Source organism: Sparus aurata, chromosome 12 (assembly GCF_900880675.1).
Source record: "Sparus aurata chromosome 12, fSpaAur1.1, whole genome shotgun sequence".
Classification (NCBI taxonomy): domain Eukaryota; kingdom Metazoa; phylum Chordata; class Actinopteri; order Spariformes; family Sparidae; genus Sparus; species Sparus aurata.
The window spans coordinates 20,756,147-20,877,090 of record NC_044198.1 but is presented as its reverse complement, the minus strand read 5'-3'; the positions used below and the strand labels follow the sequence as shown (position 1 = coordinate 20,877,090).

The window sequence follows — 120,944 nt, the reverse complement described above, 5'->3', positions numbered from 1 at the left end:
TGGATTCTTTTCCAAGTAGCCCACCACCAAAAGTTATGCAGACACAGATTAAGTGTCAATCACATTTTAACAGGCAGTCTGTGTGTGTGTGTGTGTGTGTGTGTGTGTGTGGTGCTCAGATTGTCTGAAGCCTCCACAGGACAAGTTAACAGGGTAGTAACTAAAACGCTGGTTGACTGGAGTGGTCGGTCCTATAAAATATAAGGTCATTTATTAGTCATTATGCAACACAGGGTCATTACACTTTAATCTGGTTGGAGGCCGTATATAGTATAATAACCCAACAAGGCCAACCGCTAGAGAAGAAAAATAGATTATCGACTGAATGATCAGATTGAGTGTTTCTTTGATTTCTGCCATTACATTTAACTTCATAGGTGTGTAATCACGACCACTAGGGGCCTCTCAGTCAAACCAATGAAAGCAAAAGACAAAGGAACAGATTAAGGATTAAAGTTGAGTTTCATATCCAGGTCAGCACAGACGCCTTGTAACCGGACAAGTATGAATGTTTTAAAGGTGCATTGCGTAGTTTTGAGGATGATGTCATAATCAGAAGAGAAAGATCTTCATTGACAGATTTTTTTATTTTATTTTATGCCGAAACAAACTAAATCAACAAACTCTCTTCATTGTCATGGCTGAATAAAACAAACTGGCATATTGTTTTACTTGCTGTTTACTGTAACTATTTATATGTGGCGGACCCTGCCACCTTCCTAGCTTTAAACACTGTTCATGGGACCTTATTTTCCAGAGCTTTTCCTCCAGCTTGTTTACTCACTTATGGAAAATATAAATATCTCTGAGTTTGTATTATTACCTCCTTGATATTGTGAATATTCAAATTCTGAGTTTGTATTTCTTCACAGTGCTCCTTTAGGGCGTTTGTTTGTTTTAAAGGGATATTCCGGCGTAAATTTAATCCATGGTCTAACACACCGTGACACCGAGTAAGGCTTTTGTAGTTTTAGCAACCTCAGAAAAGACCGCACGATAACGATACACTGACTGCAGTCTATGCCTCCACCAAGAAACTGCCATCAAAAAGCCACTCATAGCCACAAATAATGCTCGGAACAGCACCAAACTTCAGCAACAGTACAAATAGGGTCCCAGCACATAGTTCGAGGCATCAAACATCTGCTAGCTTTGCAGATAACTTTACAAGTCAACACTCTCCTGCAGCAGCTTGCTCGGTTTGGGGAAGCCCTGACGAGTCGATTACCGAGTGCAGTTAGAAATTCTCAATTCCGTTCTTTTCCCTGTCAGCTCTTGATAATAACTGTTACAAACTGTTAGGCAAGACACATATGAACCCTTACTGCATTACCATGGAGTAATAATCATACATTTTCATCCTTGAGCTGCGGAACTCTACTGCACTCGGTAATCGACTCGTCAGGGCTTCCCCACAACGAGCAAGCTGCTGCAGGAGAGTGGTGAGTTGTGTCGTCTTTTCAATAGAAATCCGGCAAAACTAGCAGATGTTTGATGCCTGGAACTATGTGCTGGGACCCTATCTGTACTGTTGCTGAAGTTTGGTGCTGTTCTGAGCATCATTTGTGGCTATGAACGGCTTTTTGATGGCAGTTTCTTGGTGGAGGCATATACTGCAGTGTATTGTTATCATGCGGTCTTTTCTGAAGTTGCCGAAACTACATAAACTAGCGGTGTGTTAGACCATGGATTAAATTTATGCCGGAATAGCCCTTTAAGACAACAGATTCGTGGATTTTTGAAAACACTTAAAAAATGTATAATATGCATTTTTGTCACATTTTTGGAGATTTGATCCCTCGTTCTTAAAATATACCAAAAACGCCGAACACTTCCTTTAAGTCGTGTATATTCAGACAAGTAGGATCATGATGGCACGCAGGCATATTGTAAGACATACCACCTTTATTAAATGCACAGTATCACAAGGAACATTTCCATTAATTGTGGATAAGCTACTCACATGATGCACAAAGCATTGAATTGATTGATAGAACTGGCTGATTAGAGCAGGATTAAATCTGCCAGGAGAGCACACACACACACACACACACACACACACACACACGCTCTGAAACACACACGCACTCTTGCATACGGATGTCGGCCATCTCTGCGACATTAGGCACACACATACAAACACACACACACTCTCTCTCTCTCTCTCTTTGTATTCACACAGTAAGTAAAATTTTTGTTATCTGCACAGGAATGAAAATTGTAATCTTTTTTTCTTTTACCATATATTTACAAAAAAAGATCCTTAGCCCCCCTCCCCTCCCCTCGAGATAGATTACATTCAAAAAAGGACCCGACCCCTTCTAGATTACATTCAAAATAATATACTATTCATGATGCAAAGTCACAGTTATTCATCTGAAAGAGGATCAAAGTAGGCTACAGTCAGTCAGAGGTTGAGTGGTGGGGTTGTTTTTGGCCCGAGAGGCGACCTTTGGCCTCCTCGCCAATTGGGGGGGGATGGGGGGGTCACCTGTCAGCGAGGAGAGATCCTGATGGGTTTTTTTGTTGTTGTTGTTGTTTTTTTCTTGAAATCAAATCCAGAGTCTACGGTCCTCCTGCACAGAGACAGCATCTCAAACAGCCTCTGTTGTAAGCTCCCCATCACAGTGGAGAAGATAGAGGAGATCTTTTTTTCTTTTTCTTTTTTTTTTTGTCTTCAGAGAAAAAAAAACAAACAAAACAACATTGTTCAAATCAAGTCCTCTGTAGATCAAAAAAAGTTGCCCCAAAAAAAAAAAAAGAAAAGAAAAGAAAAGGATTGTATTCTCACTGGTATTATGAACGAGCACAAAGAAATTATACTATGTAGCACAAATAAAATCGTATTTACACTTAGTATGTATTGCCAGTGGCCCATAACACGTTGTCTTCAATAGATGTCACACCGTTTGGACATGATACCTGCTTTAAAACAGATTATACTATTAAACATAGCCTACTATTGATATAGACAAATATCAGAACTGTACAGAATGGACAGCGGGTTATGTACAGGCAGACTCGTGACTATCATACAGAACTGACAAACGCTGTAATAAAAACATAGAGGGACTTTTTTAAATTTCTTTTTTTTTTATCCAGGACAGTGTGTCAGAGTTTGCTCCATTCATGGCCGGCGTAGCACAGGCGATGTGTTTTTTTGTTTCGTTATCAAGTGCAGTTGAGGTTGAGGCAGAGAGTGCTGAGCCCAGCCGCTCAGGTTGTGCATTTAGGGGGGGGCGGGGTTAAGTTACGCTACAAAGTGCACTTAACTTATTGTCTCAGCAAAGAGGCGCACTGCTTTATGCCTCCATATGGAAATACATGACACTCTTTTTTTTTTTTTTTTTTATCTCAGGAAACAACACTATCGGGGATAATTTGGAGAATAAATTTCAAGGATGCATTAAAGGGATATTCCAGTCATTTTTTAAACCAAGGTTCTGTATTTACATGATTTTGTGTGTTAATGATTTATACTTACCAAAAGTTTTGGAGCCGGTCCGGCAGATTGGCTCAGCAGGCAGCTGCGACACGGCTGCAAACACCGCAATGTCGGCAACTGTGACTGTCAAAGTTGCTAACAGTGTTTTATGCTGCTGACAGGCTGAGGTTGTTATTCTAAGTGTCTGACAACGTGACAGAAACAGTTCCTACAGAATTAGACCTTTTGTCAAAGAGTAAGCGTGTGTTCGAAATCGCTTTTCATAGTAATGGTGATGTGAAATTGAGTATTTTTCAACTGCATAGTATGTGAATTCTGTGTATGAGAGACATTTCCGGATGTGTAAAACATTAGCTACATTTTGGGCGTATATCAGTTCTCCTCTCTTCTAAGGGCCACACTGGAGTTTAATTACAGTTTTGAATTATATTCCATCACCAACTTTATCTTTGAGAATATTTCACACGAGCAATGAACTGTGTAGATTTCAAATATGGGCAGTTTTACGAAAAGTGGAAAATACCCTCCAGCGTTTTTTGGAGTTAAGAAGTTCCACGAAGTGCCTGCGAGGGTAGCTAGCTAGCCAGCTGGCTAACCGCCTCGCTGGTCGCCTAACAAAGATCCTTTTTGTTAACCAGAAACACAGACTCGTTCAAGGAGAGGTCTGAAATCTTGCGAGGTGATTGTCAAAAAAAAATATTCAGAAATATCTCCAACTAGTCTCCTCTCTCCAACGCTGACTCCTGTTTCCACCATCGTCTTCCTGCAACAACTCACCTCTTGTGAGATTTCAGAGTGGGACTATTGTTTGTTGTTACAAAAGGACCTTAAAGAGGTCTAAATCTGTCGGAATCGTTTCTGTAATGTTGTCAGACACTCAGAACAACAACGCTTTTAGTTGATGTCACTTTGACAGTCGAGGGGATCACAGTGCAGCCGTTGGATCTGTGTTGTCAGCTGAGGTGAACTGCTGGAGCCATTCCGAAACCTTTGGTAGCATTTACACTCCAATACATTTAAATATAGGGCTAAGGTTTAAAAAATACCAGAATTCCCCTTAAAGGCCTTCAGCCTGTACAAATGTGCTTTAGCGATGCCCAAAGTGAGGAGCTGTGGGGCAGCTCAGAGGGTATGAAAGCACCCCGGGGACACTTAAAGGCCAATCAGACTCATAATCAACCCTTTTTATTGCCGTCTCTTAGCCTATTATGTTGCATTAAAGATCAGATCTTTAAAGTACGCTCTTGTAATGTCAGTAAATGACAAATAAACAAGTAGCAACTTCAATGCGTACAAAACCAAAGTGCTGAAAAGAAAGAAAATCCTCGAGGTATTCAACCTACATTAGTGCACAGTAAACTGCATCGAAATGAACCTCCAACCCCCAAGAGAGAAGAGAGAAGACCCCGAGGTTCATCTCCTCTCATCAAACCATAAACACAATCTCATCACGACATTTTGAAAAACCTGCTTCTGGAGATGCATACAAAACCACATCACTTACAGATATGGGCCACCGAACAACAACGATTTGCTAAATGGCATTGCTGGTGAATGAAAAAAAAAAAAAAAAAAAAAAAAAAACTGTGCTCACTTCTTTTTTTTTTTTTAAGGGGTGGGGGGGATAGGCACAGCTCAACACCGCCGAGTCCTCATTCTCTGTGCTTTAGATACATCAAATGAAAAAGGCTGTGAGATGAGGAGAGCACTCCAACGACGTTTAAAACACCACTCTGTTAATAAAAATGACCTTTTGTAACAGATATTTACATAAAAAAATGACAAATGATGACATTATTGAAAATAAAATAAAAAAACTCAACAAAAGCTGTTTGCCCTTGAGTTTGTACAACCTCAACATTGATTTTACATCGGGAAGTCCTTCAGTGGACTAGAGTAGGTTATATATGACAGACACAGGCATTAACAAGAATCTATCTGGGTTTCATACTGATTTTTTTTTTTTTTAAACATATGTGTATAATACTCCAATTCGAGTACAAACAACATGACTTTAGTCTCTCAAACAGCACCAAAGTCCAATTCAGTGTGCAGATGATACACCAATCACTTCAATTAATTTTTTGGGGGGAAAACAGACGCGTCCAAATTTCACGGATATAAAATGTTAAGCAAAAGTCCCCGACACGTCCTCATACCTAAACCACTGAATAGGTTGATTGTCAGCGTCTCCTAAAACAAAAAAACAACGCGACACTGCAGCGCAACAGCGGCACACGAGCTGCTGACGACCTCACCGCGCTTCTGCTTTCCAAAGAAGTTAACAGAGGAGAACGGTGTATCATCTGCAAAGAAATGTAACTTTGACGTATGCGCTGCACTTCGTCCGTAAGCGTTAAAGTCCTTTTTATCCATATGCAGATTGTCGAGACCAGATTGATGATATCATACATGTAGGTTTAAAGTTTTCTGTATAGACGACTCAAAAAAACAAAAACAAATCAGCTGCTTGGCATGAAAACAGAAACGAGATTTATAAACACAAATATTAACGTGTGACGTACAAAAGAAAAAAGCTTCGGGAGAGTGATTCAACTCCTCCTGCAAAACGTGTTGCTCTGTGTGACAAAGAAGACAAAGTTCTATCTACAAAGTTGTGTCCATACACTGTCCATTATGGAGAGACACGTTATTTTCCCTTTGTTCGTTCCCCAGCAGTGGGTGATTATTTAACTCGATGGCGACAAAAAAATCCCAGTAATCGTTTCTGATTATCCGGTTTTAATTTCTTTTTTTTTTTTCTTTTTTTTACGCCTTTAACATATAGGAGTGTCGATGGTTTGGTTAAAGTTACATAATACCTGGATGCATTTTGGTTTCCGTTTGTGAAACATGCCTCGGTTTAACGTCTGCGAAACGGATGAGAAACAAAACGAAGAAACAAAGAAACAAAAAAAAAGCAAAAAGGAAATCACTCAAAATTTTTAAGGCTTTTTCTCGATGCGATGAGGACGCGGACGATAGCATTTACAGTGACATTTACAGCCAGGTACTGTACACCGACGCAGGCGCTTACGCAGGCGCTCACGCAGGCGCTCACGCAGTCGCGCGGCCCTTCATTTTCCCCCTCCTCTTCCCCTCCGTCTCGCCATGTGCAGACAGACACGCACGCACACACACACACACATCCTCCACATACCCAGCTCACACGCACACATGCACGCCAAAGTACATACAAGAGGACCGGCCGCCTCAGCCCAGTATGTCCAGATACACGGGCGAGGCCTTGGCGAGGCTCTGGAGCATGCCGTGGATCTCCTTGATGTTCAGCCTCATGTAGGGCTCCCTCTGCCAGCAGCCCAGCATCAGGTCGTACACCTCTTTAGGACAGGTGCGGGGCCGCTGCAGCACGCGGCCCTGGGTGATGCACTCAATCACCTGCAGGAGGGTGACAAAGCAAAGTCGGCTGTTGGGCTAACGACGTGAATGCGATGGTGATTACGCTTTCTCATTTATGCAGAAGTAATTATAAGACTGTTGTTTTGATTCAGATGGTTGATTTTTTAAAATGAGTAACCGTGCGTATTTTTCTATTCCTTCATTTATTCTGTTTAAAAATAAAATTACGTTATCCTTTTAATCTCTTTCTGTCCAACGCGATTACTGCTGGCCTCCACTGGCTGTCTAGCAACACTAGCAGGCGCGCCCGAGAAAGCTTTCCCCTTTTTGCCACTTTGTACAGGGCATGAGTCCTTATCTTGAAAAGATATTTTCAAGGGCAAGCAGAAAGACTTTGTTCACTTCTGCGAACCGTCCATGGATTCTATGAAAGATGGAAATGTTTGCTTTACCTGGAAAGGAACTTGTAAACAATGCAGGGAAATATCTTGTTTTCTTTGTATCTTATCTGATGTCAGCGTGTGTGTGTCTGTGTAGCGTACTGTGTGTTGTTTCTGGTCTCAAACTGTTGTGTCGTTACTGTGTGTTTCTTTGTTTGAATGTCAAAATATAACAAATATATTGTGGGGGAAAAAGGCTGATATGGACACTTGAATATGAATATGGTATAATAATGTCTGTGCACGGTATTCTTATCCTCACACGACCGACTGGAAAGTTCCACCATGTTACTATAAATGTATATCATGGACTTAAGGAAGAGTATGTGTCGATGGCCGCGGTAAACTGCAGAGCTGGCGTGATTCTGACCTCGTTGTTGGAGAGCTGGTACCAGGGCTGCTTGCCGTACGTGAAGATCTCCCACAGCACCACGCCGAGGCTCCACACGTCACTCTCTGTGGTGAACCGCCGGTACATGATGCTCTCCGGGGGCATCCAGCGGATCGGCAGCATCGTGTGACCGCCCACCTGCAGATACGGAGTGAGAGAAAGAGTCTCCATCAGAGAAAACTGTGCTTTATCTCTTTAAAAACTAGATGGATGTATTGTCATGAAATCTGGTAAAGACATTCATGTCGCCCAGAGGATGAATTCTAATGACTGTGGTGATCATCCTCTGCCCCGCGATGCAGATGTCTGTGGTTTGTCTAATTGAATATCTTGACAACGATTTAATCGATTGCTGGGAAACTTGCTGCAAATATTCAGGGTCAGTAGATGATAAATCCCTATAAGTTTGGTTTTCCCTTGACTTCTTACCTAGAGCCATCATCACTGTCGAACAAACAGGCATACTGAATAAAATATCACCAATATTATGTGACCCAGTTGTTCTGGTACCTTTTTGTTTCCATTGTTTGTGTGTAGATTTAAACTTTTGTTGGTTGTTTTATGTACAAAATTATTTTAGTGATTGATACTGAGGAGTGAACTCAACTTTTTGTGGGTTTTGATGTTCAGCAAAGCGCCAAGAAGACTAACTAAGACTTTGTGGAAGCTAATGGGAGTCCAATGAAGAGAAAAGAAGAATCATCAGGTAAAAACTAACGTGGTTTATGACCAGTTTAAGAGCCTACCTGTGAAACTGATGACATTCCCATCCGCTTCAGCTTATACTTAATATTAAAGGGGCACTGTGTAGTTGTGGAGAAGACATTTTGCAATGACAATAAGGTAATAATACAAACTCAGAAATATTGATCTTTTCCATAAGTGAATAAACAAGCAAGAAAGGTGGCAGGGTCCGCCACATATAAAAAAAAAAAAGTAAAACAGTATGAAATCGTGTTGTCCTTTAATGGGTGTTTATCTAGTTTGTTAAGATATTTAAAAAGAAAAGTGTCTCTAATTAAAATGTCTTTCTCACTTTCTCAACTACACTTTGCACCTTTAAGCCAACGCTCGGTGATTTATATTGGGTGGGTAACGTGATAGGAACACCTGCTTGTGGCCTGTAGAACAACACATTCAAGTGGGATCGACAATGTAAAGAAATCTTAACATAATAACCTTCATAGTGGTTGGATCTACTGCAGCACTGCTGTATTAGACTGCATTATTTTTCGCCATGTGTACCTAATGAACTGTAAACAGAGTGGATGTGCAGTAGTAGCGGGAAATTACGTTCAGTCACTCCGGCATTCCTGTAACATACCCGCTGCTCCCTCATTACCTTCTATCAAATCAGTGTCTTTCTGAGTTCTTCCATCAGTTCCTTCCTTTCTACTAAACGCATTTCCCTCCCTTCCCTTTCGCCTCCTCTATCCAATCACCTCTTACTGTGCTTCCATCCCTTCACCACTTCACCTGCATTAGGTCATATTCAACACCAGTAGGTTATCAAATGAATGATATTTGAGCCGGTGTCAGGGGTTCGTATCAAATATGGTGTCCTAAGAGGGTCAAAAAACCATACATCATCCAGAATCTGCTTTTGAAAGAAGAATACCCAATTTTCAACCAATGAGATCAACCAGTGTCATTCTATATAATTCTGGTTTAAACTTAAACTAATTGTTAACTGCAGTTACATTAGTTTTCCTGGTTGATCTAATTTACCGCAGCAGCTCACAGCAGACGAGGCGGCCTCGCGTTGTCAGCTGTGTGCATGCTTTTGATTTCACTTTGATAAAAACGTCTGATATCGGGAGTTAGTGACAGCCGCTGTTTATGGTGATCTTATCTGGTGCGGCAAATGCATCACTGGTATGATGTTTTACGTGTGTGTATGTGTGTGTTTTTGGATTTCTGACTCTGCTACGGGCAGCAGAGGGCACTGTGGGATCTGAGACAGGCAAGAGAAGAATTCAATCTGCTCCTCAACGTGACAATTTCTTCTTCTATTTTTTTTTTTCATCCATCAAAGTGTGATATTTACATACAATATACTACAACTCCTCTATGGTTTAATATGATGCCGGTCATGCCGAGTGAAGGGAGGGTTTTAACTCATTGCCCCGGGGAGAAAGAGACATGGCTGATGCATTTTTTGCACTGTTGGCCTTTATTACCATCGAAACAGTAATTTTATGCAGATTATAGAATTTGCATTTAAATGGTATTAAAAATAGGTAAAATACCGCTGGTTGAAATTGTCATTTCTGCAGCTACACAGCTATTTCAGGCCAAAACTGGAATAAAAATTCTAATTACATATTTGAGTTGATGTGGCCACATTTCCATATTTCTGTGTGTATATCAGAGGGAATGTGTGTGTGCGTGTGTGTGTGTGTGTGTGTGTGTGTGTGTGAGGAAGATGAGGTGAGAATGGGGACAAAAATAAAAAAAAAATACTTTGGACTCACTCTGTAGTAGTCTGTGCTGTAAACGTCTCTTGACATGCCAAAGTCTCCTATCTTGACCAGCAGGTTTTCTCCTACCAGGCAGTTCCTGGTTGCCAGGTCTCTGTGGACGAAGTGCTGGGAGGCCAGGTAGACCATTCCAGCAGCAATCTGCTGGGCAATGTGCAGCATCTGGGACTGGGTGAGCTCCACCAGGATACTGTGTTGACCGTCTGCCATCAGCACTGCATCAGGACCGTGGGACCTGCACCCAGAAACAATTCATCAGAGCTTCAGTCGCTGGAGAAAATATGATATCATTGTAATGACCCCTCTCTCTAGAAATGGGCGATTTAAATATGACTTGTAACTATTATGTACTGAGATCGTACATTTAATGAAAATTTATAATTGTAGCTATTAGCTTCTTGGTATGATGAGAATTTGAATTATCTTTGGGTTTTGTATTGTTGGTCAATTGAAACTTTGTTTGAGCCCTGAGAGTAAGATTTAAAGATGCTGGTGATCCATTTTCAAGTTTTTGAAGATTGTTTTCTTCCATGAAATGAGGTGAAAAGGAATGTTTGGGCAGGTGGAAAAAAAATATTTTGTATATCACAGTATTGGCCATCCCTAATTTAGTTCACACTGGACGCTTCAAGGAATTTTTGGACAATTTGGACAATAGGCTTATTGGCTTTTTTGTTAGCTGAGAAGAATGAGAACACAGCCAGTTAGCTTAGTTTAGCACAAATACTAGGATAGTCTTAGCCTGGCTCTGTCCAACAGCACTAAAGTCTTCCGACCCACACCTCTGAAGCTAACAAGTCAAAGGGACAAAATGTGAGATGAGGCCAGCATTTTAGTATAAAACATAAAAAAGAAACTATCATCAACAGTATGTGAAGAAACAACATTACTGACCTTACATCGACATCTAAGTGTTGCATACACCTGTTAACTTAGCTAACTGAGCTAATTTGCTAACAGCAGCTGGTTGGTACAGCCAAAGAAAGCTACGGTGAAGAGTACAGTGAGCAGCAGGTAGTTTGGATCTGCCTTCGACAGGCGACGTTACAAATTACATCTTTAAACTCTCGTTTGGTTTAACTATGTTTGGAAAACCGATTTAAGGTGCTGGGCCTGTGGTTGGAAGTTGGAATTTCCCAGTTGGTATTCCGGACTTCCAATCTAACTGCATCCCAGTGCATCTGCTTGGAAAAACATGGATGCGTGATGCAAACAGGTGTTTGAATGGAAATTTGTTCACGATGTGTAGCCATACTGCTGTGATGTCAGCAAACTCGAGCTACGTGGATCTTGTTTTCGACTAATGACTTAGATGATCGTTCCAGTGCGCGTTACTGTGTCGGAGGTCTTTTCTTAGTTCAATGGAACGCACCATATTTTCTGGCCAAAAGCAAAACGTTTGATGAGTTTCAAAACCCATGCAGTCTCATGTGCACAAAAACATGAGCGCACAAAACAGAGATCGCAAGTCCAGATGGTAACCCCAGACCTCTGAAAGATCTTCTCAACCCGAAACATGATCTTTCCCAAACCCTAACAGGATCGGAACCAGTGCATTGTCTCATTATGAAACTGAAACCATATCCCTCTCCTCACTCTCACACAGCCTGTAGCGATGTTGCCGTGGTTCTTCCTCTCTCTGCAGATCTTCATCAGGACATTCCTTCAGCATTCGACCGGAACAGACACTCAGCATTTACAACAGCCTCTCTGAACACTCTGAACTTCACCGTTTTCATTGTGATGGCAAAAGGATTGTAATACTTCTTCCACCAAGGGTTAACGGACAAACATGTTTACAGAGATAGCTGAAAGTGCTGAGAGTTTGTTCCAGAGCGGAGCTGAAGGAATGTCCGGACGAGGATCTGCAGCTGCACAGCCGGAGAGATGATGACCTCGACAGGATGCCAAGTCACAGACCCGATCTCGCAAGGCCCAGAGCAGAAATGATTTTCCACTCGCATACTCTGCTCTGTGCGCTGGTATTGTATTGTATTATATTATGGTTTTTATGTGCGTGGGCTTTTGCCACTAATTAAACATCATATCCAGTGAAGTCACAGCTCCCAGCCAAGAAATGGGTTGGCAGACACCAATCCAAAGCGTCAGTTTATGACCACCTGGGAATAAGACTCAACAATCAACAATAAGAAAGTGAGTAAGTAGAATCCTGCATAGGTTACCTTCCAAAAAACAAGAGATTATTTAGAGGCGCTGGTAGTTTTCCCATCTAAGCAAGACTTATATATCCCGAAATGTTGAACTCTTCCTTTAGCTCATGCGTATATGAACCTACCTGAGGAACTTGTTCAGGTCACCGTGTTTCATGTACTCAAACACCATGATGAGGGGGTCGCTCTCCACACACACTCCGTAGAAGGTGACGATGTGCTCGTGCTGCAGGTTGGTGAGAAGCTCGGCCTCTCTGTAGAAGTCCGCCCGGCCGCTCTCGTTGGCCTCTTTCAGAGTCTGACGTAAAAGGCAGAGACACAATAGGGAGCGCTCTCTACATCAATGTACATCTAGTCAATGGAAATCACTAACTGATTGACAAGTGCATTGATTATCTGAGAGGACGGCTTCCTGATCTGTACCTTGACTGCCACGTGGAGCTTCTCCTGGTCGGGTGTCAGGTTGTAGCACTCAGCAAGAAACACCTTCCCGAAGGCTCCCTCTCCCAGCTCCCGCTTCAGGACGATGTTGTGTCTCTTGATGTGCTGGACGACTGAAACGCAGAAACAGACAGATTAAGCTCAAGGTCACAAGTGTCTTTTTTGGTATTTCGGTGTACGTAAAATGTCCGTCATCTTTACTGGAAGGAGTGTTATAGTCAGGAATATCTCCCTTTATGTCTACAGGTCAAATTGAATCAGGCTAAAAATTATATTTCGCTTATAAAATATTAGGAAACAGAAAAAAAAACCACAGTCGCTGTCTTCTATAGCACAAGTTTACGTCTTCAGATGGAATAATCTGTCTGATAAACAGTAAAAAAAACTAAAAGATATTCAATAAAAATGTTTACAAAACAACTTGACTCGACTACATGGCAATAATTCTTTTGGGATTGCTTTATTACAACTTTTGCACAAACGACTTCTGGGAAGTGGCAGTAAATGTTCGAGACTGTCGAAGAAATGACGCCAATCACTCTCAGATCTTCCGAGATTGCCAGATTATTGTGCCCTTGTGGCAGGAAAATCACAAAGATTTTAATAATATATTTGGAGTCAATCCTGTTCAGATGAGATACTGACACACAGGTGATGTCTCATTTGAAGGATGTCAGGGAGGAAAAAAAAGGTTAAAATTGGCCACCTGTTTGATTCCTACTTCCTACAAATAGGGGGGCAGCATAAAAACGGAGTGACAGCTGACTGTAGCTGCAGTTAGCTAGTTGTCTCATTTAGCAGTGCAGCTAGCAGTTTAGACTGGGAGCTCGGGCTAGCTGGATGGCATGCTAACTTCAGTGGATATCTCTGTACTACAATATGTAGAGACCTTAAAAAAAACTGTCAAAAACTGCTATTTATTCACTTTCTCATGGTATTGTAAGTGAATTTCTCACATATTCGCCCTTTGAGGTCAGACTTTAAGTGAGAATATAATGAAATATATAATTCTATGGCATCTACCAGCTCGGTCTTTATTCCCTTTTCTTTTTTTAATTCTTTTTTTTGCTTGTAGTGTCTCAGGAGATAGCTATCCGTGTTCTGTTGTTAATAATCGTCACCAGGGTTATAAAAGAAAACCTCTAGAAGAGTCAGGATGTAAAACGGACACTGAACACACTGCGATATTTTGTTTTAAGTCTACATGATGCTTTGTGGATTTATTTGCACTTATATTGATACCATGTCAAGTGACGAATGTGAAATGAACAAAATAAAGATATGTAAAAAAAAAAATCTACATATTTGAAAGGCTAAAACATTTTTAACATTTTATTATACTGACTTTAACCTTCTGTATACAAGCTTGTGTCTGCACATCTTTTCTAGGCTAAGTGTCCAGCTGCCCCCCCCCCCCCCCCCCCCCCAAGAGCAGGAGTCACTTTCGCAATACAGCCGGATGCTGACAATAAATATGGCGTCGGGCAGTGACCCCTGCATGGATTTATCAGAAAAGGTCCGGGTTACCGGCCGTTTGCCGAGCGAGGCAGTAACTCACACGTGTCAGCTTTCAGCATGCTGCTGGAGTTACGGAAGTACTGTGGGTTCTCAATGACAGGAATCTTTGTCATCCCAATGATCACTGCGTCTGGACCCATCTCCGAGGACGACGGGGTGTTGTTGCCATTGGAGACGTGATGAAGAGGGCTGGCAGAGTCATCGTCATTACTGATGACTGAGGAGGAGCCTGGGGAGCCACAGAGAAGGAGAGAGACGAAGCATTGTGGTCATACAGGACGAAGAGGAGGAGGCGGGGAAAAGAGAAAATACAAGTTGTTTACAATGACAATAATGTATCAGCAGATCACAGGCAGACTAAATCAACACGAGAACAAAGCAGGACTTATACATTCCTCTACAGTCATTGTGTCTCGGATTCAGTGGAAACTGCAATGAGCTTTGAGACAGAAACACTTGATTTTAACCTATTTTCCACTTAGAAGTATTATACAATCACTTCATTAATGGTTTAATGTAGTTGTAAGCAGGCATAAGGATATTTAAGTGTTGTAATCCATGTATTTATAACGAACTGATCCTGCATCAGTTATAGATGCAACATGAGAGGATTTCTTGACAAATGTGCAACAAAATAATGTTAAACCATTACACACACAAAATGATGGCTAGTGACGCTAATGTCACCTTCTAACTCTTGTCAAGAAATATAATAAGCGTATTTCCCAAAATGTCAAACTACTCCTTTATGAAAAAAAGTTCACCTTTAATACCAAATTTGGAGTTTCTTCCATATTTCAGGATGATGACCATCAGAACGCAGCCAGTCAGGGCAACTCCCGCGATTCCAACAACTACGTACACCTGAAAAGACGACAACAAAACGTCCTTTAGATCAGTGGTTCCTAATCTGGGTTTGGGGTCCCTGTAATATATAATATACGGAGGCATGAGTCAATTTTAAGCAAAACCAGGAATGTGATCTATCCGTGACGGCAGGATAATGAATAAACAATTTTTTAGGGGTCACAAGGAAAACAGTTTCTGTAAATGGTCAGGACTGATGAGGATCACTTACTGCGACGCTGTCATCCAAAGGAGGGGGCGGCGGGTCTGAAAAAGAAATCAAAAATGCTTGTCAGAATATTTAAAAACAATAATAATAAAAAGTTTTTGATGATGAGTGTCAATGTGACAGTATATATTGAGGGTGGGGGGGACTTTTTTCAGATTGAAAATGTTATCTTTTATTCGATAAATCAGATGTTGACAAAGTTTTTCAGCAGCGATCAGAGGAGACGACCTCAATCTATGGGGCGATTATGTTCTGTGATGTTGACTGCTGACTGGTGCCGGAGGGAGAATGTACTTTACAACATGAAGTAACGTTACGGAGAGCAGACGGGAGAAGATGAAGAAGAAGAGAGAGAACCGGAGCCTCTGGTGAGTGCTGAGTTCAGTCATTCACCTGAATCATTGGCGTTCATGGACGAGGTGGTGTTTTAGTTTTATACACGTATCATTCGCGGACTTCCTTCCTCAATCTATCCTGTAAGTTATCGCGACCTTGAGTAAACTTGGAATAATGTAGGTACATGACTTGGCAAATTATATAACAAAGTCCTTCGTACGTATTACATCTTTGGGAATTGCGATGATTTCTTATTTTGAGGCTTCTGGTGATTCCCATCCCGACAATATATAGTGTACATATAGTGTGAGCGCTCTACGAGTTCAAAAAAACCTACCTGTCGTGTCTGGGCAGAGGCGAGATGCAAGAATGACAACAAAAACAAGTAAGAATTCATTTTAAGTGCATTTAAAGTTATTATACAACAACCGAAAAGAAAAAAATGCTGCTTTTAAAAAAGCTGAATAATTACTTACAGTAGTAGAGGGGGTCATCTGTCAAAAATGGGAACAAATCTATATGTTAGCTGTTGAAATTAAAAACTAGCCTTGGAAAAATGATTTCTAACAGAGCGAACGACACCTGTATGGTCGTAAGGCGGGTCGATGAACTGGGCGTAGACCGTCTTCTCGTCGCGGCCGTACTCATTCTTCGCCACCAGCTTGTACATGCCGTTGTGGATGTGCGTGGGGTTGACCAGCTGCAGGCAGCCGTGGTACTCGCTCTCGGTGGACAGGTGGATCATGGTGCGGATGTAGTCCTGCTCTAGGAGAAGTTTGTTCTCGTGGTACCACTGTAGCCTGGGCTTGGGGTTCCCTGTCACGCTGAAGGGGATGCACCAGTGGTGGTCGCGCTCCGGCCCCAGCAGCTGCTGGATGGTGGGGGCAACTGACACGGAGGCAACAGTAGAGGAAGAGTAATAACGGGGTGATAGGAAAGTCAACACCAGGAGTAAAAGCCAGTAGGAAAAGCAACAGTTATGGACTTAGAGAGGAGGAGAGAGACTGATGGCACAACATCTGAACACTGACATCAGGAAAACGTGGATGAGGAAAATGAGGAGAAATGTGGCGGCGAAACAAGCAGAGGAGTGTGGTCGGGCATGAGGAGCTTCACAGGAGGAAGAGTTACGGAAAGGAAACATGGAGAGTCAATAAGATTTCCCAGGAGACAGTTATGATAACAAACTGAGGAGCCTTGTGCTTCCACTGGAAATAACAAAGTCCTTGAGGACAGCATTTAAAAGATCATGAGAGGAAATTAGACGCATGCTATAGCTGGTTAGCATTTTACAGTCGGCGCTAACAGAAAAGTCCTTACAGAGAATGTTGAGCTGAAGCGTGGCCTCCGTCTGACCGACCATGTTCTCAGCGCTGCATACGACCAGCCTGCCGTTATCATAAGGAGACAGGTCCGACAAGGTGAGGGTGCTCTTCATTTCTGAAGAATAAATCTGGAGACACAGCATCAATATTTACATTACACGTCCCATGTGTGTAAAATCAATGTGATGTAGATCTAAGAAAGTCACAAGTTCTTTTAACGACACAATTTTACACATTAAAGTGTGTTTATAGGTCTTGGGGAGTACAACTGCATATGTGAAAAAAAGCAGTATAAGGCCTGTTGTGGCTCCAGAGGTGCATGCTGCATGTTATCTAATAAATTGTCTCCAGCAATGTTACAAGTTGCATCGTGGGTAATGTAGGCACCAGGTTTTAAAAAGCAGTCCATCGATCATCACCATCACGGCCGGCTTAAAAGCAAATGATCGAAATTGATGCAACAGAACCAGAGATGTCAGCTTTTTTACTCCACACATTCTTCTGTCTTTTCAAAACCTGGCGCCTACATTACCCACAACCCACCACTGTCTTTAATGCATGAGTACAGTAGGCTACTATAACAGCTTTGACAGCCATGAACCTGAGACAGCTGTTACACACTTACATTTGCATTTACAACTCACCCATGAAAAGGCCAACAATAGCCACATTTCCATACAGTGTCAAGTGAATTTTAAGCACACCTTTGTTCGCAAAAATCCAAAAACTCAGAATGCGAATCTGGTGCATTTCCATAGACTGTTTTGAGCGAATGAACTAAGCTATGTAAAAACTTAATTTCGTAAGAGGATGACGCAGTGATGGCTACGTGGCTACGTGGAAATGACCCAGCCAGCACAAACAACTACTTTTTCAAGTTTATTATATAAATCTTTTTACTTGTAACTAGTTAAGCATGATTTATAGTTTAAGTACAAATTTGAGGTATCTGTATCTTACTAGAGTGATTTAATTTCCTGCAACTTTATGATTGAACTGTTGCACTTTTTTCATCTACCTTTAGTCACGAGTTACCAGGCGAGTAACAGAATACATGTAGCAGGATTTACGTTATTGATTGAAGATGCAAAAATGGTTACTGTAACCCAGTAAAGTTACAGAAAAAAAGATGTAATTAGATTACAGATACATTCACAGTGAATGGATTACAATTTAGGATAAAGAATGATACACTAGTATGTAACATGCATATGCTCACACATGACAACACATCGTAAGTCTCCCTCTACCTCGTAAGACACGCTCATTATTAAGATTATTTACATTCAAGCTAGTTATATTTCTATTTGCATATTGTTATGGACGTGAATCCAAAAGTAAAGGAAATTACTTTTAACTTGTCACACTTTGATTACTGACCACATTTTTAAAAAAAGTAATTATTAAATGTATCATAATAAGTTTTTTAAAGAAACCCTTCCAACCCTGAGAGATAATAATAATAATAAAATATTAATAACATAGACATTATGATGTACTGTCAAAGGTTAGGATGGGATAAACATTATTGATCTCCAGGGTGGACATTTACAAGGTACTCAGCTGTTAACATTAGCTCTACCTTTACCAGCAGCAACATTAAGTGATGGACATTAATATTTATAATCCAATCATTTAATAGGTAATATTCTATTCTAAAGAGGCCATTCTGCACAATGGGCACTTCTTGTAACTATATTGTGGTGTCAGTACTTTTGTACTTTTATTCAGGAGTGTTTTTACTGTTTTCTCTCAGGAAGAGGAATAAGCTACATACACCTTCTGGTAGGATCAAGTGTGTGTGTGTGTGTGTTGGGTCTTTTCACATGATTCGGTGGTAAAGTAGAATTAAAGAACATCACCAAACCACCATTTTAACACGAGACGTAGTCTACAAGTCTGCGTCTCCATCGTGACCTTCATCCTATTCTAGTTCGCAGCTCTGAAACTCGAGCTCCTCTCATAAGTAATATTTCCGACCGCAGGCATCAAATTTCCCTAGATGTCTTCCGCTTCCACTAAAGACCAAAAAAAACCAAACAGGAGCCTTAAGTGGTGGACCTGTAGCAAAGGTTTTAACGGGGAGGCTGCGTGGCGGTCCGGCTCACCTCGTTGTGGGTAGAGAGCATATCGAGGTTCCACAGGATCTCGGGAGGAGGGGAGCCCGAGGCGCTGCACTCAGCCTCCACACTACTCCCCTGCATCAGTGTCACAGTTCTTGGGGTGACCTCTACGTTGGGAACCACTGTGTGAAACGACATGAAATACCTTTACATCGATTTGTTTGGCAGATTCCTTTTCCGCCTTTGTTTCCGACCTCTCTTTTTCTGTCCCTCTAGAATGTTCGATATCTGCTTATTATAACATGGTTACACGTTACCGCAGTCGGGTGGAGTGAGTGTGGCGAAGGACCTCGGCTGTTCTCTGTCATCCAGGCATTTCAGGTCTGGACTGTCGGGGTCTTCTAGGAGCCTCAGCTTGATCCACAAGTTCTCACAAACACAATCCAGAGGATTTCCGGACAGAAGGAGCCTGGGAAAACACAAGCACATGAGCGGCACGTGAGAAACTCGCCGTCTTTGGGCTGTCACGACCGACAGTTTCGCGTACACCTACGGGAACGACGAGTTGAAGTTCTGAAATGTTCTCCATGACAGCGTCGACAGGTTGTTGTCTCTGAGATTTCTGGAATGAAAAAGCAAAATGATGTCAATCCAAGCAAGGCCAACACGCATGTGTACGTCAATGAAATAACCACAGAGGGTGTTTAAAATGTTCCCTTACACGTATTCAAGTCTCGTGTTGTTGTAAAATGCATCTGATGATATAGACGTCAATCTCGTTCTCGTCACTGTTCTGTTGGGAGTTAAAGTGTGGAGTTATCCGTTGGTGAAATACATTGTGACGCCATGACAGACACGGAAAAAACAAAGCTGAAGATACTTACAGGTTTCTGAGGTTTATGTAGTGCCTCAGACTGTTGTCATTGATGTCAAACAGTCTGTTTTGATTTGCAATGTATCTGTGGACAAAAATAGAAGAAGAACACGTTACGACACAGGTTCTCAGCAATATCGTGGGTTTATTTAAAGGGGCTCAAGGTAACAATCTTCATGTATTAATCACTTTTTTTTATTGGCCGAGCAGATTGTAACGTGACCTTCCTTCCCTGTCTCTCTCTCTGGTTTGCCTAAAAGAGGCTTTGGATGATTTGTTTAAGTTGTGTTTTGAAATGGGTTTGTCTGTCTCGGTGTCTCTCTCCGCTCCGCTAACAGAGAGCAGCAGCAGCTAACATAACAAACAGCTTCCGGCACAACACAGAAGTTTCACAGAGGCCCTTTAATGCAAAGCTTTTAGCTGAGATAATGTGGTGGTTAAACTTTTTTAAAATTTTGGTAATGACACATTTCACACAAATGCAAATTCATGTTGTGAAAAAACAGCAACGTTAGCATACAGTGACTTATGTGAACGTCACATCTGTAGGAATATCTGTGTGAGACATATGTGGACATGTTGTATGTAAAATCTGATTGTGAACCTGTGCAACAGCATATATTTACACAGTGAGTAAGAGTGACAGATGTGTTCTTTTGTACAGCTGCTGACATTGTTTATGTTAGTTGTATTTCTCACTATACATACAAAATAATGTAGGTTTTAGATAAAGATGAAATTGTGGCTGCTTTTTATTGCCTAACGATGCCACAACCGCCTCAAAAGGCAAATTATAAAATATCTTGGTCAATCTTTTACTTGCCCTCTGTGGGCATGGTAACGTATATGTTGCTTTAAAAATCACTTTAAATCTTTTTTTTTGTGGGGACCAATTCAACAACTTCACTGATATTTTTCCGGCCGTGATAATGTGAAGCAGAAATGTTTTATGAAATTAAAGGTATATAATTAAGGAGTTTGAGTAAGCATCCACTGGAGAACAGGGTGAGTTTTCTTAGGCATGCACAGTCCCATCATGAGAGGAGTTTACTAGAAGTTGACTGGAATTTGATCAAATCATTATAATCCCAACTCTTGCAATTGTTCCTCAGTTTTCCTGTAGAGACTTTTATGTTGTTGAGTAAAATGTGGAGGTCTGGCATATGTCTGACACAGATATCCCAGAGCTCTAACAGTAAGATTTAATGTGTTAAAACGTCATGTCCTTTTTCCTTTCCTCTGTGAATCCTTGTGGAACATGTGCTGCAAAATTGCAATCATGTTGCCTTCCTCGAAAAATGTGAAAATGAAGGTAAGTTGATGAAAGCATTTTGGTTTCATATTGCTGCTTAGAATTACACAGACACCAATAAAAAGATGATAATATACATTTCCCAGTATTGGGATTGGCTTATGTGTCAAGGGCATCACTTTGTGTCAAAAAGTGGTGGAGACAAAGAGATTCAATTATGTTTGTTAAAAATGTGATTTTAGTCAATGCCATTAGACACTTCCTAACAAGTAGGCTATAGTTGATCTAATTATGTTCTGTAAACGACTGCAAGCCCTCGGCTTTTCTAGCTAGCTTGCTATGCACCCATCCAGTATATGATACTGTGATTCTACAGTATACTAATCACACCTATAATCTAATAAACAAGAGCAGTTGTCCTTCATATGTTGTAGGCCATTGCTTAGGATAAGTTCTGAGTGTGCTGCATGTATATACTAGACTCTGGGTTCAAATCTTTAACATTGACATTTAACATCTTTTTCACAAACTGCGCTCTAAAAAGTGACAAAATCAACCATTTCTGCAGTATGCTGATCACACCTATTATCTAATGAACAAAAGCAGTTTTCCTGGACTTGCTGTAGGCTGTTGCTTGCTTTTTTGTTGTACAAATTAAGCTTTAAAAAGTGATGTGGCCATTCTCAGCCTTTTCAGATTGTGGTGGATGACCCCCCGCCTACATTGTATAGCCGCAAAATACACTAAAGACTTCCATCAAGACTGTTGGGCATCTCCACCAAGTATTTAAAAATCCCTCCCTACCATTTGTAATCCTTTGGAATAAAGACAAAACTCCTGGAGCAGCACTGACCCTGTAGATTGTAATAAAACAAAAGTGTCCTTGCCTTCCATCGCCCCCCACAAATTTGAACAAACTCCAAGTTAGCGCATTGTTTTGAGGGGGCAACATCTAATCTCTCCTGGTGCTGTGGAGGGTTTGTTTACTTCAGCAATGCAGTTGTACACTTGTGCGGGTTCCTGTGGCAGCCGACACAATCCTACACACACTGACGCAGATGAGGCTACATAACTATCGCCGGCTGTATACAACCCGATGGGATCTCATGTGTAATGTGGTCATTTGGAGACGCTGGCTCTGTTTCTCATCTCAGCGCTCCGCCACCGCCACTGCCACCACCACCACCCCGCCACCTCTGACAAAAAAAGCCGAATTAACACCTCGGAGGCTGCGCTGGGGCCTAACACACATTATTATATATTTATTTATTTATTTTACTCCATCAGTGGCTCTGGAGCTGTTTTGTAAAGGAAACACCGAGTATAGTCCAAAGAAGCCTGACGCGCACTCTCACCACCATTACGCACATGCACACACACACACCATCGTCGTTAGTCAGCCACACGCGCGCGCGCGCACACACACACAACCACAAGTGCGCGCACACACACTAGGCTGCATGATCTGACAAACCCATATGAGACTAAAAAAATCACACGTTTTTTCTGTTTGACATTAAGCTCAGAAGACAGATCTCTGTCGATCCACAAGGGCTGGGTATGAAATATGTGACAGCAGGCCTGCTGTTATTAATATTGCTCCTGATGTTATTATTATTAGTAGTATTATTTTTAATCCCAGCCCTTTGGGTATTGTTGCGACCTACACGATCGAAGGTAGTTCTTTACGCATTGCATCCTAATAAGTTCATACGCCGCCTGTCTGCACGATCGTTGTTTTTTCTTTTTTCTTTTTTTTTTTTTTCATACACTTACATCTCGGTGATGTTTTCCATGTCATCCAACGTGAGGTCAGGGAAATCCTCGATCCCCGGCACGGAATCAATACAAACAATCCTTGAGATGCTGCAAGAGCAGGATGCGGGGCAGGCATCGCTGAATCTCCACAGCCCCATCAAAACCAAAAACAATCCAAGACGAGCCATGCCATATTCCCCCGCGCTGGAGTCCATCGCAGGTCCAATGATATCTCCCCCCCCACCCCCCTACGAATCCCCCCCCCCCCTCAAAAAACAAGAATCTGCTCAAATTGAATTATTGTTAAGATTTCTTCCTCCCTCGCCGCCTTTATCTGGCCAAGTTAATCCTTTTTTTTTCGACTCCGCGGGAAAGGATGAAAAAAAAAGAAGATCAAAAAAAAAAAAAAAAAAAAGGAGAGAGACTACGCCGTCGGTGAGGAATGCGCAGAGCCCACGGTTTTAATATCAAGATGCCATGGACTGGCCTTCCTGTCTCCGCAGAGCTGGTATCACACTACTGCATATCGATGTCGTGAAGCAAGGTGTCAAGTGGTCCGTCCTGGTGCTGCTGCTGCTGCTGCCGCCGCCGCCACCGCCGCTGCTGCTGGTGCTGCTGCTGTCTCACTCCTCTATCTCGGGCACAGACTGTTCGCCTCTGCCTTGTAAAACAAATATGAGGTGTTCCAGATGTTTATAGATCAATAGGCAGGGCCCCCAACGAGCGATTTCTCATATGTGTGGTGGTGATGGTGGTGGTGGTGGGGCTGGGGGGGTGGGGGTGTGTGGGTGAGTGGGGGGGGGAGAGGGAGAAAATAGGGAGAGACTGCACAGTGGAGTAAGGATGCGTGGTGATGCTGCGTGTGTAGGGGAGGAAGGCTACCTGCATGCGTCTATCGATTATCACCCCCACCTCCCCCCAGCCATCAACCAGGACTGGGTTTACCGGGGGTGGGGGGGGGATGTCACGGTGGTATGATGATACCCCGGAGATCTCAAGTTGTATTTATAGGAATGTGTTTGAGGAGAAAAATATATATGTATTTTTAACATGCAACCAAAAAAAAAAACAAAAAAAAAAAACACAGCACCACACGCTGCAGTCTAATCAGGCTGCAGCTGTTGGGTCAGATTCCAGCTGTTTGTGGTGGGCAACAACAACAATATGGATGTAAACTCCTCTGTTGTAGTTACTCTGAAGCCATGCATTGGATGAAAGCAGCGCTTTTTTCCCCTCTCTCTCTCTCTCTCTCTCCACACCAACACTGTTGTACGGTTGGCCATTAGGCCTATAGTGTGACGTACGGTTGACGCACAAGACGGGGTGCATCTATGAAAAATAATTACCTATACTATGTCTGCAAGCTTCAAATGGGTCTCACTCCATCGCTGATCAGTGGACGATGGAGCAGGAATAAAAGGGGATCATTTATGATAAAGATATTCATCTGTTAATTTTGACACATCACATCAACACACAAATTACAACCGACGGTAACCATCTGTAAAGGTTGTAATTGTAGGAACAGACTATGGCATATTTTGGTCACGAATACACCAGTATACATATAAACAGTATACATAACACACACACACACACATACACACACATACACACACACACACACACACACACATTTATATATATATACATATATACATATATACAGACAGACACATATATAGGCTACATCATCAATAATTTAAACATTAATTGCAACTTACCTTTTCCTTAACAGTTTTATTGATAGTTTTTATGTCAGTAAAAGTTTTAGAAAATAAAGCATCTATAGAGCTTTTAGAAAGGTCCTTTAACAGTCATATTGATAACGTTATGTTACATTATGTAGGCAAATGATTACAAAAATTGTACATCTACAGAACTTTTAAAAAGGTGCGGAGTGAAAGAGTCACTTTTCCAAAAAAAGGAAAACAAATATGATAGTGGATTAATGTTCTAAACTAGGCAATTTAAATGTCATATAGATCCTTTATTTCTTCAGTCTTTTGAGAGTTAACATGCAGCGCTCAACATCTGGGTGGTAACATGCTTGAAAATAACCTACAAGTATTGCTCTGACGTTGGCGTCCACTCACTTATACACAGTAAACATTTGAATAATAGGCTACATCAATAATTTAGACATCAGTTGCGACTTACCATTTCTTCTAAAGTCTGACTGACAACATGTTTATGTAGGCAAATAAAGTTTAAAAAAAAAGTTAATCTATAGATGTTTTAGAAAGATGGATCAAAATAATAACATGCTTAAAAATTAGTAAAAATAGCTTAAAAATAAGTATTTCTCTGATGTTGGTGTCCACTCACCAATACACAGTATATATATATGAATTACATGCTACATCAATAATTTAGACATAATTGCAACTTACCCTTTCCCTTAAAGGTCTCTTGATATCATTTTTATGTAGGCATATAATTCGAAAAAGTAATTTGTACATATAGCTTTCAGAAAGGTCCATAATTAACTTTGCAATCTGAGTGAATTAGATACCATATAAATCTTGTATTCAGTCTTTTGAGAGTTACCGAGCAGAACTGAACATCAGGGTGGTAACATGCTTGAAAATGACCTGTAAGTATTTGCTCTGATGTTGGCACCCATTCACCAACACACAGTATAAATTGGAATAATAGGCTCCATCAATAATTTAAACACTAATAATACATTAATCATTTATACACTAATTGCAACTTAGCATTTTAACAGTATTATTAATAACGTTTGTACATGCCGAATAAGTATCTTGAGAGTTACCGTGCAGTGCAACATCAAGGTGGTGACATGCCTGAAAATAAACTGCAATTATTGCTTGGATGTTGGCGTTCACTCACCAATATAAACATTAATAATACATCAGTAATTTAAACATTAATTGCAACTTACCTTTACCATTAACGGTTTAATTGATAACATTTTATACATGCAATTAAAAAATATAGAGAGCTTTAAGAAGGGGCACAAGAAAAGTTTCACTCTCCATTTTTTTTTAAATGTTATGATTGTGAATAAACCCTTTATTTTTCAGTTTTTCGAGTGTTACTGTGCTGTGCTAAACATCAAGGTGGTAACATGCTTGTAAACATTATCAAATAAATCCTGTTTATCCCTAAATTTCACTCATAATGAGGAGGCATACTCAGCCAGGACACATGATCTATGACACAGCCTGGATGGTTAGTGTCTCTATGGTGACTTGCTTTTTACAAATAGCGCTGACAATGTCAAGTGTCGCTATGGTTGCAGATGAAAATATGTACGCAGGCTTATTTTTTATGAGAAACATCAAGAACTGAATTATATCTGTCTCCATGGTAACCTCAGAGTATAGGAGAGGGAAGAGAGCTCTTTATTTTGCAATAGATCCTTGCCTATATCTGAAGGAGCATGAAAACACTACAAGAAAAAAACAAAAAGGGAGGGGGGGGGGCGGTGATTAAGTGGATCAAGTGTGGACATAATTCAGAATCCTGATTTTGCAATAAGTGGGCGGTGAGGAGGTGAAGAGAGATTAATAAATCCGAACTTATGTCCTTTTCATTTTAGTGTGTTTGTGTTTATTTGGTTCATACACACACATTTGTGTGTGTTCTTACAGTACGGTCAACTTTAGGTTATCCAAGCCAAAGCTCTTGAAAATGTGCTTTATCTTTGCCAGATGACCAAATTACACTACAGATCACCACAAATCAGATTTTTATAGTTTGGCCTATCTTGAATGTTTTATTGCATGAAACCTCAATGATCCCTGTGCTGAACTGGACAGAGATCAGCTGTGGAGGATGTCAGACCAAGAGATCCTCCTTCTCTTGTATATCTAGTTTGGTGCCACTTCGGCATCATCCAAGTCTGCAACTCCCTCCATCTCCGCTCTTACCTCCTCCTGAACCAGCTGGTGGCAGACTTGTCTTGAACCTTGCATGCAGTGATGCAGCCGTGACTCAGCCTACTGATCTACATCCTGTACTATCCACTCTCAGTCTCTCAGTCTGAAGATTACCAACACTGTGAACACCTCAATGATCTGAGTTATCTGATACAACTCATTTGACTTATCTTAGACCAGTCATATAGGATTCATCAGTTATTTTTGTTTGGGAAATCAATATTTTTTTGGGTCAAATTAGACAAATCATTTAATCATATTAAAGTAATTTGCTAGTCGTTCATTATTGCTGTCCTAGAGATTCAAGTTCACGCATAACTGTTAAAAGGCTTTTATCATCCAGAGTTTCATGTTTAGTTACTGATAAGAAGGTTGTCTTGACTTGGAGGATCACTGTCTGCATAAGGACGATGAAAAAAAAGAGGTCGACAAATCTGACAACTTTTGTCCTCTGTGCATTCATACTTTGAAGCCAACTTTTGTAGTGGCTGTGTAATTACAACATTGGATACATACTTTTTAAGAGTCGCAACCCCTCCCAAATCATTCATTTGACTGTCATAATTTGAGCCATTTGTTCCAGTAACATTAGGGAAGTCTGGAAGAGTTGCAAGATTAAATAATTCTACTCTTTTCAAGTTAGCCAGAACTAAACCAGAAGTTAGCTGGCTTGGTCAGCAGGCCCCACGACAAGGCCCATCCAGGTTATTTTAAAGCTGGGAAGTCGAGCTTCTCTTGTTTAATGCGCCGCTGAGCAGCTTTCATAGGAATGACTGGGCTCCACCTGTGATGCTGTATGTGGGTTTTATTGCAGAAGCAAACTGCTAGCTCTCAGAACCTTCCTGAGCTAGCAGGACTACTTCTTCATGGAGTTCTCTGTCCTGATTGGATAAAGGAGGCAGGGATACCAGAAAAGAACAGAAGGACCATCATTCATTCCTATGAAAGCTGCTCAGCAGTGCATGAAGCCAAAATGGCTTGATAAAAAAATACCCAGATCTTCCTTTGTTTTGGGGCCCATAGAGTGTGGTTGGTCAGCAGAAGTCTGCTGACAGAACTGGCTAACTTGAATAAATTCAATAGTGCAGCACTTCTACATTTGCCACATTTTATTGGACCTATGGCTCAAATTATGCCAGTCAAACAAGTCATTTCATGGAGGTTGGGATGCTTCTTCCACAATGTTAGCGAAAGGGAAAAAGTCTTTTTGGCCCCTGTGCATCACATGATGATGTAATTACAGGGTTCGGCCACTACACAAACTGGCTTCGAAGCCTGGCGCTTGTCCTGTATACATAACACATATAGCCCCCCTGGGATATCCATGCAACAGAACACATAGACATCGTAACCTCCAAACTGTTTTTTCTTCGCAATCTGATGATCATTTTAGTTCCTTTCATGTAAAATCCTTACATATTGCACCTTTAATTTAATCACTTTTTATTTTATACTCTGGTTAAACTTGCAGTAATAAACCCCTGAACTGTGGGATTAAAAAAAAAACCTTGCACATATTTTAACAACTAACCTGACAGTCTGAATTCAGGACATTAAGCCCTCTCGTAAGAGTCAGACAGTGGTTGTTTATGGGAGCGTCTGCCTGAGGGGGGCGGGGCTGTAGGTAGCCTGAGTTGAAGCGCTGCCTGTGAGCCTCAACTCAGGACACAAACGCCCATACACATCAGTGAGAGTTTGATACATTGTCCTGCGTGGCCGTGCGATACACCCACACCCTCTCGGGTGAATTGAACGCGTCTTATCTCCGCCCGCCCGTGCCGACCTGACAAGCGTAAGTAACGACCCAACGGGTGAGCGTCAACGGGCTCGAGCTCATCCACGGTGTCTCCTCTCCATGCTGAAAACGTGCGAACGTTTCGGGGCGAGGAAACCGTGGACGACCGCAGTGAACGTGGTTTTGCTGCAGGTTTGTTTTTTTTCCCAACCGTTATATGTTGTTATTCCGGCACGCACCGTCGCCTCGTTTGACCCGTTGCGTTGTCTGCGATACGTATAATGAGATTCCACCGCTGACATTACAGTTTAACCGCCGCGCTCGTGCTATTTTCTCGCCTGTGAGTGTTGTACAGTCGCAACGTGTACAGTGAAGCTGCTGGACACGCCTCGCGGAAAAAAAAAGAAAAGAAAAACACACAACTGGCTAACGTTAGCTTAGCAGAGCCGTTAGCTGGTACACACGTCAACTCAGCCCACAGAAGCTAGCTAACTTCTGTTCGCAGGCACAGCCGGGATCAGGTGACAAAACACGTTGTCTTTTAATGTGTGGGGAATTGCGCAGTTTCCTTAATGTACAGTCGGCTGCTTTGGGTGTAATAAGTTACAGTACGTGACGAGCTGTCTTCACAAATGGCATATTTCTTAATGCATCCAAGAATATGTGTTTACTGGAGAGCTTTTCATCCAGGGGGGCATGAGCTATGTGTGTGTGTGTGTGTGTGTGTTTGTGCACGGTAGTTAAAATGGCTAATTCCTAAAACTATGTAGGCGTTGACTAGCATCTCCCCAAGGCTGGAGAAGTCCAACCTGTTTTTTTGTTTTTTTTTTTGTTTTTTTTTTACAGTGTTCACAAACAACAGTGGGCAGTGCGTGTAGGTGGCAGAGCTCATGCAGAGTAGTAATACGAAGGACACTTGTGGCTATATTTAAGGTGTTCAATCCTGGAGTCTGACTGAACTACACAGGCATCATTCATGCTGCTGCACACATGTTTTTTTTCCAAGAGTGATTTGTTTGGATTTGCCTGCATGAACCTCACTTGTCAGCTTTTACAATTAAATTCAAGTAGTCGATCAAAAGACTAGTAGAATAATCGAGTCAATTATTTTCAGTCATTCACACAGAAAAAATTCAAATATTCCCAGTTTCTCTTATTATTTAAGAATTTGCTAGTTTTCCTATTCATTTTAAATGATGGTAAACAGAGCAGAGGGTTGATGCCAATATCAACACTGGGGAGAACAAAAGCCCATACCGATATATCAGCCAACCATACTATTTAAAACAATCCCTCATTTGTTGTTATCAAACACTTGTATCAAAGATATATCCGGGAGGCAGATATTTTACAACTGAACAATAAACGTGGTCTGAAATGACATCATCGATTATTTGTTGCCGTCTTCTTTGTAATAAAAATTGTCGGCGAGTGATTAAATTGGATTTGCCTGAATTAATCTCACTTTTCGATTAATCGTTGCAAATAAATTGACATATTCTCTCTTTTCAACTCTTCATATCTAAGGATTTGCTGCTTTTCTTTCATTTTATGTGATGTAAACAGAGCTTGACTCAAATTTTGGGGTTGGGGCTGATATTGGGGTGAAAAATGATGATCCCTCAATTTTTGGTATCAAGCACTTGTGACAAAGATATGTAATGAAGATTTAACTGTTGAACAATAAAGTTGATGGTCTAAAATGACACAAATAATTAGTGGTCTATGTGCTTTTCTAAAAAAGAAAAAAAAAAGTCAAATATTCTGTGTACTTTCCCTCCATTTTCTGTGATAGTAAACAGGTTGATCAATACTCGAATTTTGGGGTTGATGCCTATATCAATATTGGAGTGAAAAAAATCCAGTATCGATATGTATTGACTAATTTAAACACATTTTTGCCATTGATACGGCTCTAACAGAGATATGTAACAGAAGTGGGAAACTCTGCAGTTGAACTTTATTGTTTAAAATGACATCAGTGCACAAGACCGCAAGGATCACTGAGAATTTAATAATAAATTATTCCAAGCATCTTTTTCTGCATTGTAATCTCAAAAGAAAAAAGTCCATTTTGGACTACATTTAAGCTGATGCCTCGACATTATTGAGTATCAACAAATCTCTTGTCATTTGACATCAGATTTCAATACCTAAGTATTGAGTATTGAGGTTGAGGCTTTGGGTTAGCAGCTTGGGTTGGATGCCAACTGAATGCGCCAATATTTGACAGCCTGGGGATGACAACAATTAACTGTCCTCTCCAGGAAGTTACATTTTGCTGCTTTAATCATTGCAGCCCCAGTTGTTAGATGTAGCCCATTTAAGAGTATTTGAAGAAAGGTGTTTTGCATATCTATATGTAGCCAGGCTGATTGTGTTATTGCCCCCAATCTTTTAGCAGATCCAGGGAGAGGAGCCTGTTTGCATTCCAGTGCAGGTGCTAGACAATGGAGGTGAAAATCAAAGAGCAGGACGAAGACAGCACATTCAGCAACACTGACACGAATGGTAAGATCATACATATCTTCAGTCCGCTCAAGGCAAAAGGATCCATTCATGACCTTAATGTAAACTGCATGAATCAACTCGAGCATGAAGTAGAAAATGAGCTGAGCCGGCTTGCAGTTATATCGGCTAATTAGTTCACTCAAGGGAGGAAAAAAGAAAAAAACTGAACATTTCTGGCTGGCACTTCGTAGCATGTGGTCATGTCAGATGGTTGAGGGGTTCTCCTGTCCAGGATACTGCTGTTCAGTGGGCCCTGAGCAGATCTTCCCGTGTTTTAATCCAGGAAGGGTACATGGTGGTGCTGGAGATAATCCAGGATACAGTTGGCTGCTGCATGAAACTCATGCATGGGGTGGAACGTACTGTAAGACCCAGCACTCGCCATTGATTTATATTTTTGACACTTCAATTAATCCTTTAGTGTGTTATGCGAATCCAGCAATATTTAATTTTTAGAAAAGTGAGATTGGTTGAAAGATGGAAAAATTTGAAGAGTCAAAGATTGCGTTTTTATGTCTCCACATCGGCAAAAGCTGTTACCAGAGGCATTATGTTCTCAGGTTTTTTCATGGGCCCATTGTTGTGAAGGCGATATTTCAGGAATGCCTTGAGGGAAATCCTTCAAACTTGGTATAAATGTCCACTTGGATTACAAAGCTATTACAAGGTTTAAGGTGATTTATAACATATAACACCAGGTTGCATAACAAAATGATACAAATGTGTAACTCATAGTTGCATAGAACATATATGCAGTGATTTTAGGCCATGAACATATCCATCAGCCACAACAGTAAAACCATGGACAGGGAAAGTATATAACATTAGCCATCAACAAGAGGGTGATGATAAAAAGGTCACTATCTTTACATTAAAAGTTCATCAGGTAAACACTGTCCGTCAGTTTAAGCACCAAGCATCAATCATGTAAACACAGAGTCCACCTCTCCTCATCCTGCACTGTCTGCTCAGAATGTGATCTTAAAGTCCGCCTGTCTTGGATTTGACCTGAATCGTCCTCCCTCTCAGGTAAACGCCCAGCAGAGGACATGGATGAGGAGCAGGCCTTCAAACGTTCTCGCAACGCAGACGAGATGGTGGAGCTGCGTGTGCTACTTCAGAGCAAAGTAAAGACCCATTCACACAGTGTTAGCTGTTAGGCCATGCTAATGATATTTTTTCTATTTATCAAAGATCTGAATTATTTCTCAAGAAAACCTGCTTTTTGTTCACAGAATGCCGGTGCTGTTATTGGAAAAGGAGGCAAGAACATAAAAGCCCTACGCACAGACGTGAGTAAACGGAAAAAATGCTGCTGACCTATCTGCAGCTGAGGAGAAGTGTTAGTCAAAGATCACTTGTCAATAATGATGAAACCAAGTTGGCTCATGTGGAGGAAGGCCCTTGTAGTCAGATCTTTTGGATTTGTTTCCAGTCTTCAGTTTCAACCTGATTCCAGTTCCCCCTCACAGTCTTGAAGCTATGTGTGACCCTGAAGAGACACCAGGTGCCTGAAAGCCTGAGTCCATCTTTTTTTTTTTCTCCAGGGACGTTAATCTGTAGTGCTCAAGACTGTTTTTTTTTATACTTATCTCTGTCCAGATCACACTTCCTGTTCTTCTTCACTCACCACAATTTTTCTCATATCACTTTTGGGTCAAAGTTTAGCGTGTATTCAATTAAAAATGTATTCCTTCTCCCCCTCTTCCCTTCTCCTTTACTTTTTTTGCTTTTATTTTTGGCCACCTTCCTCCGTTGCCCATGTACTGGATCGACATGCCCCTCCTGCGTTGCCCACCTTGACGTTGGCCCAACCTCCGCCCGCCCCTGAACGCCCGCCCGCCCACCTGACACTCCCGGTTGGCCCCTTCCATAAACCGTGCCCCTCCTTAAACGGGCGCCTAACTTGACATCTTGTGATTGAATGCCCCTGCCCAATGCCAACTTCCTCCACCACCACAACCACCACCACAACCACCACCACCACCACCTCGGCCCATGCAGTACAATGCCAGTGTATCAGTCCCAGACAGCAGTGGCCCAGAGCGGTATGTCCCAACAGTTATTGCCTCACTGCCTGATTAGAACAGTGAAACACATGTCTTTTGATAACCTGCCTTTTGTTTCATTTTAACATTTTTATATACATGACAGAATACTCCCACCCCTTCCCCCAAACACCCCTCCCCCTCCACTTGTAAGAGACGTGTTTTTGTTCCCTTTGATTTTTCTGTCCATTTGAAGCATCTCCATTGAGTTGGACTTTTTGTCATTAAAGTTTATTGTCCATGCAGAGAATCACTGACAGCCCACTACCGAGTAGTTGGTATTTGATGGTTAGCCCCACAGCTGTTGGATGTTGTTTTCCTTCGCTGTGATATTTAGTTTTTAACCATTAAACTTGTGGAAAGCAGACATCTTTTTCTCGCTCTGTCCTCTGTGGCCCACCTGGCTTCCTTACCTCCGGCCTCTCCTTTCCTCCACCCTCCCTCCCCCACTGTTGTCAGCATCACTGTCCATGATTTCTGAGCGAGCACTGGTTTTTGTCTGGAGGCTCCGTCCCTGTCACTCATTGATGTCGTCTGTTTATGGCCCCATTCAGACCTTGTATTAACGTCTGTCCTGAGTGATCTGATCACAAGTGAACAGCTGTAAGTACAGGTTTGAATGCCTCCCAAGACCCATTTGAGATCTGATCATTCGGACCACGTTTGGAGGTGGAAGTCCTCAGATTCTCTAATTTTGCAATTGCTTGAGCAAGGAGGAACCATCAAACACTGTTTATAACAAACTTAATTGTTTGCGCCGTCTTGTAAATTTGGCAACAGGGAACATGGTAACGTAATGAGGGAACTGAGAAGTTTGAGTTGGAGGAGGTGCAGTGTGTTGTCTGCAGGTCTTCATCTAGCAACACCTTCTCATTCCATTACTCCCTCAGATTGTATAAAACTATGCCTTGACAGATTTTAAACTGATCTGCCGTCAATAAATGCGTACATTACTGTTGTTTTGCTCTGATGACTGACTTTTGACAAACGATAGCCCAAAATGCTAAACTCACCAGACACATTGCTTTCGAGTGACTAGCCATATTCAAAAGACTGGTTAACTTGTGTTTCACCAGTCAAATGCTTTAATTTGAAGCTTCAGCTGTAGTAAGTATTGAGTTTTCATTAGTACTACATTAACACAGCGTTTGTGTGTACCGGGTATTACCAGTGTTGTCGCAAGCTTATTAGTCAGTGGGAACATTTTGTCACTGCGTCAACCCTAGTGGTCACTCGAGACGCATGTTAGTGGCAGGTGTGAACAGACAGAATAAGAGAGCTGTCCATTTGTAATTGGATCACCCAGGATGAATGTTAATACCAGGTCTGAGCCAGGGCCCATTTTATGTGCTTCATCTCTTCTTTTACATTTCTGCCAGGCCACATCCGATCACAACTGTCTGCCAAACCTTTCATTAACCCCCGCCCCTGAAACCCTCCACCTCCAGTAGTTGGTAGCCACTCACATATCCTTCCCCACCTCAATCCCTCTGCTTGTTTTCTACTGCCCACCTCGTCTCGTCACCTCAGCCCCAAGCCCTCCCCACCCCTCCCCTCTTCTCCCCCAACCCCTGGTCACAATGAGAAGGTGTGCTGGTGGCGCAATTGTCATGGCAAGCCATTGTTTCAGTTTTTTACGTTCCTTATCCCCAACTTGCTGGTGGTGGGATGGTAATAGAAGATCTCTCTCTTTCTCTCACACCCTTCTCCCCCCCAACTCTGTGTGGCCAGTCTCAAGTTAATTTTGAGCCGTTCTGAAGTTGCCCATCCTCCCAAGGCTTCTCTTACTTTGAAAATATTACAATGAGTGCATGTCAGCTGGTTATTTATTCTGTCTAGTTTAGCCTGGAATGTTTCGTGAGTTTGTCGGTAACTATTTGCTGGACTGCTTCTCATGTTTTTTTTGGTCAGGATTTGCTTTGTGTTCTACTTTTTGTCCCCCTTGTAACGCCTTCCTTTTGGCCAAAATGGTTCCTGACAGGATCCTGAGCGTGAACGCCAGCATCGACACGATTGGAGAGATTCTGCTGAAAATCATACCTACCCTAGAGGAGGTAAGCTACCAGGTTAATTACCTTATTATTAATGTGTACTTGAACAGGGGGGCAGCGCGGAATGATTGATGACATTGCATTTTATAATGTGTTGTCCTCTTATTAACAGTCGGTGTGTCAATAGACATAGCAATGTGCCAAACAAAGACAGTGAAGAAGAACACTAGCGCTTAAAGCTAGCACTTAAACATGGATGTTAATAAACAAGACCTGAAATGATATTCTTGGTCAGATCCTTTAAAACCAAGGATTCAAGCAGCGTGTATCAGGCAGAAGTGTGTTGCTAATCCTGAATAAAATATGGGTTATGATGAATCCCAATATTCTTATTAGGATGAAATGTGTAGATGGTGCAATGTATTTTAAACTTGTTTTCATTTTCCTTTACACACAGTAGGATGGCCATTTTCCCCCCCTCTATGGCTACATAGAGTATCTAGAGGCAGAGATGCTTTGTTGATCAACAATGGGAAGAGTTTCAGGCCCTACTGTCATCACTGATCTGGCTTTGTGTTTTTTGTAGTACCAGCATTACAGTGGGATTGATTTTGACAGTGAGCTTCGCCTGCTGATCCATCAGAGCTTGGCAGGGGGCATCATTGGGGTAAAAGGTGCCAAGATAAAGGAGCTGAGAGAGGTAGGACAGAGTTCAGATTTCGCAGGAGCTTCCCCATGGTGTCAATGATGCAGTACTTGTATGATGTTTGCCGATGTCATGTTCAAAATGTTAAAAAATGTAATGTTTTCATGCATTAGAATACCCAGACCACCATTAAGTTGTTCCAGGAGTGCTGTCCACACTCCACTGACAGAGTCGTCTTGGTGGGAGGAAAGCCAGAACGTGTCATTGAATGTATAAAAGTGATCCTGGAGCTGGTGTCAGAGGTAAGTTTACATCTTGTGAGATCTGAAAGTCTCAACATATTGTTTTACAGTCATGTGTTTGTTCTCCTGCAGATGTAAGAATAGTTATGAGACTGGAGGCTGAAGTCCATAATCATAATTCGGTTTTAAGATACCATCTTTAAATGTTCAGTAGTGTTATCAGTTGTGTGCTTTTACAGCAGTTATTCCAAACAGAGCAGAGCTTCAATTGTTTTGTTTCTTTTGCAGGCGCCAATCAAAGGTCGTGCCCAGCCTTATGACCCTAATTTCTACGATGAGACATACGACTACGGCGGTTTCACCATGTTATTCGAGGAAAGAGGCAGACGACCTATTGGTGGCTTCCCCATTCGTGTGCGTGGGGGCTTTGAGCGCATGCCCCCTGTTCGTGGCAACAGACCCATGCCTCCTTCCAGACGGGATTACGACGACATGAGCCCCCGACGGGGTCCCCCACCACCACTAGGCAGAGGTGGTCGAGGGGGCAGCCGAGCACGTAATTTGCCTCTTCCCCCACCACCGCCGCCAAGAGGAGGGTGAGGAGGAGCGCACTTACTGTGGGTGTTTTCACGCCTAACCTGTTTGGTTCATTTCAATGAACTGTGCTGTGCTTTTTTAATGTTTTCCTTGGTCCTGACCAAAATTAACCAAACTCCTGGAGTGAAAACACCCATAGATGCCCAATTGTTTAGTCGGACATTTCTGTTTTATTTTGCTAACACATGACTTGTCATTGTTTGTAGGGGAGACAGGTTCTCACACGGCAGCTATCATGGCAGCATGGATGACAGACCAAGGCGAGTATGGAATAGGATTGTCAGCATTTTAATTTCTCTCCCAAGCAGTGAAAGTAGCTCAGTGGTAGAATGTCAACCCACCAGCCCTGATTCAGAGTCTGGTCACAGGTCATCTGTTGAGTCTGCGTGTCTTTTCACACTCACAGCTTTTTAAATACCAATGTAACAGTGCTGACCTGCTTTATACTGTAGTATTAAGTGTGTTCTAGACTAGAGAAACTAGATTAATGAATACCTCTTTCTCTGTAGTGACAGAAGAGGACGAGGAGATCGTTATGACAGCATGGTGAGTGCCATCATGTTTAAATCTGCTGCTGTATGTTTGCAGCTGTCTGACTGTGCAGTCGCTGTTAGTGGATTATTTTTCAGATGAGGTGATTGGAATTCCTTTTTCTGAGTGTAGTACAAGCGCTGAGCAGAGGCACGGACACTGTGCTGCTTTTTCACTGTGTATGCACACTGATCTAGGCCTGTTGTTGCCTGGCAACAGTTGTCTCCTTGGTTACCACAGAGCAGCAGAGTACGTGGTCCAGAGATCGACCAGGCGAGCAGATGAAACCAACGCACCTCCTGAATAGGTTCCCTTCAGGTCTTAGCTGCAAGCAAATGCTTTTATTGTGAAGCATCATATAAAAAATAACAATACATGGTGTTAAAATAATTAAACAAATAATACATTGTAATTAAATAATGATTAAATAAGTGTAATAATAAAATAACAAATATGTATGAAGAAAGAATTAATAAAGACACTGAAAAATGAATATCTAACCCATAACGAGCGTCACACTCTGATATCTACTCCACCCTGTACTACAGTTAAAATCTGGCTCTCTTTGCGAAATGAGACTAAAGGCTGCCTAGTTTTCTTAATCTTTTAACTTGTTGTGAATGAAAGTCAGGATCTTTCAAAGTGAAATGTATCCATCAGTTCTGTGAGCCATAGTTTCTTTCTCTTTCCAAAATAAGAGGATATGTTTTAGTTTCTCTCCATCTCTATCATCTGGTGTAATGTATATGTCAATGGAAAAAGGTTGCAAAGTGATAACAAGCTCAAATAACAGAAATTTTTCTGTTTCTATTTATTTCAGGTTTGATATTGGTCTAATTAAGACTGCTCTATTAACTCTTTGAATAGTCACTGTCTTTACTGGGTCGAGGCAAATTATCACTTTGTTTTTAAATGTCCTAAATATGAGCAAGTAAAAAAGTAATGTCCTAGATTGTTCCTCAGTCCCTCTTCTTTAAAAGGGTCACGTACTAAATAAGTTTTGATATTTTGACTCAGTTTTAAGTTTCTTCCGAGTTGCCACCTGTGTCTTCTTTTAATGTAAAATAGTTCAGTGACATGTTTTCCTTTTCTAACATTCATCTTTGCCCTTTGAATTATTGTATGTTTCCTTTTATTGGCATCTGCTGCTTTATCTTGGAATAAAACAATCTCACATGAGGTACCAGACACATTTATACGTTTTATTTTACCGGCCCCTTTGTCCTTTAAACTTATCTTGATATTCTTTTCTTGAGGCTAATAGAAATACTGTAGTCTACAATTGATCCTAACCCCTCCCCATGGGTGCTGCCATTGTTGTGACGTCAGACAGCTGCTCCCTCTTGAAGTCAGGATTGATGAAAGTGTTCTGAGTAGTACTGCTCCATTGTACTTTTTCTAGTACGAGGTGGGAAATCTTCAAGTTCTGTTTTCGCTGTTGACACTTACATGTTTGTCTCTGTTAGAGTGAGGTTCTGTCAGCATGTTGGCTTTTAGATACTGAGAGGTCTAAAGGTGTTACATTGTTACATTATTGCGTATTTGTCATTGCTTTGGTCAGATGGTGGTTCAGATGAACAATTTCAGACTGCTATTGACAAAGCAGTCATCATCTGAGGATGATCCCAACGTTACTTAAGATTGTTTCAGTGTCTGTCAGACCATGTTTTGTTTATATAAAGTGGAATGGGTTATCTGAAGCATTAATGCTGCTGCTTAATGCTGTTGAATCAGCACAGACTCAGATCCTTGTGGAACTCTTCCAGCACTCTGCTGAATCTGTGCCACAGAAGATTCAGACTGTTCTGGTTACAAAAATGATGAGTTCTGGCCCAGGGTGTCGGTAATATAATGTAGAATGGTGACAGAGTGTGTGGTTTATTATTGTGCAGAAAATAATAAAATGTTCTGATAACAAAATATCATTTTTGGGTTATTAAAACAGTTTAATGTTTATTCTTTTGTTTTTTTCTCCAATCGATCCTGAACTGCAGAGTGGAGGCGGATATGGTGAGTGTTGATGAATACCCCACTCCTTTTACTGTAATGCTGCTTGAAACCTGTCTAGTTGCCTTATGACACATTAAATGCTATTTTTAAAAAAACTGTGGCGACAGGTTTCAACATGTCCACACACACCCTCGGTATCACGTCAATGAAATAACATTTCTGACATGTTTATAATATAACATAATTTTCCTCTTATCCTTTTAACAAACATATCAGTCTTGTGCCTTTGCTGCATTGTTTCTTTACTATCACACACTGTCTTGTCTCTGTCCCTATGGTGTGTTTTCATTTTTCACTTTCCTGTTTCCTTTCAAAGACAACAACTCTTCCTGGGAGCATTTTCAGTCTGGTGAGTGGAGACGGATCATTAACGTCCTAGTGTCTTGTTTCCTAACCTAAAGGGATTGTTTCTTCTTGTTGCATGCTTTAGTTGAAGACGAACCTCACCTTAAATGTTCTTTCTCACCTCCTCCTCTAGGTGGGAGAGGCTCATACAGTGACATTGGAGGCCCAGTCATAACAACACAGGTCACCATCCCTAAAGATGTGAGTAAGACATCTATTCACGCTCCAAAAACATGACTGTTGCAGTTAGGAATGACAGGGGCGACATTTGACTCCCGTGTGCTCGTGTTGCAGCTGGCTGGCTCCATCATCGGTAAGGGCGGCCAGAGGATCAAGCAGATCCGCCATGAGTCCGGGGCATCCATCAAGATTGATGAACCACTAGAGGGCTCTGAGGACCGCATCATCACCATCACAGGAACACAGGACCAGATCCAGAACGCTCAGTACCTGCTGCAGAACAGGCATGTGACCCTATGATTGCCCCCCAGAAACTCATCTCACAGTAGCAGTGTGGCCTCCTCTGATGGCCTGGGTGCTTATTCACTGCTGTTTTTGTTTTTGTTTTTTTTTCTGTTGCTGCATTAAATGATTAGCTTAAATTTCAAGTTTACACAAAGTGTAAATGTAAATTTGTCTTGCAGGCAGGCAAAACACTCAGTCTGATTAATAAAATACATAAAACATATACTACCTTATAATACGTTTGTTGACCATATTATTTTATCTTTATTGCACTTTACAACATGCACTCCATTTACTGTTACTACTGCTATTACTTCCTTAGTCGACAAGGAACCCAAACAATAAAAGCCAGCTGTCTATGTCGTATGACTTCAGATGGGGAAATACCTCTAGGAAATGAAAGAACACACTTTATAGAGTATTAACAACTAAATATTTTTCCCAAATGATTGCCAGGGCTAATAATATTGTGGCCCAACAGGGCTGGTCCGACCAAATATCTCTGATGAGACAGCAAATTACACTGCAAACAGGAAAACAAAATCGAGGGAAGAACGCGTCGATAAAGAAGTCAGTCGTTAAGCTACTCTCTGAAGTGTGTTCTTTTCATTTTCTGAAGCTTTAAATCGTCTCTGTGCGCAATGAAAATTGGATTTTGAGAGCAAGAAATTGTCTAGAAGCCAATCTGGGTCCAATATTCAGCATAAACAAGTGTGATGTGGAAATTTGAAGCCTTCAGCCCACATACACTGAGAATGCACTTTACAGTGAAGCAGGAGACATCTTGTGTCCAGCTCTTAAACTTGTGAAATTAAAAATATATGCTGAATAATATACTCTGGAATTTGAGACGGTGTAGAAACGGGCGACATTTTAAGAAGTTTAATGTGATAAGTTTACTTCTTTTTCCTGCTAAATCAAGGTCAGACAAATGTTATAATTTTTATATATATATATATATATATATATATATATATATATATATATATATATATATATATATATATATATATATATATATATATAACACGTGTTGAGGGGATCTTTTAATGCAAAAACAACAAGGTAACAAGGTACAAGGAACACATACAGTTATTTACAATATATAAATAAGCAGGTACACACAGGAAATAGTTTAAATATTTGATGGTTTCAAGTTCTCTAATGTGAGGATCTGTTGCTTTAGCCTCTTTTACTACTTTGTTTCACTGTTCCCCTTTGTGTCACATTTTAAAGACATCATTTGAGAAAGTAATTGGCAGATACATTGATAACGAAAATAATAGTTTGTTGTAGACTTAAATGCAATCAAATTCATGTTGAAACCTCATATTTTACTGAAAAAACCGTGGGAAAGAACTTGTAATACAAACTGTTGTACTGTCCCACAGGACGAGTGTTATCTCGGGACTTCCACAGAAGTCATGTGATAATATCAGATCCGTGCTAGTCGGCATGTCTGTAATTTGGGGTTGTGTTTCTCATAAACATCTGAAAAAATGTCTATATTGACTTTTAAAGCACAGTGGGCATGTAAAAGTAAGAAAGTACAGGCTCTGAAATATACTCTAAGTATACAAGTATCCCTCTGAAGGACATTTCTACTGGTCAGTTCTGTACAAATCTAACAGAACCTCATGTCATATTAATATAATTCAGACGGTTCAACTTAATGTTAGAATCAGTAGTATTTGTCCCAGCTGTTCGTAAATGCACCAGAGAGTCATTTTAGATTGGTGAAGTGTTCTGAGCACAGCAAAAAATTGATAAAATAAGAAAGTCCAGGCAGAGGGCTGCAGGCTCTCTGCAGAGATGAGACACTAACAAGCCTTTTCTCCCCATGCTAGTCCCCCTCTCCGAATGTTTCTGTCTTGTTCCGTCTTTTACATCGTTTCATCTTTCATCTGCTGTGAGTGATATGCACTGATAGGTTGAACCAGTGGCGGTTCTAGACCAGTTTTCATATGGGGGCCAGGTTGGGGCCGGCTTTTTTGTTAGGGGGCACATACAACCCGGAAAAAAGGATAAATCCCTCATTCAGACAAAGCAGTGTTTACAATTTCAACAATTTTTATTGGGTAGTAAACTGCTGAGACACTTTATTTCTGCCTTTCCCTTCAGAACTAAATCACTGCAAGAAATCTGTCATTGTATTATTGACGCAGACTCCCTGTTAGGGGGGCCACAGGGGTGTCCAGACTCAGAGTTACGGGGGGCACTGGCTCCTGTTGGCCCCCCCCTAGAACTGCCCCTGGGTTGAACTCACTCTTGGGATGTTGGAAAGGTGGTGTGCAATGATGCAAAAATAATAGTAATTAATAACTAAAGAAACTAACCTGTTTGGAAAATGTTAAGAGTAGAAAGTTAGGATATTTTTGTTTAAAATTTGGGGAGTAAAAGTAAGAAGTTGTCTGAAAAAGAAATACTCAAATGCAGTTACCTGAAAAATCTACTTTACTTACTAACTCTACAGTAACAAAGTATTTGTACATCACTTTTAAACAGAGGTGGAAAGTAACAATATGAGGTTGTCATATTTAAAGAAAGATTGGAAACCACTCAACTATATTGATAATGTGGCTGTTGAAGAACAGGCGTTGACGTTACTCTGGGCCTTGACATTCTACCCAGGAGATAATGTCAGTAAATACGAGTAAAATACTGATTTGGCTCGTCCATTGCAAACGCGCCACATGAAAAACAAACGTGTGGTGGCAATTTCTAAATTACATGAGGTCCCCTGGTAACACTAGTGCTGTGCAAACAGGGCTCAGGGCTGTAGATAAAGGTAATTTTGCACATTATGCCAGAACGTGAGGGTGTTGAGCCTTTTTTTTTCTTCCACCAGTATTTTGTCTTGAAGAGCTTTGGGTTCACAGACACACAGATCACTGAACGACTAAGCTGGTCCCAGCAGTCAAATTGCTTCTTGCAGACATGATTTATTTTCAGCCTTGACCTTGGCATATTTTTTATGACACACTGTTGAGCTCCACATAAAAACTCTCCAACAGTTTGCAGCATCTGGTCTTAAAAAGCCTGTGACCCATGTCATGGTCCTGCTCTGATGATTATTCCTCATGTTATCGTGAACTGTACTTACGGTTATCTGTCTTGTTTCAGTGTGAGGCAGTACTCTGGTCGATTCTTCTAGGAAGAAGGAAGTGAAGAAGATGATTGAAGCCATGCTGCCAAACTGTTTGCTCCTTCTATTCAGAGCCTACATTCCTCTGGTAGATGTGCCCCCCCTCCCCCCCACGATCGCACACTACACCATCGATCTATAAATGTTTATTTTGAGGAGATATCTGAAGCTGTCAAACGGCAAACAGGGAGTCGACAACATGTTTTCTGTGCTGGTGTTCATTATTTTTCGGGATATTCTTGTGCCGTCATTGGAGTAAACTCATCTGTGTGATAACTTTCGGTGTTGTGAGCCTCCCCCGGCCTTTATCTCCCTCATTTCAGTACAGCATGCAGAATGTAATCTTTTTGTAAGGAACATTACGTGATTTTTATTTCTTTTGCCTTTTGCCCCCTCAAATGTTTAAGCACACTCTTCAAATGAAGATGCATGCTCTTAAAGAACCAGTCAAAAAAACAAACAAAAAAAAAACTCTTAATTTTTACATCCAGCATCCTTTTCCACTGTCAAATAAAGTGCTTTTGTAAGATGGGCGTTAATGGAGTTGGTTGACATTTTGGGGAAATATGCTAATTTGTGTCTGGTGGAGAGCTGTAGCTCGATGAGAACATCTGTACCACTAATAAATCTTCTCTTGTAGCTCGCTTACTCTCTGCCAGAAACCGAATAGGTGTATTTTTCATGCTTAACAGTTGGGATAAACATGCCAGTGTGATATAGCAATGAGACAATTTTAAGATTTTTTTGTTTTTCATTGAAAGACAAGGAGCTGTATAAAGTTTTGTGTGTATATATTTACATAGAAACAGTAATTTCAAGAGTGGTTAAATTGGCCCAGGATACTTTCTACTTTCTTGAAAAGAAATGGTGCCATAAGAAAGGTTTGGTAATCTTTTTTTTTTTTTTTTTTTTTCTCTCTCTATCTTTATATGATTTGTTTTCTGCCACTCGCCGTGATGGACTCACTGTAAAACAACCTTAAAGGATAAGTTCACACAAAAATGGATATTCGGTGTTTATCTACGTTCCCGCTCGACCCTTAGACTTCACATTGTGATGATGTCATGGTTCTTCAGCTCAAGTAAAATTTTACAAACATAAAGCCTCCAGTTGTCAAAAATTCATGATCGAGCCATATCTTACATCCAAAGTGACCTGTCAACTGTTTTAGAGACGTGAAGAATAAAAGTTTAAAGGCGGCAGGGGAATTTTTGTATTGCAATACCGCAAGTGGCCATCGGGCAAAACTTTAAATGGCATCTTTTGAAATGATTTTAGGATCTCTAGGCTTCAACAGACTGATATTACTTTGGACAAGCTTTGTGGAGCCATCATATGTTCATGTTTTTTACGTTCTAAAACAAGTCCCCATCTACTTCAGTTGCTAAGGAGAAACGCGTCAAAACACAGTTTTGCTGCAAAGCTCCAGAAATGTTTTGTGGACTATGAAGCTTCACCGGACTTTCCATCGACGTGGAAAAAAATACCTTTATGAGATTATAACTTCAAAATTGTATTGTCATAAGAAGATATTTTGACCGTTATAAGGACAAACACACTTATTACATGATGACAAAGCCTTCTTGTTATAACAATGTAATATTTATATTCTAACATTTGTATCGTGACAACGTGATGGAGAGAATAACGTGAGAATATGTTGATTTAAGGGGAAAATACCTTGAAATAAGTGGAAATGTTTTCATATAACACAAAAATAGCCTGTTATATCATAAAAAGAGGAAAACTTGTTTAAACACAAACAATTTCAGGTGATATTGATCTGTTTTGCTTTCTCTGGTGTGGAAGCAGATGTAATGACTGAGCTTCCCTTTTTGGAGTGAACTTGTCCTTAAATTTCAAATCTGAAAGCAATTTTTTCTTTCTATTTTTCTTTTTCCTTTTGCCAGTTTCGAAGCATTTTTTTTCTAAAGATGCAGTTTTGACTTGAGGAGTCCACGAGTGGCGTGTTTGGTTCTGTCTGCTCATACCTGTTATCTCTCGTGTTTAAATATCTGTATTACCTGCAGGTGTTGAGTAAAATAAAGTCTGTGTCTCAGTTCACCACGGTGTCTTTCCTCTGTCCTTTTCAGCACACAGAAAGAAACGAGACAAATCTAACAGGCTCGTGTTTTGTTTGTTGTTTTTGTTGCCAGTAATCGTCTTCCAGTGGAGGCTGAAGATGTGTCAGCCTGTTGCTCTAAACTGTCACATGCATCCGTGGTTTACTATATAACACCGGAAATTAGTTCCCATAATGTAATAGTGAAAGCCCACACGGTTTCCCATCAGAGCTCAGCCCTCCGTCACATGCTCGCTGCCGCTCTCCACGCAGGATAGACAGACAGGAGGCAGCAGGACAAAACAAAACCCGGACACAGAGGGAGGATAACACCGAATTTCTCCTGCAGCCGAGACTACACAACGTAGCGGTTTCTTTTTCTTCTTGTTGCTCTGGAGAGGAAATGACTTCTGCCACTTTTTGTTATTTTGCGGCGCTTTTAAAGTGAAACTCCGCCATATTCAGCCCACCACGCCCGGAGCTGCAGCTAACAGCAGAGAGAGGAGGAGGAGGAGGTGGTGGAGGGGGGGAAAGCCTTTTAGCTGCTTCACTTAAAGTTGTTGCACAAACTTAATTTCCTCTTCACAAAGAGAGGAACAAGGTAAAACAAACCGCCTAGAGATTAACTTCCTTTACATTTACATTTTGTTTCCAGCTCAGGAGAAAGAAAGAGAGAGAAAGCCAGAGTGTTGTCGTGCGCAGAAGAGAGACTCAGGAGGGGTTAATGAAAATAAATTGACTTTAGGATACTCGGGGCTTTTTTTCCCTTCTCCTTCCTCTATAACCGACATTATGTATGTGTGTTTGCCCTGGAGGGGGACGTGTTATCCAGGAGGAATGACTCTGAGCTCTGTGGGGGCTTGCTGCCTCAGCCCGGAGGCCAAAGAGGCTCGCAGGATCAACGATGAGATTGAGAGGCAGCTCCGCCGGGACAAGAGGGACTCCCGGCGGGAGTACAAGCTCCTTCTGCTCGGTAAGACACGACACACACATACACACACACACACACACGCTGGTCTTTACTGGGAAAACTTGTCTTGTGGGAGAAAAAAGCATTCAGATGTTATATTTAAGTTTAAAACAAAATCATATTCTACCTTAGAAATATGTGGACTGGTCCTTTAATTGGCTTTAAAAGTACTGGTGAGTTTATGTGTAATTAAGAGTGGATTACTCAAGTAACTGATTACTGATACTCATAGTAAGTGTTGTAGAAAAAGGTACCCAAAAGTCATTCTTGAGTAAAAGTAAAAAAGATATTATATTATCGTTATATGACTTATACTAAAGTGAAAGTCACCCATACCAAGAGTACTTTTTAAAAAGTCTCAAAGGAGCAGTATGTAGAAATGTTAATCACAAAAAAGGATTTGTATAATGTGTGTTTGCTTTAATAAACTAAATAAACAAACTGGCTGTACAATCTGATCTTAAAGGACAACACAATTTCATACTGTTTTACATTGTTTACATGTGGTGGACCCTGCCACCCCCCCTCCACAGATTGATATCCATTCTGTATGGTAGGGATGTCATCTGTTGCCTTCACTAAATATTAACATCTCTCTCTCTCTCTCGCTCTCTCTCTCTCTCTCTCTCTCTCTCTCTCTCTCTCTATATATATATATATATATATATATATTGAATATATTGTCTCATATCACAAGTGGTATAACTTGTACAAGTGTATAAAAACCATAATCCTAGTAATTATTAATGTGTCCACACATATTAGTTACTTATTGGGCAAGTGTATTAGTTATTTATTAGTGTAATTAGTTGCCATAGCTGTAAAATGTATGTAGCACAATAGTAATAAGCACCATGTTTTCCTCCTTAAAGTGAAGGAGAGGAAGTGTTAAATAGCAGTGAGTTCCTGCCCTTATGTGCAGTACTTGAGTAAATGAGCATTCTTCCATTTGCTATAAATCACCTAAAGTAAACCCAAAAAATTTACTTAATCCTGAAAGCTAATTGGAAGATGCTTGGACTGCCGCAGTGTACATCCATTTTCAGAAGTGAAAGTATTCATAATGCATTAGAGCGGCCGCTGTCAGAGTCACATTACATTATAGTGTTAGGTTAATATTACTGAAGCATCAGCTTGTAAATAGTCTGACTCAGCGATGAAGACCGTTGTGCTCCTTATTCAGGCTACATTCTCCTCTTTTCTTCTTTCTGCTTTGATACTGTTTTTAACAACATTTACTTTATTTAATTAAGTTTTTAGTGTAATTGTATTTTGCAGCGATCCCTCATGTGGAATTCGAGGACATGTAATGGAGGCAGGATATTTTACAGCTTAATAATAAACGTTATGGTCTGAAATGACATCAGTGCAATGAAACAGTAAAACTTCACTGGGAATTGAATGATTTGAAATAACTCCGAGCATCTTTTTCTGCATTATCATATTAAAAAAACAACATATATGTCCATACTGATATATGGTCAATATCAGCCAATGATATTTGCCAAGCGATACATCAATCGAGCTCAAGTTAAGTTACTCATTTTCTGTACTTAAGGACAATTTTGAGGTACTTGTACTTAAATATTTCCATCCTATGCTACTCCACCTAATATCAGAGAGACGTATTGTCCTTTGTACTCAACTTCATTAATTTCACTTTTCAGATTGAGACTTTACCATTAAAATATCAGTGTCAGCTCAAACTACCCATGTAATCATGCAGTCGTAAAGAAAACTGTTCGTAAAAGTACTCCATTACTATTTACAGTCCTGCATTTAAACCCTACCTCGGATGTTTTGGCTGTCAGACAGTTAAAAATTGAAGCAATGGGAGAAGTTGAAGAGAGGAAATCACCTTTGGTGGAACTGAAAACAACAACATGACAACTGTAACAATGCATCACATGATATTGACAGATGATGTATTTTTTATTGGTCAAATCTTAATCCGTGAAATATTTTAGAAACTATCGCTGTCAGATTTATGTTATTGATTAACACATGTATCTCAGAATTGTACCACTTTCAGTATTTTTATTCTGTGGAATTGCAACTTTTTCTTAAGTAGGGATCTCAATACTTCAGAAATCTATTAAAAGTTCCTCACAGTGAATAAATATATAAATAAATAGACATACAAATCCTTGACTCAATTGGCCTTGAAAGTACTTGAGTGTGTAATGATGTGTTTGTGGCTAAATATGAACAGTTAATGTCTGCTGTAAAAGTGATGCAGCTGTGTCTGGTCACAGTACAGCGAACCACGGAGAACTCCAGAGCGATATCACAGTGGGTCGAAAACACATTTTAATTATTATAACCGGGAGTGGTAGAAGGACTCTGATCCTGTACTTTAATCTGCCACCACCATGTATAAATACTCCATCACACATAAAAGTAGTGCAGTCAAAATGCCCCAAAAGTATCGGACGTAAACTCTGATGCACTGATGTGTCAGTCTACTTTTTATGTTGCAGCTGGTTGAGAGGGCTCTAACTTTAAATACTTCATATAGGCCTAGTGTTGTAATGAAGTAATTATATATTTCATTTCTAAAATGTTAATATATAAAATAACTATACAGCTGTTTTTGTCCAATGTCGGACAAAGTAGCAAAGAATCAAACACTCAAGTAAACCATAAGCGCCTCAAGTACAGTAAATCTGCTTTCATCACTGATTATAACAGCCTATTGAGTAAACACACAATAATCTGAACTGTTGTCATCTTAGAAAGGCCACATTCTATTTGAATTACTGATCAGGGGATGCTTCAGCAATTTCTGTGAGTAAAATGTAAGGTGTAGCTGCTGACACCCTGGTTATACTGCTTTCAGAAATGATTGACTCATGCTGGCTGTGTAACCACCCTTCAAGGTTCAAAAGTCGAATGTGTAGCTTCAGCGCTGTGAAAACAATTACTGCATGTCTCAATCAGAATAATCATATGAAGTCTGAATCCTTAAATATATCAAACTGATGTTTAAAAGTTCTCAAAATTGCAGACCAATGAAACATACTTTGTTTTCAGTTCGCTCTGAATGTGGCTAACGAATGCTCTCATTTCCACTTCATCGGCCACAGGAGAGGAAATGCTGCAACTTCTAGTTCAGCTTTTTCAAAGATACATGGAGTCACTGGTGAGGCGACAAAACGCTGTTTGTAAAACTTGACTCAAAGAGTAAATACAAGACCCACAGGGCCCAAGCAGAAAATAAAAACCCAGACTACTGTAATAAAACCATTTCCAAGATTGCGTAAGAGTGCAGTGTGAACGTACTCAACACACAGTAAGACAAACACTTGTTGCTTTTGCTTCAGGTAATTTATACAGCAGCTTAAAGACACTTTTTGAATTGTCTTTTTCATGATGATATTTCAAAGTGTATACATCTAAGAAATCTAATATGCTTGTGTGATGCTATCATATCTTATTAATAACAACACTTTCACTAACAATAGTTTGGAGACCTAATTTACCTGATGGGCAACAGGCTAAATTACAGCTTGACCTTACCTCAAACTAACAGTTAGTGTGAGTTTGACGCTAGCAAAGCAACACAGTACATTAAATAAATACAACAGAAAGGTCCATACAGGTCAGACCATTGTGTTTCACTATACATCTTGATACGTTACAGTTACGGCTGAAAATGATAACAGAAATAAACAAGTTTGATGATTTCACACGTCCTCACAATCAGATCGACCGCCAGTTGTCTACCTGGAAGTGACTGCGATGGTGAAATAATATTTACTGTAGCCACCATCCTAGTTTAGCATATTAGCATGCTGACATTTGCTCATTTGCACTAAACACGAAGTACAGGTGTGGTTGATGGATTGCCAGTTTTTTTAGTTTTTAGTTTTTGCCTGAAACCAAAATAAACTTTTTACTAGACAATCGATGGTCTTGGATGAATAGTTAAGTGATGATCGAAGTTATAAAGACAGAAAACCACAAATATGAAAATCTCGGTGGCACATGAGGAGACGTCATGCTATGACCAGCATGTAGGATTCATCCTCTGGGCACCATGAAGATCTGTACAAAAGTCCATGGTTGTCTATCCAATAGTTGTCAAGATATTTCAGTCTGGACCAGAGTGGTGGACAGACAGTCTGACATCGCCATCCAAAGAGCTGTGTGCCGTTAGCCGCTAGCATGGCTAATAATAAAACTATTAAAATGCATCAATGAGCCGATCCTGCCATAAATACTGTTGCACCAAATCCAATGTGCTGAAAATAGTCCAGACAAATACAAAATCTACTTAAGTTTGAGGTGTTTGCTAAAACACCCTCTGCCAAACTGTTTTAAGAGGTTTTGTAGAGCACAGTGCCACAGACATGGAGGGGAAATCGTTTAGTATTGAAGGACAGACTGTTGCATTTCTTTGGTCTTTTAATGATATTTGTCAGCAATAAAAAAAAAGAATCTTTGTAATAATATCAGCCATATCCATTTAGTCAGTATGAGTCCGTACAATACTCTTCTGTTTGAAGCAACCCAGGAGGAATGTCTACCACAAGTATGTCAGAACTCATTTCTTTATGTTGCAACTTGACTTTTCTTTAGGTTCAGTTAGAATTTTATGTTTAAGCATAAAAAACTTTTAGATAAGTTTCAGAAAAGATAAAGTTTTGTCTTAAAATACCTGTTTTTGGTTTGGACATAAAGGGCTGGAGATTTTCTGAGGTCTTTAAAATATCCAGTGGTGTCACACTTCCAAACGCAGTCTTGAACTCTGGTCACTGGTTTGGCAGCCTTCTCACCTGTAACTCTACCACCCCCTCCTCCACCTCTAGAAATAAAAGTCAGGACATAAACATGCTAGCATGACACATTTTTATAGAGGTGTTGATATGGTCTGTATGACACCATCAAATTCTAGTGACTGTGCTGTCTAAATGCATCTGTGCTGTCTGTTTAGGAACTGGTGAAAGCGGGAAGAGCACTTTCATCAAGCAGATGAGGATCATCCACGGCCGTGGGTACTCTGAAGAGGACAAAAGAGGCTTCACCAGGCTGGTCTACCAGAACATCTTCACAGCCATGCAGGCCATGATCCAGGCCATGAACACATTACAGATCCCCTACAAGTATGAAAAGAACAAGGTAGACCAGACTGTTGTTTCCCTCTGTCCTTTCTTTACTGCTTCACACAGACAGCTTTAAGACAGAAGGTTTGCCACACTGTCTCTCAGAAGCACGCACAAGGTTTACATGTCTCCGACACTGACGGAGCCTGCAGTGTGTATTCAGGGTGAAGCACTTCTGGTAATTTGCAACGGTGTTTAGTTTTGCAATCCTGCTGCAGGAGAGTTTTGTCTATTTACGGAAAGTGCATATGATGTTACACTGCGGGCATGTGAAGACAGGTACTCCTGAGCCATACACAAGTAAGGGACAAAAGAGGAAGGGAGCCAGAGCATTCCCTATTAATCATACAGGAATCTGTCCCTTCCATACCAACAGTAGGAACTTATTAATCACACAGACAAACCCACGAGTTAAAGTACCAGGTACTTATGACACCCAAGCAGGAGTCCACATCCTGTGTTGTGTGACAGGGGCAAGAGGGGGACGTCATGTGGCTGTCATGGACCATTGGTGGTATTAACCAAGGCTGAGTCAGCATGTGGGTTACAGTTTTCTCTCTCTGAAGCTGGTGTTCTGTGGAAGCTCACGGGATGACTCAGTTTGTCAATGAGCACGCAGTTATTAGTGCTCAAGAGCAGAGTGCAGGGCAGAGAGGTCGAGAAGCTCTTCTCTAAACCCCTCCTCAAACACAAGTGTTGTCATGGCCCCGCGGTAAGAGAGACACTCACAGTTTGAAGGGTGGCATCTCCCTGATGTCGCCTTTCCAAAAAAAACAGAAGACACCGGCAAAAGTGTGAGAAATTAATTAAATTGTGTGTTTATCTGCTGTAAGACAGCCAAACCATGTTTGGCCTACAAGCTTGTTGTCTATAGTGAACATTACCAAAGGCATGTCTTGTCACTTCCTGTGCACTGCCTCTGTTTATTCTTTTTGCATGATATCCACTTGATGGCCATCGAGTAAATAAAGGATAAGTACCACTTACACAGAGTCAACTGTAAACAATACTCAAAATCTGACTTTTCAACGAGTTTCAATGTCAAATCTGCCAAAACTGGACAGGCTTAGCAAATGTCAGTAAATGTCAGACAAGGCTTAGTCAACAGTCACTTGGATGCATTGAGTATCACAGTTAGAGGTAAGAGTGAGTGAGCTCGTAGGAAACTGCTCTGAATGTCTTAATTGCTCTCAGAGAACACAAAGAAAAAACTTTCAAACGAAAAACAGACACTGGTACAGCAGTTTCTAAGAATTCCTTTAATTTATCCAAATGAGAAGGGTGTGAGCAGGAGCCGTTAAAATCTATTGTAAAAGATGCATGAAAAGGGACGGGCCTTTGAGGGTAAGGCTGTGACCCATAAATGTAACAAAAAGGTAATGAAACTTCTCAGGACGTTTGAACACACTGGCTTACAAGCTCTGGTAGCAATTTGAATCAGGCTAACAACGGAAAAACGGGAAAATTGCTTCCTACTACTTGTGTTCTGTTTGTATTAACTCAGGCCTTTGAGGGTGGCTTCCCCATAAACGTAAAAAGCAAAACTTACCAATCTTCTCAGGCTATTTTGAACACACAGGCTCACAAGCTCTGGCAGCAATCTGAATCAGCCAAAAAGGCAGAATAACAGGAAAACTACTTCCCACTGCCTCTATATTACATGACCTGACTCCCCAGACAGCCGGAGATATGACTCAACAAGCAGATTGGCAGATAGTATTGTTTTCATGAGTTAACACTGATGTGAAAAACTGGTTTTACCAATTTACAGTGTGTCAAGATCAATTTCACAACACTGGAGTTTACCACAGTATGGCAGGACCACAATCTCTCCTTTCTTATCACTTCAGTCGTGGAAGAAAACCATGTGGACGTCATACACGGCTGCCCATCAACATAATGACTTGCAGTATGTCTGCAGAAGTTCCTTATGCAATAGGGCGGTTTATTGATTAGTAAATAGACCTAGAGTAATACGCCACCCATAAAAGTCCATTTAAAGTGCTCCGAAAAAGCTTGAGAAGTTTTTCCCTAAGTGTTTCCTTTTCGAGCTGATCGATTGCACTGTGGGTCCACAACTTATGCACTGTCAGGGAAATATTTATTATTAATCAGACACAAATTAAGCAATTAAGGGGTAAGATAGAGAGATTGGGAATTCCGGGAAGACACAGGACATCCGTTTAAGTCCTGAGGAGACGACCTGAAACACACAGCAGCCTTCGTGCTTTGTTTCCTTGTGTCTATAAATCAAGTGTAAACCCACCGACACTTCATCCACTGGTTTTTGGACTCTTCAAAGGAATAATATGCGGGAATTTTAGCTGAAAACATTAAAAAATAAACTGACATTGATTTCTATGCGTTAGAATGCAGAGATATCTACTAAAGTTAGCATGCTAACCAGTTACCTCTGGCCCGTCCCGGTCCAAAGCTCCTGTGCTAGCGGTGTGGACACCAACAGTCCTGTGGTGCCCGAGCTCCCAATCAAAACAGCTAGCCGCACGGCTAAGTGAGCTTACTTGCTATTGGCAGCTACAGTTAGCGGTTACCTTGGTGGTATACTGCCCTCTATTTATTTTGTGAATGACTTGGACAGTTTTTTTGTAGCCAAAAGTGGACATGTGTTGAATAAGGGGTTTGAGCTAGGGAGCATATTCTGATTGGATCCGACTAAGAGCATGGGGACACGCCTGGGTACCAACTTTACAAACTGAGCATCATGCTGTATCGAAGAAGACTCAAAACTAGCAACGGAGAACGTTAACTCACGAGGAGAATGTTTACTGAGGTTATAAATCAATTCATAAGTGGGGTCATTTTAGGTTTAAGGATTTTGGAAGCTCTGTCCATATTTTATACGGTCTATGCTGTGAAAGCAGAGTAGTAACTCAGTGTGCAGTATGTCATTATTGCATTAGTTGACTGTGGGTGGCTTGTAGCCCACGATCATTGCACAAGTCAGACGAATAGAGCGTGGGTTCTTCCATATCATCCTAATGATAAGTGTGTGAAGTTAGTTGTATTGTTTGTATTGTTATTGTTTAATGTACGAAGGTGTGTATGCTCGGTGAAATGCGCCAGATTTGTACATTTTAACAGTGCGAATGGCTTCTTGATCAACGTGCTTGGTTGTTTTTTATCTCATCTTGTCTTATCCAACTATTATGTGCTTTTACATATGTAATGACTGGTTTGATGACAGCAGTTTCCTTAACCCAAGACAGATTTCTCCCACGGGAGACATTAAAGGAACCTCAAACCTCATACCTTAATTTAATCGGCGCAGCTCGAGTCTACAAATGCAAAGTGATTCGAGCGGTGCCGATGAGTCATCAGGGAATGAGTGCTAAGAGCTCAGCGTAATCATTTAAGTTACATAACATCATTTATGAACAAAATCCTAATGCACAGTTACTTTAAAATAAGACTCTTGTTTAAGCTTCTTGGTTGGCTTCAGTCAGACTGAATGTTCTTTAAATGCTGTGGGGTTAAAGTTCAAATCATTTGATCTCTCGAAGTTCACCCAAAACTAAAAATTCAGTTTTGAAGTGGAGTTCGCAAAACATTTCTAAAGTTTCACGGCAAAACAGCTTTGCAGCATTCTCCTGAACCACTGATGTAGATGGATAGGACATTAAATGGCTCCTTATAGCTTGTTTGGCATAACCCAGGTCACTGGTAGCCCCAAGATCCCAAATTGATAACAAAGGATGTTATTTACACCTTTAATGCATCATTGAGCTTGTGCACCCACTTGAGAAGGCATGTGCGCAAACACTGTTACCTTAATAACTGCAATGACCATCTTGGCTTTAAAAAAGGTGTTAATAACTTCTTTTCAAATCAATTTAGGATCCCAGTCTTCATCTGCTTCAGTTGTTTAGGAGACTGCTGCAACCCTGTTTTGCTATGAAGCTCCAAAAATGTTTTGTGGACTACAAAACCAGACTTTGCGTCTGAATTGGTATGACTGAATTTTTGGGCGAACTAATCCTTTAAGGTTTGGCATCGCCTCTCTGACCATCTCTCATCATAGGTAAATTCTACTAGTGATCACATGTAGACAACCAGACTAGACAAACCAAATATTACTGACTTTGGAAGCAAACATTCTTGTTTCTAATCACAGGTTTTTCATGTTGTTATTCAGGCAAACGCCAGTATTGTCAGCGCGGTCGATGTGGAGAAGGTCACAACATTGAAGAACCCTTGTGTGGACGCCATCAAGAGCCTGTGGAGTGACCCAGGCATTCAGGAATGTTACAATCGGAAGAGGGAATACCAACTCTCCGACTCAACCAAATAGTGAGTGTACACAGAAACTCCTCGGACAGTGCCAAATAGTTTCCACTGTTTCATCTGCCAGTTGTCTGTTTAATGCACTCGGAGGGTTCAGGTTAAGTGTTTATTCCATTTAAGGTTGTTGATAAAAGGCTTCAAAGCAACGAAACACTTTTCAAATTCTCGCTGAAAGGATCCATTATAGTGAAACGGCTGCAACAGAAACATCCATGACTTGAATATTTTACAATAAACGTCTTTTTTGTCCCTCTCCTGGTTCTGTATCGCTCTCTGTAACTGCTTTTGCTTTATTTTCCGGTCCTCTCTTCATAGCTATCTGAATGACTTGGATAGGATTGCTGATACTCGCTATCTGCCGACACAGCAGGATGTTCTGAGGGTCAGGGTGCCCACAACAGGTATTATAGAGTACCCCTTTGACCTGGAGACTGTGGTGTTCAGGTGAGTGTTTTTATGTTGTTGTTATACTTTATACTGCCATGGTTTTATTGCAGCTTAGACCATAAAAACATAAAAAGACGTGCTTGGGAGTTGGTGCGGCCAATATAGATAAAATCTAATATCATAGTGTGTGTGTAGGTTTGTGTCCTGATACTGATGTACTGTGGATGTTCAGTAGATAAAGTGTTTATCTAGGAAATGAGATGATGGGAGTGTCTGTTTTTTTTTAGCTCATACACTCAACCAAATGACTGATAAATCAAGGCATATCATCACATTGATGCAAGGATCCCATTTAATCCAGATTGTCTCACTCATTTGCTGTCCAGTATTAAGTTAAAACTCTACCAGTTGTGCATTATTGTCATGTCAGCCAACCTTCTTTGAGAGTAACTTTGGCAGAAATGCTTCTTTACGATACATTTCCATGAAATGTTGTGTATATTTTGACATCCATGGTCCCCAGACGATGGAACCTACCTATTGTGGCGATCCACAATGTCTCAACAACCATGAAATTTAGTGCACACATTTATGCCCCTCTAGGGAGGATTGAAACTGCCAAAAACAAATAAATATTTAGTATGCCTTGCTATTTAGTCATTTTAAGCCCTAATATGGCTTTGTTGATAGGACAGCTTCAGAGATGACAGGAAACAGGGTGAAAGAGGGGGGGTGACATGCAGCCCCAGGCCGGGACTCGAACCCAGGGCTTCTGTGTTGAGGACAGAGACTCTGCACATGCGATTCCCGCTCTACCAACTGAGCCAATGGGCGCCCTAAGCTGGCTATTCTGACCCACAGCTTTCAGCGCAGTGTATATACATCACAGAGAGAGCCCAAACAGATGAGAGCTCATTGACTGTGTTCCCAAATCGCATACGGTTCCTTTTTCCTTCAGATGTCCCATAACAGACTGCGACACATGTATGAGCGAGAGGGTCAAAGTTCATGGCTTAATGTGGTGACAGAGTTGAATATGTCATGCAGCAGTACATATTTTTTAAGGGCAGCTGCCGTTTGTACTACAAGAAAAAAGAAACTGTATGAGATTTGGAATGCAGCCCTGGCTATCATTATACCCACCAGCGTGTTAGTATTGTCATATTGAATGGTAGCATTTGTCAAAGTACAGCCTTTACACCGCTGCTAGCAAGGCAGCAGGCGCTCTATTCTTTCTGTGTCAGCATAGTTGTGGAAGTACAGACATTAATGGGAAGCCATTATGTCTTGTTAGTCTTGTTTGAGCACAGCCGGACCTCATTTGGCAGTTAATTGACAGAGATCCATGGTCGTATTTTGCCCATTTAGACTGTATTTTCACAAGCTTCATTAGCTATGTGATATCGGCTGTTTTTTGGAAGGAGAACTGGTATCATTTAAGGGATCTGAAAACATTTAAATGTCTCCTCTTTTTGAAACTGGCAGGTTATCTGGGGAAGTGAAATTTTATGTTCCCACAATTTAACCTTGAGGCCATAAATGCAAATGCTGTTTAAAAGCTTTAAAGCACCTAACCAAACAAAGACTTTGGATAATGTCAGCAGTGCAGATACAACTGGGGAATGAGGTGATTTAATGAGTTGTAAATATATGTTAGTTGGTTTTCTTAATGTTTGGTTGAACTTGGGGCTTCAGGATGGTGGATGTGGGCGGCCAGCGTTCAGAGAGGAGGAAGTGGATTCACTGTTTCGAGAATGTCACCTCCATCATGTTCCTGGTGGCGCTCAGCGAGTACGATCAGGTCCTCGTCGAGTCTGTCAATGAGGTGAGATGCCTACAGAATAACGTTTAACAGTCACAACCTTAATCACCTTCTATAGATTTGTTATTCTGCGCATGAGTAAAGAAAATGGGGCTCTCTTTGGGATGATCAGCAAATCACATGGAGGGATACAAAGGGACATTGTTTCTTTTGTTTAAGGCCAAACCTGTTGGGTGGAGATGATGACCTAGATTTCTCCAGCACCAGTCTGCTTTCTCTCTCTCTCTCTCTCTCTTTCTCTCTCTCTCTGTCTCACTTTCTCTCTGGTCACAATGTGAACCTCATCTCGGCCCTCTTTTGCGGCAGTGCGCGTAGTCCATCTGCAGGGGGAGCTCTTTAGTCGCTCTGTTCGGCAGAGTGCACCTCTCAGCAAGGCTCGTTCACTTCATGAGATTACCACCAATTGAATTTGCTCACACAGACAATCGCCGCTGAAGTACTGCTGTCGAGCGCTATGTCTTGATTTCATATGTATGCTGATGCCCAGGTCACGCTGAGGTGTTTGTGCTATGTGTTTGTTTTTAAAGAATCGCATGGAGGAAAGCATGGCCTTGTTCCGGACAATCATAACCTACAAGTGGTTCAAAGAGTCCTCAGTCATCTTGTTCCTCAACAAGATAGATTTACTGGAGGAGAAAATCATGTACTCGCATTTGGTCGACTACTTCCCTGAATATGATGGTAAGAGAAAAAAAATGCAGCGGAGGAGGATGGTGTTAAGGTCTGAAGCAACACAATGATCTAATCAAGCAACTCGGTCTGTTGTTGGTTGATTTAGATTTGCTACATACAGTTTTAGAAAAATAAATCACACTCTTCCTTTTTACAGATGAGAAGTTGAATTCATAAGAAATAAAAAAACACTCTACCTAATTCAGTACACTCGAGCAGCACCACTCACAGGCTAATGTTAGCTATTTGACTCAAGGTTACAGTGCATGTCGTCTGGTCACCTGTCGCTGTAGCTTTCAGGAAACGTCTGGTGATATGTCAGAGAGTGAGTGACTGAAACTGACGTGAATAAAACTTCAAAACCTTCTTTTACCGTTCTGCCTGAGTCACATCAGGTAGACTTTCATCTGCAATGTTAAAACACAACAGCTCCCGTAATCTCTCGCTACTTCAAGGTGTATTTTAGACTACTGGGAGTGTCACGATTTTAAGACTAAAAGATAATATCAATCAGAATGAGCTCTTGATGGCGGTCATCGAAATCAAAAGCGAGATTAGCGTTGCTTCCAGTATTTCTTATCCGTCCATCTGCACCCTCTTGCATCCAAACTTAAACACTTCAAAGACAACACAGTTAGCGTACTGGTAGCCTGCAGCTCTCAGACACAACTGACTGGTACTGGAAATGACTCAGACAGCAGCAGAGATGTTGGGTTCATTTTCTCTTTCAGAGACCCTTTATTGATTTTTTTTATTTTTTGGGAAGAGGGTTTACTCAGAACAGTTTTGGGAAACTGAACTTTGTAACAAACTGAATTTATGTATTTCGTCTTTTCGTGGTGGTGCTGAATCACTGAAGGCTGGTATTTTGTGTTGAACTCTTTAATCTTTGTTATTGGTGAAGATTAATTTCAACCAGTCAAACCTAACTTTTGAAAGCCAACAGGATAAAGTTGAGCTGCTGCTGTAAAATACGGCCATCTTTTTGAAGTAATATTTGAAAATATAAATAAGAATATCATTTCTAAATGCTAAAACATAGCATGCTGTAACAATAGCACATGTAGACTTCTCACTATTGACTGTTGTATAGTATCATATCTATATTTATCTATACGGTTAGCTAACATTAGCCACTATAAGCTACCGGTGGTGCCAGAGCATGTAAACCTGTATCAGCACGTATTGAACTGATCAAGGGTGTGTCTGATAGCTTTTGAACTGACCTTTTCATTGGTAAGAGGAAGTTGCTTTAATTTCCTCTTTCCAAAGTAACCGTCTCACTTAGAAGCACTGCAACCATTTCATATCACAGCGCTCGCCTGTCTTATGTTCTTGAGCCTCTCTGTACCCACTGAAAATACTACAGTGACTTTCATGTGCTGCTGTTGCCCTCTTTGTCTCTCTGCCAGGTCCCCAGCGGGATGTCGAGGCAGCAAAAGATTTCATCTTGGACATGTTTGTCAGCCTCAATCCAAACGAGAAAAAAATAATCTACTCCCACTTCACCTGTGCCACAGACACCAACAACATTCGATTTGTCTTCCGCGCGGTGAAGGACCACATCTTGCAGGGCAACCTGGAAGTCTACAACTTGGTTTAAAACGGTGGCGTTGCCGCTGTAATTCAATCGGCTTTGTACAGCTGGCAGCCAGGGGAGCTCTGCAGTGATTCAGTTTGCCTCACACTGCTGCTGAACACTATAATCCAAAACAGGACATTGAGAAGCTACAGAGCTTGTCGCCAAATGACTGTACTACTGATGTATTTCAATTTTTCCTGTTAGGCTCTTTGAAAATGGATGTCTCCAGCTATAATGAAGTGTGTCCTGACAATTAAAGCGCTGCTTTAGTGAGGAGTCTATTACAGTATGCACTCTGAAATTTATGGAGCCCTTTGTGAACGTTTCCGAGCAGTAACAGTATAAATGCACATGGATGGATTGAGAGGGGGAAAAAAAGTATTTCTGTGGCCTCAAAAGCTTCTGAGGACTTGTAATGTACTAGGTCTCTCCTTCAGGGAATCTGTGGAAGTGAATGTAGACTAACTGCAATGCAGCACCTCACATCACTAACCCCAGTTGGTCATAGTTTATTTTTTTCTTTAAGTTTAAAACTGTTTGCATCACTCTACGTAGTTTGTGTCTTGACTTAAAGGGAAGCGAGTTATAACGAACACTAATGACACATGTACTATCCTGCAGATGTTGATTTGCACACACCGCTTTTTGTGACATTGGTCCTTGTGTTGATATTTTTTATGTGTGTGTGGGTATTATCATTTACACAATCTCAATTCAAGACGTTGCATTTGTCTTTAATGGCATTATTCAGTCTTAAACCACTTGTTATGACCACAGCATTAATGTATTGTTATGTGATTTAACACAGATTTCAAAGGGAATATTACTATGACCTTAGCAGACTATGCTTCCTTTTTTTTTGTTGGGGGGGGGGGGGTCTTTATTTTGTCAAAGCTGTAGAATCAAGTGTTCAGGGACTGTTAAATTGGATTAAAGGGTAACTTCACCAACTTTACACATTAAAGGTGATATTGATAGCATTCATCTTCTTAATGTGGCATTCCGTTGCCCCCCCTTCCATTTCATTCACATCACAACACCGCTGTTGTTCGAATGATCTGCCACCTCAAGTGTGTTGCACCTGCTAACGTTGCTAATGCTAGCTAGCTAACGTGAATGTTGCCTATGCTAGTTAATGTTTCCATTGCAAGTTATTTTTTTTCCCACAAACCGACAACAACCAAGAGTGTTGATGCTTACAAAAGACAGATAGCATGTGGTACCAATGACGTTATGCTATTGGCTTCTTTTAGAAGTTGAAACCTCATGTCAGAATTCTTACACAGACAAACAAAAAAAATTATTTTGAACCCAACACAATCTTCTAAATGACCAATTCAGATTCAATATAATGTTTTAAAGGAGAAGAGATTTGTTTATTCTGCACTTTCCTACATGATACATTGATTTTTCTTTTGTGGCTCCAGAGGAAGCTGCATGTAATCTAATAAATTGCATTGAGAGATGTAACTTGTTTCCTAACTTGAATTGTGGGTAATGTAGGCAGCAGGTTTGAAAAGCAGTCCATTTGTCGGTAATTGCTTTCCTGTAACACTATTGGACTCATCATGGCTAGTTTAAGAACAAATGATCAAAATCAATCTTTTTATTCCCTGCATTCGTGCTTCTCTTCAAAAATGGGTGCCTGCAGTACCCACAATGCAACTTCGCTGATGAGTGACATCACTAGAGGCGAGTTATTAGATTACATGCAGCTTCCTCTGCAGCCACAAAAAACTTCGTACTACTTTGATTTTTTTTTAAATGTGTATAATTGGTGGGGTTTCCCTTTAAAAAGTGTTTCTTTCTGAAAGATCATCTTCTGTAAGGGCTTTAGGACTTTCACCATTATTTATCTGAATGCATATTGTAAATATAACATGGTACAGTACGTTTTTCCACCCTTACTTGCATCAAGGTCGGCGTTGAAAGGCTAACTGCTATTAAGAGAGGACGGTTATGTTATGTAATCTCTGTGGTATTAAACTAGTGCCTTCTCCTGCTTAATTCATACGCTGTTCAAGGGTATCAAATGCATGAATAAGAAGCTAATGAGAGCGTATCCACAGCCCTAATGTTTACACGACCCTTCTCTTCTCGTTAGAAATAATTACAGCCTAATTTGTGTGGTTTAATTTATGGTTCACTGTCACTGCGATATCTTAATGCAGTCTTAGTGTTTTTAATGTGATTGGATGAATAAACAGAGGTTTTTCCTGTTCATTTTGTTGTTGCTCATTTTTTTCCCCCCGTCCTTTTGTCTTGTGCTCACAAATCAGCTCCAACACAGTATTTGTTTAGCGCTCAAGCGTTTGTCATCTTGGCTGCTCCGTCGGCTCATCTGGAGCACTGTCGGGTCCTAAAAATCCTCCTCTGTGGTACATCCATCTGGCCGGAGCCCGCCAGCAGCACTTTTGTTAGAGGTCCATATATTTAGTGTTGTACATGGGGACCATGGGATATATGGAGTGGCAAAGAGTGTTTATTTTTGGAGGAGGACGGACACTGAGAGTAATAAAGCAGAAGGATGTGGCACTCGTGATGTGCGAGAGGATGAGGAGGCTGCTGGGCACACTTTGTCGGTCCCTTCCACGTTTAATCAATCCAAACCAAAAATCCTCCCTGAATATATCTTATCACTCAGAGTTCCAGCCAAACACATAATGCATTATATAACAGAGCGGCAACTAACAATTATTTTTTATGCACTACACAGCCTGTGGAAACAGTTGTGTAATGGAGATTTCATCAGGGTTATCTCAGATTGGACTTCATTTAAAATTCCTAACAGACACTCTGTGTTACCATCTGGAGGCGGAAAAAGTTTTTCAACAGTATTTCTTGGTTTTACAGTGAAGTCATATAAAACACAGCTTACAGTTTTTACCTTACTCTCCCTCCCATCACCTCATCGCTGTCAACTGAGTACAGCCACAAAGAAAATAGACAAAAATACTGTAAAAATATAGAAAAAAATATTAAAATAAATACATGAATAGTGTGTTTCTCGGATAAATGCACGTTGTCATAATGCCGCCCACTCTGCTGTTACGTAATCCAACATTAAAGGTCTCCAGATAGCAAACATTATCAATTATCTTTACAATCTGGGCTCAACTACCCGCCCTTGGTGGAATTGGGACATCCACTTATCGGAAGCTCGGTGTTTCGATCTGCGGGTCCCCCAGCTGCACGTTGGGAGTTGAAGTGTCCTTGGGCAAGATACCGAATGCCAATTTGCTCCTGATGGCTGTTCCACCACTCTCTGAGTGTGTGAATGGCTGAGTATGGAAATGTCAGATGGGGCTTTGTATTGGAAGCGCTGCTATCGGTGTATGAATAGGTGAATGTAACAAATGCACTATATAAATGCAGATCCATTTAACATTTATTTAATGCACATTCCAATTCTTGGCCCATCAACATTTTTCCAATTAAGTTTATTTTGTATTATACACGTCTGTGAGTGTAAAAGCTTAGCTCCTGTCGTATTAATAACATCTTGCCATGTGGCTGTAGGGATGTGGGCAATTACCAACCAGCGAGTGTGTAAATGAAAGAAGTTATTTAGTTGCATGATGAGTGTTTCTGCATCCTAACGCATATTAATAACAGTCGGGATATCTCAGCCTCTGCTGCTCCAATGTTGACTGTTCTTTTAAAAACCTTTATCTCGAGAGTTCCCGAACTCATAACCCTTGAATACAAATGTAGTCATGATGTGTCAGCTTCTTGCCGGTGGAAAGTCAGTTGATGTTACGCAGTCAACAAAACATTCTCATTCTCATCAACAACTGAAGCAGATTGTTTTAAGGTCCCATATTATGAAAAACACGTTTTCTCTGATCTCTGCATATATAAGCTGGTCCTCCCTGAGCCTGCCAACTCCTAGATGAGGAAAGCAAACGAGTCCTGCATGGTCTCTGCAGCCCACCCACTGGTAAAACGGCGCTCCTACAGGCTGTTCAGATTCAGTTCCTTTTGTTACGTAACAAAAGGAGAGATGTTCACAGGCCGGCCTCCTCTGCGCGGTGATAGGAGATATCCGAGAGGGGGGCATTAATCCCCGAGGTGAAGTTCGGTGTGTCCAGCGGTAAGCTAGCAGTGTTTCGCAATGTCGTCGCTCAGAGCTAGACATGCAAATTGCTTTGTTGTTGGTTGTAAAAATCAACATCAGTGCCTATATTCTGTCCCAGCTACAGAACAACTGAAGAGACAATGGTTGTGTTTCATTTTTAAAGACAACGTGCCAGCTACGCATCCTGTTAGCTTGTATGTGTGTGCTAACCACTTCACATCGGACTGCTTCAGTAACAAGGGTCAGTACAAAGCTGACTTTGCCTCGACACTGACCCTCGTAAAAGGATCAGTCCCAACCATACCGGACCCAGCAACTGCACCCGAGCCAAGTGTAAGTAAGTAAGTATAAGTGTCGCCACGTTTTGATAGTATTTACAGTTGCCTTCGAGTATGGTGAAGTCAGTCAAGTCAAGTCTGGAAACATGTGCAGACTGGAGACAGAGACGATGCGAACAGTGTCCAAGAGTTTGGAGACTGTGTTGGAAACAAACACAGCTTTCACTAGCTGTTAGCCATTAGCTACATGGTAGTAACTGTAACAACACATACAAACAAACTAACATTATTCAGACACACTAACCATTCTGAAATGTCCTGCTGCAGCCGCAGAGTCTGTACTTCTTCAGGAGCCTCTCCTTGTGGGTCCAATTCTGGGTCACACTGGTATGGTTGAACAACAGCATCTTTGCGAGCCATAGCGCTACATCCACCGTAAACATTAGCGCATGCTACCGCTAGCGCAAGCGGCAACCTCTACCTGAGAGGGACGTGTAGCAGGCAAGACAGGTGTTGACAGACTGAGATCATTAGCATTTGAAGGTGCAGGCACAGAAACAGCCTGCTCTCAGTAGAGCTCACTTGAGTGACTATTAGACAGCTGAAATTATGGACCACAGATGGGCTTGGGGCGATGCATTCCAAATACAGTGTTGTTGGACCTCTGACAGCTGTGTGAAATTGATGAAAAACAGTATATTATGAGACCTTTAAAATGTATAAAAAACAACCACTTGTCAAGCATAGTCCAAGTCCCTGGAAGCCTCAAGTTCCCAAATGGATTTGAGAAGATGTTATTTACATTATCGAAGCACACAGGGGGTCGGAGCTAACGCTTCTAGCTTGAAGATTCTACAGTTAAGATTGTTGGCTTATAAAGGGTTTAAATAACATATTCTCATAAACTTATGACAAGCTGTACGGAGCCATTTAATTTTTGTTTTTCTCTGTGTTTTTTGACGTTTAAAATGAGTCCCGTTCTACTTCATTTGTTTAAGAGAATGCTGCAAAGTTAAAGCTTACCCCAACTTTCAATCAGCTTGAGGGTGAGTAGATAATGACTGATTTTTCATTTCAGGGTGAACTCATCCTTTAAGGGAAGTGCTATTGTGCCCCTTTAAGCTTACTTGTCCTGGATGTAAGTCAAGACATTTAGAAAGCTGAGTTGGATGAGATGAAGTCGGCTATTATAAGAACCCACAAAAGAACCATCAGATGTTTGTATCAGATTAAAGCGATATTAACAGGTTTGTTGTATATTGCACTGGGCTGTCCTCCATTATGTTTCCCTCCCTGCTCTCCACCTGGGGAAGGAGTTTCAAATTCAGCAGCCCATGGGAGTTAGGACCTGTAAGCAGATACACACCAGCGGTCTCCATAAAGTCACACTGTCTGTCTGAGAGCGACTGCCCCTCCGCCCGCCTCTCCTGCACAGCAGGAATGTGGAATGCACCTGAACTGGATCCTGCAGGAGGAAGAATGACTGCTGCTCAAAGCCGGCAACACACCTGTTCCGGGACACAAGTTCCTCCAGCAGGTCCGAGAGAAATCATTACCCACTCATTTCACTAATCCCTGTCAGGTGTAGAGTAGTAAAAAACCTGGTCAGCTTGGGTACAACAATGGATTGCTGCTGCCTGTCTGCTCAGGAAACAGAGAGACTGAGGATACACAGAGAAATAGAGAGGCAACTTCGACGTGACAAAAGAGACTCTCACCGGGAGCTGAAGCTGCTGCTTTTAGGTGAGTGTTTGTGAGGTTTACTTATTAACTTCAACAAAGTGTTCACTCTGGGAATAAAATGGCTGGAAATAATTAACAACTATGTGCTCGCCCACTGAGACAATTAACACTCCTTATTAGATATTAAATAGACTCTATAAATGTGGATGGTATGATTTTTTTTAGAGATGCAACAATTGATCTAAAAAAAACATTTTGATAATTAGTTTTTTTTTTTTTTTTCATATAAAAACAAAGCTGAGGTTCCAACTTCTAATATATATTATTTTCCACTTTCTTCACTCCTCTCTCTTTTGGATTCAGAATCAGAATCAGAATTCCTTTATTTGTCCCCCAAACAGGGGAGATTTCTTTGTCACAGCAGCCAAAGGACTGTGGACCAAACAAGACATGTGGAGGCCATCTTGGACTTTGGGGAACAAAGATCCTCATTTTCCACCATTTTCTCTGACTGTATCAAACAAGTGATTGAATAATCAAGAAAATAATCAACATATTAATCATCAGTGGAATTAATCGTGATCGTTTCATCCCTATATCATTTAAATGTAGACAGCTGTCACCTAATCATGCTAGGCAGTCAGCTATACTAGAAGGTTAATTTAGTCTAATTACAAATAAAATGGTGATGAGGAGCCAGCTGTATAAATTTGAACTTCTGATAAAATGCATTAATGTATAGAGGCCTGTATAGAGTGGTTAAGCGATGACGTATTTTTGAAGGCTAACCTGGAAGTTAGCATTGCCCTGTTTCCCTCCACAAGAAGCTTATGAGAGTTTTGAATTGGATTTTTGAATATCGCCGAAAATCAAATCTTAAAGTTTTTGTTTAGCAAGATAAACTTAAATAGCCAGAAGAAAAAAGCTAGTGTTGGGCTGGAAACAGACTACATGTGGCCCCATGATTTAACATCACCAACACCAGGGGTCTTACTACATAATTACAATACACATTTCCTTTAAACTGATCAATCTAAAAGTTTATAAAGATGGACTAGTGAGTCTCTGTGTTTGCTGTGATGCCATTTCATGTACGTGACAACTTCCTAGTCTCATATAGCCATTTGTTAACCACCGTTTAAGACAGGTAAATACTTCATAATTAAATTATTGGACATTTAATGAGGTATGTTATGTCGTAGATCAAATCGTGTAATATCTTAAATCTGTAGTAACCACAGATTTACTGGATGTGCAACAATGCTAATCTATTTCTTAGGACTACAAACTTCCCCGCTCTGCATGTGTCTGTATAGTTGAAAAATGTTCCTGTAAAGGCAGAACTTACTAAAAGATGATTCATCCAGTAGGCTATATTATCTAAGTGCTTTTATTGAGAGGAAGACATAAAATTGCTGTAGTTCCATTGTGATATAGCCTGTATATTGAATTTCAGACTCTGTCTTTGTTATTTTGGAGTTTAAAAATGGGAAATTGTGACATTGTAACATTTTACAACGATGCTTTAATGCTAACATCGGCATGCTAACATCAGTATGCTAACATGAACACAGTGACTATGGTAACATGCCGCCGTTTAGCTTAACAGATTGTAATGTTTACCAGTCTCCGTCTAAAACAACATGCTGACATTGACTTAAATGCAGAAGCAAGTCATGATGTCATGTCCTGGCTAGCCGCCGTTAGCTAGCTATCATCACTCAATTCAGCCATCATCATATGTTCAAAAAGTGAAGCACTTTTTGGGTTTTACTGACAGACTGGCATCCACAGCAGCACCTGCTGTTAGAACGTGGTTTTGTCGATATCTATAATAGTCGTAGTTTTAATCTTTAGTCGTAGTATCCGCTGACCAAAAATATAGTTATTCGTTATGAAGCCGTTAAAACAATTCTTTAAAAAAAAGAAAACAAACATTAACAGCATGACTTGTAATGGCGACGTGGCCTGAAAATATTGTGATATTATTTTACAGCCATATTACCCAATTGTGCACAAGAGGTTCCAGTGACACACAAAACACAGCAGAGGCTCATGGGAATGCCAGTTTTGTTCATAAAAGTATTTAACTAATCAGAATTTCGGCCCCACCATGGCACAAGATGGGGAGTGAAGGGATGTGGTTTCAATGTGGATACCAAATTTCAACACAAAAAGTCAAAGTCAGTGTAATACATCCTCTGGCCACGAATGTCTGCACAGTATTTTAATGATTATCTATTGAATAACTGTCGAGACATTTCACTAAAATAAAGATGTCATCCTCTGGGGATGATTCATGTAAAAGTATTGCTGATGTTGCAGTCCGGGCTAAAGTCATTCCATGAGCGACACCCAAAACATGCCAAACACTCATCAAGAGGGCCTGGGCGGGGATAAACAATCAGCAGACATCGGAAGAAGGAAGTTTTCAATTAAAAGTAGTCATTTAGGATTGCAGAAAGAAAAGATTGCATTTTTTGCCTTCCTGAAGTCTCCGATCAGTAGATAACAAGGCCTTGGTATGTGTGTGTGTGTGTGTTTTTATTATTTTAAAGTTGTGACAGGTTACATTCTTTGGTGAAACCTCCACCTGATAACCTACATAGTTAGTTTTTTTCCTCATTCAAATCAAACCGGGCTGCTGCACTAGAGTTGTGTTGAGGTTTTATGTGCTGTGTCTTGGCAACAATAATGCTTCATTGCAAAAGTCATTACCATTCATGCAGTCTGTTTTCTTATTGTTTTGTTTTGCTGCTTTTGTCTGAATTGAATGTGCCAAGTAACTGACAGGTGAGTTAAAAGTGCAGAGAGCAGAACATAAAAAGAGGATAAATCTGTCACACAGTGCAGAGCAGCATTTTGACAACCATGATGATGGGTAAACACCAGTCACATAAAATTTATTACAGCTTTTATAAATCTTACAAAAGACCTGTTTATTTCCCAGAGAACTATCAAAATAGCCCCTATTATAAAGGGCTTGACTGTTGGTTATGTTGGAAACAATACATTTACACATGAAGTTGGCTGTTTGGAGACTGGAATATCCTCCCGCAAAGGTCAGTCTCATGGTCAACATTTTTTTAGGCATTTTAGGCACTCAGCTGTCTTTCTTATCAAGAGTCATTTACAACCAGGGACAGGAAGCGGTTCACTGTTTCACTCAAGGGCAAACGTCTGTTGACAGGCACAAACACAAACCTCCAGTTTCGCCCAGAGTGCAGTAGAAACACATGACAGATATAAAAAGAAAGGGAGAGTAAGACACATAACATTTTCTTTTATCAATATGCATTGTTTAAATTATATTTCTTTTTTAGTGTTTGATGTGTTTGTTCTTCATCTGTGTTATACTGTTTTTGTAAGTGCGCTTAGAAATGAAAATCTGCGAGCGTGTCTGCTGTTATACTTGCATACTTTTATAGCTGCGTAATAAAATTAGTAATGGTGTGTTTTTATGGAACCAAATAAAAGGTTGGCAGCTTTCACACACCTGAAGAAATCAAGTACATGTGCTCCCACTCATGTACGGATACTCATGCGTGTATTTTCTAATATTCTTTCATGCAGCCTCATTTATTTTTTTTTTGTTGTCGCTGAAATCCTCTTCAGCCACAAACCAATTGATGCTCAGATTATCATTATTTTTGTCCTTTTCCTTCATTGCTTTGATCTCGTTCCATTTTCTCATCCTTCAGTCTTATTCATCTCATTTGCCTAGGGACGGGTGAAAGTGGGAAGAGCACTTTCATCAAACAGATGAGGATCATCCATGGCCGCGGATACACCGAGGCTGACAGGAGGGGTTTCACTCGGCTGGTGTTTCAGAACATCGTCACGGCCATCCAGGCGCTGATTCACGCCATGAAGACGCTGAACATCGAGTACATCGACGACCAGAACATTGTGAGAAACTGTACACATTGTGAAAGATATTTTTCAAAAATGCTGATTTCCAATATCGATGTTCATTGAAGTTTTCTGTCACAAAGCCTTTAGAAAGTCAGGTGGTGTGGTATAAAGTGCAGGATTGATCCAACAGTTGTTGAGATATTTCGGCCTAATCAGTGTGGTGGCTCGACTAACCAACCAACCAACCAACCAACCAACCAACCAAGAGTTGCACCCATATAGCCACTCACAAGGCTAAAAATGGATTTCTGTAAACCACTTTTTTTTCACCAGAGGTTTTGTTGGTGTCCATAAAGTCCACCTATTTCTAGATGAAGTTCTGTTGCAGTTCTCATCCTCCTAATGGTCTATTAATAAGTCAGTCAAAGATTGAGAGTTCGTTCTTAGAAAAATCCCTCTTTGGATGTTTTGTGTGTTTCAGAGCCACGCAGAGAAGCTGAGCCAAGTGGAGGCAGACCAGGTGTCCGCTTTGGAGGCTTGGCAGGCGGATGCCATTAAGAGAGTGTGGAATGACCACGGCGTTCAAAGGTGCTATGACCGCAGGAGGGAATTCCAGTTATCTGACTCTGCCAAATAGTAAGACTTTAATATATCTCTGATCGTTTACAGAGTCCCACGGCTCTTCCAGAGAAGTGTGTTAATGCTTTAAAACTTCTTTTTAGAATATTAAACTGAAGACATTTCTGTTGTCTTTTCAGTTACCTGAGCGATTTGGACAGGATCACAGCTATATCTTACATCCCCACCCAGCAGGACATCTTGAGGGTCAGGGTGCCCACCACAGGCATCATAGAGTACCCCTTTGACCTCTCGAAAGTTATCTTCAGGTAGGGTACAAGGACATTTAAATGATTTATTGAAAATTTGGCAGGTTTAATGAGTTAATAATTGTAACCCCCGATTTGGTTTTAGCATCAGCGGTTGGGGATTGGTTGAAAATATATGGCACAATAACACATTCAGAGATGTGGCATGTTGAAGAAATGGTTTGACATTTTGCTTTCTTGCTGAAAGATGAGAAGATTGATGCTGCAAAAATAGCACTAAAGTCAGCGGTTTGCTTAGCATGTAGACTTACACGGTGGAAAGCGCTAACCTAGCTATGTTCCCAAAAGTCGCACTGGACCTTCCTCTTATGCTTTAGGTTTAGTCAAGGAAACTACTCAGTTAGGTTTTGAAAACATTGTGGTTTCCTCCTTTGCATCTGTAATAATAACTACAGCCACAAGAGGTCGCTGCCAAACAGCAAACTTTAATATGACGCATAATATGCTGCTTTCATTTTTGACATGTATGGTCGTTTGTTGAGGGAAGGACAAAAAAAGCCTTCTACCACCTGTAGAGCTCACTGACACCTGTTTTTCTGCTGCTGCAGCTTTTTTTTCGCAATCAAAAGTCTATGAAAGACAAGTTGTGGTATTCCAGGGAGTTACCATATATCCTGTTTTACATTTCTGTGTCTGTTTTGGATTTTAGCTGTTCCCCCATTTCTAGCTTTTATGCTAAGCTAATCTATAGCTACATATTTAGCATCTTCTCACCTGACGCACGACAAGGGAGCGAATAAGCATAATTGTCGAATTACCAAATTATGCCAGTTTATTTAGTTTATATTGCAATCCAGTGCCTTTCATATTTTCACTTGAATCAATGGTCGTGTGTCTCCAGGATGGTGGACGTGGGCGGTCAGCGTTCAGAGAGGAGAAAATGGATCCACTGCTTTGAGAATGTCACCTCCATCATATTTCTGGCGGCGCTCAGCGAGTACGATCAAGTCCTTTACGAGAGTAAGAATGATGTAAGGTCAAAAGCCTTTAAATCACTGGAACCTCAAGACATTTTCAGAACTTGCTCAGTGATTCTCCCTTTATTCATTCTCCAGCTTTTGTTTTCGCACATCAGTATTTCGTCTGAGACTATTCTCACCTCCTTCCTCAGAATCGACTGTCTGAGAGCCTCGCCTTGTTCAAGACCATCCTCTCATACGCTTGGTTCCAGGAGTCGTCCATCATCCTCTTCCTGAACAAAACAGACTTGCTAGAGGAGAAAATCGCACAGTCTCATCTGGCAACCTACTTTCCGAAATACACTGGTAAAGCATTTTATCTCCTTATGTTTTGCACATGTGAAATAGCATTCATAGTTGTGTCTGAAGTCGCTTCCTGTTCACCATATAGTGCACCAACATTGCTGTCTGCTGTTTTGTTTCCGTGTTCGTTTAACAGTGTTGTTCTTGACGTGCATCTGAAATGTCTCTTTACTGCTCAGTTTAGAGAAACTATTGAATGTCCTGTTATATCTAAAGAAGTGAACAGTGGTGATTTCAGACTCAGCCCCACATCTGAAGTAAACTCTCAGAATTGACTCCCCCTTAAAACAACAGGTTCCCTCTGACTTTGACCACTCTCGCCTCCACAGGGCCTCAGTGCAACGCCGAATCAGCGCAAAAGTTCATCTTGCAAATGTTCAAGCAGCACCACGGTGAGCGCCACAAACCCCTTTACACACACTTCACCTGCGCCACAGACACGGAGAACATCCGGGTCGTCTTCAAAGCCGTCAAAGACACGCTCTTCATCGACAACCTGCATAACTTCAACCTGGAATAGGGAAGGTTGGAGGACAAAGAGATGGGTCTCGTTTCAGGCCGCCACACGGTCACATGTTGTAACACTTTCATGGACTTTTTTATCTAGTTTGTGCTGTCGGTCGCAGCCTCGTCATAGAGAGAGCAGTGTCAGGTAATTCACATTTATCTCAGCCCTGTAAAACACGTGCCATTTCTTGCAACACAAAAAGCATATTTTCTATTTCTACAGGACTGTAATGTCAATTAATTGTTTCACTGAGCTGTTACAGACGACCTCGTATTATATCTTCACTGCTCGTCAGACAATCCTTCAAACGTGTCAAACTGGTCCGACATAATCTTAGAATTACACACTCTGGGAGGAGGAAATTAAATAGCCTGCAGGTAACTACAGGGCTTTACTTTATGTTCATCCTAATGTTTGTATGTGTATGTCGCCTGTGAAACAATTGTTTTCATGTCACTTACTAAAGAATATAAATATTAAAGCCACACGTGTTTTGAAAAGAACTGGATTCTGTGCTGTTTCATATCCTTCTCGTGTCTTTGCACAGAAACCTATTTTGACCTAAAAATGAGGTAGATTTATAGTTGATTAAACTTTATAGTTTAATAATTGTTATTTCACTGTTAACAATTAAAATGCTATCTAAACGTTTATGAAACTGGCAATAGACAACTTTTTGCTTTATCATTCTGACATGTAACATGACACTAGCCGCGTAAGGAGGGATTCCCTAGAAACCTAGCTTTCGTTATGCTATCCGGTCTGCCACCGGGCTCCCGCAAAAATAAAGGTTGCGTATCTGTCGTTATGCAACGAAAACAGAAAGAGACATTTTTCTCCCCCCGGTCGCTGTCTTCGGGTTACCCTTGTAATAATTGGAGTAACTGTGGAAACTCTACGTTGCAAAAGAAAAAGAGCCTTGCTGATGGAGGAGGCAAAGAATGTGAACTGACGGGTATTCGATGTACAGCACTCCAGTGTTTGTCAAAGTCTGTTTCCGCACACATATGTATTTCCTCTGGTTCAAAACCAGCTGTCTTTCTGCTGGATCAGTGAGTTACAAAATCTGCCAACTTATTAATACAACCAAGTGTTTTACTCCGCCTGCTCATACAGCAGCTCTGCCTGAAACGCTCTGTTTTAGCTACTGTCTCTTTAAGGCCCTCCTCCTTAATACCCAGTCGGCTCTGATTGGTCAGTTCACACACGCCTGATCCAGCTCTGCTCACCGTGTCTCTCCTGTCAGCTCTGTCCTGTTTTCATCCTCGAGTGAGCATCACTTTCTACTGTGAGTATCGCCATAAATTATGTAAAAGTTTGTGACATGCTGATGTAGGGTGATGTCACAAAGTCGCAGAATTAAAGGCGGGACAACTGACGAGGCATTTCAGGAGCAGTGTTTTGTGTGCAGAGAGGAGCTTCTGTTGGTATGGACCTAGGTAAAAAAACACAAGTCTCCTTCTAAGGCTGTTTTTTTTTGGTTTGGACAGTAAAACAACAGGGAGACTCTGATAATTATATAATATTTGAAATGGTTAAAACATACTGTGTAGTAAATCTATAAACATTATTTGGTGCATTATAAAGTTGTTTTATAAACCTTTACAATTTCGTGATGAATTGTTTATAAACCATTTCATTGTTCAACAGTTAACAAAAGTGTAATTATCCATAAACTCATCTTTTATTAAAGCAACATTATGTAGATTTTTTTTTTCTTTTACAGATCCCAGGTCTGTAACAGTTTGTCAGACGTTATGTAGGAGCTAGCTACGAACACAACTCACTACACCATAACAATGTTAATAGCGCAGAAACAAGCTATAGGAGGGCGGAGGGGCTGAGACAGAGACACCGTTCACTCCATTACAAGACACTGAACCATCAACAAGGCCTTGAAGATGTTGTTTTAAGGTATAAAAAAGTTACATAATGTTGCTTTAATGTTTATTATAAAGTTTAACCAAATACGTAATTGAGAATAAAAAAATAGGTTTCAGAAAAGTGTGATCCATCTCCTGATGTATAACTGCAGCTGTACGGCAATGAGTAACCAAAGGCTGTCCTGGCGCGTCCCTTACTCCAGGCGTGGTCACAACCTTTGTACTAACGACAGTGCACAGTGTGTAAAGGTCTGGACACGCTGCTCTGTCTTCCTGTCTTAACTGTTGGGACTGAGCAGTGGTAAGTGAAAAGAGGCATTCAGCGAGGTTAGACCTGAGCTGAGAACAATGCCTGTTTCCACACGAAAGTCGGAGACTGTCTAGGTACTATTGATTTTATCTGCTTTTGTGGCTACGCGTTGCTTGTTTAAAGGGGTTGAAAAGTTCAGCGCTGGTGCAGGATATAAAGGACACATTTGAAGTTGCCCTGTAGTCAGTGGAATGGTAAGCATTAGGTGTTTGCTTTGGATCAGTCACCGTGTTTTTTTTGTTGTTTTTCTTTTTGTTTTGTTTTACCAGCAAAGCTTGTGAATATTATCAGCACACGGAGCTGGCAATGTCCTCGTTTCTGATTGTTATTGCTCTTTTCTTTACCCTGAGGGCTAATAAAATGTAGCAACACAGCCGGGCTCACTAAATCTACTGTCAGGCTGTAATAGCAGTCCCACATTCCTCGTGGGTAGTAATAACACAACAGCAGTCCACACGCACACACAAGAGTTTATCCCCTCCAGTCGAGGATAATAATGACACACTAACACCCTCCTATAGTCCCCATTCACTCGCGCTAGCCTGAGGAAGCTGCTGTGGCAGAGAGCTGTTATAGCAGGTGATCGCCCTTATTTGGTAATGGCCCAGATCATGTGACCACAAAATGGTGGAAGCTGTGAGCTGTTTGTAAGCTGAGCATCTCCACCGAGAGGCTGGAAGCAGGAAATAAGGCAGGGAACTTGGATGCACATCCATGCTCTGAGACGCAAGAGGACAGAGATTCCCGAGCCCCAGCAGCGGTGAGTAGATGGATGTTGCAGTGTGGAGATAAAAAGAAAAGAGAAACAGGGATATGTTCTTGTGTTTTTTTTCTCCCCCCCTCACAGCCAGCAGACAGGAAGCAAGAGTGAGGGAGGGGCTGCTGTCATCAGCACTGTGCTGTGGAAGTGGATGTGAAGCGGCTCAGCATCCTCCATGGAGGCTGCACATAACAGCTGATGCTGGTTTTCTTATTCTGCAATTGTAGCAGCGTGTGTCATTTTATGTTTGTTATCCGTGTGTACACGAGTGTGTGTGTGTGTGTGCGCGTACTGTACATGTTACCGTGGAACATAATCATGACAGTCATCTCCACTGTAAAGGAAACACCCATCAGCTGTTTATTTTATTTTTTTTCTGTTTGTTTTTTTTTTCTTTCTGTTGCAGCTGCTAATGCAATCACATCTTCCTTGTTCCGGGCAGAGTGTGCCGAGGAGGAACGAGGATGTCTCTCTCTTTTTTTTTTTTCTTCATGCGAATAGGCGCACGTGACTCACTGTGAATTTGCATCTCAGCCCAATCTGTGCTCAGGCGAGCGTGCAGTCATTCGCTTTGAATCAGCACTAGGAAAAACGTCAGCGAGGAGTGGGGGAGAATGAGCTTGTCATGATGTAACGAGCCCTGTTCCTCCCCCCTTAGCATCCTCCCCCCTCAGCATCCTCCCCTCCTCCTCCTCCTCCTCCTCCTCCTCCTCCTCCAGTTCGAATGGGAGGATTATTCACAGGGCAAGATGACCTTTAACCTCAAAATCTTTCCCAATTAACACCTCCTTCCATCCTCCCGTTTCCCCTCACCACCTTAGCAGTCTTCATCTCCCTGTTTGCAGATAAGCTGCGGAAGTCTTTCTTCCAAAATAGTTTAAAATCGGTTTATTGATTAAGTGTATTCAATACACAGTGTGTTAACACATTCTGGTGCTTGGGGGGCCTCTGGCACGTATGCTTTCTAGTACAGCCCAACCAATGCTGGAGCTTTGAGAACAATGCGTATATCGATATTTAGGTGTTGAGAAAAATCCGATGGAGGTGTATCGGTCGATGGTGATTTATCATCAGAGACAATGTTTGTGCAGCTATCTTGAGATCGTGACCTAATTATTCTGATAGCTGAAGAAAACAAGTTTTATTATCTTGAGATAGCGAGATAATCACGTTACAGATGACCTAGTTTCTGTTCCAGTTCTACTGAAGCTTGTCTATTGGCGCGTATTTTAGCTACTTCATTTACTGTAGGGTAGTTTAAATTGTAAGGAGTTGTATACGTCAGTTTGAATCTGTCTTAAAGTCTGGTGTAGTTTTGAAGTCCACAAAACCTTTTTGGAGCTTGGCAGAAAATCAGAATTGCAACATTCTCCTAAACAACTGAAATGGATTGGAAACTTGTTTTAAAATGTAAAAAAAAAAAAAAAAAAAACGAAAAAAAGATGGGAAATGTCTTGTCCAGCGTGATCCAAGTCTCTGGAGGCCCCTGATCCCAATTTAATTTGAAAATACAATATTAAATAGAGCTTGTGCTCCCACTTCAGACAGGTTGTGCGCTAAAGCTTTTAGCTTAGCAGCTACAGTGCCACTAGCCTAGGTGCTACATATTTCGGCTCAAAGAAAGTTGTATTTTCAAAATCGACTCGGGATCTGATGATGACAGATGAGCTGTAAGGAGCCTGATTTTGATTATACAGGGGTTTTTGTTTTTGTTTTAAAGCAAGTCCCTATCTGCTTGTTTGGGAGAATGCTGCCCTGCTGTTTTGCTGCGAAGCTCCAGAAATGTTTTGTGGGCTACGAAGCTTCACTTGACTTTTCCATTGGCATGGAGGAAGTACATAATGACTGATTTACATATTTGGATGAACTGTTCCTTTTAAAGTTTGGCATAAATTGTCATTTTGATTTAATAAGCGGCGTACTCCACTCAGAACTTAGATTAACACTCCTGTCTGCAGATCATTAAATGCTGATTAATTACAGGTGATGACTCTGGTTAATTACTGAGAGTGTCTTCTCGTAGGTCCTCCTGCGGATGGACCTGGCATCAGAGAGCAAAATGAACTCTGAGGGGGGCGAAGGCAGGCCAGGTGAGGTTAAGTGAAACCGTGCTTGGATTCAAAACAAAACCAACAGTTATTCAGAAGTGAATATGAAGACATTTTTCTTGATGTTTAAAACTGTGTTTACGTCCTGTTTCCTCTAGTCCCTCCGACCTCTCTGCCTCTGCAAGGAGGTGCTACTCAAAGAAAAAAGCTGTCGGCGCCTCGTATCAGCCTGTCACTGGACCAGAGCGAGGATGACTTGGGGGAGACGCCAGACGATCTCGACATTAACGTCGATGACCTGGATACTCCAGATGAGGGAGATTACCTCGACTACACGGACCATGAAATGGACTGGGAAGGTGGGTCATTCAGAAGAAAAGCAATGCCAGTTTGACCCCCTGTAATCCTGAAGCAGACGAAGATCACAGATTTTCTAGATTGTCTCCCACTTTTCTAAGGTAAAACCTCCAGTGAATATTAAACTATAACTCAGTGTTTGGTCCTTTCTCACATCAGACCCCAATGTGGCCAATAGGAGTGGGCCGAGTGAGCCTTACGATCCAATCCCGACGTACAGCGCCGAGGAGGAGCGCCAGGACGGCAAACTGTGGAGGACCGTCGTCATCGGGGAGCAGGAGCACCGCATCAACATGAAGATCATTGAGCCCTACATGAGAGTCATCTCCCACGGAGGTGAATAGAAATTATTTTCCATCACAAGCACAGATGTTATGGCCATCTTGAATGCTTCCAGTCACCAAACTCCAAATGAGAAAAACTTTAGAGTTTATCAGAATTGGTAATATGCTCATCTGAGTTGCCTTCAGCATCACCTTGTTCCACAGCAAATTACTTTTTTTTTGCCTCAGGTGAGCCCTCTCAGGCTGGAATATGTTTTTGCTGGCAGGTTATTGGTCCTGTATGCATTTAAAGAGAAAGACCATCAGACTGTACTCGGGGCTGAAAAAACGTACCATCGACCTGAAAAAGCATTTTATGACATAATATCACAGCAATTTGTGAGATAATAACAACATATAATCAACAGGATCTGTGTTCGTGGACAGGATGGATGGCATTTTAAAGTTAAAAACATGACTGACTGATGGAATTGCTCCGATAATTATTTATGCAAGTAATTAGTTGTAATTACTTTTTATATGAATACAGGAAATAGCTCAAATTTGCTTCGGCTGACTGTGAATTTTGTGTCCCCACTATGACGTAACGATCATCGTTCTAAAAAAGGATCTTTTCTCAGCACATACGGACAGAAGAAACAGTTTCACCAAGCAAAAACTGTTTCAAATGACATATGCAGGCGTCGTTTTGAGATTAACCAGAAACAAATATAACACAAATATATCATGAACCTATCCTTTAGTCCACTTCCCACAATATCCACTATTGATTGTAAATTATGTTATATGCATGTCTGTGACGCTGGTACATAACCAGATTAGATAAGCCCAGAAAAGATCAAAGTAAATAAACATCCGATTTGTAAAAATACCCAAAGTTTCCAGCATTAATATAGATGCCTAGAGTTTGAGCAGAGTAAACATTTGCTAGTTTCCTGTTTCACTTCTCAGCTGGCCTGAATATCTGATTGCAGAAGTAACGCCATGTTGTGAAAGTCTTAATCTTTGGCGCACAGACTCACAATGACTTATTGTTTGTGAGCTGGCTTCCGCCACCTCTCAGATAACTAGATGGCAGAATGATGTCTCGTTTGGAAATGCCTCCTCTCACCGTGGAGGTGGGCCAACCCCGAATAAGAAAACACAGGCTGTAGCTGAAGCCAGATGATGAGTTTTACATCATCCTGTTGGCATCGGAGACGAAACTCTCCAAATTTTTTACCTCCTCTTCACTTTAGAGGAGGACTCAGGTGGAAATTGGCAAAGTGGCCACTTGACAATAATATGACTTGTGTGTTTAATGAACTGTGGCTGCCGCTGTCAGAAACGACTCTCTGGTATTAAAACAAGTGTTGAGTTAAAGGAAAAAGCTAAATAAATTAGTGGAGATGTTGTGAACGCGTTTTATTTGGTCACCTGTCACTATAACTTCTGGGACAGAGTCAGACCGCATGGAAGGAAGTCTGGAAAATAGTAAATAAAACCAGAACATAATCTAGTGAACAGCTGTTCCTGGGTCACCTAAGATAGAATTTGGTGGTGGTTATTTAATGCTGTATACCGCTACCAGGGAAGTGAGTTTGACTGCGGGATCATTTTTGTTTATTCACAATTCACACGTGAGTGATTTCAACTTAATCACCAAACTCGGCACTCACCAGAGACTCTGGTTTCATTCCCCTCTCCTCTCTGTAACACATCATGTTCATGAAGTAAAGAACTTCCCCCCTCCAGCTCGAGTCGTCAGTCAGCATCACAATAATTGATCACCTCCTTGGATCGCTGCTACAGTCAGGTTGGTAAACAGGAATGAGGATAAGTCAACTTTTTAATCTCTCCTGTCAGTGAATGGTTCCAGATCAGAGAAGAAACCAGTTTGACTTTGGGTGTTTATTCCTCCAGAAGGTCTGTCTCTGCACCCAACTCCCTCCTCCATCAATGACTATACCGCTACACAAAACTATAGCCTTTTTGTCACTTCAACTAATTGAGAGATCATTTCAGCTCTTTCCAACACCAAATGAAGGACTTTGTATTTTCCTGTGAAAGCCCAACCCTGACTAAAACAGTAGAAGTTAATTTCTTCTTTATTACCCGTTTATAGCTGCATTAAGACTGCTGTGGGACCCAGGTCATAAATTGAGGCCAGGCACAGAGTCACACTATATTAGTTTCACAGGCAGGGGCCCCATCTCTCTCTTCCTCTTCCCTCTCTGTGGGGCCCTATAAGACCCCAGGACTGTGGGCTTTCTCTCTAGTGAGCCTGTGGCTTATATAAGCACTGGCCATATAACCATTAGTAGTGGAAATCAGACCTGTAACCATAGTAGGAAGTGCATTTTCCTCCCACTGCACTGTGGGTTTAATTGAAACCCAGCCGTCCCATGGAAACAGAGACGTCTGTCACTGAACATTCAATATTAGAGGCGCTGTCATTTAGATAAAAGACCCTCTGTCTGAGTGACACCAAATCTGGTGATGAATGGGTTTTTGAATAAAAGGAAATTACATTAATCCGAAAAGTAGCGCGGAGAAACAGGACGGAGAGTCTGTCAGACAAAAGGGGCGCAGATTGGCAGATAAACTAAACAAAAAAAGAGGAAAATATGGGAGCAATCAAATTATGAAAACTATGCTAATTAAGGTAAGAGCTCACCAAACAATGGAACGAGGTCAAGTTAACTCTTATTACTTTTATTTTCATGTGTTTTTGTTCAGGCTACTATAGCAACGGAGTGAATGCCATCATAGTGTTCGCAGCCTGTTTCCTGCCAGACAGCAACAGAGAGGACTACCATGAAATAATGGAGAACCTCTTCCTGTGAGTATCACACTTCAGTGACGAACACGCACTTGATGTAATTTGATTTTCCCGTTTGTTTAACACCGGCTCGCTCTTTAATTTCCCGCAATTTGTCCAATTTTGGTATTTAAGAAATGTCAGTGTGTCTGGTTTTGCAGTAATGTTATCAATTTGCTTCTCAGACACAACAGTGACGTGATCATTTAATCCACCACTTTGGTCATGACTGATATTGTGGCTACAACAATGAAACTTATAGTAATAGTATATGTTGATAGAGGCTCTAAAGGCTCTTGAAGACGTTTCACCTCTCACCTCTGAGAAGCTAATAGTAAAGTGGCTTTGTTAGGTTGTACCACTTTGAGCTAAATGCTAACATCAGCATGCTAACATGCTCACAAAACACACTGATGTTTAGCAGGTGCGATGTTCACCATCTTAGTTTAGTGTGTTAGTTAATTTTTCTTAAATCAAAGGATTGGAGGGATTAAGATCAACAAAGTGATCATGTTTATCCTGTGAGGAACATGAATGAATCAAATTTCATGACAGTTCATCCAATAGTTGTTGAGACATTTCAATAAAAACCATCAATTTCAACCTTAAGGTGGCGCCACACATAGGTCAGGGGGTCGCCCAAGTCGTTTGGATTCACCCTCTGGAAACCTTGACATCTGAACCAAACTGGTGTACTGACAAAGTGACTGACCTTTAATGCCATCTCTGTGTACCGTAACACTAGCATGGCTTAAGACTATGTTGGATTGCCATCTTGTAGACATTCACGTTCCCAAGAGGACAAAGCGTTGAGTCTGGTGATCCTTTTGGTTTTATTGCAACATTTTTAGTTTTTGAAAAACACTTCCATTCCCATCAGCCAGCAGCAAAACTTTGCATGCGAGCACACTAAATTAAGAAGATGAATATGCCTGCTGAACACCAGCGTTGTCACGTTGTTGCATTTAGCTCACGGTAACACAGTGTCCTACAGAGCTGCCTGCCTCGCTGTCGACTCTTATAAAGACATATCATGTTTAATTTCATTTTAAGACCTGCTGCAGTCCTTTTTCTGAATTCAAACTAAGTGAGCCACAGCCCCTCTGAGCTGGAAAAGCTCTCGAAATAAAGTGATCGACATAAAGCGAAAGCCCATCTTGTGCGCAGAGACTTCCCATGTTGATGTCTTCTTCACTGTGGCGCTGGCACGGTTGCATTTCGTGCTTGGACAGTGCGATTGGGATCCCACAGGCTGTTCTGTGAAAGATATTGAGTAAGCTGGCATATCTGGGAGTTTTGGATAGAAATGAAAGGAGGTAAACCGTAGTGTCTGCAGTTTCCGATGCCAGATGGCTTGAGGTCTGAATCCTTTGCGAGGAGGAGTTAGCTATAGCTGGGTGGTCATTGGTATGCAGCTTGATGTCAGTGGGAGACGATCACAATAGTCACGAAACAGAGTGGACCAGCGGTGTTGGTTTGCAAGCTGGAAAATGACATTGGATCGGGAGGAGCGGAGAGTCTGACTGAGCCCAAAGTCATTGAAGTTTCGAGAAGTTATTGAGGAAACTAGAAGAACTATGTCGGCCGAGAATATTGTTAACTTTATTTTCACAGGAGGTGACACAATTCCCTGCTGACTGAGAAGAAGGAGAGAAGATGGGGGGGGGGGGGGGGGCAGGGGGGTTGTTGGTTTGAATCAGAGTATTGGATTTTTTGAAAGGTAAAAGTCTGATTGAGCTGCTGAGATGGATGCAGAGAAGAGGAGAAAAGAAGAAATTCAAAGCAAAAACAGCTCATCCACGGAGCAACATTTGTACCAATATTTCAAAGCCGACATCAGAGGAGAGGTTTTTTTTCTATTTTTTTCAAAATGCTGCTGGTTTTTTGAAATACAGAGCAACACAGTACATGTCTTGTATTTCCTCATATTGTTGCCTTTGGATTCACGAAACACGGTTCTGCATTTCTTGCTACTGCATTTCACCATTTCGATGTTGCAAGAAAGAGTCGAACACCACATTAAATACAACAGAGATAGAAAAGTGTTGGGATGGCGATGTCATCTAGTGGTTGGTCCAACACTTTGGTCCGGATAGAAATATGTCAGCAGCTATTTGATGGATCGTCATCAAATTTTGGGGCCAGACATGAACCATATTCACACAGCAGCCATTTCCTCTTACTTGTGTGAAGCTCAAATGGTGTATGGATGTGGTCCAGGTAGCAAGTCGCATAAACATAGGCAACAAAATAACACAATTTTACCTTCTGATTGACCAGCATTCAAAAAAATGATAGTTAGTGAAAACTTAGAAGGTCGAGCCATATATCAGTGAAAAACTAAATGTACTCACCTGTTAGCTTCCATCAGCTAACATTCAACTGCTTCCTAGCTAACGTTGATGTGATAGTAAAGGCATCAATTAATTCTAAAATATCAGGCTACATCTTGGACAAATTTATTTCAACCTGGAAGTGAAACGCACTGGATATAATGCTGACGCTAATAAGGAAGCGGCTAACGCTGCTAATGGGTCGTCGAATATGTTGTTTAACCTTGAAATGTGGCCGGATGTCCCTCCAGGTTTTTCACCACCCATCATCTTTTCAGAAGTGGTGAAATGAAAACAATTTAAGATTCCCTGCGTTCAGCACAGCAGCAGAACATTATCCCAGCATGAGGCAGAGAAAAATTGTCGCTTATGGTCCAAAAGTTTTCCCTCAGAATAAAATGAAAAATGTTGTTTTGACTTGTTATGATCAAACACTGTGAGGACAGCCTCAGCTGGACTTTGTGTTTAAGCTAATTAGCAAATGTCTGCATGCTAACAGGCTACATTGTTAACATGGTAAATATTATATGAGAGAAACATAGGAAATATTGTCTTGTCTTAGCAAATGTCTGCATTCTAACAGGCTACATTGTGAACATGGTAAATATTATACAAGAGAAACATCAGAAATGTTGTCTTGTTTCATTTTTGACATAAAGGTGAAACATTTAGTTTCAGGGAAAGATCTTTATTGACTGATCTTTTTTTATTTCCCCTAAACAAACTTAATAAACAAACTGACCTTTTTCTGCCTAAGTGCAGAGTATACATCGAGTCTGTGGTATTCCACAAAATTAAATATGAACTCATTCTTTCTAAGATAGAAGTCAGGATCATTGGGCTTTTAAGTGTTTATCTTGTGTGTGTTTGTCTCCAGTTACGTGATCAGCACGCTGGAGCTGATGGTGGCAGAGGACTACATGATTGTGTACCTGAACGGAGCCACGCCGCACAGAAGAATGCCTGGCCTCGGCTGGCTGAAGAAATGCTATCAGATGATTGACAGAAGGTCCGCCCCTATCGCCTACACCTGTTATGTGATAAGACGATTATGATTCCTCATGACTCTCAAATATTTGTATCTCTTCTAAATGCAAGTGGAAGTGAGCTCCAACGAGGACATACCTCACATGTGATATAATGTGTTGTCCTCAGGCTCAGGAAGAATTTGAAGTCCTTCATTATTCTTCACCCATCGTGGTTCATCAGGACCGTCCTAGCCATCACCAAGCCCTTCATCAGGTACGACTAACCTGTGTTTATCTGCCATGCTGGCTGTTTGTGAAATGGTCCCCAGAGGATGGATTTTAAAGAGTTTGGTGATCTTGCCAATTTTCCTATCAGCATGACCATTTCATATTTTTGGTTTAAGCGAAATATCTGAACCACTTCCATCAGATTTGTTTCTTACATTGGCATGAACTTTTTATGTGTCTGATACTTCTGTTTATCACAAAACACCTGCAAAGCTAACGTGCAGTGTTAGCATGCTGATGTTAGCTTTTAGCTCAAGGCGTTACTGTGTCCAGGGTTTGCGAGTATGGCTGTAAACTCTCGCTTGACATGCTGATTGGACTGCTGTAGCAGAGTTAAACTATTGTAGTTTTGCTTTTAAAATAAAAGCAGACAGGAATGGCGTGCTACAGGGACGACCTACATCATTTGTGTAGGCTAACCCCGAAGTTGGCACCGTGCTGGTTCCCTTGGCAAGAGGCCATTGGGAGGATTGTTGTTTTCTTCCGATGCAAAGCCGGTTTCTCTTCGCTGAGCTTTTACCTGTGCCTGTTTTTAATGTGTGTGTTTGTGCGCATCGTCCCTCTCATCACAGCGCCAAGTTCAGCAGCAAGATACAGTATGTGGCCAGTTTGGATGAGCTGCAGAAACTCATCCCCATGGACAGCATCCAGATCCCAGAGTGCATCATTAGGTGAGTCCCCCCCCCCCCCCGAACACTGCCGCACCACCTCCACCTCCTCAAAGCCCGAATTGTTTTTAAAATGCCTTCTTCTTCATCTTGCCATTTGAACTCTCACCTCCAGACTTGACAAGGAACTGAAGGAGGCAGCCGAGAACTCAAAGTAAGCATCGACTCTCCTGCCTCTCATTACTCCCCCTCTGTGGAGGCAGTGGCCCCTGCCTCAGTTTCATCCTTGGCTGGAGCGCTCATTTATCAGATGGCTCACTTTTTAGATCACAGGGACTCTTCTGCTGGATGAGGACCAATTGGACTTGGCTATGCTTGCAATTACAGGAAGGAGACAGTGAAAAAAAAAAAAAGAAGTTGCTAAAGATGCTAAATGCATCTCTTTATCTCATTTATCATTATGGTAAAATAAATGAGCCAGTCTTTATTGCAGAGTGATCTATTACGCGGATGATGAATGCAGGAACAAAACTGTAGAATTCGCACATTAATCTCCGAAAGACAAATTGTGTATTGAATCACAAGTTGCACGTCTTTAAATTCACTAAATATCAGCGCATTGCAACAATAAATTCTGCTCTAAGAACCACTCAACTTTTTTTTTTTCCCCCCCTTCATTCAAGAATGAACAGTTTTCTGCTGGGACCGGAGCCAACAGCAGCCAGCAGAACGGAGTAAGTCCTCTTAGACGTTTTAAGTTCACACATGGAAGAGGAATGGCCTTGTGTCAGCAGTCTGTCACCCATACATAAACACACCCGTCCTTTAATGTCTCTGTTTTGTTCTTTCCAGCAGACCAGACGCGGCCGGTGCCAGCAGCTCTTAAACTAAAAACATCCTAAACGGATGGGTCACCTCGATGTTCAGAAGTCACTGTTGTATTTCACGGATTGGAGCTGCAAAACAAAGGCAAAGGCTTGTTAAGCTACTGTGTGTGTGTGTGTGTGCGTGTGTACGTGTGTCAGTGTTTGTCCATTAGACACTGGAGTTTAATATGAAAACACAACTTACAAATGTTACCTGTAAACCACTCGGATCTCATTCTTTATGGCTGCTGTAGCATCTACTGTATCTTCCACCTGCAGTCCGGAGAGCCGTATAGTCGAGTGCGACGCTTGGCAGCACTTGCAGAGTAGCATCGCTGTTCACGGTAGGGTAGGAAAACGCAATTACACACCAGACAGTGCACTGCGCAAAAATCCATTTGTAGAGTCTATAGTGTCGTAGTTGTGTGCATGAGACTCAGTGAAGCAATAATATCACCCTTTATTGGTCACACACACTCTCAGTGTTTCAGATAAGTGACTAGTGTGTCAGCAGTCTAAAATAATGGCTCAAAGGTCTTAGCCTGAACATACCCTTGTGCCATAGATGATCACCAACTACTGCGTTTAACTCCTAATACTTGTTCTGAAACTGGAAAATAAATATTTAAAATAGATATTTTAACTTTATAGAGTCTATCTGAAAGCGAGGAGGAATTAGTCAAAGGTGCAATATGTAAGAATTTAAGTGGAAAACTGTTGAACGAATTGGTTTTCGACAGTTCTTGCAGAGATATTTGCTGAAGTTAGCATGCTAACCAGCTAGCCGTCCAAAGATCCCCTGCTAGTGGCGTTAACACTAGCTGCACAGCTAACTGAGCTAACTGAGCTAACGACAGCAGTAAGGGATTACTCTCGTGATATTTGTGACTTCGCCAGGGGGCCAAATCTTACATATTGCACCTTTTTATAAATATGAAACCAAGTTGTCAGTGTAATGTGAGAGCATGTCTTTTTAAGCTCTGCAAACGTGTGTTAGTGTGCGTGTGAGTGTGTGTCTTCAGTCAAATCCATATACATAAACTGGGAATCGTGTCTTCAGCTTCTCCTGGATCAACAGGAACAAACCTCAGAAGAAAATACAAAATGGGATTTCTGTAAAGCACAATATCTTCTGTGTGTGTGTGAGTGAGTGAGTGTGTGTGTATGTGTGTTGTGCATCAGTGCATGTCCCCTCATACATAACTGATGTTCCTCTTACACATGAGTCCTCTACTTCGGTGTATTGAGGATGTGCAAAAGCAATCATGGATCACCGTCTAGTAATTCAATAAAAATGGAGTCAAGTCTGATTTGATTATGTCTCATTTGTTCGTCACTGCAAAACGACAAATCAGTCAGTTCTCTCCAACCCTGCGAAGTCTCGAATGACTCGTTCTCCGATGCATTTTTCTTTTTTAACAGACTTTATTTAAAACAGAGCCCACGTTTTCAAAATGACTGCAAACACTTGGGAATAAAGCAAAAGCAAAGGGAAAACGATGATTAATTCAACTAAAACTTTTTAATGCAACACCACAACAATTTAAAAGACAGATAATGTGATTAAAGAATCTGTCAAAACTGGTAAATGATCATGATAAATTATGTTATATATATATGTGGGAATAGTTTATACTCCAAACTAAGTCTAGAAAATCAACCTTAATTATATAAAAACTCGGAAGGATGCAAAACAGCGTAGGACAGTCCGCACCATGTTTCATTTTGTGAATGGATAGCTCAGTATAAATAGCTTCTCATGTCTCATTTGGTTCAACTCATATCCACTGAAGGATAAACGGGTCTGTCCCTCGGGGCAGGAGGAGATAAACAGCACAGAGGGAGGAAGAGGAGCGAGGAAGAGAAGAGAAAGGAGAAGTGATTCCATAGAGAGATTCTTTTGTGCTTCATCTGAACGTGTAGCTCTCATCATCGTACTCCAGCTCGTCCTCGTTGTCCTCTCCCAGCTGTCCGTACCGGAACTTTCTGTAGACGGTGCCGTCCTGGCCCATGTAAACAATGTCCTCGTCTTCATCGTCGTCGTCGTCATCATCCTTACTCCCCAAGCGGCGCTCGCCAATGTCAACCAACTCAGCCTCCTTGAACCGACCGCCTGAGGAGCTGGCGCGGCCACTGTAGCTCGCGGAGGAAGAGGAGCTGTAGCCGCCGATTCTGCTGCCACCCCCGTAGCCCCCGCCAGAGCCCAGCTTCTCGTAGCCTCGGGGAGGGATGTCCGGGGGCGCGCTCTTGGAGCGGGAGTGTCTGACGAGGAAGACGACAGCCACCAGTCCAAACACCAACAGGATGCAGGCGATGATGAAGACTGCCAGGTTACCGCTGGCCTCCTCTTCCTCCTCGTTCCTGAACGCCAAGTTGGTGCTGAGGACGCACACTCCTGGAAATCCCACAAAGGCAGGAAGTTCAGACACCGATGTCCAAGTTTGTGTTTTGTCTAAACATTAAAGCATTTCTTTTGCTTGATTAGTCATTTGATGCTGATTCCGGCTTGTGTTTTTCCCGTTTAACAGCGTTTTCCATCCAACTGCCACAAACATAAATGAATGTTAGCATGTGCTACTGTGGCTCTAGCTGTAACTAAAGTAATCAAATAAATGTAGTGGAGTAAAAGGTGTCCAACAGTGTTCTAGGAGTGCAATGCTCGCCCGGTGGACTGCTTCTTAACACCTGGTGCCTACATTAACCACAATGCAACTTTGCCACTGAGTGACATCACTGGACACAATTTATCAGATTACATGCAGCTTCCTCTGAAGCCACAAAAAGCCTTTAAAACTACGTTTTTCACATATGCAGTCGTACGCCCCAACACCTGTTAACACACTTTAATGTGTGAAACTGGCGGAGTTGACCTTTAAATGCTCAACAAGCAGCAGCGAGCGACTTTCGGACTTTTTCCCCTGGGCTTCGCCTCGCAGACAGCATTTGACTTATTGCTGCTGAGAAAGGGTCGACTGGTGCTACAAAAGAACCTTTTTTATTATAATACCATGAGTTCATTAGCTCCAGCTCCATAACTGTTACTTTACCAGCGATATTTTCATGAGAAGTTAAACCTTTAGATCCGTCGTCTGCGCAACCACAAAATATATATAAAACTTTTTCCGAATGTCAGCGTTGACCTGAAAAAGCAGACACTCAATCCTAGTCACGACTTGCAGCCTACCTCGAGTCTCAGTGCAGTTGCAGCAGTCCTGCTGCTGCGTTGAGACCTCCTCCTCCTCCTCCTCTTCCTCCTCCTCCTCATGGCGGCAACAAAGCAGACAGCGCCCTCCAGCTTCTAAGATGGCCTGAGATGGACACACGGTGCAGTTGGCCGGACCGGGCCCCCAACACTCCAGACAGGAGCTGTCGCAGTCCTCGCAAGCGTGGCCTGAACCCTAATGAGGGGCCGGAGAAAAGGACTGCTACTGAAGAGACGACATACTCAGACACACAGCGACAGCAACAATCTTACCTCATAACCGCTGATTCTGTGCTCCTAAAGACATGCAAAACTTCCATTTCTAAAAGTAGTCTTACGAGTTTAAGAGATGCACTGCCTTTCAGCCTAATCAATTAATATGCATCTACCTGCCAGACAGTTTCAATTAGTTGCCTCACAGCATGAGCCAGGAGATTTATTTAGGAATCGTGACACAGTAATCACTTTCAGTCTGCGGCTTGAGATTTCTCCTGGTGCAGTAATAAGTTAGTCTAAATTACATTATATGATACCCGGGGCCAAAACATTATTAATAATTATTTTGGCGCAGCAAGGACACGGTGAGGACTTTTTAAATAAAAGTTGATATTGGTGAAATTAAAAACTTAAGTGCGGTTACCTTCATCACGGGGTACCGGCCGACATCGCACATGGACTCACACGCGCCGTCTGAGAGCAGGTATCCAGGGTAGCAGGAGTCACATGACTGGGAGTCTTCACCTGCAGACAGGTGACAAGTGAAAGGGTCTAAGTGAGTCTGGTGGTATTCTGCATCTTAGAATACCATTAGAATATCAAAAATCCACACTTAATCAAGTTTTGTTGGCTATTTATGAGCCACACCACTGCACACAGTGACATGTTGTCTGCTGGAAATATTATCTGCTACACTAAATACAAGACTGAAAACACTCCCCCGACAAATACACCATTTATCACTGTTTGAGTTATTTTCTTACACCTTTACTTTTTCTTACCTTTACCTTAAATTTACTGACAAATGTTTGGCAACTTAATAAAAATGAGGGCTTATTTTTATGACTTGTTTTTCAAGACTTTTGCAGATGGGATCAGTGTACCGAGCCCCGGTGCTGTCGCAGAAAGAGAAAATATATACCTGTATGGAGACCACATTTTCTAATGTCGACAAAAATATAAACGGTCTTTGGTTTTTCTCACGTTTTTCATGCAATATTCATGCCTTTTAATCAGCATCTTGATTTGCTGCACGTGTCAGGTGGATGGATTATCTTGGCAAAGAAAAACACCTCTGCTTTGCAACAACTTAAAATTCAAAATAAGCCTTACGTGTGCACGGAGAAAGTCTTTTACTTCAACTTGTGAATAAAGGAGAGCAAAAACTTAAGTGTGTACATCGAGAGCACGTTTAAAAGATGTTTTAATACGTTATAAAACTCTTCTCAACCCTTCAGTCACTCTTAGCTATAGAGGAAAGCAGCCTATTAAGGTACTCTGGCCTTCCATCAGGTCACGGCGCTTTTTTAATTTGATGGACTGTAAGTGATTTCCGACAGCATAAAATAAGAACACCTTGTCGCTTTTTTAGCTCTTAAGAGCCAACATGGTGTGGCTAGTCAGGCAGTAAATCATTTTATATTGTTGTTGAGCGTAATTCTATCAAAACAAAGAAATCGCGGTCGATAAGTGTGCTTTCAGTCCGCCTCCATTAAAGTGGACCAAGCTGTCACACACATCTACCTTCACTGAAATGTCCATGTAATGCATTTCTGTCATCTGTCACTTATTCTGTCATTAAGACTTTATTTGGCTGTTTGGGTACTCTCTCCAATGTGACGTTAATGTAAACTAATTACATCGCTGAAGCGGACAGCTGTCGCTACTTTAATAGCAGTGTGTGGTTATTGTGTGACCTGTGTGTAGGCCGGTTTGAGCCCCACTTTTACTTTATTTAATGCCGTTTAAGGTTCATTATTGATGGGCATTAACATTAAAGCACCCTCTGCTCCTGGCGGCCTTTCGCGTGGCCAGACAAGTAAACCAAAATCCATTCTAAAAGCAGGTGTTTTATGGTCGGGCCATATTTTTCAGAGTCAAAACTGGAGTTTCAACATCAGAACGACTCTTTTCTGACTTGCTTCGACCTACAGGCACAATCGGCCAATGCTGTAATTACTCACGAACATCTGACAGTCCCACAGTTTCCCAATTGCTCTTTTCTACTGTCATTAATGCTTTTGGGAAGTACAGCTTCTTTAGCTTTAGACTAGCTTTTTTAATTTGGTGGCGACATTTTATCAACGCTGACTGGGGAGACAGACCAACACGTTGTTGCTCCTGGTCTTTTTCATGAGATTTGTTGACTATAACACAAATATAGAATATTGCCAGCCTTGTATTTTAACTTTAAATTAGATAAACAGTTTTAATTGTTCACATAATTAGCCCAAGATTGTTGAAAGTAAGGACACAGGACACATGAACCTGTGCTCTACCATCACAGTCTGAGCAGCCCACCGCTTTCAAACCTGCAGTCCGTGGAGAAAACAATCATCAATAACTCATCGCCTTCGTGTAAATCTGCGTGTGTGTGTTCGTCTGCGTGACACGAGCTAACTGCTGAGTGGACGCCCGTACCTGAGCACGCCCTGCAGCTGGCGTGGCAGGGCTCGCAGGTCCTGTGCGCTGCGTTGTGGTAGAATCCCTGCGGGCACGAGGGGAGGCACCGGCCTTCTTTCCGCAAGTAGATGAGACCCGGGGGGCAGCTCAGGCAGCTGTCCTCGCCACCCCCGATGCACTCGCCGCAACTCGGGTCACACTTCTCGCACGTCCTCGAGGCCGCGTTTCCATAGTGACTGTGGGACGGATGGTGAGAAAGTTATGATAGATTACATTCAATTAAATTAGACGAGATTAGACGAGATTCTGTTTCGTCCTCAAAGGAAATTCCTCCCCACAGCTACTCAGTCACACACAGCCATAAACAACAGTAGCTGCTCAGACACCACGAGAAGGGGAACGCAGGCAAAACAAAACCCTTCAGACGGACACGGGCTCTGAATGATAAAATCTGACTGATATTCTCCTTCTCACTATGCGCTGAAAGTAAAGAGGCAGGAGGCTCGTCACAGGAATAAATAGCCTTTGTATCCCTTTCCTGTTTTCTCCTGAGTATTTAACTGCTCCTCAATTTAACGGCACATTAATTTAACACTCTCAATCACTGCACCCCAAATAAAATCAGGCCTAATTAGCATTTTACAGGCCACATGAACGGCTATTTAAATCTCAGGCTAAATTAGCTTCTGCCTCCAGAATGCACCCCTGTCCGGCTAACTAAAGACAAGCAGTGCTTTAGTGTCCACGGTGACATTACGGGACCAGGCAGATCTCTTATTAATGACAACCTCAAGCGACCGCACTTAATGTGATGGATGAGCGGCACAGCTGGACGGTGAGCGGGTTAAACTACCTGTGCTGGCAGGTCTCCACGCACTCTTTGCCCTCACGGAACAGGTGGGTTTTGCATGCGAGGCACTCGTGGCTGTGCTCTCCGACGCAGGACTGACAGGAAGGGTGGCACGGCTCGCATTTCTGCCCCGACTCGTCCTCATAGGAGCCCGCGGGGCATTCTGCCACACAGGTGCCATCTGCACCAACAGACACACGTGAATATAACGCGGCCGCACAAACAACAAAACAAGCCGCAGAGGCCCGGAGAGCCTTCCAGGACACGCAGGCTTTCAGAGGATTCACAAACTCGACTCACTGAGCAGGAGATGTCTCTGGTTGCAGCTCAGGCAGTGAGATTTGCCGGGACCCGAGCACCTGTGGCAGTACTTGTGACACGGGTGGCACTCCCCGTCCCGGTCCGCGTACTGGCGAGGCGAGCACTTGTTGGCCGATGGCAGACAGTGAGTGTGGCCGTCCAGCTTCTGATCGTCTCTGCAGCTGGTGCAGGAGCCGGCGTGGGGCCCGGAGCAGGTAAGACAAGAGACGTCACAGTCTGGGAATAAAAAAGTTATCACACCTTCAGTGAAGCAGAAGAAGAATCGATATTTTCTTTTATTCATCTGATAATCAGGGTTGGTACTTTAAAAATGTATTCCGATACGGTTACTAAAAACCCGGTGATGGAATGTAACTAAGTACATTTACTCAGCTACTGTTCTTAAGTACAATGTTGAGGTACAGGACTTGAGTATTTCCTATTTTAAACTTCCACTCAAATTCATTTTAGAAGCAAATATTTTACTTTTTACTCCACTACATTAATCTGATCACTTTAGTTAGAAGTTACTCTGTAGATTACATGCTGCATCAGAGCCAAAGCCAAAGAAACAGGCTAAACACTGGATCTGATAGTCCAACAGCCCAATAATATACAATAGTATACACACATTTAAATAGATCTAACTGAACTGACTGTATAATTAACTATTGCTCGCTTTTTTTGGTTTAAGTACCTTTATTGCCAGAAAACTTCTAAAGTATATTTACTGTCAGATATTAAAAACTTTTACTCAACTACTCACTAAGGTAAAGATGTCTTTCACCAAAGACATCTTTACTTTTACTCAAGTATGACCTTTGTGTACTTTTCACAACACTGTAACTAGCCATAGTCAGTAATCTAATCCAAGTATCACAATATAAAAGTAATGCTACTTGATTACTTTCTGTTACGTTTGGATTAGAAAAAAAAGAAAACATTTCAATAAGACAACTTTTATCTACTCTTAGTAACGAGTGTGTGTCCTCTGTAATCCTGTTAGTTATCCCCCTTTTTATTGAATGTGTCTGTAATCTAATTACATCTTTATTTCTGACACAAACCGTTTTTTCTTGCATCCCAATCACGTGTTCTGTTGCTCTACAAGCATGCTGATAATAAACATTCACTGTACTCGGTAAAAGACTTGAATAACATATCTATTTCTATCTTGTCTGTAATAAAACACTTTACCTGGTAGTTTCCACCTATTTGCTTTTTTATTGTTTTCACTCTGTGTGCTTTTGTTTGCCTGTTTTTATTGTTTTTTTTTATCGCCTCTTTCTGCTTTTTGCCTGTGTTATCTGTGAAGCACTTTGCCTTCGGGTATGAAATGTGCTATATAAACACATTTTCCTTGCCCAGGAACGCCGATTAGGTTATCAAAGTGTGATCCGTGAAAACACTGTCTGCAGCCTCAGATGAAAATAAATATTAAAACCCCCCGGTCTGTCCATTCGCAGTACAACAATGTTCCTCTTCCCTTTTAATGTCTTACTGCTGGCAGCTACTGTATGTAGCAACAAAAGTGGGCATCGCCTACAACATTTTCCTGGGAGAAACACACCACGCTTTGTGTTTTTCTTTTTTTTTGAATAACAAAACTAGAGCGATGTGTCTTTCTCTAGGGAACTGTCTCTGCCGTCGCTGTTTTGTTTTCAAGGTTTGACAGCTGCCTGTTACCCGTCTGAAAAGAGATGCTATTTTAGTCTGAGTCAGGAAACGCACTCCGGCATAGTAGAGAATATAATTGAGAAGATGCATGAAGGACGCTCCACAGGGCAGAATGTGTTGCATCGGCGGGGAGGAAATTAAGTTTTAGGGAGAAACTGATCATCTCTGAATATTTTTTACACGCCTAAAAGAGTTCTGAATGTATAATATTAACACCATCAGTGAATCTCCACTTGGTTTTGATCAGAGGAGTGCACTCCTGGCTCTCAAATTCTTCCTGAGTTAACAGAACTTGTGCTTAATGTTCCTGCTGTACCTTTACATTCTCCTGTTAACGCGTCTCTATAGGTATGAGAGGGGCAGGCTGCCAGACATGCTCCATTATGCAGAGTGGCCTCCGGGTCTGCGCAGGCATCACAGTCATTGTTGTTCGGGCCGTCGCACAAAACGCAGTCGGGGTGGCAACGCAAACACTCCCTTTGCTCGTTGTCCTCAAAGAACCTCTCGGGACAGTCGAGCACACACAGGCCCTCGTGGAGAAAGTGATACTCCTCACAGCCTGCACAGAGAACAGCTTTCAGTGCTGAATGGAAGAACAATTTAGTGCAACTCTTTGAAACTATACCCTAAAGTCTTAGAGAGGAGTGCGAGAGGAAGAAAAGTCTGCTGCACACGGTAGTCAGAGGAAAAACACAAGATTCCTGACATTGTTGTGAAGACACACTGGAGTCCACAGCATGCTGAGCGTGATGTCAGAGGAAAATGGCTGCCATGACAACATAGGGTACTATGAATGCCCGTACGTTGACATATTCCAGTTTGGATCAAAATGGTAGTCGCCTACAGCCATGTCGCTGGTGCGGCTAAAAATATCAAACGCCACACTAACAGGTCAAAGTAACACAATGTGCAGAGAGTGTTAGACCCAACAAGCTCCGGCAGCTCCGATCTGCGCTGTGTGTCAGTACCTGTGCACGACCCGAGTGGGCTGCACTCCTGACAGGCCGAGGGGCAGTGCTGGCACTCCCTGTCCCGCACAGTGTGCGCTGGAGGACACTCGTCCACACACTGGTGCTTGTGTAGGAGGAGAGGTTCTTCACAGGTGAGGCAGTGCGTGGCATTCTTCGCACACGACGCACAGCCCGCCGCGCAGCTCCGACACACCTGGCCTGCAGGATAACCCCTGTGGGATCAGCAGACACACAGATACGGGTACACCGGGGTTATTATGCATGTTTGTCTTTGTTTTTGTGCTTAACATTTAGATTCTGCTGAAATCACATCAAGCTGCTTAACAGACATACATTAGACGCACCACTAAACTGATACATTACTATTTAAGACCAACGCAAGTATAAACTTGACATGTGTCAAGTCGGGCTGCTTATATTTCTTATTTTGTATCCAAGTTGCTGTCATGAATTTGTGCTGCTGCTGCTGGGGTAAACAAGACAACTGACATTTTGCTCCACTCCCTGCGCCCGTCGACAGAGGACTGCCAATAATTAATCCAGACAATCACGTAGTTATAAAGTATTGCTTTAAAAAACTGCTCCACAGTCGGCAGTAAATATAAAATTAAAAAAGGCCCTCATGGCCAAAAAACTTAAAAGTGGTCGTCTCGGTGCTAACGGAGCGTGAAGGACCTCTTCTCTCAGTATCAAGGATGCCACAATTTAATGGCGCATAAACATCAAGTAAGAAATGTCAAAATCATGGCCGTCGGAGACATCGCTTAACATTTTGCTTTTGGCTCTTCAGAGATCGTGCTTCAACATGAGATTGCAAGCAGGGTTAAATTTCCCACCATACTTGGGAACTGAGAATAATTAATTTCCAGACAGGTTATGGCTGCGGGTTTCAATAATTTTGGCTGTGATTGTTTAACCATGTCAAATTTTATTATTTTTTTTATATATCCACACACTATCCTTGCATTTTTAGTCAATGTTATATCTGCAAGAATACACGCTGTTGAAGGGCGGCTTGCCGAAATGTGGCAAGAATAAACAGTTTGATGGGAGTGTTGTCCTTTATTTTTCTTTTGGCTTTTCTTATGTTACATCTATTCCAATGATAGTTTAGACTTCATTTCGTCATTCTGTTTTCTTTATGGTTGTATACTTTATTTTTTGGTTACATTTCTTTGTCATTACTATGGAAGCCCAGAGGGGCGAGAAAAAAATGTTTTTTTAGGGGAAAAAAATTCTTGCATGCATTTTTTTGAAGATTTTTTTATGAATTTTTTTTAACTAGTTTCACAGATGAAAAAAATCTCCTGGAAGATCATTTAAAAAAAAACTGATTAAAGAATAAAAATAAAAATAAATACATTTTTAACTGCCAAAACTCCCCATTTCTTTCCGATTAGTTTCACAAATTAGAAAAAATAAATCTACTGAAATTGAAAAAAAAAATCTACATGAAAATATTTTTTTGGAAGAATTTCTTTTCCATCTGTGAGAGTGAGTTAAATAACTCTAAAAACATACAAAAAAGAGAGGAAAAACTAACTTTTAACAAAACTAAATTTCAAAAAAAATCTCACGGAAAATATTCTGTGGAAGGTTTTTTCCTTCTGTGAAACTAGATGAAAAAAATGCTAAAATAAAAACCACACAAAAAATAAATCAAAATTTTAAAAGAAAAACTCAATTTCTTTCAAATTAGTTTCACAAATGAAAAAAAAAAGAAAATCTCCTGAAATCTAAAAAAAAATCTCCTGGAAAGAATGTTTGTCAATCTGTATGGTACTTGAAATTGTTTTTTCCCCTTGTTTTCACGGACAAATAAGAAAGGAATTACAAGGATTATCTCGACAAAACCTTTTTTACACTAGTTCTCATAAACACAGGAGAGAAAACAATTTCGATCAAAACTTGCGATCACCAGAAAAAAAACTAAAAACATCCTCACTTGCCTTCAGGGCTTCTGCACATTACCACTTTAATTATTTATTTATTCTATTCTCTTTGTTTTTTTTTATTCTGTACTGGGGTCTTAATTATAAATGAGATCTCAACTTCCTGATTAAATAATGTACATAACTATGAAACAACAAAAAAACAACAGTGACAGGATGAAGCCTTCACCTGACACACTCCTGGACACACTGTCCATCCTGCAGGAAATACTGAGCTTTACGAGTGCTCTGACAGCGGCTGCAGCGCTGAGCGTCCACACACTGTACACAGCCTGGAGGGCAGGCCTCACACACGCCGCTCAGCCGGCTGGCGAAGAAACCCCCCGGACACTTTGACACACATGTTTGCTGTGTGGTCAGAAACCGGCCTGGAGGAGGAAGAAAGAGCAAACATCATCACCGCTGCGGTTGCAACCAGGAAAATATGAAACTGCTGTTGCGGGCTACATAAGTGACTGACCGACCTTGTGCACATTTCGTACACTGATTCTTCTCTTCTCCAGAGCAGGACTCACAGGACGGATGGCAGTCCTCGCACGCTCCGTCATCTGAAGGTTAAATAAATGACACGGTCATAACAGCAAGACACAGCAAGAGGGAAACCTGTCTCTGATCCAGGATCATAATAGTACGCATCACTGTACAGGCTAACGATGACACACATCCTCTCCATCCATCCATTAAAAAGCAGAAAAAAACAATTTCTGGAAGATACGTTGCAGCAATAGTGCTGGTAGTCCAATTCATATAGCCTATACTTTTACATTTTCACAAACAAATGTATATTGTCAAGAATGAGCTGAGAAGACTGACACTACTCTCATGTTTGGGCACTAAATACGAAGCTACAGCTAGCAGGCAGTTAGCTAGCTTAGCCTAGCTACAAACACCTTTAAACTGTACTTATTAACATTTTATATCTTATTTTTCTTCTTTTACCTTTTATTTAAACATACATAATGATGTCTGATCTAGAAATACATTTTTATAAAATCATTTCTTACTTATTTACTTACAGAAATGTACAAATTGTGGTTTTTACTTTGGACAGACTCGGCAAGCTGTTTCCCCCTTTTTTTCAATAGCCTGCTAGCCATCATATTTAGCATACGGAAACAAGAGTTACTTTGGCCTTACCTGACACAGATGTTCCCACCTTGTAGAAGTGAGAGGATTCAGTTTGTATTTTTAACTTTCCCTCACATTTATGATGTACAAGTGATTAAAATATTGAGTCTTGATGTATTCAGGAACCATTTCAGCGTCAAATAAGTGTTGAATTTTGTACCTCGTCTCCAATCCGCTGTAAAGAGTTAGTTTGACATGGGAAACGGTGAGGATCGAAAGCACTCTCTTGTCTGTATGCTAAATATAAAACTAGTGCTAGTGGCTAACTAGCTTTGTTCAGCGTAAACACTGGAAATGGGAGGATTCAACAAGCTTGCCGGGTCAACAAATTGTTTCGACGCATTTCCTGTACAAAAAAATAAAACATTTTAAAAAAGCCTCCGGAAATTTCTTGAACAACAGCGATTAAAAAACCAACAATTAGGAATAGTATGAAAACCCACTCTTCACAAACTAAATCAATTTGACACAAAGGCCCAATGTCCTCCTGCAACATGCTGCTGTTCAAAGTTCCAAAGTTTTAGAATAACTTAACTTGTGTGTGTTCAAATTCAACCTTTGTAATAACCTATGTACTTTTCTCTGAGTTATTTCAGCTCCTATAATTAAGATGTCCAGCTTCACACTAATTACCATATGTTGTTTTAAAGGTCTGTCCAACTAATTCCACGGAGGAGCTAAACGTTCGGCATATACAATCAATTATTTCAAAGTCCGTATCTGGCTGACGTTCAGTGGTTCTGACCGTCTTGAGCACTTAAGTTGGTGCAGGGTTCAGGGACGGTGGCACACAGACCAATTACCCTCCAAGATTTCTTTTCTGCCCCTGTGAAAGTGCCCAAATCCCTGATTCATTATGGGCAGACAGTTGGATTAGTGGAATACATAAGTATTAGTCTCACCGCTGCGAAAGGTCTTAATGGGACAGACCTCGTGGTCGGACACACACTCTCCGTTTTCCAGCGTCTTCGCCTCCTCACACGACAGGCAGTCATCGCCCTCCGGGCCGCTACATGTCACACAGTCCGGGTGACACTCCTCGCAGTCGTTGGTGTCTTCGTCGCCATAGAAACCATCGGGACACTCTGAAACACAACTCCCCTCTGGAGAAAATAAGAGACGTTTGTTTCTCTGGTTTCTGAGATCTATGTTGTATGAAGTCCACTTAGCAGGGCATGGTCACAATTTGAAGGACGTGTACTTTGCTTAAAGTGTCTTTCCACAAATTTGCACATCAAAGTTTATTTTACATCTCTTGTGAAGAACTACTGCATTAACGCTCCTCAGCTCCACTGGAGGTCAGCGGCTTTACATTAGACGCTGCCGGCAGAACAATGGAAAGTTATGCAGAACTGCCTGCAGTCTCGTTGCATTGTGGGTAATGCCGGTCAAGGACAATAAAGTAAAATGAATGGAATGAGTGAGACAGCTTCTCTTGTTGTGCAGCATTTATTTTGATCCGTGCAAATCTGTGCAATGTAAAATCTGCTGGATAATCTTTGTAAGTATTTTTCATTTTCAGTGCTTGCACACACTTTATAATTATAGTTAACGACATATTAGAGAGAAATGTTGCACTTTTGGTCCACTATGTTTATTTGACAGCTATAGTCAAGGCTGTGTGACCAACTGAGGACCTGCCCTGGGGCTCCGAAGACTTTACCCCGAGGCATTTACTATTTAGTGATTTGATTAATTGCAGTTTTGCTTGGAAATGTGCACCAATAAAGCACAATATAAACTGAAATGACAGGAGCTAACAGCGGTTTCTGCATTTTAATTTGAGGTCCTCTCCGGTCCTCCTCTCTTGCACGGCTCTCAAAATCCAGCTGAATCCAGTTTTAATACCTCAGATTTGCGGTTTCCACACACCAAAGGTCGAGCCAAAACCTCAAAGCACACCTGCATTTAAATCTATGCAAAATAGCCTCTATAACTCGTGTTATCTAATCACTCTGTAAATATACATGTATTCATCTTTGGATGCCAAAAACAACATTACTGATGAATAATTAGCACAATGATTCAAAAATTCATTTGAAACCTTGTAAAATTACATAAAAGCAGCAGCAAGTATTTAAACCACTATATTAGAAAAAGAGGTGAAATGCTCTGCACGAGAAAGCGTTCCATTTTACCTCTGTTATCATTCTTACCACTGGCTGTAACTCAGGGTCATCGATGTGTAACGTTCTAATAATTCCCCCCATCCAGCAAATGGGTGAACGGTGAAAAAGTGACGTTCCCTGAAAGTACTTTTTTATGGTAAAGAATTTGCCTCTGTACTGGGAAATAAGTGCATACAAAAGTACCGATATGGTACATTAAAGTTATTCATTACTTGTTGCGTACTTGTATATATGCAATAATAACGTATTCCACGCGCCACACCGTTTAGGAACCACTGCCTTAAAAGGAGCACTGTGTAGTTTTGGAAAAGGAATTCGAACTCAGAATTTTTAAATTAACAATATAAATAAGGTAAAAATACAAATTAAGAAATATATAAATATATTTTCCTAACTGAATAAACAAGCTGTTCTCAGAGGGAAATAAACCCCCCAGATCACCGTTTGAAGCTAGAAAGGTGGCAGGGTCCGCCACATATAAACAAAGTAAAACAGTATGAAGATGTGTTGTCCTTTGAGGTCAGTTTGTTTGTTCAGTAATGAAAATAAAGAGGGATTGTTCACTTGATAAGGCATACAAAAAAAAAAAAAAATCAGTCAATAAAGATCTTTCTCTTCTGATTCAAATGTCTTCCCTAAAACTACATAGTGCACCTTTAAATACATCTGTTAATATCATGCCATCATGTCAGTGTGTAATCAAAATATCTGGAATAACTTTGGAGGATAGATTTGGGAAAACAAAAGTAATTTTGATAGGGGGTTGATTTTGCCTCTGTTTACTCTAAGTGAAGGATCTGAATACTTCCTCCACCACTGTAATTAATACACCATGTCTTCATGTCTTGGTGGGGGGGGGGGTCGTTTTACCTGATAAGAAAAGGTCGGTCTCACACCAGTAGCACTCGTGTACATCGCAGCTCACACAGTTGTCATCGCACGGAACGCAGGTCATCTCCTCTTCCACGCTGTACGTCTTAGCCGGGCAGTTCTTATAGCAGCCATCCTGAAAACTGATAACAAAAGCAGCAGTCTATATACCTGCAGTTTTCCCCCACACAAACACACACACACTGTTCACTCACAGCAACAAAAAAAAAGGTCCCTTTTTTATTCTAGCATGGCAGTGAACTGAAAGGCAGAGCGGGTGCAGAGAGGCGAGATCACACATGGAGACAGTGAGGCACACAGCCTTACTTGTAAAAGCCCTCAATGCAGGACAGGCAATGCCTGGGGTTATCTGTTGAAAGCAGACAAAAAAAACTCAGCTCTCCTCTTTAACTGCAACTACCAGGAAAAACTCCTGAACATGGTCGGCAACACACTGGGAGGAGAGCTCGCTCTGCTGTGGGCAAGCGTTCATTTGGGCCTCTGAGCCGTGACTTACACAGGACGCACTTCCTGCAGCCCTCCTCGCAGGCCATGCAGTCGTCGTAATCTGGATCCTCCACCTCCCCTGGGAGAAGAAAAGGGAATGCAAGCGTCAAAGAAAGTGGAAAACATTTAGAAAAAGGGGGCGAGAGGGCAAATGATGGACAGGTGTGACAAAACACTTTACGAGGTCATCTTTGACACTTAAAGTGCATTAACGTGGTGTCGGAATAATCACAACACTCCCCCGGAGGGTTCCCAACCGGGAGAATTCACATGAACGTCCCCTCAAGTCAGAACAACAAATCAGAAAGTCAGCAAAACTATGAAGTCTCACCTGACTTACCATCAGTCAATAATGACTGAATTGTAATGTTTGGTTGAATTTATTCTTCAAGAAGCTCAACAACACTGAATTTTGAAGTTGACTTCCCCACATGGAAACACGGTCCATCCCAGCAGCATGTGAGAACTGTTTACCTTCTCCACACTCCAACTTGGCACACACTCCGTCGGACACGTAGTAGGATGAGTTACACTTGAGGCAGTGAGTCGGGCTCGTGCAGAGCCGGCAGTGGTCCGAGCAGCGCTCGCAGCTCCTCTCTTTGGAGTGGTAGAAGGCCTCGGGGCAGGCGTCCAGACACTGGCCTTTGTGCAGGTAACGCTCCAGTCCAAACTTATCTGGAGGAGAAACAGAAAAATCGTGGTGTGAAGAGCGGCGGCGATGTTGAACTTTGGCTGAACTTTGGCTTCTTCAACTTCCCAGCACCGAACGGCAGACAGCACGAAGTCATCCAGCAGCGGGTGAACAGAGCAGAGCAATTAAAGCTAAAGAGCCGAATATTTCATCAGGAGTGAGTGGAAACGAGATCAGAGACAGCCATGGAGTAAATATTGGTATGTGATGTGCTGCTCTCGACTGTCTCCTGTTTGTCTGGTGCATTTCTGATGCTGAACTTGACACACATGAACAAAAAACAAATAGACAAACTCTTCTCTTGGTAACTGGAAAGGAGTCGGTCACCTAGTTTTAGCAGGTCTTTAAAAATCCTGCATATTAACGCACATTTTGTAGTGAAAGCGGTACACAAACACGCAAACAAACAGTATATACAGTATCGAGCTCGTTCTGGCCTCACCGGTGTCACAGCTGGTACAGTTGGCAGCTCCTGCATCCACACAGGTGGCACAGGTGTGGTCACACAGGTGACACCGGCCACCTGACCGGAACTTGCCCTTGGCACACTCCTCCACGCAGCGGCCGTCATCCAGAGCCCTGCAGCCGACAGCAGCGTCACAAAAACACTTTTTTTTCGGCTGCAGCGCCACAAAATCAACAGATATGAATTATGTCTATGCAAATGAGCCGAACTCATTTACATCCCAGCAGGTAACATATGGCAGAGTTACACAGATGAAGCTGAGCGTGTTGACACAGGGGGAGCAGAGGGAGGGCTGGCGATGGTTCGTTAAACCGAGAGGCAATGTGGGACTTTTAGATACTGATGCTGATTAGTCGAAATTCTGTACTGCATACATATGCATGCATCCATACATCCAATAACAATAACCCTAAACTATTCCTACTCCTGACTATATACAGTAAATCGGTGTGTCTTTTGGTAATTGGTTCAATTTTCTTCTGCCAAATGAGGTGCAAAGAAACAGACTATAAATGGCAATCTTTATGACTTGTTCAAATTCAATCCAATCGAAGAAACAATCACAATTTCCCAAAGCGACGTCTTCAAATGTCTGACTAAAAGTCCAAAATCGTATTCAGTTTAAATTTATACACGACAAAGAAAAGCTCTCTCATCACGAGAAGTTGGAACCACAAACGTCTTTTTATTTCCCGAAACAATTTAGTGGAAAGATTCATTCATCATCACAACAGTTGTTGACAGTGTTGGGGAGTAACGCGTTATTACAGTAATAGATCACTGTAATAATAATTACGTTTCCCAGTAACAAGCAGTGCAAGGGTGTACAATTTCAAAATGAGCAATTATATTAAATTTACTATATTAGGTCTCGCAGCGTTACGCGTTGCCAGAATACAATTTGATTTTCTTTCTTTACTCATGTAAAAGTAACATAACAAGTAACGCAACTAAGTGCTTTTGATACCAATTAAGAGATAAAGTAATGGCATTACTTTCTAATGGAGTAATCAGGAAAGAGTACACTTCTTTAGTAACTTGCCCAACACTGGTTGTCAATTAGGACTCATCAGTTAAAGGACCACTGAGGGGGATTTAGTGACATCTAGTGGTGAAGTTGGAGATTGCAATCAACTGAGCACCCCTCGTCCCACCGCTAAAAACACGAAAGACGTGAAAGAAAGTCCCAGCCTTTGGTTTGTCCTATCTGGGCTGATTTAGAAATAAAATATTCACTCCAAGATGAAAACATAATTATGAATTTTATATTCCTTTCCTGCAAGACAAGACAAGACAAGACAAGACTGGCTTTAATAACACACACAATTATTTTTTAATATCAAATTCATCAGCGTCTTACTGCGCGTGATGGTAAAAATATCTCAGATACATCATTATTTGCTCTCTGCACACTGGTGAGACACCTTTTTCTTCCTCCTCCGAGAAAGAGCGGGATGCATTAATTTCCTCTCTGACCCTGAATCTGAAAAAAGTCAAGACCAACTCACCGTGAAGAAACACAGCTGACGCAGTCTTCTCTGCGCGGCCCTGTGCACTTCAGACACGTTGCGTCGCACGCGTGGCACTTCCCGTTGCTGTCGTGGTACTCTCCTGATGGACGTACAGTGAGAGCGTGACGCTGACTGAGAGATGAGTAACCCTCTGATGCGCAGAGGTGGGTTTTAATGTCAAATGGCAAGGGTAGGAAGGATCACACACACATCCCATATACACACACACCCTGACTTATGGCTCAGCTGTCTAACAAATATACACAGACAGATATCAAACAGCCGCCATACTCTCATCAAACATTAGCAGCTGTTGTGTACATATGATATTAATTCAGTTAAAGCAAATAATCGTGTTTGTGAGTGGAGAAAAAAACGTGTTTAAGGTGGAATTCTATTTATCGGACAGCAGTGAGCCAACACGTAATGGAGAAAGAAGACGGTTGACTGACCGTCTGTGCACTCGGTGTTAACAGCACACACTCCATCCTGCAGGCTGTGACCGCTGGAACAGCTGCTGCAGTTCCCCCGGCTCGGCCCCACACAGGTGAGACAGCTGGCGTCACACCTGAAGAGGAGAGCGCCGAGACTGAACACATGCGCAACACAAACACACGTACTGACCGTGAAAAAAAAAAAGGCAGAAATCACAGAGAGGATGAAACTACACCCGTACAGCCGCTCACAAACAAACACAAGCTCGAAAACAAGCACAGAAGCCAACCACCAGAATAAGGCCTGCCATCAGCAGATAAACAAACCACCCACACCTGAACACACACCAGTGAGCTCACCTCCTACATATCCTGTGCCCATCAGCTATCTCTGGGTTTGGCTCTGTGGCGTAGAAGCCGGCACTGCACGAGGGCACACACCTCCACTCCTCCATCAAGTAGCCTTCTGCACAACGGTTGCATTTTTCGACACCTGCACCTGATGCCGCAGTGAGGCAGGAGCAAACATGCTTTTAAAACACAAAGACGGACGGAAAGCGGCTCCGTGTCGTGAGCTCTAAAGTTTTTCATACACTTCCGGACCCCTGCCCCCATGACCTGTGCTCTTACCTGCACAGGTAGCGCAGGCCTTGTGACAGGGCAGGCATGCGCCTTCCTGCTTTTCGTGGTAGAACCCTGCCGCGCAGCTCTGCTGGCACCGATTCCCCTGCAGACTGGAGAGGGCGAAGAGAGCATGTGGCACCGTGACACACACACAGCCAATCATGTGACACCGTCAAGATGACTCATAGCCTTTTAGACCGCAGTCTCAGTTTTCCAACCCACAGCACACCACCACAAGTACTTGGCGAACTGAGTCACAGCACTCCGGAAAACTTCTTACTTCTAACAATGTGGTGAATCTGACAGAGCTGTTTTGTCCTTCTCCCATGATGATATTGCAAAATGGAAATGGAGATCCATTTTTCTTTTTCAGGCAGGGAAAGGGAAGGCTGACGCGTTCGTTTTAAATGCAGACTTGAAAAGATATTGTAGCTTTTCCTAATTGTTAAGATGCTGCAGAGGGTCTGTGTTTGCACAAGGGGAATCAGTATTCTCAGCGGCTGGGGGAGAAAGTAGCAGTGTTTACCGAGCAGTTAATTCAAGCATCATCAGAGAATTCGCCTCACCTTGTGTCTGGTTTGCATTCCGTGCAGATGCTGTAGGAGGTGCACTTCAAGCAGTTTTCGCTGCACTTTCTGCACATATTTGCATCTGTGGGGGGAAATGAAACAATACACATGGAATACACATCAGAGCGATTAATCAATCTCACTCACACACCGCTCAACTGCAGTTACATCAACTGACTATTCATTAGCAGGCTCATATGCAGCTGGTTCCAAACAATAGACCCCTTAAAGGTTCACTCGAGGATATTCCGTCTGTCTCGTTAAGTATAATTACAAACAAATATGACAAAACACTCGGAGATTAAAAAAGGCAGACCGTGGTCGAGGTAGTAGTCGTCCCCACAGTGGGCTGTGCAGGTGTTGGTCCCCTCGGTCAGGTAATGACCAGGTATACAGGAAGTGCACTGGTCGCTGCGACTCCCGGTGCAGCTCACACAGGAGGAGAAGCACCTCTTACAACGGCGACGGTCACCCCAGAATCCCCTGGGACACTCTGATACGCACGTCCTATTGGACAGACACGGACCAAAGCACACAGAGGACAGGAGGTGTCACTCTCTACATGAGTGGGAGGCCGGGGAGAGATTTTCACCTACCATAATGTGAAAACCGTGGTCAATGACACTTTTTGTCTTCTGTGAAATTAACAGTAAACACCAGATGATTGTTTGCATTTGCAATATGTGCGAGCCATATGCGCTGCGGCAACAGTATACACAGATACTGTACAGTGAGCTCTTGGTCTCCCGACTCTACTCTATGCTGCGTGATCACACTAACCTTGTGTTGTTCTTGAACTTGAGAAAAAAGTGTAAGCACGTGACACACTGCTGCGGGCTGGGCCCCTCACAACCATCGTCACTGCATTCTGGGTCGCAGGGTCCTGGAAGGGCAAACGCAAAGTCACAGCTCCATCAGGGCGACAACAGGAAGTTATTCAGATTTTTGATACTAGTTCCTTATTTACATGAAATAATGCCTTAACTGCGCTCCACGGTAAATCTGCATTCAAGTGCATTTAGCTGCTGTGAGAGAAGGGGCAGCTTAATACTTGACTCACCACTGTACTCCTCAGTGAGGTCACTGTCCATCGGCATCTCGGCCGATCGGGCTCGCACACGATGAGCGGGATATGGCCGCTCCGCGGTGCCGTAAATCACCAGGGACCACTCCTGCAGCATCCCTATGGCAAAAAATGAGAGTGAGAGCAGGATGAGAGGTCTGTCCCGGGAGGCCTGCACTGTATTTTAGCTGCCACACTAGCTGAACAGCAGTGTGCGTTTCAAAACGCTGAAATGTTACAGAGAGATGGAGCGGACCTAGTTCAGCGCCGTCTCTCTTCTGGGAAGGAGTATCCTTGATTTTCAGAGTCCACTCCCCTGCTGCCTGCTCCCCCCAGCAGTGAGTCGTCATGAATTCCCAGTTCTGAAATCCCTCCGTGGAGTCGTCAAGAGGCCTAAACCACAACATTACATAAGCATCAGCATCAGCATCATCATACCAGTTCTACTACTACTACTGCTGCTGCTGCTGCTTGAGTTTCGACTACTACCACTGCTGCTTATATCACTTCTACTACTATGCTTCTACTACCACCATTACTACACCTACTTCAGCTATTACTACTGCTGCTACTAGTAATCCCACTGCCACTTATTACCACGAAAAGTAAAAAGTAACGGTTCAACAGTTCAATTTGACGTGAAGTATTTCTTATTCATAACTTATCATTCATTCATAGCCGTGTTTGTTTCCACTTGATGAATGCAACATGTATTCTCTTTTTTTCTCTGTTTTTGGTCTCTACCACCTCCTGAGGGAAATATCTGTCTCTTCAGCTGCTAAATGCTTCACTGTCTCCACAAGAGAGTCTCTGTGTGTGTAATTTACGATATGAGAGCCAAAACAGTAAACATACCCTGAAACCAAAACAATGGGCCGAAAGACACTAAACTATCCCAAAGAGCTGAGGGGAACTGAAGAATCGTGTGATACTAAAGTGTAGGTCCGCCACTATGATACTATGGCAACTGTCACATGATACACAGTAATTTTACTCATTAGAGAACTTAACTTTAATCAACACTAGGAGGCTCTCTGGCTGCTAATTTGTAATTTGTGTATTTTTAGAATTGCAGAGTTGGCCTAAAGTAAGACACTGCGTGCAGCAGAAATTTGCCAGATATTAATTTTTGCCAGTAACTCGCCCGAATACCAGCTCTCTGATCCCCTGCGATTTTCTACTAGTGATTGCCAGAATCCACATTTTTTTTCCCCCTCTAATGCAACAAAGTGCCAAACTGATGAAATTCAGCTCTGTGCTGTGCTCCGAATGAAAAAAAAGTGTGGCCCACAGATTGCTGCTGCACGGAGTAACCATGAGGTAAAGCCGGAGGGGGGAGTGTTGTAATAATTTAGCTTTCCACACACCCTGTCCTTGATTGAGCATTGCTCTTAGTTACCTGTTTGCCAGCAGCTGCGACACGGTGCCTGAAGGGGACGCGAGCGTAATGGAAAGGTCGCCGCGATGCCCGTGAGTGATGGTAACACGTACGACGACATGCTCCACATAAACAACGCGCTGCAGGGGCCTGCCGGAGCAGCCGGCGCTCTCGTACACAGACGTCAGCACGGAGCCGGGATGAATAGCTCTGTGAGGAGACGGGGAAGAATAAAAGAGACGCAGTGAGCAGCAGAGATGAGAGAGGAGGCTTCAGAAAAAAAAACAAGGGAGAGAGACACAAGCAGAGGAGCAATAAAGAAAATGACACCCATCAAAGTGTGTGTGAGAGTCAGTGTGAGAGGAACCCGACGCGGGAGCTGAGACAGAAATAGATAAAGTGCGATAAAAGCGGAGGAATCAAGGGGAAGCCCCGACTCAAAGCGGAGATCTCTCTCGCAGTGCGGCTGGTCTGATACCTTCTCAACTGGATGGGGGCCTCCTCCACACACTCACGCTGCGAGGGAACTTGTTTCCAGCGCTCAGCCTCCTTCACCATGCTCGCAGCATCCAGAAGGCCGAAGCCATATAGGTGGCTCACTGAAGCGCACACACACACAGATATACACACCACATTAGCTGGGGCATAAAAAGCGCTGTAACTTATAAAAGACATCACACTCTCCCGAGACTTTGTGGGCGTTTATTACTGTTCCTCTCGCAGTATCTCATTAGTTTGCATGCACGCTGTTTGATAGTTTTCCCTAAAAAGAGCTGAGAGAGGAACATTTACCAAAACATGCTTATCAAGCTCAACTTATCTCTGTCGACGTTCTTTATTATACGTTTTCGGGAGGATTGCCATTAAAAAGATGTCGTGCAATTATTCATTTCCCCTCCAAACTACTCGCAACTACTGAAATAAAAAAAAATTAAATAAAAAAACAGCTCGGAATTAGAAAATGTAGCTGAAACCCGGTGGGGATACCTTTGTACCCAGCTCCATTAACGCGCCAGTCAGGAGCGATGAGAGGATGAGATTTTGATGTTCGGACGATAATGTGCTGCACATCCCTCCAGGTTAGCGAGGGGCTGAGGAAAAAAAAAGGTCAAACAGAAAATCATTATCCGATCATTACCCGGTCATACCTGTTAAATTGGCCTGCATGTATGGATTTTGTGTGTGTGGAGGAAGGGGGGGGGGGATGCTTACTTGGCGTCCAGAGTGAGAGCGATGATGCCTGCGGCCACGGAGGAGGAGAGGGAGGTCTCGGATTTAGCCCGGCTGCAGCTCTGCCGTGGACCCAGCGTTGCCTGTCGAGGACACCAGAGCTGTTCAGCTTTAATAATTAACAGTGTTCACCTGCAGGACTGGGCCCTTCTGTGCTGGGTGGCTTCAGTGGAGTTGGCCACACAAGACTTTCACACAGTGTTATGATATAAACCATCTACCATAATGTTATATCCTATTGTCAAGCATTAAAAGGTCCCATATAGTAGACTGATTATTGATTATTAAGAAGGGCTAGGTGCTGTATTAATACTGTGTGAGCATGACACTGTGCACAGTCAATCCACAGACACACAGCACGTTATTATCAACCCTTTTTTTAGATTTCTATGTGTATGACCGTTGTGGCAAATCAATAGCAAGTGATGACAGCTAACGTTTCTGTCTGAGGTTTCTCAATTAATTACCCAGAGGAAAAAATATTGACCCCAGTGTATTGCCATGCACTGAAATCACATGACAAAATGACACATATGATCCAGATCTTCTACTTGCATACAGTGAGCTGACTGGTCATTAGCACCCGCTTTGCTATTAGAGGCTATTAACTTTTAATAAAACCAACATTTTGTTTATTTCCATAATGTTCGAGCTAGAATGTCCTCGTTTCATTTTTGATTCTTTTTGCCATCTGGCCGAAAAACCATTAGGTTTTTTTTTTTTTTATTATAATATTTTTTTTTACCTCCACCGAGGACGTTGTGTTTTCAGCCATGTCCATTTATTGGTTGGTTTGTTGGCTGGTTGGTTTTATTCAGCAGGATAACACAAAAAACTACTTAACAGATTTCTATGAAACTTGAATGGAGGACGGGTCTCGGCTCAGAATAGACCCCATTAACTTTTGGTGCAATGGACGAAACAAGGAAGGTTTTCTCACATTTTTTGTTAATTTCTCAGGGAATAATGCATCGATCTTGGTGAAATAGATCAGGCGTATTTAGGTGGCTGGTAGCTATGAGTACAATCTCATCTAGCTTTCAGATCTGGTGAGTTTAAATTATGATTCATGTGGTTACGTGTGGTTTCAGATTGAGAGTGATGGACTGTGGAATGAATTAAAGGAGACTGACATTTGTTCCCAGCTGATTTAAGTCTCAGGTTCATGTGAGATCACTCAAAAACAAAAGAAATGGTTAGTTAACTAAATTCACCACACTACTGTGTCACGTTCTTTGGATTAGTTTTAATACAACACTACCTGTGGGTCTGTACTTTTATGCATCAAGTCCATCTGCTCTTCTGAGGTTTTTTTGTTTTATTCCACTATTCATTTTATTTCATACACTTTCATGGCGGCACCTGACCTTCCTGACTTTTTTAAATGACGAATTACGCATCGAGTGCTTTAAGAGAAAGCGCAGCATCGCCAGGTTTTTGCATATTTGTTGTCAGGTGTGCTAAACAGGAGATTTTGCCGAAAGAAAACACAAGAGGAAAAGCCCTCAGTGAGCCCCGAGGCCAGAGGAGTAGCTCTCAATGTTCATCCAATTAACTCTAATGAGGCGCCTAACTCTGTTTAACCATGACCCGGCAAATTACCTGAAGTGAGGTGAGCATCTGCCACCTGACTCCATACCACACATTTATTAAAACAGAGAAACATCAAAAATTCCGTCTGACGAGGACGTGATTTACATCGACACACAGTCTACGGAAATAAACACAGTATCTGGAGACGACGTGCGGGTGTTTCTTTTTTTTTCATTGATACCGTTTCCCAACAGCCACGTAATTGCATGCTGCATAATTACGGTCTTTCTCCGGTGCGCTGCCACGCGAAAAAACACAAAACTTGACAATCAATCGGGCAACAAAAAGAAGCAGAAGTAGGACGGATTCCATAGGGAAATCTATTCCAAGAGGATTGTCATTTGGCCATATTGTCTGCGCTGGCATGCTACTGTAAGCCTCCTGTGTCTAAGTTTAGCCTCAAGGATGTTTACAAAGGTTCCTACTGTATAATTAAAAAGAGCTTCATCTGCCTTACAACACAGCTCCTCTGACGGCTTTATGTGTAAATAAACTATAGCTCCAAAAATAGTCGGCATCTGTCGGAGTGAATGGAGGAAAGAATACCACGTGAGGTTCTAGAAAAAATAACAACAGCGGGGTCTAACTGGTTTAATTTTTTACTTCTTCTTGTGTCGTGTGAATTCAAAAAGTTGTCATTTCACCAGAGAGAAAAGTTCATATGGAGCACGTCTGGGGCGTATTCGTTTGATTGACAGGTGTCTCAGACCATCACACTCAACTGCGAGAAGTTGTCGCTTGCTCGCCCAAAACGCCGCTCCCCCCCTCAGCCTCCGTCTCGTTCCCCGAATGTGTTTTGATTCTGGCTTTAAGCAGCTGGCACCTCTTAGAGTTCAACCAAAGTTGGGAGTGTCGTCATTAAATATGATGCAAAAAAGATGTTGTTAAATCAAAAAGAGGGAACAAACATGTTTGCAAATATGTCAATAAACGCTCTTCCAGCCTCCGAACTTCTGGAAGCCGGGGTGGCTGTTGTGTCTTCGGAGGCTCGGAGGCAACAAAATGAAAATCAAAACAGAACACACACCGCGGTTCTGCCGTGATCTCTGTCGACTCGACTGCAGCAGAAGCATTTCCTTCTCAGTTGTTAAATGCGTTTGCAGTTGGAGTTACATGTGAGATGTCAGCAGCTTCAAGTATTTCATATTTCAAACCAGGTTGAAACACTTCGTTTTATGAGTTTTCTTGAAAAGAACGATACAGGTCGAGACAAATTAAAGGGAAAACAGGGAAGTCCTTGGGGTGGATGTCTCCATTTAAACACAAGTAAATAAAAATGAGTTATTTTTTTTCATTTTTGGAAATGTTTTTTACCATGAATGTTCAATTGTGTGCCTGTCTGTTAACAATTTCCATCTTTAAGCACATTAAAGGTTCACCGTGAAGGACTCAGGATGACCTATTGGCAGAAATGGAATATGATAGTCATTATTATGTATTCATGAGCGAACGTTAATAATAAAAAAAGAACCTAAAGCTAAGAGTCGCTGTGTTTTTGTTACCTTAACATGAACCTTTTATATCTATAGAGTGAGCAGGTCCTCTTCCACAGAGTAAGCCATGTTGCACCGCTGTATTTCTAAAGTAGGCCAGAACGAACAAACCCAGCACTCACACTGGAGAGGGACCTTCGTATTTTTTTCGGAAGAGGGGAATTCAGTTGGTTGTAATCTAAAACCTCAGCGCTAAGCCCACATACTGCTCCTTTGAAGACTCTCCTGTTTACCTTGATTGTCAGGAGGACGTTTGCCAGCAGAACACTGTCTATTTTCCTCCTTATTAATTTTTAAAGAAAATGCATCTTTTATTTTATCATTATTTTAGATGAAGTGTGTGTGTCTTCAAAGATGGGACAGCTAGGATATAGCACAAAATGCTAAATGTCTACGTAATGTTGACTATTTTGATTTTGGATCGATGGGAGAAAAAGTATTTTGGCAAAATGTTGGTAAAGCAAAGTTCTTAGTGAATACCAGAACACAAAACCGAGCACCATCATGCTTCCGCAACTCGTACATACGTACCCATCTCAGCTCATCTTATTATGTTCTGCTACCAAACAATGACACTGAAGACGTTCTGTAGGTTCCTCACAGCCTCCACTCACCGTTTCCTCCGTCTCCCCACCGGTGTAAGCTGTCGTCAGAGTGGAGGAGCACCCCTCCAGGTAATCTGGCTGGCTGCCCCGCTGAGTGCTGCTGCTGCTGCTGACAGAGATAGTGTAGATACTGCTGCAGTAGCCGTCACATGAGCAATGGTCACCTATCAGCCCTCCGCTCCCTGACGCCCAGACGAAGACAGAGCCCCTCCCGTGCCGGCCCTGAGATTAATTGGGGAAGCAGACAGAGGTCTTTAATCTATCAATGGTATTTACACACTGATGAGGGGGAAAAGACGAAGTGCACGTAAACAAACAACGAGCACTCATTCTCGCCCTTTCTCTCACTGTTTTGATGCCATTTTGGAAAGCGAGGCGAGTCAGAGGTCCGGGTCCCTCCAAAGTGGCCCCGTCATCTTCAGGCCCCCAGCTGGCTAAGTAGATGTCAATATGCTGTGGTCTGAAGCTCAGCGACTGGGCCTCTACGATGTCTGTCACATCTCCGTCCATCATACGGATACCTTAGGGGTGAAGGGGACAGAGGAGTTATGATAATGTTAAAGAACTTTGACCTCTATTAGTCCTTCGTTTTTTTTCGTGCCGTCACGTGGACTCACCGCCGATCCGTGCCTGGAAAGAGACTCCGACCGTGCAGTGAGGGTAAACTGCAGCCGCGGCAACCATCCCCGCACACTGAGTCCCATGGCTTTGGAAGGAAGGAGGAGAACATCAGAACATGGGGTTAGATGCATATGCATGAGGGGAAGACGTGCTATTTCCGTTACATCAAACCAGTGAGAGGGCTGAATTCAGAATTTGCATATCCATATATGCATGGTATGACTGAAAAGTGGAAAGAAAAGCGCGCATTCATTAAGAAAAAAGGAATAGAAATGGCTAAACAGGTGCGAAGGGAAATCAAGGAATATGGAAGTACTCACTAGCTGGAAGCATCGGGGGAATAATTGGGAGAGGGATCGCGGTCTTGTCCATTCACATCATAACTGGCGAGAGGATCCTGAATCAGATGGATCGTAAGTAGCAGAGCATAATAAGACGCCGGCGGCTATCTGTCTCTGTTTTCATCAGACAAATCACAAAGAGCATTATTCACCAGTCCACTCGACAGTTAAGTGGATCAGACGTTTAATGTCCATTCCAATACTGTTGGCCGGCCTTTCCAAACCTTTTGGCCCAAAAGCTCTTGCTTGCAATATCTGTCCCAGCTCTGCGCTCTTACACTTAAGAGCTCTGCCAAATTGCTTATGATTAATGTCCCCTTCCCCGAGAACGGCGTCCCATCCCAGGGCACTTACATAATTTGGCTCAAGATCCGGATGCTCCCTCTCAATGCCATCATCGAGGACGGACACCACCACACCCTTCCCAGTGTACCCTCTCCTCCAGGCCTCCGCAATGTTCATGCGAGCTGGGCAGCCTTTGGACTCGCTGCAGCGCTGTGGAGCAAATAGTGGGACATCAAATTCAGCCCTCAGGAGCAAAGAATAAATCAGGCACTATTTTGGGCTCTGTCTGTCTGGGTTTATGTGTCTGTGTTTCAGACTTGAGCTCTGTAAAAAAAAAAAAGAAAAAAGAACTGACTCACATTGTACCAGAGGCTGTTCCACATTGAGTCATTGTAGTGCAGCGTCCGGGTGCGGCTGGACCGAGGAGGAGCAGTGGGAAGGTGTTTGGTCTTTGTGCCAGTAGAGTAGATGGTGCTGGCTCTGGGTCTCCTCTTTGTTCTTCTCCGGACCACCTGCTGTTGGAGCCACTCCACCTTCAAAAAGGAAACACACGGGGTACCTGTACAGATGTCCACTACCTTGGCTCAGACTGTCTCAACAACTAAATGACGGATGCACGTCCGCCTGAAGATGAATCCCAAAGCTTTGGTGACCTTTTGACTTTTAATCTAGCGCCACCAAAAGGGCACATTTTTCACCTGTCTGGTAAAATATTTCTAAATCAGCAAGATGGCCAAATTTTGTTACAAACATTTATGTTCCTCGGTAGATTCCTATGACTTCAGTGATCCTCTTCTTTGACTGTGGCGCCCATGAGGTTCACATTTGTGGGTGACTCATCTTGAAATGTAATAACAGCTTGTCTGATTCATAACCTTTTTTTTTTTATATCAAATCTTTAATAAATACATTTTATTTATTGTTGCTTTGGTAAAATTTTATCATCATGTCGCTTTGGGCGGCCGACCACATGAGGCGAAGAAGAGAAACGGGAAGGTTTCCTGCCTGTCCGACTCATTTCTTACGCATGCAACTATTTTACTGGATTCACTTTGATGGAAATGACAATTAGAATATAAGATCCAATTTATAAACTGCGATTATCTTTAAATCCGGTGTGTGACGACGGGCTTTATGTTGGGCATCTTTTTTGTGAGTCTCTATGAGGCCATGTGAAGAGTTGAGTATGTAGAGGAGGCCAGTGCATGAACATGTGTGTGTGTGCTTATGTGTTTTGCAGGCAGGGAGGGAACATGCAGCTGATTAATAATCCAGCAGAGCCCTTCCAATATCCCTTTACCATACCTTGATCTCCTTGCCCATGCTAAGAGTCAGCTCGCTGTTGGACACATTGGACCGCCTCGCTGTCCCGTGGTGGCGAAATTTGTAATAACTCTTCAGGGATCCGATCTGGTGCAAAAAACCAAAACCAAAAACAAGACATTAAATCCTCTAAATTAATTTGTTTTCCAGGTGAAGGTGTGCTGTCCATCCTGCTCTGCCACTGCGCTAAACAGCTGTTAAATTATGAAAACAGCCTTTGGTGTCTTTCATTAAGGCGGCTACCTTACACCTGTGATAGTTTTTCCAGGCAATGGCAACCTGAGCCTCGAGACTCCGGCCACACCGCCGCTCATGCGTGTCCACAATGCCGTGACGTAAGCAGATCTTTAATATATAAGAAAAGATCTTCTGGTATTTGTGTTTAATAAAAAACGTGTCACAAGCTTGGCCTTTTTTCAGTCGCCGACGAGAATAAATTGTAGAGCTGATTTATTCTCTGAAGTCTCGGTCCTGAAATGTACTTTTGACTTCTGACCTCAGCGATATAAAGCAAAGTATCTTTCCAGCTACGAAGGGTTCTCGCTCACATCACGTGCAGCGAAACATGGACTCAAGACCTGCAACTTTCATTACACCACCTATCCTCGGGGAGTACATGTGTTGTATTTTATTGGCCTGGGCCTCGAGAACTCACTCTGTTTTATTTATTTGCTTTATTATTTATTGATTTTGCTTTTATTTGCTCATTCTCTGGGCGCATCGACGTGCGCCGTCTGACTGATTTCTGTTTCTGTCTCTTTCGAGCACACGAGCGTCGACAGCTTCTTCGTGACCCTTATTAAAAATGGCAATAAAGTCCTGGATCTCGGTTCTTTCGAGGGTTTAACTGTTTGGATAATTAATATTTTAAGGTCAGGGTTAGAATAATGAAATGAAGGTGAGAGGTGAGGGAACAAATTAGTTTTTTTTTTTGGCAGCTTGGTATCCATCTCACACCCACGGACATCCCAACAGGCTGGTAATGTGATGTGTAATGAGCAGCAGCTGACTCCTGATAGAAAAAGTTCTCCAGGACTGCACAAAATTAAAATTCTACAGTCTATATGATTAAGCTAATATTTTAACTTCATTGTGCAGTGCTTAGTGGAAGTTTAGCCCTACTTCTACCATTTATATTTATCAAATTTGGCCCATCTACAGTGGCTATAAAAGCTACATTTGAACAGTCAAATATGATCAAGTTTTCCTTAAATCTTGAACACAAATTAAACACATGGGCACTCTTAGTTTCTGCCTGGCAGATGGTGGACGAAGGATTACGAACACAAAGGAATTAAAAAGGAGCAATATGTGAGAACTTTACTCGAAACCATTCAACGTCAGTGAAGTTAAACAGAATGTGAAGAAATAACACGTCAAAGATGTCTGACTATTTAATTCTACTTTTTCAATTAGGATATTTTAGATTTTTTAACTTGTAATTTGGGCTTTTATTCCAATTTGACTTTTTCTGTCATAATGTTTACTTATTATGTGATAATTTTGACTTCTTTTGTCATGAGTTTGACATTTTTGTGATAATTTTCACTTTTTGCTATATTTTTTGGACTTTTTCTGCCATAACTTTTACCTATCATGTGATAATTTTGACTTTTTGTGTAATAAGTTTGACTTTTTTTGTCATAAGTTTGACTTCTTTTGTCATGAGTTTGACTTTTTATGTATAATTTTGACTTTATATGTATAATTTTGACTTTTTATGTATAATTTTGACTTATTTATGTGGTAATTTGTACTTTTTATGTGATAAATTCGACGTTTTATGTCATTGGTTTGCAGTGCTTAGTGGAAGTTTAGCCCTACTTCTACCATTTATATTTATCAAATTTGGCCCATTAATCATCTACAGTGGCTATAAAAGCTACATTTGAACAATCAAATATGATCAAGTTTTTCTTAAATCTTGAACACAAATTAAACACATGGGCACTCTTAGTTTCTGCCTGGCAGATGGTGGACGAAGGATTACGAACACAAAGGAATTAAAAAGGAGCAATGTGTGAGAACTTTACTCGAAACCATTCAAAACTTCAGTGAAGTTAAACAGAATGTGAAGAAATAACACGTCAAAGAAGTCGATTCTCCTCCTGTGAAGTATATTCACTTCACGAATTGCACTCAGTGCATCTAAAGTTATCTCAGTGCTTTTGTCATCCATAACTTTGTTAAATTTGACTTTTCAGTTAGCTTTTTTATATATGTTGTTTATACCGTAACATTTGTTTTTATATAGTGTTTTAAGCATTTTTGTAATTTCACAGGTGTTTTTAACTAGCGAGGTTGCCTGTCAGCTAACGTTACTAGCTTCATAATAAGCTCTGAATATTACAATAGTAGAACCAGTCACCCTTCTTTCTGATTCGTGATTTGAATCCGTTTAACACTCCCAAGTCGCTCTTCGCTACAGGAGTGTGTGTCTCTGGGCCCGTTAGGTAGAGCGGACAGGCCGGCTCTGCCCATCGCTCCTCTGCCACCCGGCCTGTCTGCTCTACCTGCGAGCCCAGAGACACTGCAGCTGTGACAGCCGAGGTGGTCTGTGTTTTTTACAAACCAGAAAACACTGGACAGGAAATTGTGAATAAGTAAGAGCAGGTTAGTTCACTGGTATGGCAGTATTTTTCATGTATTTGTGTGTTTTTTGATTGTTGTGTTAACATGATCAGAACCTGCGTGCACTGATAAAGTGGTTATATTCAAAATAATTAGGTTAAATCTGAATTTTTAAAAAATAAGATTATGGTGTTAGACTTAGCCATACTGCCCAGGCCTATGATAATGTAATACAATTCATCCTAGGACCTGAGTTGGGTATTTGCATACGTGAAAGTCTGGTAATTGGCTGGATGAGGACACTATTAGCCTGTTGATCATTCCTAAAAATCTACAACACTTAGTGACAGTGATAAGTCGATGTTCTTTTTAAGATTCAAGACAATATTTTGCAGTTTTGCTGTAGTTGAACCAGTTCAGTGGGATGAGGCCGAGCTTGAGGCTTGTTGACTAAAGGCCTTCACACTCTGAGCTTCCCTGTATATTTACATAGACTGAGGAATTAAACAACTTTGAAAACAGTGACTTGACTGCAAATGCTCGTCACAGAATGCCCCTGTATGGAGCCTCTTCTATAGACCTACAGTATGATTGATCACACCTACCTGACCCATGTTAGTAAATCCATATTTCTCTGCTATCCTGTTGACAGTGTCCAGGTCAGCTCTTATTTTGATCGCCCAGTCGTTGGTGTAAATCGTCGCATGACAGAACTGGAGGAGAGTTCCCATCCACAGCGCGTAAAAGCGCACCATCACTGCAGAGATAACGAGGCTTCCACTAATTAGACGGTGCCCAGGTGTTTTACGCGTCGTCCCCGCACTCTGTTCTCCTGAGGGAAGCGTTTCTCATTGCGGAAAGTTTTACAAAACGAAGTCGCGAAAGTGAGCGAGTTCCACGAGATGCTGCGCAGAAACGGAAGGATCTTCTCTGCTGAAGCCGTCAAGACTTGACTCTCCTTCACAGGGAACAAGCAGCTATCCGGTTACTGCTTCAACATGGGAGCCAGGGATCAGCTGCAGTGTGTTCATTGTTAGGATGCGACCTGTGGCTGCAGCCCGCACCGTCCGTATGGGACAGCTCCGTGTTTAAGTTACACTCTGATCAAACAGACCTGACTGGTTTCTCTCCTCATTAAGAGCTCTGTGATCACTGTCAGGAGCAGTGCTGTAAAACTACTTCAAAGTAAAAAAAAGACCTTTTATTCTGACTATTTAATTCTCACGATTTCAATTAGGATATTTTAGATTTTTTAACTTATAATTTGGGCTTTTATTCCAATATGACTTTTTCTGTCATAATGTTTACTTATTATGTGATAATTTTGACTTTTTCTGTCATAAGTTTGATTTTTTATTTCATAAGTTTGACTTCTTTTGTCATGAGTTTGACATTTTTGTGATAATTTTGACTTTTTGCTATATTTTTTTGGCTTTTTCTGCCATAACTTTTACCTATTATGTGATAATTTTGACTTTTTGTGTAATAAGTTTGACTTTTTATGTAAAATTTTGATTTTTTATGTCATAAGTTTGACGTCTTTTGTCATGAGTTTGACTTTTTATGTATAATTTTGACTTTTATGTATAATTTTGACTTTTTATGTATAATTTTGACTTTTTTATGTGGTAATTTGTACTTTTTATGTGATAAATTCGACGTTTTATGTCATTGGTTTGACTTTTCTTGTCATAAGTTTGACTTTTTACGTCATAATTTTGACATTGTTGTGATGATTTTCACTTTTGACAAATTGGCCATTTTTAAATGTGGTAAGGACCTGACCCCAGTGGACCCCACCTACGATTTCAATAAGCCATATTATACCTAAACAGCCTGCAATTTTTTAAGCATTTATTTCCATTTTATGCTACTTTTTA

At 41.7% G+C, this 120,944-nt stretch overlaps 6 protein-coding genes across 16 annotated transcripts; 4 read left to right on the top strand and 2 right to left on the bottom strand.

The window, feature by feature from the left end:
- Positions 1–1,885: 1,885 nt before the first annotated feature.
- ntrk2b (neurotrophic tyrosine kinase, receptor, type 2b) lies at positions 1,886–23,184 on the bottom strand. 2 transcript variants are annotated; one of them, XM_030435911.1, is made up of 18 exons: positions 22,948–23,184; positions 19,930–20,004; positions 19,767–19,838; positions 19,599–19,667; positions 19,363–19,514; positions 19,091–19,227; positions 16,978–17,110; positions 16,240–16,545; positions 16,134–16,151; positions 15,995–16,003; positions 15,325–15,359; positions 15,011–15,110; positions 14,287–14,475; positions 12,711–12,841; positions 12,413–12,585; positions 10,111–10,351; positions 7,616–7,774; positions 1,886–6,844 (listed from the first exon to the last, which is right to left on the bottom strand). In XM_030435911.1, exons 1-18 carry the CDS (start codon positions 23,142–23,144, stop codon positions 6,659–6,661), a joined length of 2,382 nt encoding a protein of 793 aa, XP_030291771.1. In that variant the 5' UTR covers positions 23,145–23,184; the 3' UTR covers positions 1,886–6,658. The 2 variants fall into 2 exon arrangements, with proteins under 2 accessions (XP_030291771.1, XP_030291772.1); XM_030435912.1 differs by having other exon boundaries at positions 15,020–15,110.
- A 5,320-nt stretch (positions 23,185–28,504) lies between these two features.
- hnrpkl (heterogeneous nuclear ribonucleoprotein K, like) lies at positions 28,505–45,167 on the top strand. Of its 6 annotated transcripts, none has more exons than XM_030436144.1 (16): positions 28,505–28,629; positions 30,974–31,083; positions 32,113–32,210; positions 32,319–32,375; positions 33,088–33,131; positions 35,113–35,185; positions 35,709–35,822; positions 35,942–36,070; positions 36,299–36,606; positions 36,814–36,867; positions 37,117–37,153; positions 39,133–39,148; positions 39,465–39,497; positions 39,627–39,694; positions 39,788–39,957; positions 43,082–45,167. In XM_030436144.1, the coding sequence occupies exons 2-16, from the start codon at positions 31,023–31,025 to the stop codon at positions 43,110–43,112; spliced, it is 1,293 nt and encodes a 430-aa protein (XP_030292004.1). In that variant the 5' UTR covers positions 28,505–28,629; positions 30,974–31,022; the 3' UTR covers positions 43,113–45,167. The 6 variants fall into 6 exon arrangements, with proteins under 6 accessions (XP_030292004.1, XP_030292007.1, XP_030292002.1 ...); XM_030436147.1 differs by having other exon boundaries at positions 28,627–28,764; positions 37,123–37,153; XM_030436142.1 differs by having other exon boundaries at positions 28,627–28,764.
- A 217-nt stretch (positions 45,168–45,384) lies between these two features.
- On the top strand, positions 45,385–62,228 carry LOC115592752 (guanine nucleotide-binding protein G(q) subunit alpha-like). 2 transcript variants are annotated; one of them, XM_030435844.1, is made up of 8 exons: positions 45,387–45,766; positions 45,981–46,138; positions 51,072–51,256; positions 55,394–55,548; positions 55,858–55,986; positions 57,625–57,754; positions 58,279–58,432; positions 59,836–60,245. In XM_030435844.1, exons 2-8 carry the CDS (start codon positions 46,003–46,005, stop codon positions 60,024–60,026), a joined length of 1,080 nt encoding a protein of 359 aa, XP_030291704.1. In that variant the 5' UTR covers positions 45,387–45,766; positions 45,981–46,002; the 3' UTR covers positions 60,027–60,245. The 2 variants fall into 2 exon arrangements, with proteins under 2 accessions (XP_030291703.1, XP_030291704.1); XM_030435843.1 differs by having other exon boundaries at positions 45,385–46,138; positions 59,836–62,228.
- Positions 62,229–65,781: 3,553 nt separating this feature from the next.
- On the top strand, positions 65,782–73,064 carry LOC115592753 (guanine nucleotide-binding protein subunit alpha-14-like). Its single transcript, XM_030435845.1, has 7 exons — positions 65,782–66,104; positions 69,769–69,953; positions 70,381–70,535; positions 70,658–70,786; positions 71,628–71,757; positions 71,898–72,051; positions 72,378–73,064. The coding sequence occupies exons 1-7, from the start codon at positions 65,984–65,986 to the stop codon at positions 72,566–72,568; spliced, it is 1,065 nt and encodes a 354-aa protein (XP_030291705.1). The 5' UTR covers positions 65,782–65,983; the 3' UTR covers positions 72,569–73,064.
- A 2,181-nt stretch (positions 73,065–75,245) lies between these two features.
- prune2 (prune homolog 2 with BCH domain) lies at positions 75,246–87,371 on the top strand. 4 transcript variants are annotated; one of them, XM_030436219.1, is made up of 11 exons: positions 75,253–75,509; positions 77,533–77,599; positions 77,716–77,916; positions 78,074–78,250; positions 80,917–81,019; positions 84,209–84,340; positions 84,487–84,573; positions 85,160–85,258; positions 85,371–85,409; positions 85,879–85,929; positions 86,051–87,371. In XM_030436219.1, the coding sequence occupies exons 2-11, from the start codon at positions 77,545–77,547 to the stop codon at positions 86,079–86,081; spliced, it is 975 nt and encodes a 324-aa protein (XP_030292079.1). In that variant the 5' UTR covers positions 75,253–75,509; positions 77,533–77,544; the 3' UTR covers positions 86,082–87,371. The 4 variants fall into 4 exon arrangements, with proteins under 4 accessions (XP_030292081.1, XP_030292080.1, XP_030292079.1 ...); XM_030436218.1 differs by having other exon boundaries at positions 75,257–75,509; positions 86,048–87,371; XM_030436221.1 differs by lacking the exon at positions 85,371–85,409 and having other exon boundaries at positions 75,246–75,509.
- Positions 87,372–87,466: 95 nt separating this feature from the next.
- pcsk5a (proprotein convertase subtilisin/kexin type 5a) lies at positions 87,467–119,989 on the bottom strand. The gene is made up of 37 exons (XM_030436217.1): positions 119,670–119,989; positions 116,476–116,580; positions 115,530–115,703; positions 115,240–115,380; positions 114,865–114,941; positions 114,541–114,629; positions 114,272–114,444; positions 113,933–114,145; positions 110,215–110,315; positions 109,990–110,093; positions 109,481–109,601; positions 109,024–109,212; positions 107,881–108,017; positions 107,622–107,744; positions 107,342–107,444; positions 106,878–107,068; positions 106,559–106,643; positions 105,999–106,102; positions 105,729–105,867; positions 105,387–105,502; positions 104,932–105,034; positions 103,400–103,536; positions 102,741–102,941; positions 102,277–102,345; positions 102,087–102,129; positions 101,760–101,902; positions 99,663–99,863; positions 98,097–98,180; positions 97,802–98,000; positions 95,678–95,892; positions 95,026–95,268; positions 93,033–93,269; positions 92,736–92,913; positions 91,901–92,118; positions 89,904–90,004; positions 89,246–89,459; positions 87,467–88,456 (listed from the first exon to the last, which is right to left on the bottom strand). Exons 1-37 carry the CDS (start codon positions 119,817–119,819, stop codon positions 87,969–87,971), a joined length of 5,709 nt encoding a protein of 1,902 aa, XP_030292077.1. The 5' UTR covers positions 119,820–119,989; the 3' UTR covers positions 87,467–87,968.
- Positions 119,990–120,944: the final 955 nt, after the last annotated feature.

Bases quoted from the DNA above. Each gene is read 5' to 3' on its own strand.
- LOC115592752 (XM_030435843.1), top strand. From the start codon at position 45,958: ATGTATGTGTGTTTGCCCTGGAGGGGGACGTGTTATCCAGGAGGAATG. The intron at 57,755-58,278 runs GTGAGATGCCTA...TTGTTTTTAAAG, and splicing joins TCGTCGAGTCTGTCAATGAG to AATCGCATGGAGGAAAGCAT. The intron at 58,433-59,835 runs GTAAGAGAAAAA...TCTCTCTGCCAG, and splicing joins CTACTTCCCTGAATATGATG to GTCCCCAGCGGGATGTCGAG.
- pcsk5a (XM_030436217.1), bottom strand. From the start codon at position 119,819: ATGGTGCGCTTTTACGCGCTGTGGATGGGAACTCTCCTCCAGTTCTGT. The intron at 114,445-114,540 runs GTGAGTCCACGT...TTCACCCCTAAG, and splicing joins TTTCCAGGCACGGATCGGCG to GTATCCGTATGATGGACGGA. The intron at 95,893-97,801 runs GTGAAGGCTTCA...CTGATCCCACAG, and splicing joins TGTGTCCAGGAGTGTGTCAG to GGGTTATCCTGCAGGCCAGG.
- hnrpkl (XM_030436144.1), top strand. From the start codon at position 31,023: ATGGAGGTGAAAATCAAAGAGCAGGACGAAGACAGCACATTCAGCAAC. The intron at 36,607-36,813 runs GTGAGGAGGAGC...CATTGTTTGTAG, and splicing joins CCACCGCCGCCAAGAGGAGG to GGGAGACAGGTTCTCACACG. The intron at 39,958-43,081 runs GCATGTGACCCT...GTCTTGTTTCAG, and splicing joins CAGTACCTGCTGCAGAACAG to TGTGAGGCAGTACTCTGGTC.
- prune2 (XM_030436218.1), top strand. From the start codon at position 77,545: ATGGACCTGGCATCAGAGAGCAAAATGAACTCTGAGGGGGGCGAAGGC. The intron at 81,020-84,208 runs GTGAGTATCACA...GTTTGTCTCCAG, and splicing joins ATAATGGAGAACCTCTTCCT to TTACGTGATCAGCACGCTGG. The intron at 84,341-84,486 runs GTCCGCCCCTAT...TGTTGTCCTCAG, and splicing joins TATCAGATGATTGACAGAAG to GCTCAGGAAGAATTTGAAGT.
- ntrk2b (XM_030435911.1), bottom strand. From the start codon at position 23,144: ATGGACTCCAGCGCGGGGGAATATGGCATGGCTCGTCTTGGATTGTTT. The intron at 14,476-15,010 runs GTGAACTTTTTT...GTGGCTCCCCAG, and splicing joins CTCCAAATTTGGTATTAAAG to GCTCCTCCTCAGTCATCAGT. The intron at 6,845-7,615 runs GTCAGAATCACG...ACCCTCCTGCAG, and splicing joins ACCAGCTCTCCAACAACGAG to GTGATTGAGTGCATCACCCA.
- LOC115592753 (XM_030435845.1), top strand. From the start codon at position 65,984: ATGGATTGCTGCTGCCTGTCTGCTCAGGAAACAGAGAGACTGAGGATA. The intron at 70,536-70,657 runs GTAAGACTTTAA...TTGTCTTTTCAG, and splicing joins TTATCTGACTCTGCCAAATA to TTACCTGAGCGATTTGGACA. The intron at 72,052-72,377 runs GTAAAGCATTTT...TCGCCTCCACAG, and splicing joins CTACTTTCCGAAATACACTG to GGCCTCAGTGCAACGCCGAA.